Below are 144,179 nucleotides of genomic sequence, written 5' to 3' on the forward strand. Positions count from 1 at the left end.
GTGACATTATAATAAAATTTGGATCCTTTCTACCGAAGATATTCTGTGTGTAGACCATAGTGCTACAAATTACGCACCTATAGATAGAGCCAACAGGTAACTGGAACCAACCCAGCGAAAAGCATGTCTCCTACAGGATAGCCCACCCTCTGGACCCTGATGTGTGGGGTACAACCATGAACACTGCGCTAGAAATGGCTGAGAGGATGCACAATTATAAACGTAATCTTCGCCGGGCTGGTGACTGACATAAATGGCACCGCTGCTATACATAATTTCAAGGGATCTCCTGCCTGCTGTAATAATGCAAACAGATTCCAATACGTCAGTGGAAATACTGAATACTGCTACAAATACACACATAGGTTACGAGGAATCCCCCCAATACCCCAACCCCCGCCGCCTCTCTGTGTTCACAGGGTAATGCAGGCCGAACAAGACGAGATGCCAGTACAGTGTGGAGCTCCTTGAGTGGCCGTGGCCGTCTCCCTGGCCACCATCAAATCCTACGCCGCGAAAAAGTGGATCCACATGTGTGCCCAACATTACGACAGACAATTTCTGCAGAAATGGTCTACATACTTGGATTATTGTTGGTGAACCATATCCGGCCTGGTGACTGCCGCAAAAGACAATCATTCAGGGAAGGCATATCCCGCCACAGAAAAAGAAGTCGTAACTCGTTGATGCCCTTACATATAAACGCTGTTGAAGGTTTAAGCACCTGTAACTTCCAAATACTTTCTCATGGTCTCTAGACCTATACCAAAGAAGAGTCCCCTCTCCCCAACCAACATTCTTTTAAAATTTGTGCTTATGTGTGGGCAGCCCAGTTCTAAGCCAGGCGGCATTACCAGTTAGAATGAAGACACCTAATTATAATTACGATATCTAAACAAAAGAAACCGTCCCATATTATTAGTACATGTGACATTACTTTAAGTCTTGTACATTAACTAAAGGAAAAGTCCCACTATGGCCATCACTATTTATGGAATTCCGACTGATCTATAGAATTAAAAAGTCATGTGCTGTGCGTATAGCACACTGCAGTATATAAAAAAAAGACGTTTGCTGAGAAAACGTTACCTCAGAATTAGTAATGACTGACATTTCTTGTAATATTATTAGCTTGTGGTAATGCAGTAAGACTCGTAAATATAATCCTACAAGAACAGTTAGTGCGGGCGATATCTGCCAGGGCTCCCAGGCAGAATAAAACCACATGCAACTCTCGCAAATTTAAGGATGCGACGTCACTGTAAGACTCGTAAATAGATGCAGGAGTAATAAAAAGTAAAATCAGTTTCTACGTACAAATTCAATGCCTCACGGTGGTGAAGCGCCATGTGTCGGTATGACTGTTCTCCAAAAGCCAATTACAAGTAATTTATTACTAACGGAATTCAAATTACGAACAACACAAGCACAAAGAACGCTGGAAAGAAACGCGGTGTACTTGTCTGATAACAGAATAATTACCACCATTTCTTTCCGATTCATGCGGCCACTTCAAGGGTCGAGGCAGCTCAGCAGTGTCTTCGCAATGCGTAAATTAAATGGCTGGCCCCACGTAAGAACCACAGAGGCCTCAACGTGTGGACAATGGCTGGGTGCAAGCAGAGGAAAACGTTCTACCCGATTTGATAAATGAGGGGAATCACCAAACTGTGTGCGTCGCTACTAGTAATGGACAAGAAATTAACTTCCCTCAGACCACGATCGTGGCATCAGGAACACTGATGCCCACTCTGCAGCCATTAAAGAAATGAGGTCTCAGCAGTATCCACACACTTGGAACAGCTTAAGTAATCGGAGGTAACTGTTTCGGAAAGCTAACAGCGTGTCACCAATCGAAAACGGGAAGCAGCCAGGGCTAGATATATGAAGAAAAAGGTCCAAAGATTATTGTTTATCATGGCTCACGTACGTCGCTGGAAATGTCTGTGAGCTGCAGGATTTACCCATAGACTCTTATTAACAAAAACATATTATTTAGTAGAAAAAGTAAATCTAAATGCATACAATACAATAATATCATCAGTTTTAAGGTATTAGACGTTAGGATTTTATCACGAATTCACCTCTCTCCTCGTTTCAAATATTGTTAGGTCTTCGCCAGTGCCACACATACGTCATTGTCACTCATGACAAAGCATAAATCGGCTAACATAGGAGTCAAGTTCAGAGCTGAAAGCAGAATTATGTAGATAGGATATTAATAATTTCTTTCTTTTTTTTCGGTATCCTGCAAGGTGGTAAGTGCGACAAATCGTTTGGAAAGTGTTCATAATCCCTGTATGTCAAGTTAATCTCTTATAGCACACTGTTTGGTAATTTGCTTAGGAACCATATTTTTAAGATGGTAGGTGTGATTATTGTACCCCACGGCCATTAGTCCCGCCTAGTATGCGTCTCAGAGTGACGAGATTATTCTGGAATAGTGTTTCATCCATCCGCAAGAATTGTACTCGTATATAATGAAGTAATGAGCAACAAGTTGCATAAAACATTTGATTTCTTTACTGGTTTCCGGCACTTAGTGCGCTTCTTCATGAGGTTCAACGTACTGCATTATTTTTGAGTGTCAACAATAAGATGCATACATTAGAATGCCATGGTCATGTGGTTCATTGTGTCTTTGCAAAATAAGTATAAATAAGCGAAGAAATAAGTGCTGACATCATGGAATCTGATAAATGTCTTGTATTCTAACACTACTATCGAAATTATCTATGTGTGTCTTATCTAACTTCTTTGTCAGCTTTTACTTAATGAGACTTCTGTAATACCCAGCTCACTGGCGCAACATCTACGTAAGCACTATATATATTATTTATGTCAATGCAATTAATCTAGAATGAGGTGACAAAGGTCATGGGACATCCTTAATAAAGTTATCTTCACGTCGTTGTGGATCCTCCTTTTCCCGGCGTGGCATGGACTCAACAAGTCGTCGGACGCCCCTTGCAGAAGTATTAAGTCATACTGCCTCTATAGCCGTCCATAATCGTGACTGTGTTACCGGTGCAGGATTTTGTGTACGAACTGACCTCTCGATTATGTCCCATAAATGTTCGATGGGATTCCTGTCGGTCGATCTGGGTGGTCATATCATAGGCTCGAATTGTCCAGAATGTTCTTCAGGCCAGTCGCGGAGAACTGTGGCCCGGTAGTCATTCATAAAAACTCCATAGTTGTTCAGGAACAAGAAGTCCATGAATGGCCTCAAATGAGCTCCAAGTAGCCGAACATAGCCGTTTGCAGTCAATAATTGTTTCAGTTTGACTAGAGGACCCAAGAACCCAGTCGATCATTATGGAGCAACCACCAGCTTGCACAGTGTCTTGTTCCCAAATTGGATCCATAGCTTCGTGGGGTCTGCGTCACAATCGAACCCTACCATCATCTCTTACCAACTGACATCGGGACTCGTCTGACCAGGTCACGGTTTTCAAGTGAACTAGGGTTCAACGGGTATGGTAACGAACCCAGGATAGATGTTGCTGGCTATGTCGTGTTGTTAGCGAAGGCACTCATGCCGTTATCTGATGCCATAGCCCATTAACACCAAACGAGGGTAAGAGATTAACATTCTGGTGTGGAAGTAATTAGGCTTATTATTTATGGCATACTTCCATTAGCTCTGTATTACGATAATCCGACGTTAACAAGAAAATTTTCAGACATTGTAACTCAGCACGAGCTATGGATACCTTCATTGCCACATAAGATGAACACTGCCACCAACTTCATCTCAAATGATCAGCTGAGTATTGTACAATCGAATGGACCAGCTACATAGCTTCTTCCCCAGTAATAAGTCTGTGTTTTTTAAATTATCTGTTGAGCACGTGTTAATTATCCTTGGTCGTTTACCTTGTCAGGGTCCTACCCCAAGAGCTACCATATTTCAGGGAATCCTATTTATTGAACTCAAAAGTCATTTCAGTAAATTTTCACCTCAGTTAATAAATTTTGTGTAGTAGTAAATTTCATAATTATTCAGTGGGCACGAGTTTTGAAGTGCTCCAAATATTTTTCATAAAAGGGTAGTTAAAGTTTCACTGAAGTGCGATTACCAAGAACAGACTGAAACTATTCAGTTTAAAAATTATTATTACTGATATCTCAGTACAGTATTACAGTTGCTTGCGAAGATCGTGATAATTCGTGATAGTTACTGGCTAGTAGACTTTGATGGGCCGGCATAAGGATTATTCACTTTGCACGTCTGGAGGCCACAGTTTATATAATTTCATGTGTATATAGTTAATAGTGTTTCGAATATTGTGTCATGACCAAAATGTTCAGCCTTGGTATGAGTCTACTGACAGGTTACTTTTTGGGTTCGCACGCTAATTGCTAAGGCAGATTTAAGTAGCATAATTAGATACAGCATTAATTAATTGTAGTTGCCACTTCTCTGACAGTTGGGCGCTATAATAAGTTAGAGCTGCCCCAACTCCGCGAGATCCTTGTACCACGTGTTACTATTCAGCTAAACAGTATAAGGAAATGAATACTTCTGGAGAACACAAACAATAATCGGAATAGAAAATGTAATTGCCTTGAAAATCATTTCAGTGACAATATTTTGCAATAATTTAGCTGATAAAATAACCTCTTGTCCAATTAAATATTGTTTCGTTATTAGTAACTATTTACTTACAATTATCATTAGCTTTCTGCTTTAATATACAGCTAGTAAGTCTTACAGAAAGCCAGTTGTTGCTAAAACGGTTAACATTCCTTCTGTGTTGTTCATGCTAAACTAACGTTGGTTTGCTTTACAAATTGTACTAACGATAGGTATCTTATTTGCAAAATATAATTTCAATATCAAGTGAAGTCAGCCCCAATACTTAACTTTCTTTCTGAACCGTGCTAGTACTCGGTACAGCTCTGCCCAATTAGGCTGGCGACCGTATGCTTTTACGTAGTTAAAGTTTACTTCATTATTAATTTTATATGACGGTAGTATCTGTTTCCGAAAGAACAGTTACCGTGGATGACCATGCAGCTTTGCTAGAAATGAAATGATAATTAAATAGACACCCTAGCTGCGTACTACGAATGTAGTGGTGTGGACATGTTGGGAATATGGAACTCACGGGGAGCGTGCAAGGGATAAGTCCCTGCAGAGGCGCTATCCTCTGTGCCCACGGTGGCTCAGATGGATAGAGCGTCTGCCATGTAAGCAGGAGATCCCGGGTACGAGTCCCGGTCGGGGCACACGTTCTCAACATGTCCCCAATGAAGTACATCAACGCCTGTTTGCAGCTAGGGTGTCTATTTAATAACCATTTCATTTATTATTAATAGAATGTTGGTTCAATTCCAAATTGTTCTGCTACTGCTTCCTTTCAAAAGAAGTATTTAGAGAAACTAAAATAGACCGATACCTTCACTATTATATACACGATCACGGTCAAATTAAAATCCTGTTTTGCAGAACTAACATAACCGATGTACTGCTAAATCAGTATTCGCTGGTAGCGTTTAACATTCTATTCTGCGAAGGTGGGAAAAGTATGTGCAATTGTGAAACGAATTTCATGAGACACGTTTGAAGTATTATTCAAGTGCAGTTATACATACAAATGAACATTGGTCAGACGTATATTTGAAGTTAGGTAGCGCTAAAAAGTTGTTAACAATGCAAGATTTCTACCACCAGCCAGGTCTTTACAGGCACCATCAGTCCAGGACGAGTCTCAAATCACGTGCATCTCACTTAGATGGGCAACCACACGAACGCGGAGAGAGGGAGAGAGAAAGAGAGGGATGGGAGAGAGAAGGAGAAAGGAAGAGAGAGAGAGAGAAAAAGAGAAGGAGTTGGAGGAGGGAATCATACCCACCATTAAGACCTAAGACCTTCTTAGCTCCGTGTCTCTGTGTTTTGATACCGTTTCCATAACTTACGATAAATGGTATCAAGAATGGGGTGATCAAACTATTTCTTTAACATCATGAGTGGGATATACTATGTTCAGACTAGTTATGCGACTGGAAGAAAACTAGAATTGGAAATGTATGTGAAATATTAATCCATCTACTAGTGTATATTAGGGGCAATACTATGAAACAACTAGTATTTCAGATAATTGTTAGCAAATGTTATTACTGAATGCAAGGTTTGAGAGATGCAATATACGAGCGGCATCTGTACCAATTCCTTGCAATTCTTTTCACTATTTCAAAGACTAACGGTAATCCCTCGCAAGGAAAACAAACTATTATTCAAGTGCAGTTATACATACAAATGAACATTGGCCAGAAGTGCTACAGTGAACCCTAGTTACGGACTTGGTACAGGGTGGATTCAGTGATACTTCATAGGACAACTGTGGTTCCTTTCGGAATTAGGAAGCTTTGAAATAAACTTTTGCCGCTAAAATCTTATTAAATACACGCCACAAAAGAAAGCTTTCTGTGGCTCCGTCAGGATCGCAGCATAATAATTGATTCTTTTCTCTTTTTGTAAGAAATGGAAGGGAAGGCTGGTGCCGGACGGTGTTGTAGGTGGATGGGGCCGGTGCTAGGGGTGGCATGTGAGAATGTAAACAGGCACGACAAAAGTTGCCTTGCTGCACGCAGCTGGGCGCGAGCCATAAACTCGGATTACACCGTGATGCATGGCCTCGCGCCACAATGCCTGCGCTCTGTCATTTCGAAAGAGTCCGCTTTTTATTTATGATGTGGTGTTTTTATAATGGAGCCTTTCCATGCAGCTGTTTGCATGTTCTTTCTCTATTTTATGAAAGCGTACCTTCGCGCTGCCACGGTTTTATATCTTCCGCACTGGGCGTTCTCTTCGAACTGGGGCGGACTTGCACAGCAACGTTTGAGAAAGTATTAATTACGTGCTCTTCATCGCACGTACTTCAGGAGAAGTTATTGAATTCAACTGCATGCAATGACGTCACTGTGGACGTGTTCTTATATCTGTTTTTTAGCTTCAGTGGGACACTGAACACATAGATGAACGAATATAGCAGTATTCGATTAGATGGAAGCCTATGGCGAGGTACTGTCTTTGTCTTTGAACCTAAATCCTGAGAATGTCTCTCTCTTTCATAGCGATTTATACCAATGTACGCGCCGGCCGAGGTGGCCGAGCGGTTCTAGGCGCTGCAGTCTGGAATCGCGCGACCACTACGGTCGCAGGTTCGAATCCTGCCTCGGGCCAGGATACGTGTGATGTCCTTAGGTTACTTATGTTTAAGTAGTTCTAAGGTCTAGGCGACTGATGACCTCAGAAGTGACGTCCCATAGTGCACAGAGCCATTTGAACCATTTGAACCAATGTACGCTGTCCGTTGTTATCATGCTATGACGAGTCTATAGTATTTTTCTTTGTGGTAGTATTTCCTTCCTGCTGACATAGTCGTCGATTAACCTAAGGTAAGCAATTCTATAGTGTCACCTGCGAGTGAAGCGTTTAAATGTTTTGTGTTTTATCGTACATTTTTTAACTGTTTAATGTCTGCTTTGAACAGAGGCTGGGGACCAGTCCATCACTTGCCTAAGCAATCATGTAAAACTGCCTGAAAACCGCAAAGAAGCTGTCCATCGTTAAGACACCAATGCTCAATGGTCCGCCGCTGAATTCTATGAAGGTCTGGTTCACCAACCCGTCTCTCATCCCTGTGCGCTGCGACTTTCGCTTCACAAGGTGGGCTGTGTTTGTATGTTATCTGTTGTATGAGATCCTTAAGCAGAGAGTTGGCAAAAATTTCACGGTAATGAAGTCGTATTTTTGCTGAGGGGAAGAAAGGAAGAGAACGGTTTCATATGTCTCTGAAGAAGCCGTCATTCGCGGAGAAGCAGGAATTTGGAGCAGGGAAGAAAATCTTCCCCGTTCTTCTCAGAGGAAAGTTCTCGGCCTTTGCCTTAAATAACTCACGAATACCACCACAAATCTAATGCTGGAAGACTGTAAGGGGATTTGACTCGTCATCCTCCTGAATATGAGTCCAGTGTCTTCATCACCATACCGTACATCTCTACCATTACCACAGAGAAAGTTATATCCTAATTCTGCGAAGGTGGGAAAAGTATGTGCAATTATGAAACGAATTTCATGAGACACGTTTGAAGTATTATTCAAGTGCAGTTATACATACAAATGAACATTGGTCAGACGTATATTTGAAGTTAGGTAGCGCTAAAAAGTTGTTAACAATGCAAGATTTCTACCACCAGCCAGGTCTTTACAGGCACCATCAGTCCAGGACGAGTCTCAAATCACGTGCATCTCACTTAGATTGGCATCCACACGAACGCGGAGAGAGGGAGAGAGAAAGAGAGGGATGGGAGAGAGAAGGAGAAAGGAAGAGAGAGAGAGAGAAAAAGAGAAGGAGTTGGAGGAGGGAATCATACCCACCATTAAGACCTAAGACCTTCTTAGCTCCGTGTCTCTGTGTTTTGATACCGTTTCCATAACTTACGATAAATGGTATCAAGAATGGGGTGATCAAACTATTTCTTTAACATCATGAGTGGGATATACTATGTTCAGACTAGTTATGCGACTGGAAGAAAACTAGAATTGGAAATGTATGTGAAATATTAATCCATCTACTAGTGTATATTAGGGGCAATACTATGAAACAACTAGTATTTCAGATAATTGTTAGCAAATGTTATTACTGAATGCAAGGTTTGAGAGATGCAATATACGAGCGGCATCTGTACCAATTCCTTGCAATTCTTTTCACTATTTCAAAGACTAACGGTAATCCCTCGCAAGGAAAACAAACTATATAAAACCTGTTCGTTAAAAGCTAGCTAGGTAGTTAGTTACATGTTACGTAGATAATTCGAACTATTCTTTTATCGAAATAATATGGAACGAGTCAGGTCACAGAATATTTATGAATAATTAGTGTTAACATTAATGAACAAATTATAATTTTAGTGCTGCTAATGAAACTACACTTTAAAACTTTTTGTTTTACTTTTTGTACAGGCTGCGAGTTCTTAAATAGAAATTCGTCACTGGAATAAAGGAGTTGTCCAAGAGATATGATTTTAAGTTACGCTCAAAATTTGATTTTCTGCTTCTCAGACATTGTATGTTATATGGCAACTGATCAATGATCTTTGTTGCTGCGTATTCAATTCCTTTCTCAGCCACTGATAGCTTCAGTAATGGCTAAAACAGGTTATTCTTCCCTCTAGTGCTGTAGGTATAGACATCACTGTTCTTCTCAACTTGTGATGGATTATTTATAGCGAATTCCTTTAACAAATGTGTGTATTCTGACGACTCAGTTAAAGTGTCTAGCTCCCTGAAGCGGTATCTACATGTTTATCGTGGATGAATACCATATATTATTCAGACTGTTCGCTTTTTTTATGTCAGTAATATGTTTTTAAGAGATGAATTGGCCCAGAAAATGATTCCATAGGATATTATTGAAACGAAATGTTCAAAATATGTGAGCAGGTTGATTGATTTGTTTCCAAGATTAGCAATTGTGTGAAGACCAAAAGTGGATGAACTTTGTTGTTTGATCAGTTCAGTAATATGGACCTTCCAGTTCAAGTTTTCATCAATATGTACGTCCAAAAATATGGAGCATTCTGCTCTCTTTACTGACTCCTGATTATGTGCTGCATCAGTTCTTGGTATTACTCTATTAGCTGTACAGAGTCCGCCCCCGGTAGCTGAGTGGTCAGCGCGACAGACTGTCAATCCTCTGGGCCCAGGTTCGATTCCCGGCTGGGTCGGAGATTTTCTCCGCTGAGGGACTGGGTGTTGTGTTGTCCTAATTATCATCATTTCATCCCCATCGCCGCGCAAGTCACCGAAGTGGCGTCAAATCGAAAGACTTGCACCAGGCGAGCGGTCTACCCGACGGGAGGCCCTCGTCACACGACATTTCATTTCAATTCAGCTGTACAGAAGTGAATAAACTGCGATTTTTCAAAATGTATGAAGAATATATTTTCTGAGAATCACTCTATAATTCTTTGCAGAATATCGTTTACCTTCTCTTCTGTTGCTCTCTCTCTTATGGGATTTATTATAGCACTAGTTTCGTTAGCAGAAGGTACTTGTTGAATGTTAGTTGGAAAATTATTCATGTATACAGGTTCTTAGGGGCATAAGTGCAGATATTTTTATTGATGACCGATAACAGTGTACTAAACAACATTAAATCAGTATTCATTTCATTTACAGACTAATAATCATAGTTATCACGAGTAGTATCTTTTAAGGTTGGTTAGTACCTCCAAGTACATAAGGACAAGTAATCAATGAATGCTCATTTTCGCCTGGACAGCGGATCAGGCGTTGAAGTTTGGACAAGTGGACGCATATACTTTATTGAAAGGTGTAGTCCATTTCGTGGTGTAACTACGAGTGTGTAGAAAACATCAGGTACTAAATTACGTATCGTGTTTGTGGAAGGATTGTTCACCACAGAGAAATAACAACTAACATACTGAAATGGGCACATCTTAAGGTACCGATGATAGCAATATCTGTACTTGTACCATTAACACTCTAAATAAGAAATCGGAGTGTACCAAAATCTGAACCCTGTCGGACTACTTTCGTGATTTCTCCCCCAATCGCGTAAATTTTCTACCCTTTCAACACTGTTTTAATGAAACTTATTCTCACTAGCACAATATTGTGATGAAGACTGTGATCTGGTACGCGCATACTACTGTAATTTCTCAATTATCGTGCGGAACCACAATTTATGTTACAGGAACTAAGAATACTGTTGATTTCTAACTTACGAAAATTATAACTATGAATAAATTAATTGCCTAAATATTCTGTTATTGCGACTAGTTACCCCACTTAAAAGTATAGTTCAACAAAATCTTCCGTTTAGACTACTCACTAGTACCACATTTTATCAAAAATTGGTCTAAATATATTTCAGTATAGCTTCTTTGACTTACTAACAAAGCTTTTTTCATCGATAAATCACATGAGTAAACAGTTTCAATTTTACAAGTACAAATACGTAGAAAAGACTAAAGGGACTGACAAAAATGAGTGCCATGCGTTTGACTAAATTTCACAATACAAAGAAGTTAGTTTTTCATCGTTAAAACTGCATTAGTGAGGATTGTTGAGAACCTCATACTATACTTTTATTGTTTAACATGCCAAGCGTATCACTTGTGGACGACGTACACGATTCCGCTATGTTTTGGGACCAGTGCTACACAGTAAGTAAAGTTTGTTATACATTTATCGTTTAGAAAGCGTTGAAACACTGGGACATGTCTTAATATTTTGCGTTTAGATGATGACTGCTGGTATGGTAATGCACTTTTTTCATCTCACAATGCGCATGGTGATAATTGGTTCATAATTGCCGTGGTAAAAATAGTATAGCAGTTTATATAGAGTCAGTCTCTTTGCAGCATGATCAAAAACATCCGATATGAGTGAAGTGTGTTGCGTTTGTTTTCCATGCAGCCCATATAACGTTAATTTCTTGCAGGTCCTCTACATAGTTTTCAGTACAGTCACTCAGTTTTCACAACAGGCCCATAGAGAACACTGCTCTGTATGGAAAATATTGTAGACGTAAATAACGTTTGTAACATGATTTACAAATACCATGATACACGCTGTTAGAGAGCGAACAGTTCTTAACGTCTGCATACGCAGATTTATTGTAATAAGTGACATCTGAAAAAAATTACATCTGATATTAAAACCTATATCACATATACCCTTTAGTAAACATTAATAATTTTTTTCTTTGTGATTTTACAGAAACGTCTGCACCTCTGAAGTTCTATGATTTCAGAACTATTCTTGCTCTCAGAAATGATCCACAGTCATCTACGACCGTCGTTCGTTTGTATAAACTGATGGGCGACCAAACTGGTTAGAAATAGTGTGGTTAGCAGCATCAAGCGCTCAGTCGAAACCTCAGCATTAATAGAGTTCCACGAGTAATTTCACTCTACTCACCTATCGTCCTTTTACCTAACACAAAGTGATATTAAATATCTCAGGGGTTCTTGAGTAGATAGTGGTGGACATGTTTGAACTTTAAATAATACACCGAACAATTTAATTGTGGATGTGTACTTAAACAGACTTACCAAGCAAATTTTTCACTCCTAATCGAGACCGGAACACAGCATTGATCATTGTCGCTGACTAGGCATTAACAGATGAAAAATAAGTAATGCTTGTTGAATATCAGTTAGCAAGTGTTACTTGAAACTACATGAGGAAAATATTTGTACTGGACCAGGACTCCTGTTATCTATTCAATACCACTTTGTCCTAGATTACAAGGGTAAGAGGTGATTTTGGAACTGCACATAGATCCACCCTCCATTATGAGTACACTGAAATTACTAGTAATGCGCTGTTGATATTGTGATTGCAATTCAATGCTTGACGGAGTTGATCGTGAATGTTTAGCTCTTTATTTTGTTAATCAGTTTTTGCTAAACCACTCACTAAGCAAACGACTGGTCATAGGTGCTACGAAAGACTGTGAGAGTGAAAGAATACTTCGAATTATCACATAACTTTTAAGGTTCAGATATTCTTGCTACATTGAAGATTCGCTAAAAAACATTGAGACGAACGATTCCTGAGTGGTTTATGTGGCAAAGTTACAAATATCAGTTTTCTCCGATGCTAATGAGAGTAGTGACATTTAGGAAATGTAGCTTGTTGGAGGAAATTTGAGTTTGCAAACATTAAGGACTGTCTGGTCTCTAATAACCTGTTTCTTGATGTTTACGCTGCCTTGGTATTAATTTACATCTGGTCTGATTGCCATACAGACTATTGTTCTCTATGGGTCTCTTGTGATAAGCATAGTGTGTACCGTATTGTCAAACGACTGTACCGGAAACAGTGTAGAGAACCCACAAGGAATGTACGTTCTGTGGGATGCATGCAAATGTAGGTGAGTATTCAGATACTTTTGGGCATGATAGTTTGTATTAATTTCGTAACAACAATAATTTCACAATTTTATTTATTACCATTTCAATAGCGGTATGTCTTTCACGATGGATTATAGTTTGTTAAAATGCCATTTCCGAGACACGTGATGATGTATTGGGGCAATATATTGAAATAGTTGCTTTGGTTACCAGCAATAAATTACGTCAATGTCTACAAATATATTCCGCAAGCCACTGTATGGTGCGTGGTGGAAGATACCCTATTCTAGTCAGTTCCTTTCCTGTTCCACTCGCAGAAAGAGTGAGGAAAAAACGACCATATATATGCCTTTGTATGAGCCCTAACTACTCTTAGCTCATCTTCATGGTTCTTGCTCGAAATGTAGGTTTCTGGCAGTAGAATAGCGCTGCAGTCATCCTCAAATGCCGATCCTCAAGATTTCCTAACTATTGCTTGTCGAAAATTTCGCCTCCTGAGATTCCCAATTGAGTACCTGCAGCATCTCCGTAATTTCTGCGTGTTGTTCGAACGTACTGGTACCAAAGCGAAGCACGCTGCCTCCGAACTGCCCCGAAGTGTTTCTTCAACCCGACGTGGTGCGAATCCCAAACACTCGAATAGTACTCGGCATTGGGTCGCACGGGCGTCCTACATGCACTCTCCTATACAAGTGAGCTACATTTTCCTTAAATTCACCCAATAAATCAAACTCGGCCACTCGCCTTCCCTACTATAATTCTTTCATGCACATTCCATACCGTACTGCTTTCCAACGTTACTCGTAAATAATTAATAGAAGTGATGGTGCCAAGGAGCACACTGCCAATGCTGTATTTGAACATTATAGGTTTGTTTTTACTAGTCATCTGCATTAATTTACATTATTCTACAGTTGGAGATGGCTGCCGTTAATCACACCAACTAGAAATTTTACCTGAATCATTTTGTATCCTCCTACCGTCACTCGGTAACAACACCTTGCATCATCAGCAAACAACCGCAGACTGCTACCCACCATGTCAGCCATATCAGTCATGTATACAGGCCGCAAAAAAAAAAAAAAAAAAAAAAAAAAAAAAAAAATCGCGCACTCGAACTTCAGAGCGCGATTCCTCGCATACTGGCAACACAAAAATGTCTTTCACAAAATTTGTCCTGCACATATTTCGGGCAATAAATGGACGTTAAAGATTGTCAGTCTGCCAACATTATAATCGCATGTACGGTAACTATCTCTGTCACGATACAGGGCAGTGCTGTGCAGTTGGTGCAATGTAGGCCTATAGTGTTTTGGGCTGACACTCCAGGATCCACAGTGTTAAGAGTGTGCCAAGAATACCAAATTTTAGGCATTATCTTTCACCATGGTTAACGCAGTGGCCGACGACTTTCACTTAACGATCGGTAGCAGCGGCGTTTGCGTGTAACTATCAGTGCTAATAGGCAAGCAACGCTATGTGAAATAACCACATCGCCTGCAGCGCCTCTGCTCTGCTCGTCGTCATATCTCTTAGACCCTACACGATTGGAAAAAAGACGCCGGGTCAGATGAGTCCCAATTTCAGTTGGTAAAATCTGATGGAAGTATTCGAGTGTTGCGCAGGACCCACGAAGCTGTGGACTGAAATTATCAACAAGGCACTGTGTAAGCTGGTGGTGGCTTCATAGTGGTGTGGACTGTGTTCACGTGGAATGTACTGGCTTCTCTGGTCCAATTCAACCGATTTCTGATGGGAAAAGATTACGTTCAGCTCTTTGGAGACACTTTGCCGCGATTCATGGACTTCATGTCCCAGGCAACGATGCGCCATGTCACTGGGCTACAGCTGTTCGCTATTGGTTTCAAGAACATTCTGGATAGTTCGAGCAAACGATATGGCTACCCAGATCGCCCGGTTCGGGATTGGTTTGTAGAAAATTCTGTACTATTCGAGCGAATGATACGGCCACGTAGATCGCTCGATATGAATGACATCGAATATTTATGGGATATTATGGAGACGTCAGTTCGAGCTAAAAAAAAAAAAAAAAAAAAAAATTCGCAGATATGGGTTGCTATAGAGACAGCATGGCTCAGTATTCCGGCAGAGGACTTCCATCAAATTGTTGGGGCCATGCGTTGCTTGCCTATTAGCACTGATAGTTATACGTCACTCAAAAGGAGATCCGAAACCATATTAGGAGGTATCACATGACTTTTGTCACCTCATTGTACATCTCTACAATATGATTAACTGTTCGTTTAAGGGGCTCCGGAAAGGCTCAAAATCATGAAAAGTTCAATTTTTACTTTTTTGCATTTTCTGAATCTGCAGATTATTACCTTTTAATAGATACATAATTTATTCAATTCCGAAGACTACAACTATTTTTAAATTTTTTTGAAATGTGTTCTTCATGGGCGTGACCCACTGTGGCGCTGTTAAACTGCTGTCAAATGGTGTTATTATTAACGTCCGTGTTCATCAGGCACATCTTAGTGATGTGAGATAAAGTATGTGTTGTGGCTAACCTGTGATGTTTCAATATATATCGCTGGTGTGATTGTCGATTGTTTCATGTTTATTTACTCTGTCGTTATCTCGAAAATATTCGTAATTAATTCTGTTTCTTGAGTCTCTGTTTTGTTGAAGTATAATAATGAGTAAAAGCAAAGTTATTAGAAATCCTCTGAAGGCTTTTAAGAAAAGGAGAAATGTTGGAAAGCCAAAGGTATGTGTTATTACTGTAAACAATAAAGACGATAACCAAGTGAGTGAACCTAACCTCTCAAGTACACCTGCCCATAGCAGTCAAAGTGGGAAAGAAAATACTTCACAGAAGAAGCTTGGTTCAATGAGTGAAAACTGTGAATGTTTTATGGGCGAATCGGATGTGAATGAAATATTTGATATGACGGTTCTCAAAGGAATTTTTTCAAACTGTGTAAGATGTATTCATTGTAGTGAAGTTGGTCTGGAACTCTCCATAATAAAGCACGTAGGACTTGCTAGTGAAATACAACTGAAATGTGATAAGTGTTCATACATGACCACCTTTTGGAACAATGTTGCAGTAACTGCAACTGAAGAAAATGGTAGCAAAATCTACGAACACAACAACGAGCGATGCTTGCTTTAGACAAGGAACGCCTTCGGGCTGCAGACAGGGCTGTAAAGAGTCTAGAAATACAAGCAAGAGTAAACAGGAGGAGGAACGAGAGGAATCTGGAGGAGGAGTTTGCAGAGGATGAAGATAATCCATCCTATGGACCTGGAATGCACTAAAAAGTTAATCCAATCTTTGTCGCTCGATTCCCAAAACTTTTATTTTCTCATACTAATTACATGTTTTCTAAGGATCTTCCAAACATATTTGTTTCAAACTTTCAGTAAATGTTACACAGTACCTTCTGCATAATTTAACACAGCCTTTTTCCAAAAAACTGTATATTTTTGAATATATAAATAAAAAATTGCAAAAAAATGTTGTTAATTTTCATTACAATTGAAAAAAAAATCATATTTAATAACTGAACTAAAATTTTGTAAAATCCCTGTGTTAAGTTGTAGCCCATATTCCAATAAATAATCTGTAAAAAGTTCAACTTCCTACCTCAAATACTTTGTGAGGAAAGATGTAATTTATAAGCGTTATTTTAACATTGCAAGTATAGGGCGTTCCGGAGCCCCTTAACCTCTGCCCATAATTCCTCTAGGACCACCTTACAGGAACTGAATGATGTCAGTGCCTTGTCTATGTGGGATTCTAACAACTTCCTATGTGCTCTTTGTAGCAGAAATAATCTCCTAGCTTTCTTGACGGATTTATTAATTTTAGTAACCAGAGTCGCTGTGATGACACTATCGTCACCATTTCCCCTCTCCATACCGATGCCGTAGATTAGATCAGGCTTGTTTGTAGCTACAAGATCTAAAATATTTACATTGCGTGTGGGGTGTCAAACTAGCTGCTCAAGACAGCAAACGTGTTCAAAAAACTTACGCAAGATTTGTTGTCTGGACCCTGCAATGAATACATAGACTTTCCAGTCGACACTCGGTGTTTTGAAGTCGCCTCAAACTAATATTGCGTGATCTGGCCATTACCGTGCTACTAACCACAGACATTTTTTCAGTGACTCTAAAACTGTCATAACGGAATCTGGTGGTCGAGAAAACATCCAACAATTAAGATAATTTTCACCTAAACCTGTCATACGCGACGAGATAACATCACAGTTGGACTCACATTCGACTTCAATGGAAAAAATGTTTTTGTCATCTGCAGTGACACAGCCCTCCTATTTTGTCCAATCTGTCTTTTCGATATACATGCCATGAATCGTTAAATATCTCAGAGCTTTCTATATCGGGTTTCAGCCGCCGCTCTGACCTGAAAATAATGTGAGGGCCAAGTGTTTCCTGGAAGGCAGTAAATTCGTGAACCATGTTACGAATATTGTAAAGGACATCATATTCACAGAAATTCAGTAGAAATTGATTATTTCATTATTCAGCTTCGGTTTTGAGCTATTTTCAAGTGGTACTGCTAACGATTTTGCTTCAAGCATGTTAGACTTTAAAATCCTCAGACCTGTACGTGTGACATGCGCTGAAACTAAATCCTCCGCAGTACCACTTGAAAATGGCTCAAGCCCGAAATTGCAATAGTGAGATAAATAATTTCTACTTGCAACAGAGAATAACACGTTCTTTAAAAACCCCTACATGACTGTGAACTTCGACCATGAGAAGTTTATCCAGCGTTACGAATACTTCGACAATTAATTGATAAAATTTTGGCAGTCGAAGTGGCTTCACTCTCAACATGGTCTGATTTCACTATATGCGAGTCATCTGGTGAGAGTTCATCAGAGAATCTCAATCTGCCAACTAGCCTACAAAACCCTCACATGCTCTCCACAAGTACTCTGCTACCCGAGTAGCTACTTCTCTTGTTTAGTGTACCACTGACCTAGAATGGTGAGTGCTGGAATTTCCGACCCCGTAACGCAGTTCCAGAAATATGCAGCGAAGAGCGTCACAGAGTAGACGAAGCTGTTGGTTTAGACCCTCCAGTCGTCTCCAAACCAAAAGGTCCCGAACGAATCTGGAAACAATGCTGCAAATTGTGAGCTCTGCTTGCTCCCCGCGCGCTGGACCAGCAACCATCACCACGTCCACCAGCCATATGTACGATTTGAGGATGGTCTCACAACTCAAGCGATACGCGTCGTTAGTTCCGACGTGAGATTCAAATTGCAGACGACTGTACCTGCATGCTCGATAGCCACAGACAAGACCTCTTCCACACCTCGGATGAGGAGCCACGCGGGGTAGCCGCACGCCCTGGGTCACCATGGAGGAGGAGGGAATTAGTGTTTAACGTCCCGTCGACAACGAGGTCATTAGAGACGGAGCACAAGCTCGGATTAGGGAAGGATGAGGAAGGAAATCGGCCGTGCCCTTTCAAAGGAACCATCCCGGCATTTGCCTGAAGTGATGCAGGGAAATCACGGAAAACCTAAATCAGGATGGCCGGACGTGGGATTGAACCGTCGTCCTCCCGAATGCGAGTCCAGTGTCCTAACCACTGCGTGGGGCACCATGTCACGATTCGCGCCGCTCCCCCGTCGAAGGTTCGAATACTCCCTCGGGCACAGGTGCGTGTGTTGTCCTTAGTGTAAGTTAGTTTGAGTTAGATTTAGTAGTGTGTAAGCTTAGGTACCGATGACCTCAGCAGTTTCGTCACATAGAACTTACCACAATAATCCATATTTTTTCGGATGGGGACCCAGGGCAGACATACCGAGTGCACACTGGCTTTCTTTCCAGCCCTGAACGCTATCTGCCTAAGGCACTCCACAACGAGCCTTACGTTGGAGCTCCCGGTACTAGTAGACAGCTCTCCCCGTTCATTAGCTCTGGCCCTCCTGAAGGAGCGGCCACATGTCGACTCACAGGCTGAATGGGCGATGCCAGACGGCCAGCCTACACGTATAACAGACTTCCAAGTAACATAAAATCCTACAAAGATAAATTTTTCATCTCTGACGTCTCAAGATAAAGTGCAATGAATGCCCTACACAGTATTTGTGTCTGTCCGGCGAAGCTTCTGAACTAGATTAATGAAACGCACTAATTAATTTAGGTACAGCACCTCCTCACACATCTCGCACAATTAGTTACATAAAAGACTCAGAACATGCTTTTGACAACATAGATAACAATCTGATAATGAGGCATAAACTAAATAAAGACCGCAAACATAACCTGAATGAAGAACTGAAAATTCTTATGTTCAGCAGAAAATGGGGGTAGACCATACACAATGAGAAAGCTAAGACACTACAAATAACTTTTTAGAAGCTTATCAGGCATAGCAAACAATACACAGAACATTTGTACCATTTGCTCCTGAATAACGCAATAAAATTGCAATGAAATACAGACCATAAGCTGGTTACAAGCGCTGATAAAATATCGACGGATACAGTTTAAAACGTGTGCCCCGTTCGGGACTCGAACCCGCATCTCCAGCTTATATGACAAACGCTCTATCCGTCTGTCACACAGACAATAGTGCAGCTTCAGGGACTTATATCTCGCACGCTCTCCGTGAGACCCACATTCCCAGCTTACTATCCACACACTACATTTGTAGTGCCCATGCCAACTATACTCATTACTCTACTGATTCCCGTAAGATTTCGTGCAATGTGAGTGCATCCTCTTTGAAGAAGATCATTGGCCGTGTGAGTCAACGAGCATTTCGCTCTCATTTAAGTATATGGCCGAAACAGTCAGCCTTCAGGAATGGTGAAACGAATCCTGTCGTCCAGGACCGGATGCCACAAAGAGCGCAGATTCACCACGAGATGGGGAAACTCACAGGCGTCTATTGTCTATTGAAGCCTAAGCGCTGTAGTGTGTAAGTGAGACAGACGAGAACCTACGTCATAGTACAACCCAGTATAAGGATTTTATGGCCAGGGATACGTAGCAGTGTTAAATATGGCGGACCTAAGATCGGCAGTAAAGGGAAACATTCATGGAAACAACTTAATTCTGTAGTAATTCAGGGAATGAAGCCACAGTAATTTTAATCTGCCATCCTCCATAAAGTTTCATGCTGATCATCTCTATAATAATTTAGGATTTACTGTTAAAGTGAAATTAACAAGTCTTGTAACAAAGACGTGAATGCCAAAATCTGAACGCTTTGGTGGATCATAACGATCGACATTTGATACAGAAGCGCATCACTAAAATGAAAAATGTTGTAAATATCAACTCAATAATTTCATTTACTTAAAAGATACAGTAAATATAAATTATCAGTAATTTCAGTTAAGCATCATATCATCATTTCCTCCACACAAAACACATTTAATGACGACAGCATGACACCTTATTGAATCGTGAAGTAATAGAATACTTGTTGTAAAGTTTAGTGCATAATAGCTACATTTGTTCTTTATCTTTTTATCAGGGAGCACATTGGTGCATATAATTGTTACTTTACTTAGAACGTGAAAGTGGTCAACCTTTGATTATTTAAATAGGTTAAAATTACAATAATTTAAAATAAGCTGTATCCAATGAGATGGACGGCTTCAGAAAACGGAGCTGCAGTAGTCAGTTGAGCGAAGATGTTCGGTGCGCGGGAAGCGCGGCCGGGGACGGGCAGAGGGCACTGCTGGTGCAGATGCGAAAGCCGACAGTTCGGCGAGAGACACCAAAGTGAACAGCTCATATGCAGGTGCCAAAGCGAACATTCAGTCCTTAGGCATCTAGGAAGCGAAACGACTTACAAAATTTCGCGTTGTGTGGTATTGTGGGACTCAGTCTCTGAGCGGTGAGCAGCCGCGCGCCTGGAGTAATCTCTAACGTTTCGCATAGCTAACGAGGTGGAGTATCGTACTTGTATTTCGCTATGAGATTGCGAATGATCTAACTGTGTCAAATGGATATGCGTTCGAGTGTAACAGTAACTCTAAATACGACCACTTTCGCTGTTAGTTTGCTTTCTGAATAAATATTATTCTAACCGAATCGCAGTTGTGTGGTCTATATCATTTATTGGTCGTTAATTTAGTTCCCAATATTATTGTTACTGTTATTGTGTGTTATGTTAACTTTGTATTTCGCAAATCTGCCATCAGGCAGACAATTTAACCAAAGGGTCGCAAGTGTCTAATTTATGGCGTGTAATGCTACAAGTGCGGTTCTACCCCTAGACGAGTTTGAGACAAGACATTTCGACGAAGAGGAACCGTATGTGAATCCCAACATCTGTCGGATGTCAGCTCGCAACTGGGGGCTCGTCTGGGATAGGAATTTGGAAAGTGTTAGTTACGGGATAAGAATCCTGCAAGATGTTGGAATAGGATTGGATTTGGAAACCGTTGGTGAGCTGTGAAGTTTGGTCTCCTTTAATGAACCATCGCAGAGCACTACAAACGTATTTGCGAACTGTGACGTCAGTACCTCAGTTTCTTTTTTCTCAGAAGAATTTCACCATTGTACGATAACTTTCTAAATTATGTATTTTTCGTTTCTTTAGATGCCCATCTTTTATTTTTAATTTAAAGTAGAAAAACAGTCCTAATGCTGTTTTCTCATTCTGCTTGTATTGATTAATTCGATTGGCTGAAGAGCGGAGCATTTCACCGCTGGTAGCACAACCACATCCAAAATGGGGTGAGGGGAATTAAATAACAATAAAGAAAAAAGACGTGTCTTGTTCTTATTTGAATCTTCGAAAGTCTCCAGTTTCTGTTAACTAGATGGTCCTTGAAAAGCTCCGAAAATTGTGTGCTTCCCGTTGCCACCTGCAAAATTGAGCAAGGTGATACGAGGAGATATTTGATAACCAAATATCTCCATTTCCTGTAGGCGATCTATAAATCTGTCGTTGTGCCTCGTTTGCTGCTGTTTCAGTTGCGTGTTAAGGAGGCTCATGACCAATGTGAACAAGCTGAGCTGGAAAATTCTGTTTTTTCTACTGTATCCCCTCTCTTCAATTCCACATGCTCACGATATGTAATCTGAAGCCTTCTCCCAGTTTGCTCTATGTAACAGGCATTGCAATCAGGATGCATGAAGAAAGTTAGTTATGTGTATTTTATTAGTTAACACACGACTAAATTTACTTTCGGTTCAAACAGAAACGACCAATTTTTTTTAAATAAATGCTACACTTTATTGAAAGTGCCATAATAGGGCAACGTAATGAACTTACTGGTTGCCATGATTATCTTTGTTAATCACATCATTTGTTCTTCTGTATTCCCTTGTGTTTGTTATTTGACTAAATTTTGTTTGCATAATCATTAGAATAACTGTTCGTTTTTTCAGTTTCTCTGATAGCCCCAGTTTCCGATTTGTGCTCAGAATTTGACTGTGGAAACTTAAATGCCCTGCTAACGGTAAAGTCCAAAAATGATTTTTTATGTTGACTGCAGTGGTCAGAATGCTAACCTAAAACATCAGTGTAAGTAAACACCATTTACAATAAAATAGTAAAGACAAGGTTGATGTCGCTCATACGAAAATGTAACTCCTATGATCAGGGAACTCAAAAGCAAATATCTGGATGAATCATGCCATTGTTCTCGCGAAACCTGTTGGATTACTTTAGAAACCCAGTATTCGATAAATACTGCGCGTCCATTGTGTTCTTAGCAATGGATGTAGTACAGATCATCAAAGAGCAATAAAAGGTAATTGGGCGTGTAGAGAGGCATATATTCATTTGTTTCTCCCCATCCATTATGAGAACTGAAAATGAAAGAAATTTGGTTTTGCATTGCTATGACTTATCCTCTGTCATACACTCTACAGTGACTTTCGTAGTGTTAGTTATATGACACTGAAACAAATATATCGGGTATCGGGTGAGGATTTTATTGGTGTAAAGTGGTTAAGTTATAAACGAAATTTAGAACTACCAGCGCAGCGCAGCATCACGCCGTAGGCAAACCATTCTTGGGCAACTGTGCTACATATTCAGCAGCTTCACAATAGCTTCTGTGCTGCCATGACTATATGCCCTGCGAGCCTGGAAGGAGGTACTGCAGCCCAACTACGACTACTTGGTCGTTGATCCTGGCCCAGAACTTTCTGTGCAACCTAATAACGCCGACGTTATTGCGACTCCAGCAGAGGAATGTAGTATCTGAGGACTCACAAACCAGCTTTTCATAATCAAGCAGCTGGGAAGTAATGTGACGTAAAGTGTGTACTACTCTATGCCATTCCAATGACGCATATGGTTCTGGCCCAGCTCAAACACGAAATGCAGCCTGCCGCCAGTAGTGGTCGGTCCCCAGACCCCTATAGTCGTGAGGAGAGAGCCAGGTGGGATGTGGTGGAGAGGTCCTAATGACACTCAAGAGCGACATGAATACATCATTGTCGATAATACGTTTATTAGGCACCTAGACAGGAATGTGCCACAACTAGCCTGCAGATTAACACCTCTCCAGCAGTGGAGAGCCAGTATGCATTTGACTTTAATACCACTCGTGCAGCAAAGCGTCAGGCACCGCTTGCTACATGACGGGCAGCCGTTGACTGAGTAACCAGGCATCCTCCAGTGCTACGTATCGATCTCCAAAGTGCTCTAGTTGACATCGAAGACTTTCTCGCTGGAATCTCGACCGAAGTCCGACAGAAGTACTTGCTGGCTTGCAGGGGTCAGGTCCCAGTTCTCATTTAGGAAACAGGAACCAGCTGCATCAATGTCTACTACGGGGATGAGCAGCAGTGGTGCCCACTGACTCAATGACAGATGATGGACAGCAATCAGGCCATGATCGTACCGCCTCCAGCATTCCTACAGGGTATGGGTGACCTCCACATCCCATTTTCGTGACCTCGGAAATTGGCAGTGCAACTGGCACCCTCAGGGTCCTTTCAGCTGGACTCATGGTTCCATAGACAAACAAAGACATCTAGGGCTGCTGAGCGTCGACCTCCATAGCCTCCTGTCACACTGGATAGCTGCAACTGACACAAGGGTTGTGACTACACACTGAGCAGTCGGCAATCAGCACTCATCAATCTGGCATTTGTTAAGAAGGGTGGGATATTTATATTGGTGGTTCCCATGCGGTCTGCGGCTGTGTTGTCATGTGTCCATGTTTTACCTCGCTGTCAGCTCTCCTAGTAACTTCAGACTTTCGCAACAGAATCTTTCAGAGGGTCTTCTTTGCTGACTCGACATCTGTTGGGTTGTACCTAGCAATTCTTAGGAAGCTATGTTTTCTCTCTAGTATGATGGTATCTTTCGACTTGTGTGAAGTCATTATGCTTTGTTTGCAAACTTTGGCACTCTGTCATTCCCCCAAGCTGCTATAGTTTCCATATTTGCTGCACCTCGCTCGCCATTTTGTCCTAGCTTGCTGTCTACTAGTCACTGACACAGGCGTTTCAGGTCCCTGAAGTTGCCTAGGGAACACGTGGCCGAAATTTTACTGTCTTTTGGGGATAGTATCCTGGGGCATAACATCACCACATTCCTTCAGAAAATTCCTCTCGAAATGTTCAGTTTGCAGCACCCATAATAACCTCAGCTTACATATTTTGCACCAGTATTTACGTATTAAACTTCTTTAGCTATTCTTCCATTATCATACAACTAATGTACATGATTGTCAACGGTTGATGCCGCGCGGGATTAGCCGAGCGGTCTTGGGCGCTGCAGTCATGGACTGTGCGGCTGGTCCCGGCGGAGGTTCGAGTCCTCCCTCGGGCATGGGTGTGTGTGCTTGTCCTTAGGATGATTTGGGTTAAGTAGTGTGTAAGCTTAGGGACTGATGACCTTAGCAGTTAAGTCCCATAAGATTTCACACATTTGAACATTTTCAACAGCTGATATGCCGAAGGAACAACTTAGGCCTTTCAAAAATAATTTCTTACACACTAAAACAATTAATCATATACTTACAGGCACTACCATTAGTGTACATGTAATTCCCTTACTAGCTCTGAGCTTTATTTACAAACCAGTCAACATATATTCAAGTTGCAAACACTATCACTACAGCACTGACACATACGACGCTTGTAGTTCTGGTACTATGATATTACCTATCGTCATACACTTGTATGTGCTGGAACAATTGTTCGGCTGTAATTCTCCCTTTTTGCATTGTTGCTTGTTTGTCGAGTGAGCGTACAATGCCTGAATTTAGGCTTGTATTTAGGAAGGTTAAACTTTGGGTAGACTTCACCTCTAGTGTCTGCTCAGGCTAGTACAACATAGGTTATTCCCTTTTAAGTGTGGTTGTACCAGTGGTGGTAGCTGGTAGAAGAAATCTCATTCCTCCTATGCTACAAGTCGTATGTTTATTATTATTCCAGTATCCCATAATTCCTCTCTGTTTATACCTGTTGTTTTCCCGTGTTTGTAACCATTTACTGTGACTACTTCCTTTGAAGAAACTGAGTACATACAGTGGGTGCCTACACTACGGAAATGCTGATATGCCGTTGACACTGCCGTTGGACAATCAATCAGATTGGCGTTTCCCAGGAATAACTAAACTTCGCCTGTGTCACCCTAACAAGTTTGTTTCTGTGGCCATCCTCCGCGTTTTATGTACAAAACAAGTATTTGTATCACCCTGTTTGGGTAGGTCGTAAAACATTCCCTCTGGCATCTTTGTAGGTCTTCCAAAGACATTAGAGGGTAGCCATCCTTTTACTCTGAAATTACTGATACATCTTCGGTCTGCAGTTGTACCCATTTCAGTATGTGACCTGAGAAAAGAGAAACTTCATCACTATCTCCCCCTCCCTTCGGAAGGCGAGATTACCTAGACAAAAATGTGCTCCTATATACAAAAACAACATTGTTTCGATTACTCAATAATTAAAAATAAAAAAAGAATCATTTTAAAATGTAATATAATTAGAATAAAATAAAACTGGCTGACACATTAATAATCTGCACAAGAACAAACGAAGTACATGACAGGCAAACAATACTCTCGTACGTTATCTGTCACCGTGGTCTAAGGACGTAAGACATATTAGACGTACTCTGGTCATCTGTCACCTGTTTCATCTTTGTTACATAAGGTTTCACATTATATAGTGCAGATGCTAGTGGTATCTGTGGCTATGCATCGACAGCTCCCCTAAAAAGGCGCATTGACAGGTGACATTATTTCCATTATGTGGTATGGTCCACAATATCGGATCAGGAATTTCTTTGTACTGCTGTTCGATGTGTATGTTTCCGTTACTAATACGTATTGGAAAATCCTGTATTTCAGGAACATCACTATGCATTGTCCTAGGTGCTTTTGTTGCTCTAAGGCTTTCATATTTGCACGTTTTACTTCTTGACAAATCACTCACAATTATTTAAAAAACTTTTTTACTGCTTCGGTGTCGGATCCAGGCTTCGGCTTAATCACTTCGAATGGTGAATGCATTTTTCTACTGTATATATTACCTCATATGGTGAAAGACCAACAGATGTATGGACTTTACAATTGCACACAGCAGTTAAAAAATACTGATATACGCTCCAGTTTGCATGTTTACTGCTAACGTAATAGGTCCACATCTTTAAAATTTTACGATGAACTCTTTGTGTTCTCCTATAGGATGGAGGGTGAAAGGGGCATGTCCCAGCTTGCAAATATGGACTAATCGACAGAACTGCTTCGTAAGATTGGAGGTGAAATAAGTAGCCTAGTCTCTAATTAGTGTGTCTGGAACTCCAAATGTGAGCAACCAATTATTTACTAGCACTTGAGCAACTGTATCAGCGTTTTGGTCAGGAATTGCAACCATTACTAAATAATACGGGAAATGGTCATTTATACTCAATATGTATTTCTTTCCTGCTGATGTTTTGCAAATAGACCTAAAATGTCCAATACAAGAATTTCAAGTCGTTGAGATGCTTCTGGTAGATGTTGTAACCGAAACGGCTGGTGGCTACGTTCAGCTTGTTGGACACACGGTTTACAGTTTGCGCCGTATTGCTCAATGCCTTGTTTTCTAGTTATCAACAAAAGTTTTTCAGCAATTTGTCTATCACTTGATCTTCGCCCACCATGGCCTGACAACACATGGTCATGCGCTTCTGCCAACACATCGTTCCAGAATGCTGCAGGTATTACCACTCATAATCCACACTTTGTTGTACTGCACAGCAAGATGTCATGCTTCACAAACTGAGGTTGGAGCTAGAATTGTTGACAGTCAGCACCAGCAGTTTGAGCCTTTCGCTATTCGGTAACGCTCCTGCCCAGTACTTGCAGAAATGCAACTTTGCTGCTGAAAATGTTGGCCTTAGCAATCTTTTTCCCTAGGTTATGTATTACTTCGTAATCGAATTCATTCAAAAGGAGTGCCGACCTTGTTAATCTGATACAGTGGTCCTTCAGTCCTAATAACCATTTTAGAGCAGTGTGACCTTCACTACCTTTAACCTCTGGCCATATAAATAACAGCAGAAGTACGTAAAACCACACATTACCGCTAGCATCTCCTTCCGAGCCGTGGAATAATTTTTCTCTGATTTGTTCACAGACAAAGATGCATACGTTACAGGACGCTCTTTACCACGTATGTTCATCCCTAGGAAAAATCCTAGTGCCGTAATACTAACATAAAAAGCCAGAGTAAATTCTGTTTCATAATCGGGATATATCAAAACTGGGTCTGAAATCAGTGCTCGCTTTAAAGTACCGAACTCCGTCTGACACTGAATAGAACATTCAAATTTTTCTACTATCCATAGCAAATAGTTCTAAGGTCTGATTTCAGCGAAGTCCTTTATGAATCGACGATAATAATTATAGAGAGTAATGAAACTCAGCAACTGTTTAATTGTCTTCGGTAGCGAAGCAACCTGAGTTGCTGGGACCAAGCTTCGATCTGTTTTCACACCTTCCTTGCTATTTACTTGCTCAAGATAATTTACTTCCGTTACTGTAAAATGATAATTATCGACGCTTAGCTTTAGTCGTGCTGATCCCAGTCTCTCAATGCCTCTTCCAACCATCGCCCATGCTCCTCCATGCCCTTTGAAAACAATAATATGTCATCCAAACAGATCAAACATTGTATGGGTCTCAGTACAGTAAGTGCACCATCCAATCATCCCTGAAAGTGGGCGTGTGAATTCTTGTATCCGAATGGCACTCGACCGTGTTAGAACTGACATTTCAGGATGGGAAAAGCTGTCTTTAGTCGATGCTCTTGCACTACTTCTATTTGGTGATACCCGCTCATTAAACCTATTGTGGAGAAAAAGTTACACTGACAGAAGTTGTCGAGAGTCTCTGTTATGTTTGGTGTCCGATATGTATTGGTGATCGTTCTCGCACTGAGGTATCTGTATTCACAGCAAAAGCTATATTTTTAGTGCCACCTGGCGACTTTTTTGGTACTTAAATTACTGATGTCCCTCTGGGACTATCACTATACTCAATAATACCGTCAAAATGCTGCTGGTCTATAAATTCTTCCATTATCAGTTGCATACAATTCAGAACTCGATATGGATTGTTGTACGTGGGAGCATTATTCCCTCTTCGCATCCATTGGTGCGTGACTGGCGTTGCTGGTAACACACCACTCGTATTAAACAGATTAATGAAATCCAATCATTTCCCTTAAAATGTTTTAGTTCCGTATGTAATGCAGATTCATTGGTGGTTTGCTTGCGACACAGGTCCTCACTTAACATGTCTATGTATTCTTCCTCCGAAACATCCAAATTAGCAATTAGTATTCCCTAGGGCAGATTCACTTCGTCCATGCCAAAATTACCGAGACTGACTGGAATCATAAAATCTTCATCCATGTCACTGATGTGTCTTATACTTTTTCGTACAAATCAGCGCGACCTATTTAATTCTTTCTTGGTTTTCAATGGCTCTGCAACATATAATGAAACCTTATTTAGGTCCATATCTATGCTCACCGAGATCAACTTCCCCATTCACAGCAATTATCGTATCATGCCAATTGATCTTTAGTGCCTTTATCCGCAGTTTATTGGGTAGCAACTTCATTATCGCGAAACCTTGCGACATTCTAAGACTTCTAGCTGTTGATCCCAGCGGAAAAAATGCCTCACCAAGTTGAATTGTGTGCTGCAAGAGGTCAATTTTTACTTGACGTTCAGGTAAAAGCTCGAGTCCCAGGATCGTAATATACCTCTCACCAACACGCCATAACGTATCTACACTAGCGGTTCTAGGCGCTCAGTCCGGAACCGCGCGACTGTTACGGTCGCAGGTTCGAATCCTGCCTCGGGCATGGATGTGTGCGATGTCCTTAGGTTAGTTAGGTTTAAGTAGTTCTAAGTTCTAGGCGACTGATGACCACAGATGTTAAGTCCCATAGTGCTCAGAGCCATTTGAACCATTTTGAACCATATCTACATGCTCTCGAAAACACATTTCCCAAGTTAAAACATAAAAACGTTGTCCTCAATGACCTCACATCATTATCATCAACTCCATGAACCCATGCCCTGGCGTTCACTGTCTCTTTCTGCCCAAGAGTTCCAGACTGACGACTGACGTGTGAGACCTTATGTCCACCAGACATTATGTTCCATACCATTTACTTTGCCTAGCTAACAACACTCCGCTTTTGCATACGTTTCTGCAGTCTCGAGCCATTCTGGGAGTGCCATCCTACGGATGAGGCACCCCCGTTAACATTTAGCGTCCGATTATTAGGACGTTGCTTGGCCCGTGCTTTCTTCCGACAATCACTAGCTTTATGGCCCGCCTCCCCAAAATGATATCACTCAGCCTGACGTCATTGTTTTCTGATGCGGCCCTCCCGTCCACACCTACAACACTTCACTTCAGTAGAAAAAGCAGCGTCATCAATCTGTGTTTGAGTAGCAATGTCAATCTCCAATAACAGCGTAGCAGCCCCAATGCAGCATTTAAGTCGCTGGGGTTCTCCACTCTGACCTTCCTTGATATATCAGCAGGAATACCGCTCAGAAACACGTCCAGAGCCCAATTATCGGCGTCATGCAGAATGCTGGTATTGGATTCCGCATTCTCTGCTAGTTCACACGTATGTGAGCTGTTTTCTAATCCTGTCAGAGAAGGACTCTTCTGACTCATCGTACTTCTGTGATCATCCATTGAGTTTTTTCCTAAATAAATTTGTGCTGTTCTGCTTCCGACAGCGTTGTATTAAACTGTTAGCTAGATGAAACGTTGAAGCCTCACTGAAGGTCTCATGGTATATAACGTACGTTTTTGTGTCACCCACTAACCTTAATCTAGCCATATTCAAAGACATTTCTTCCGACCATTTTCCCAAATTAGCTTCAGCCTTTACATCACTAGCAGAAACAGATACACCCACGGTTGCTTTCACTGAAAATGGCCCTAAGAGGTAAGCTGCTGCAGGATCGACGGAATGGGCAGGTATAGCCACAAGTTTTGTTTTCTCGTGGATCAATGAGTCCTTGCCGCCAACGGATTCCTATTGCTCTTTTTTCCTACAAATACTAGTTTGTCTTGTGCCTGTTGCAGTGTAGCTAGTAGCAACGTGGCTATCTGCTCTTTAAAGCTTCCACAGTTTCATTCAGAGTTGCTGCTCGTATGTCTGGCTGCTATACCAGAGAAGAAGGAAACTGTACATACAATAACCAAAAACAGGAATTAAACAGTTCTTTAACTTAATGCCGTATTATAGCCCAACGTATTATAGCCCAAGCATTCTATGTATACTACGGGTAGCTTGTCCAGCTTGAACACATAGGAAGTCATGACCAGATGAATTAGATTACGGGTACCTCCCTGGCTGCAAGTAATCTCCTATAGTTTCCCACGGAAATGAAACACGTGTGCAACTTCCTGCGGTCTACCAGATGATACTTTTAACGTAGTGTGAGGGTCCCTATGACTCAATGTGAATGTACGAAAATACAGAACAAGGAAGCAAACGAATACGTCACTCTCCACACAGCACTGTAAGGAACTTCAAATCTCAGCTGTTGATGTCATATCGGAGCTGCATAGGGGATCTGCTGCTTTTGTTCTATATGTGTGGGTGTAGGAGCAGCCATAGATTTCTCCATCATTGGGAACTTCTTGTTGACAGCAGATACAGGCGTCCTGTCCCAAATTTCTATAGTCACCAGGAGAGAGCCAGATGGGATGTGGTGATGAGGTCCTAATAATGCTCAACTGTGGCAAGAAAACCTCATGGCCAATAATACATTTATTGGGCAGTAATACAGCACTGTCTTTCTAAGTGCTGCGCCACAGCCAGGCTGGAGGAGGAATGTCCTGTCAGTAGTAGAAAGCTGGCATGCATTAGACATGTTGAAACGCGTATGTATTTAGTACAGCGATGGCGAGGCATGACAGAATCTCTGACCAGAGAGTTATTTATCGTTGCTAGTTTGCGCTTGACCGCGCGAGAGTGCAGTTGCATGTAGGGAGTCGGCAGGTGCAGTTGCGGTCGAGATGCGAGAAAGTAGTTGTACATAGCAAGTCGCGAGAGCATGTAGTACCCCGCGCGAGACAGTCGGAGTTGTGTGAGGAGTCGGCGGGCGTCGACATGGGACTCTGGTCAAGATTCAGGACGAGGTATATTTATCAAATAAGGTAATGAAGCAGCATTGCGCTCATCTGATAATGTAATGCATCTTAAGTGTAATTAATTTGTTCAAGAATCGCCCCAATAATAATTTTTGTTTTCAAAGCATTCTAACGAAAGAACCATTTAATTGAAAGAATATTTCCCTTGCATTTCCTTAAAGGAAAGATTCAGTTAAATTGAAAGAATATTTGCGATGCATTTCCTCCAAGCTATGGCGAAAAATAAGAGCAGATGCAGTTATACTGAGGTAAGAAATCAATTATAATTTTTGGACAGGGCCAAAGATCGACATTTCGGTCTATTTGAGTTTTCATTGTCACTGAGATTTAATTATCATTATTTTGTCTTTCATTATTTTGTGGGGAGCTCACACTTGGGTCAGATTGCGATTCTAACATTTAATTGTCATTGTCAGTAGATTTCATTGTGGGGAGGTCACACTTGACTCCAATTTTTATTATTTTTTATTTAAATATTTCTGTGGGGACGATATTGCTTTGTGGCTCCCATTCTTATTAACACAAGTGTGACTTCCCCAGAGTTCCTGTAAATGAAAAATGTGTAACGTCATTCGTTATGAGTCAGCTGTAGCAAGGTTGTGACACAACTGGGTAAAAAAAATGCAAGTACTAGTATAGGTTTAACAAGTAACAAGTTTAGTAAGTATCATGAAAGGCTTCTCCTGGAAAAAATACAAAATGGATTATTGAGCTGAAAGAAGAAACGCATACTATGCTGAAAAGTAGTGAACTTCGAATTAACAGGTAGTGAAATGTGTATAAAAAATGTGTTCCATAGCTGTCCTTTCCTAAACCTTCAGTCATCAAACCATACGATATAAAACATACTGTCAAAACAAACTGCAACAAATACTTAAATAACTACCTAGCATAAATACATAAACTTCAACATCATCCTCATCTGTAAAGAAAATAACTTCATTTTCCATATTGTCATAACTTCATTATTATCATCACCTGTAAAGAAAAACTTCATTGTCCATAGTAGCATATTCTTCATCATTACTCTTCATCAGCATTCATTATCATCTGCAAAAAAAAATAACTTCATTACTCATTACACAACTATTCCTTATCTCTAGCATATTTCATCAGTAAAACTAAAATGTGAAGTTCTGTCTGACAGCCTGCATCAATCGCCTTGTATTCTGAAAGAAAAAATTAGTTAAGACTGCTATTCTACGATGTGTATAGTATATTCTTGTTAATGCTTGTTAATTCTGATCCATTTACTCTTCCTAATAAAGTTATTGCATCGTCTTTCGTCTATTCCGTAGTTGAAATTCCCATTTCTGTTTAATTTATTTCCTTTACGCATCATTTCTTTCTGAAATTGATGAACAAAGATTAATGTCTTGCATTTAAATCATATACCCACTAAATAATGACTGGTTTATGGTGACATAATTAAGCATACTGCATAACATGACAGAAAACGTAATATGTCAAAAGCATAGACAGTGTTCAAAGGGAAAAATGTACAGAGAATATCACAATGCAGCCGCAAAAAAAGAAAAATGTAAAACAGTCACGATGTTGAGATATCATAGGGCAAAAAATGTCAAAGTCAACTGGTGTGTGTTATACCTTAACTATTTCACAGTGCATACAAACAAAACATGAAATAATCGTATATACATAAGAAAGAAAAAAATGTGACGTTCGTTGTGTTAAAATACGTAAGTGTCTCTGGAAAAAATGTGCACTATCTGATATTTAACGACAAGAAAAGCGACCTGCTAACCTTGCCTTGCCGGGCACTTGCCAAGAAAAAACACGATAATCATCAGTAATTAGTCATGAGAATATAATTGCATAAGTGGTCATAAAGATTAGTAAATGACATTATAGCACGTTACATCATAAAGCGGCTTAATTCAATAAAGGGTTTAACATTGTATACATGGTGGTTTCCCTTACTTTTCCTGGTTCTCAAAGTTCCGACGTGTACAACATTGGGGTGAGGAATGCTGCGAATCCGATATGGACCTGCGTATAGAAGTTCAAATTTACTGCACTTACCTATTATTTTGCTGGATAAATAGTGTGTACGTACTAATATCTTCTGTCCCACGTGAAAGTCTCGGCTTGTACAAACCTGTTTTAGCTGTCTTCTCCGCCGCTCTGCGGCACGTTTGATGTTGTTCAGCGCAATGTCAGTTATTTCGTGGTGTCGTAATCCACGAGATGTAGGAAATGTTACTAATTCTTTAATTTTGTTAGGTGGTTCAGTGTTCTTCAGTATAACAGACGGAGATAGCATAGTCGATTCATTTGGTATGGAATTAATTACATCTTGGAATGAGAATATGTGTGTGTCCCAATCAATATGTCTTTTATGGCAGTATATTCTGCACAGTTTACCAATTTCTTTCATTAATCGTTCACAAGGGTTCGAAGAAGCATGGTACGTGGATATATAGATCGGAGAAGTGTTTCTAGCTCGTACCATGCGTGTCCATATAGCAGAACGAAATTGCGATCCATTGTCAGAAATTACTTTCATCACATGCCCTACATGAAATAGAAAATGCTTTACAAATGCTTTCGAAACGGTTTTAGCAGTAGCTTTGCGTAACGGAGTGAAAGTAAGAAATTTTGAAGTGAGCTCAACAGCGACAAATATGTAGCAAAAGCCTCTATTAGTTCTCGGAATTGGACCAAAAATGTCTACAGCGGCCATATGTCTCAATTTAACAGGTACAATTGGATATAATGGAGGAATATGTGAAGTGGTGTCTGACATAGCTTTCTGGCAAATTTTACATGACGCTAAAACTCGTCGTATACGTTTTTCCATGTTGGTAAAATAACAATTCTGTCTCAGTATAAGAAAACATTTTCTGGCTCCGTAATGTGCGTAACTTAAATGAGTATACCATATTAATTTGTTAACCAGTTCGCCAGGAATGCATAGTAACCAATTATTGCTGTCAGGGTGAGAGCGGCGAAACAGAATGTCATTGCGTACAGTGTAATGGTTCCTAATCGTAACATTATTCCTATCTTGCCAAAGGTGTCTAATTTCTTACCCCACGTTGTCTTTATTTTGCTCTTTTGCTATGTTCTGTAATGACGACGAAATAAAATTTTCAAATGCAACTTGTTGAATGTACATAACGCTGAAATTTGCTTTGCAGAAGTTGGTTGCTACGTCTTGCTGATTGTTGCTGAGAGAACGAGATAGTGCGTCTGCTACAACATTTTGTGTGCCGGGAATGTGAACTATTGTAAAATTAAATTCCTGTAAATAAAGCTTCCATCTGCTTAATCTGTCATGAGTAAATTTAGCCGAAAGTAAAGATTGTATCGCTCTGTGATCTGTGTAAACGGTGGTATGTCTGCCATAAAGAAAGTGCCGAAATCTCGTAAAAGCCCATACAACACATAATGTTTCAAGTTCTGTAACAGAATAATTTCGTTCAGCAGGCGACAATATGCGGCTTGTAAATGCGATGTTTTTAATTACTGTTGAGCCATCTTCTTCAATTTCCTGGAAAATATGTACGCCTAAAGCGGTTTTGGAACTGTCGGTGGCAATGGAAAAATTTCTGGTAAGATCTGGGTGCGACAAAAATGGTGCATTCAACAGAGCATGTTTCAGGTTCATAAATTCAGAATGTGCTTGCTTATCCCAAGACCAAATAGTGTTTTTACCGGTCAATTGGCATAATCTAGGCGTGTCTAAAGCAGAGTGATGAACAAATTTACGAAAAAAGTTAACTAAACCCAAAAAACTGCGCAATTGCTTCTTCGTTGTAGGAACAGTAATGTCACGTAAAGCTTGAAGTTTTTCCGGGTCAGGCGCAATGCCTTCTGCTGAAATTATGTGTCCAAGAAATTTTATAGAAGTTTTACCAAAGTGCGATTTACTGAGATTAACTGTGAGTCCTTGTGCACGAAAAGTTTGTAACAGATGTTCAAGAATCATATTATGTTCAGACCAGTTAGCTTCTACAATAAGAATGTCGTCTACGTACGTCGTGATTCTGTCTTTCATGCAAACGTGTGTTGGGTGGCGTCAAAGTTAATAACATTTTCATGAACAAGATTCTGCGTGTCAAAATTATTGCTTACGTTCCTGGAATATGCAACCTGTACCGTATGTGGTCAAATTCTATTGTACGTGCTGTTATTAATTTTACGGGAGGATGCTGTGGCATATCCACTATTTGAACTGCTCTGTTATTCCTTACTGACGTGTTACGCTATAGATGACACCTATTGTCTGGTTCATTCATGATAATATGTTGTTGCTGATGTTCTTGCTGCTGAAAAGATCGACTGTTATTAAATGTACTCTGAAAATTGTGCTCATTATTTTTTTTTTTACGTTTGTCATGCTACTCACTTCTATACGGTGAAAAACCTCTATTGTTACTAAAATGTATTTACGACTGCTGCTAATTTTACACATACTGATGATTACTATTTTATCTGTTATTAAAATCTCATGGTTGTCATTACAGGAGTGCCTAATCAAAATTGTCACATTCGATAAAAATTTGTCTTATCGGGTTTTCATTACTTATTCTTAATTCTAGATAGAGCAATAGTTAAAGAGCTGTTTTGATAGATATAAAGGATAGTAGAAGAGAAAGCAGCAGTGCAGAAAACTAAAGATGAAACAGCACTACTACAGCTCGGGGCCCTATGCACGCTACGGCACATATTCATTAAAGGGTAATGAATCCCCTGAGGTCAATTACGCACTGCAAATAAATTTTAGTTTTTGCGTTGCAGGCAATAGCGGTAAAAATCCAAAAGCAAATAGTTGTATCCATGCTAATCCCACTTTCTGCATTATAGGCAATGCTGTTGACAATACAATAGCAAATTGTCGTATCAGGTTCAAAGCCAGCTTCCGCATTACAGGCAATAGCGGTGAAAGTACAAAAATAAATTGTCTTATACAGTGCAAATCGTGTATCTGTGCTCCGTCATTATTAAACTCCTTAGATTTTATTACGGATAAAAACTGCTCGTAATCAACGTTCTCGTCACTGAATTTGAGAACACGTTCAGGTTTGTGTGAGAATCTATTTGTCTGTGTCCGCTCTGATTCTAAGTCCCGTACTCTTTGTAGATTGCCCAAATTATACGCGCTGCGTAAGTCTGACAAATGTTCGCAAAGTGGCGTCTGCTGTGATGTGTTATTGACTGAAAGATTTTTTTATCTCTGTTACCTCCTGCTGTAAACTTGACAACTTTCTACGCAACGTGTTATTAGATGAATCGATCTCATTAATTGTCTGCTGTAAATTTTGAAATTCAGGTGTTTGGTTAAATGAAACCGGTGAAGTATCGTCTGATTTGCTGTCATTATTACTTTCAATAACGTCAATACGACTGACCAGTTCATCACATTTTTCAGTCAGTATTTTTACCTGATCATCGGTTTTAGAATCAGAAGCATTAATCTGTTTTTGCAACTTACGTGTAGTTTCGTTCAGTTTTTTAACGTCAGCTTTGACGACATCGGAATCCTGTGTTGGTTCTAATTGTTCGAGTCTGTCGGTCACTGTTTGAAAATCTGTTGTGTATGTGTCTGTTTTCGATTTAAGATCGGAAATTTCGTCACGTAATTCTGTGTTCGACTGTTTGATGGAATTAACCTCGTCGGACACTGTAGCAATATTGTTGTCTACGTATGTCTTCGCTTTCGCGAACAATTTACGTTTGTCTTCCTGTCTCTGTGCTGTGATTGTTTCCATTACTTGACGTTTTACTTTATTTTGATCCTGAATAAATTTACGGAAACGCGTATCACTGTTTTGTATGTGTTGATTAAAACGTTCGTCAATCTGAGTGTTCTGTTGGTCGAATTTCGCGTCTATCTTAGCATCCATTGTCCGCGAAAGTTCTGCTGTCATTGCTTTAAACTCGTCGCGTAATTGTGTAGCTTTTTCAGAGCATTGTTTAGCGACTCCGCTAATTTCGTCTCTAAGTGTTTCTGTTGCAGCTGTTTGCATTTCCCTTAATGCCTGAGCAACAGACCTAATCTCTTCGCTACTTTTTCTTGAACAAGCTTTAATTTCGTCGCGCAACTTTTCCTTAGTATCATGACATTGCGCAGCAACGTCTCTAATTTGTTCACTAAGCTGTCTGGAATTGTTGTCTAATTTTTCATTTAACTGTCTGGAATTGTTGTCTAATTTTTCATTTAACTGTCTGGAATTGTTGTCTAATTTTTCATTTAACTGTCTGGAATTGTTGTCTAATTTTTCATTAAAGTATTGTTTGAGTTTTTCGATATATTGTTTGTTCTCTTCACCCTGTTGTCTGACCTGTTCACTAAGTTGTTTGAAATCTTCTTTAAATTGTTTGTTATCTTCACTATTTTGTAGCAATATTGCCATAATTTGATCCAAGGTAACATTACCTACTCTATTATCTGTGCTGTTTGATTGCGTACCTGCAATTGTCACGCTTTGTGTGACCATTTGGTCATTCTGTAATTTACTAAAAGGTTTGTCAATCGAACGTACACTGTCAGTCACTATTTCGGAATTAAATAAGTCCGTCCTACTTTCAGTACACTGACCATTTTCAGTCGAAAAATTTGTCTGTACGTTACTTGAATTTTCCAAACCGGGTGTCTTAAGCTGGGCAGCGCTCATTACAATAGAGCGCCCCGCGTCATCAATTGTCGTCAAATTAACACAGGAGACAATTGAGTTCGTTTGTTCATCATTAAGATAAAAGTCATCATTAGTGGTTGGAATGCACTGATTGTCAGTGAACGCAGGATTGTCATCATTACACTGCGTGTCACAAGTCCTATCGGTAAAATTGTTTGATTCGGTAATTTCATTCACTACACCTCGCGATGTACTATTAATAGTCTTTCCCGGCATTTTTACACAAATCACAATTATTCACAAATGAAACAAAAGCAATGCAAAATTCAACGAATACAAGTGCAACAGAGAGCAACGAATTGCCGTTGATCTGTGGAAAGAAAGTCACAAAATTAGTAAAAGCGTTGCGCCAAATCCTAATTATATTTAAGCAAATAAGAGCAGATATCTGACTGTTTCTTAGAAGATTCCTAAAGAAATACGATCCTGGCCGGATGTCGCCAAACATAACTTCCCCAGAGAACTTTATTAAAAACAAAGTTAATAAGAATGGGAGCCACGAAGCAATATCGTCCCCACAGAAATATTTAAATAAAAAATAATAAAAATTGGAGCCAAGTGTGACCTCCCCACAATGAAATCTACTGACAATGACAATTAAATGTTAGAATCGCAATCTGACCCAAGTGTGAGCTCCCCACAAAATAATGAAAGACAAAATAATGATAATTAAATCTCAGTGACAATGAAAACTCAAATAGACCGAAATGTCGATCTTTGGCCCCGTTCAAAAATTATAATTGATTTCTTACCTCAGTATAACTGCATCTGCTCTTATTTTTCGCCATAGCTTGGAGGAAATGCATCGCAAATATTCTTTGAATTTAACTGAATCTTTCCTTTAAGGAAATGCAAGGGAAATATTCTTTCAATTAAATGGTTCTTTCGTTAGAATGCTTTGAAAACAAAAATTATTATTGGGGCGATTCTTGAACAAATTAATTACACTTACGATGTATTACATTATCAGATGAGCGCAATGCTGCTTCATTACCTTATTTAGTAAATATACCTCGTCCTGAATCTTGACCAGAGTCCCATGTCGACGTCCGCCGACTCCTCACACAACTCCGACTGTCTCGCGCGGGGTACTACATGCTCTCGCGACTCGCTATGTACAACTCCTTTCTCGCATCTCGACCGCAACTGCACCTGCCGACTCCCTACATGCAACTGCACTCTCGCGCGGTCAAGCGCAGACTAACAACGATAAATAACTCTCTGGTCAGAGATTCTGTCATGCCTCGCCATCGCTGTACTAAATACATACGCGTTTCAATGTACTAATCCCAGTGCTGAGACGCGTCAGGTGGGGCCAGCTACATTACAGGCGACCATGAACCACGGAATCCAACGATCTCCAGCTCTGCCTATCGATCTCCAAGTGCACTCAGGAGTTTCTACCCAGGTCCACCTGAAGTACTCGCTCGCTAGTGGGGGTAAGCTCGCAGCCACTGTTTACGAAACAGGAGCCCGCAGCATTAGTATCTACCGCAGGAATGGGATGAGCAGCAGCAGTGCCCATTCACTAAAGGCAGATGATGCACAGCATCCAGGTCACAAAGGTCGCACCTCCAGCAGACCCGCAGGGTAACGGAATCCTCCATTCCCTATCTGCGTGGCCTCGTAAGTTGGCAGTGCCACTGGCAGCAGCACTATCCTTCCAGCTGGACTCATGGTTCGATAGAGGATCGAACACAGCTAGTGGTGCTGAGGGTCGACCTCCATATCCTCCCATCGCCGCGGATAGCTGCGACTGACACAAGGGCTGTGACTACACTTTGAGCAGTTAGAGATGGGAAGACCGACTGTTTTCAACAATCGATTGGTCGGTCGATTGTTCGTTCAGTCGGTTTTTCCATCCAATGAAACAACTGAATGAAACTTGTCTCTGCCTCCATGTTAGCTGTATGAATGTTTTCACTCACTCACTGCATTTGAATGGATTTGCTCAGTGTGAGACAACCGACTGAAACAAGTCTCTCTCAGCTACGGCCATTATATGAATGTCCTCACTCACTCAACATCTTTGAGTGATATTACTTACATCATTTTCAGCCTTTTCAGTTATACATCAACCACGACTAGAGCTGATAACTATTTTAGAGACAAACAAAATACGTTATTTCAAGGAGATGCGAATGAAAAGTATATTTATAAAAAAATGTATTCAAAATGTATGTATTTGCTTAGTGAGATACGAATTTTCATACTTGTGGCATTAAATATCAATTTTTTTCTCGGTTTTAAAAGTGTAATATCTTAGTCTGCACTGTAGATTTGCGTATATATAAATGAACAATGATCTTTTAACACATTATTAGGTCGGTGTCTTCTCTGTTTTTATGTACAAATTTTGCATTTGATTTTAAACTAGCTTCCCGATTAGCTAGAGACTTGAAACTTTGAACACAGCTCAAAGCTGGATGATACAGTAATATCCACTCGCTTTCGAGTCAAGTTTGTGGCGGAGGGTTCTTCCGTTTTCTTTCTATCTATTTACTATAAATTTTACTATTGGTTTTAAACTACCTTTCTAATAAGCTACAGACTTGAAACTTTCAACTTATCTCAGAATTGTACAATACAATATTAACTCGTCTTCTCTTCTGGTGCGTCCCGGAGAGTAGGTACCTGGGGTACCACTGCTATTTCCCTGTTTTCTTGTTCCGCTCGCGAATGTTTCGCAGTTAAGAACGATTGCTGTGAAGATTACCTGTGAGCTCAATTCTCTCTCAGTTTCACATTCACGGACTTTTAGCGAGATATGCCTTGGAGGAAGTAGTATATTGGTTTACTTAGTTGCTGAGAAACAGATATTTGTTTGCTACATTTCTCTGTTTTAATGTCATAAAAATGTTTTAAATGAGTTGAAAAATTTCACACACACAAGACCAAAAAGCAGAAAATAAATATTTAAGTAGATAATATTTTCAACATGAAACAGCTTTAAAAATGACTAATAAAGATAAAATAATCTCTCCTAGCCTCATGTAGATTCCTAGGGTTAGACAGATAGCCCTTAAAATTTGTGCTTGTCAATTTTTAGTAGCTATGGAATCACCTGTAAAACTGAAAAAGTCGGGGGCACGTATGCAACTGGTGACGTAATTTTCTGTACAAAATATTTACTTACACACAAATAAATTGCTGAATATTCAAATGATTTTGGGTTTGTGGATATCATCACACATTTCCTATAAAACGGAAAGGAAAGTGACGCTAAAACGAGGCACGATCCCTTTCTACTTCATCAATCATTAAGGAATCATTGCGTTCATCTTTGCAAACCCCAATTAGGGCTGCAATATGTGTGACTTGCGGGAGGGATTTTTATACAACTGTGCGGGATAAATCTGGAACTTTTTTCGTGTCCGTAAAAATTAGATTGAATGAATATAGATTGTAATAAACCCTACTTAAAATTCATTAGAGGAGGAACGAAGTATAGGTAGTTTCTTCTTTTTAGTCCAATAAAAACGCAGCGGCCAGCACGCCTAGACGCTCTACTATACGCATACAGTATGTTCCACATTGGTATTTACAACTTTGATCACGTACGTTTTAGAAATGGGAATAGGCAGAAAGGTTCGGTTTATGGCATATGTTCACACACACCGAAAGATGATTTTTTTCCGATTTTCCTGTGTTAGATATTGACTGGACACCTTCCAGAAGTTTTCACAATGTGTACAATAGTTGGTTCAGACCATATCTGACAACTCGGTCCTGCGGAACTCCGTCACATTTTTCCTTCGGGCAGGACTTCAACGAGCTGCGATCTTCCATCAAAGCGGTAATAGCACACTTTGATGAGGACATTCTAGGCCGGATATGGAACTGAAATATCGCTTAGATCACCTGTGTGCTTTAGATGGCGCACACATTTGAGGTGACCCTCCGTCACTCCGTCTATCCTTGTTTCGTGACATTCACGATTTTCATAGTTCTATCCCGAATTTTTTCGAAGGTAGTTGGTTACATCTATTTTTCCTGGATTTAAAAATTTTGAAACGATTAATCACTAATTACATGTTCACTTCACCTGCGCTGGGATGCTATTACTGAAAGAGTATTTTCCAAAATGGGTAATGAATCGAGCGGTGAGAAAACACAATTTGTTGTACAAACTACGAAAGAAGTGTTAGTGAGTTGAGTGATTTATGATGAAACTTTTGTTGAAGGTTAGCATAATGCTCTGGAAGACTACAAACATACTGAAGAACATTTACAGCAGTGATGAATATGGTATGTCTGCTCGCACTTCTGCTTTGAAGGTACTATTAAAATATAAATTAATGTACCTTATGTAACAAGTTAAAGTGATAGCTAGCATTTATCTCATTCAATTAAGTCTTTTCTGCAATATCAAAATTTCTCAATGTGTCACGAAATTGGCTGTAGAAAATACGGTCGCCTTAACATACTGAACTCTGTTAAGCCACAAAAACGTGCTTTTCTAGCTATACACATTTCTGAAATATATGTAAGTAAAGTTGTAAAGAAAGTTTGGGAGCACCCTGTATTTTCCATACCTCTTTATTCAGACAATGAGAAGCCGCCGACAGTGAGAAGTCGCTGACAATGGGCGATCGCATATACGGTGACGCAGCCCGCCCGCCAGAAATCTGAATGTCTTAAATGTTATTTGCCTTCTACTCATTGAGCTGTATGAAACTGAATTCGCTTACGGTCATATTCCTTACAGCAGATTAGTACTACGTCTCAGCATGAATGTCTCTGTAATTCGCTTTCACAAATCCTTGCCACTCTCTGGTGCAATTTATATCTGCTGGTCGGATGGAGGAGTGCGCCCGCTGAAGTTGGCACTGAAACATTCTCCCTGTCAAGTTCCCGCTCCCCGCTCAGCATTGTAGCCATCGACCAACTTATCGTCTACAGACTGTTTGTGTCTGGGAAAATGATTCGATGTAGCCCATGTGTCCGGAGTATCGAAGTTTTGGTCTTGGATCGGCAATTTAATTGATGGCACGCCTACCCCAGCGATACGTCAGGTTAGTTAGTAGCTCCTTAATGGCACCTGGAGCAGTTTAAACGGCAACAAAACATCAGTCAGTTTTAAATGATGAAAATAAAAGTTACTCCATTAAGTACATAATTAAATAAACATGTATACAACTTATTTTAACTTTGGCATACCCTTGAGGTATGTCTTCAATTAAGACCATATTCTGTCGGTATAATATAGCCCTGTTATAGTTCGTCTAATTAAATTTTTGCAGGTTGGTTTCACTCAGAAGAATGAGTGGATAGCTTGGTCATCTAAAATACTAAACAGTGGTCTCAGTTAAAAGAATGAACACATGGTTCAACCGAGAGCAAAACTACTGATTCTTTTTTATTTGAAAAGAAAGAATGAATAATTAAGTCAGTATGCAAAGCTACATTGTTGTCGAATCTTTTCATTCGATTGCTACCGCTGATCGTCTTCACTCGAAAAAAGTAAATGAACAATAATCCAGCTGATAAGTAAAACTACAACCGACTGGTACAATTGTTTTCAATCGGTTGCTCCCACATACCAGTTTCATTCAAAGGTTGAATGTGTAGTCCGGCCAACTGAACGACTATTTCCATTCGGTTGCTACCACAGACTGGTTTCACTCAAATGAATGAATGAGTAATCGAGCCGACTGAATAGTTGTTATCTTTCCATTGCTCCCACATAATAGTTTTACTCAAAAAATGAATGAGTAATCCAACCGATACATGCAACTACAGCTGAATGAGTCGCTTGTTTTCCAACAGTCGAATGAATCGTTTGTTTCCATTCCGTCATTCCCATCTCTGTGAGTAGTCAGCAATCAGCACTCATTAATCTGCCATTTGTTAAGAAGAATGGAATATATATTTTATTAGAGATCTCCGTGCACTCTGCGATGGTGGGGATGGCTATGACCTCATGTGTCCTGGTTTTTACCTCGCTGTCAGCTCCTCTAGTGACTTAGTATTTCCCCAGTTTCACCTTTCAGAGGCCCTTTTCTGCTGGTTAGACCCCTGAATACTTTAAGCTGCGCCGCACCCAGCACTCTACTTTGTCACTAGTATGACGATATCTCTCTGCTTCCTTGATATCATTATGCTTTGCTTGATGGCTTGGACGCCCCGTCGTCCCCCGAGCTGCGATAGCTTCCGTGTTTACCACAACTGGCTCGTCATTCCCTTAGTTGGCATTCTACTAGTTATTTACACAGGTGGATCGGCTTCTGAAGTTTCCAAGGTGGATCTTGGATGAGGTTTTAGTGTCTGCCGGTGATAGTCTCCTGGAGCGTAACATGCCTAAGCATCTGGGCGCCACGGGTAGCGCAGCACTTGGCCACCCTTCCTAGAGTACATCGAGAGGATACGGCTATGTCTGCACTAGCCGGGCTACCAATAGAAAATCATTACGCTCTGAGCTCTGGAGCGGAACGCTGCCTGATATCGTCGCAGCAATCGCCACCAACCACACCGTCAGCAGTAGCACGGCGCATCAGTGGCGACCAGAGCACCAGAGGCATGCAGTCAGCAGCCGGAGGCCGCCACACTGGGGAAACGCCTTCATACTCACTGCGCCACCCATTAATGATTAATAACAACGCTTCAATAAACAAGTTATCGCAACCAACATTGTTCGTCCTTCAGCTACACAAAAGTCCTTTCTAATCAAACAATTCTTTCCCACACTAAAGCAACAGAGACGTCCAGTTATAGCTTGTGTCAGAAAGAGAGATGAGGATGCTCATGGAGAACAAGATGGACAGCCAGAAGACAGCAGCCAGAACCACGGAACTCCTACAGCACCGAGGCCCTCCACAACAATTCGAATAAGTGTCAAATTCAAAGTTTCGTTTGAGCATTGATCGTCGTTTTCCTGTACTTTCTTCTTTAGTTTACTATAATTTTTTGCGTGTACTAATACTTCGGTTGGTAATAAGTAGGGTATATGGAGAAAAAAGTTTCTTCTCACGAGTTCTACATATACATCTCAGTAGTTCTACATCTAAATTTACATTTTTTTTTAAAAATCTTCATTCAGTTACTGTAATTATAAATGTTAACCCACCACCTAAATACATTAGAGGGTCCTAATTTCATATTTTACATTTCAGCAGCTGATGTTTCTACACTACAGATAAATACTCATAATTACTCTACCACTACAGGGATCTCTAGTCTTCTATTGTTCAGTTTCTACCTATGTCTAAGTATTGGTTATTGTATATCTTTCTCTGAAATCTGTTATTAAGATACATCTAATTTATCCTAATAGCCTATACTACCTGCACCGTTACAGGTGTGCCAGTAATCTACAAACCTAATTGTTGTTGGCCTTGCCCACCGAGCTAATCCCAGTGGGCGTGCCCCTGACACTGAGCTGACCGATGACTTCGTTTAGCTGCAGTGCTATATTAAGAAGTTTTACCCTGTCTTTATACATACTAACCTAATTCTTATATCTAACGTCTCAACTGGTGCGTGTCTTGACCAGTGATGATGCATACCCTCCCCCCTAATCCAAGGAAAAGCGGATCCCAGCTGTAAAGCAGCTGGCCAAGTCCAGGCCCCGGTGGAACAGGGAAGGTGCACGGTGTCTAAGTCAGTATGATTATTTACTGGTTGTTCCACACAAATCCCCTAAGGACCTTTTTAAAGATCTCATCTGAAAGCTTAATTAGGACACTGAATGTGTCCTCTTGCCTAAGCAGGTGGTGCGTGTCGTTTTTTGGAAGTTGTTGTCTTAGTTGATTTGCAACGTCATCGAAGAGAGGGCACTCATACAGTACATGTTCTGGAGTGCCCCGCACAGCGCCACCATCACACGTTGGTGTCGTCCGCTTCCCAAACCGACACAGGTATGTCGGGTAGTGCCCATGTGCAGTAAGGAAGTGTAGTAGTCCTCTCGTAGGCTTGAGGTAAGTAAGCTTTAAGCGTTAGTCTCTGTCTGGCAACAGCACATAGGTTTTGCGCCTCGTTTCCTCATTGTTCCATTGATCCTGCCATATTTCTAACCCTCTCCTTTTTATTGCCAGCTTGTCCCCAACATAAACTTCCATTATTTCCATTATTTTTTTCCTCCTCTCCTTCTTCACCCAATACCAGGCAGCCTGCTCTCTAATTTTGATATCTAGTGGACAGATCCACATTAGCACTAGGAGCGCCCCCTCCCCCCCCCCCCTCCAGGAATTGTTCTATATGCCCCTACTGTACTCAGGAGCATATTTCGCTGCACCCATCTTACGGCCATGGCGGGCATGATCCTCGTGAGCCTGTGTGCCCAGACCCCTGATCCGTATGCTACTATCGCTACTATCGATGTTAGGATGCTGTTGTGGTAAAGTTTTATTACGTTAGGTGGGAGGTGGAAACGTTTGTGACCTATTCCGATAAGGCTGTTTAGCAAAACAAGAGATCTCTGATATACGGTACCAATCCGTGATCTAAAGTTCCACCTCTCGTCGATGACTACACTTAGATACCGGGCCTCACGGCGCCGAAGAACTGGTGAGCCGTTAATTCTTGCCGTTGGATTTCCAGCAAGTTAACCTTTGAGTAACAGATATGTAGACTTACTAGGCGCAATTGTCACTTTTGCCTTGCGGCACCATGCTGCCAGAATAGTTAGAGCTCTCTCTACCTTGGGCTCTAAATCCTCGCGGCTCCGGCCTCCAACCAGCAGGAGGACGTCGTCAGCGTAGGATATGACCTCTAGCACATAGTCTTCATCGTGACTGCTCCTTAGGTCTTCCAGAAGTGGCTTCAAATTGATGTCCCAGAAGAGAGGTCCGAGGACATCCCTTGTGTACTTTCTTACTGACTTTGCCGCTAGGGGCCGATAGTCAGACCTCCCTGTCTTCACAATAGCTCCTCAGACAGCCATATAGCGGCCCTGGACAGTCCCTCTCCTGCAAGTAGGAGAAGAGAGAGGGCCACCACAGGTTGTTAGAGATGCCACTGATATCCACCATGATGCCAACGACATACATGGGCGGGGCAGAGTACAGACATCCACAGCCAGAGCAATTGCGTCAGAAACCGATCGCCCCGACCGGAAACCCATTTGTCTGTTACTCGTCCAGCACAGTACATGGTGTGCAGTCAGTCTGTCTGCTGGCAACCTCTCAAAAACTTTGACCAGTAGGTCCATTAAACAGATGGGTCTGTATGACTTAATTTTTGTGGGATCTTTTTCCGGACCGTTTTTATTGTTACTACATTTGCTTTTTTTCCAAATTACTGGGAATTTCCCGAGTCGTAGTGTAAGTAGGCTGTTTAGGTTTTTATATTGGTAACGCCACGTAGCGGTCTGTATGAAAATCACGGGCTGTGCTGTGTGCAGTCTGTGGCTGGGTTGCATTGTTGGAACATTGTTATTCTAGTGTTGGGCAGTTGGCTGTTAACAGCGCGTAGCGTTGCGCAGTTGGAGATGAGCCGCTAGCAATGGTGGATGTGGGGAGAGAAATGGCGGAGTTTTGAGAGCGGACGATCTGGACGTGTGTCCATCAGAGACAGTAAATTTGTAAGACAGGATGTCATGAACTGCTATATATATTATGACTTTTGAACACTATTAAGGTAAATACATTGTTTGTTCTCTATCAAAATCTTTCATTTGGTAACTATGCCTATCAGTAGTTAGTGCCTTCAGTAGTTTGAATCTTTTATTCAGCTGGCAGTAGTGGTGCTCGCTGTATTGCAGTAGTTCGAGTAACGAAGATTATTGTGAGGTAAGTGATTTTTGAAAGATATAGGTTAATGTTAGTCAGAGCCATTCTTTTGTAGGGATTATTGAAAGTCAGATTGCGTTGCGCTAAAGATATTGTGTCAGTTTAGTGTTGATCAGAATAGGTAAAGAGCGAAATGTCTGAGTACGTTCAGTTCTGCTCAGCTTTGAAAATCAAATAACGTAAGGAGTTTACCAGCACAGTAATTCATAAATTTTTCTAAGGGGACGTTTCAGTAGACACTCGTTGTACAACTTAGTGAGAGGTGCAATCAGCTGGGGACGAGGAATTGTACCACCTCCGCAGTAATGCTGTCTGGGCCAGGATCACTACCCCTCTTAAGGACCTTGATTTGGGCAGCTGCTTCTTCTTCAGAGAAAGGGTAGATCATGTTGTTGTTCTCATTGGCTCTTCGATCTTCTCTTCTGATTCCTTTTTGTTCTTCTGAGTCGTCTTCCTCTTCATAGTCAGCCAACAGGACCCGGAGGAGGACCTCGGCTGTTTCCCGCCAAGTGTCCGTCATAGGGTCCCCATCCCTGAGAATGGATATCAACATAGGTGATCTTATTTTTTCCGTAAAAGTTTGTACCGGATACCCCAAGGGTCTGTAGCAAATTGGCTTTGCACATAGTTTTCCCAACTCCTCATCCTGACTGACCTGAGCTTCTGTTGAAATTGCTCTTTGCTCTCTCTATAGACTTGCAGCCATCGTTGCTTTTCTCCCCAGATGACACTCCGCTGGTAATACCTCCTCGCGCTCCTTACAGCCTGGCGCATCTGTCCACGTTCAGCAGACCATGGTGTGGGGGAGGCTGCGACAGCTCTTGTACTGGTTGGTACAGCTGCCCACACCACCCTGGTAATTGCATGTACGAGTTCTTTGGCGTATTCCTCCACGTTTTCATCACTATCCGGTAATATCGGGATGACGCATTCCCTCGCCAGGCGGTCCCAGTTTATCTTATTATGATTAAGCTGTATCTCCCACTCCATGTCAAAGTGGCACTCCATGTCCCCTATAGTAAAGGTTATTAGATTGTAGTCGCTTGTCGCTATCCTGTCCCATACTTTCCAGTCTGTGATTTTTGTGGCACGATTTGGCGTTACTAATGTAACGTCGATGTTTGAACCTTCCGCTCCCCACCGCCAGAGTAGGGCGGGGGGGGGGGGGGTTCCCTTGCCTGTTGCAGTGCCATGATCGCTTCCTCTGCCTTTTCCACTCGGTCGTCTTGAGTGCCACTGAACCATAGGGGGGACTTTGCGTTTATGGCTGCAGTCATGATAAATTTGGGCCCCCGCAACGCCGTGGCTACTTGTGTTAGCATATCCAAGGGATCATTTATTCCTCTTCACTATTGGAAGTACATGTTAATGACGTATAACAAACCCGCTGGTGATTGTAGCACCATGACATTGCAGTGGTCATCGGAAAACTGCGCGAGGACTGTGGCTCTCATTGCTCTGTTAGTGACTATGAGTCGGCGTTTGGTTCCGCTCCACAGTAAATCACTTGCCAATTGGGAGCCATGAACAGGATCCGCCCAGCTTGCGAGTATGGCTCCTGTAGACAGAACACGTCCAGACTCTTCACCTCCACCACCTTTAGGAGTTCCTGCAGGACTAATTTACTGTTGTGAGTGTTCATCTGTCCCACGTTTAAACGGATCACGTGGAAAATATGTATGGATGTGTGACTCTGGCCAATTCTTAGTCCAATCGTGGGCTACTCTTCCATTTGTGATGACAGATTGGTTGTACAGTTCATCAAGATTATATTTTTCGTTACGTCTTTCTACCAAGTCCCACAGGGCCCTGACGTTAGTGGGGAGATTCATTGTCTTGAGCTGAATTCTATTTACAGCCTCCATTGCCGGGAAGGTGATGTCTCTACCGTATTCGTGGCCGACACATACCACATGCCTTAAGGCTGTGTTGAGGACAACCGGCTCCTCTAGACGAGATAACTGCAGAGCATGCTCCAGGTTGGGGTATATTCATGCAAGATCAATTCCCATTCCTCTATTAGGTGGTGAGCCTGTGGGTGAGCTTGTGCTGCTTACGACATTGCTCTCGACATATTCTTTGGTACTTACTTCTTTGCGGTGAACTCCCTAAGACAGAAAGCCTTTGTGACCGTAGATGGGAGGAGAGGGAGCATCTTCCTGATCACAGAGGTCTGTTTGAATGCATGCGTCTTTCATCACTATTGGGTGAAATTGTGACTTTGTGAATATTTGAATAAATTCTCTAAATTTATTCTCCCTCAATGTTACCCTCAACCTCTTGCTCGGGGACTTCCTTTTTGGCTTCCTGTATCCATCCTGTATCCAGGTATAGCCTCAGCCATAATCAATTCGAACGATTAGTCTCTGCTCTAGCATCCTGTACGTAGGGCAGTTCCTTACGGTGGCATTGCACGATTTCCTTCCTCTTTTTGTGCATGGAATGCAAACCCCGAATGTACTCCAATTCTTTCTGACGTGATCCTCCACCCCAAACCTGGAGCAAGCCGGCTTCCTTTCGCAATGCTCTTGCATGTGGTCCAAATCGCAAGAGTTGTGGTATCGGGGGACTGCTAGGTAGTCTCTAACAACAGTGGCATGAAATCGAATGTATATTCTCCCCATAGTGGTGAACTTGCGCCAAATTTTTCCGGAGCCTCGGCATCGTGATGGACAATATTGCATTCCCAGGGCACCATTTTGAAACCAAGCTTAAGGTCTTTTTTAAAGGTTTCCCATTCCATGTTGTCAAAATTTTGGTTGTTCTCGGTCTCGTATATGTCACATGCTTAGTGCAACTGGCACATTATACAGGATCACCAGCGGGTCATGCTTTTTTGGTGGTTCACATAAATAGCTTTGTTTAGTTTGGGATTTTTCAGAATTTTGTCCCTGTCCTCTGCGGTTCCGACATCTACTACTACAACATTTTTGGTTGCTTTGACTTTATTAATTTTAATTTTGTCTTTAACAGGGTCAGTGGTGGTAGCGAAGATCTCCTGCACCTTCTTTATGGTTTGGCGAGGCAGGGGTCTAAAAATGACCACCGTGTCTGGTCTTTTTGATATTTTCACTATCGTCTCTTTCGTGGCTTAGGCCTTTGTGGCTGCTAGCGCTACAACTTCTGCCCATGTTTTGGTTGGTTGCTATCTCAGTCTTTCATTTTCCTTTTCCAGTTCTTCAAGTCGCTCCTCAAGCATTGCACTTGCAATAGCCCTGGCGGCAAGTTCATTTTTTAGTGCCAGGGCTGGAGCCTGGCTCATTTTATCATTTTTAGCAGTAGAATCTGTGATCTGACTAATTCTCAATCGTCTCTCATATACATTCTCATCGTTCTGTCCCACTTCCTCCTGCGAGGTAGGAACAGCAGACATACTCGCCCTCAAAAACGCACTCGATTCACTCGCCCCTGGTTCAGCCATGTTTGTGACGAGTTAAAGACAAATGGGAGTCCGTCTCTTGCCCGGGACCGGCACCTCTGGCATGAGGGAGGGGGGGGGGGGGATGGTGCTGCTCGCCCACCGGCCCCGCCCCAAGGCCAAGGGCAATTTCTATGTGCTCGGTTCAACGCGCCGTCACCAGCACCCTCTGTGGCCCTGTCGTCGACGATTTCATCGAACGCTCCTCAGCAAGTGGACCCCGCTCTATGGAGAGGCGGATGCACTTCTAGCCCTTCGCAGCTTACTAGCCCGGGCTTCCACGTCTCGGCCAAGTACCCACTTCTACTCAGGTGGAGGGCCGGTCACCCAGTCGTTCGGCGGTCTGGACCCAGCTAACCTGGCCCAGGCTATGTCACCACCTACTGGGTTTGGCAGAACACTCTCCGGTTACACATGGGCGCGGTGAAGCACCCTTGCCGACTCGCGCCGCGATCCCACGCCGACAAACGAGTTTGCAGGCATGCAGAGCACCTGCTGGTCTGTGCCCTGCGAAAAGAGAGATCCCCCTGTGCCACGCACCCTATGGTTTCGGATCGGGTTGGGTCACAGCTCTCCCCTTTGACGCAAGGCAACGTTCGGCCGGGCCCGAGAAATGCCGAGCTTGACGTCTGGCACCACGGGAAGGCAGAAAGAGCCTCTTGGGAAGGAGAGGCTATGTGAGACGCATCACTTACCCTTGTGAGGCGCCGGCTGGAGTGGCCCTGCGGTTATAGGCGCTACAGTCTGGAACCGAGCGACCGCTATGGTCGCAGGTTCGAATCCTGCCTCGGACATGGATGTTGTGTGATTTCCTTAGGTTAGTTAGGTTTAATTAGTTCTAAGTTCTAGGCGACTGATGACCTCAGAAGTTAAGTCACATAGATAGTACTCAGAGCCATTTGAATCTTGTGAGGCCTGTTGCGGCACGCCCGACTAGAAGCGATGCACCCTAGTGCAAGCCTCCGTGCCTTACGGCGCACTGGCAACAAGCAAGGCCGCCCCAAGAGCTCCGTCAAGCAACCAACCTCCACTTTAAAAAAAAAAGAAAATTCTTAATTCAAACCATTCATACATGATAATCCGCCACTTCATACATTAGTGGGTTTTAAGTTCTAGAATACATTCAGTGATATTGAGCAGCATTTTCTAGTTCTAATTTTAACCTTCTTACATTCTACGGGATATGGTAAGTCAGTTGTTCAGTGGGTAAGAGCTAATCTCTATACTCTAATCTAACTATTCTAGAAGCTACCTCCTGCAGCGTTACAGGCTTGCCAGTGAATGTATAAACCTACATTTTGGCCATGCCCACCGAGCTAATCCCAGTGGGCATGCCCCTGGCACTGGGCTGGCCTTTAGAAAATCGCTGCAGGTACTGTTTAGAGGTGTCCTAATCTACTTCCTACTGAAAATTTCCTATCTGCTAAGTCGTTATCGGTGTGGAGTTGCCAATTCCGAGATATTTGCACACATTCCCCCTGTTCCAGGACGTGGCGGATTCCTACCATTGCACCGATTGGCCAATCCACGCCCTGCCGGAATGGGATAGGTCGCAGTGTGTCAAATGGTGATCAGTAGTTCATATACTTTCCCTACGATATTCCCGCAGGACATTCGCCGATACCTCGCTGGCAAGGAGGTTTATGATCTCAGATGTGGTCGGGTTCCTAATTAGTGTCATCATTTGGTAGCTGGTGTCTTAAGTCAGTGGCTACATCATCGAAGATAGGACACTCGTAGATCACGTGATCTGGAGTGCCAAGGTCAGCTCTGCAGTCACACGAGGGGGTAGCCCTTTTCCCGAATCGACAAAGATATGCCAGGTACGGTCCATGACCTGTGAGGAAGTACAACATTCCCTTACCTGGTTGGAAGTGCGAAAGTTGGAGCCGTTCTTTAATTTTTGGCAGCAGTAGTTGGTGAGTTTTTCTGCCCGTTTCCTCTCTGTCCCAGAGTTCTTGTCATAGTTCTTCTCCTCTTCTTTTGATTGCAAACTTATCCCCCACCCGTACCTTCATAATGCTTTCAGTATTTACCACCTCTCCTCCTTTTACCAAATAGCAAGCCACCTGTTCCAGAATTTTGATGTCCAGAGGACACACCCCCACCAGTATCAGTAGTGCCCCCCAAACCCCACTGCCAGAGAAGTTCCGTATGCTCCAATGGAACACAGAAGCATGTTGCGCTGCACCCTCCTGTGCTGCACCGCAGGTACGACCCTCGTGAGCTGGTGTGCCCAGACTCCACATCCGTAACCCACGATGGAGGAAAGAATGGTGTTGTGGTATAACTTTATGAGTTCTGGTGGAAGGTGAAACCTTCTGTGTCCTATCATGATGAGTTTGTTTAATGCTTCTAATGATCTTTGAGTTGCCTCTTCAATATGCTTAGCAAAGCTCCATCTCTCATCATCGATGACACCCAGATACCGGGCCTCTCGATACTGAATTACAGGTGAGCCCCCGATCATCACTGTCGGATTTCTGGCCAATTGGCCTTTCAATAGTAAGTATGTTGACCTGTTGGGTGCTATTGTCAGTTTCGTCCTGTGGCACCACTGCATGAGAATAGTTAATGCCCTTTCAAAAAATGGTTTAAATGGCTCTGAGTATTATGGGACTTAACTTCTGAGGTCCCGCCGACTGCCCCGGCCTGAAGCCGAACTGTCCCCTAGAGCTTCAAACTACTTAAACGTAACTAACCTAAGGACATCGCACACATCCATGCCCGAGGCAGGATTCGAACCTCCGACCGTAGCGGTCGTGCGGCTCCAGACTGTAGCGCCTAGACTGCTTGGCTACCCCGGCCGGCAATGCCCTTTCAATCTTAGGTTCTAGATCTTTGCGACTCCGGCCGCCAACCGGCAGGAGGAGGTCGTCCCTGTAGACTACCGCCTCTAGCACATCATCACTGCTCTCCAGACTCTCCAGGACAGGCTCCATGTTTACATCCCAAAAGAGCGGCCCCGGGACAGAGCCCTGTGGACACCACTTTGTAATCTCCTTACCTGTCCGCCCTGTAGGTTTCGATAGCCAGACCTCCCTTTCCATACAGTAGCTCCTAAGAAAGCCGTATAGCTTCCCTGGACACTCCTTTTCCCGAAAACAGGAGAAGAGCGAAGGCCACCACAGGTTGTCGAAGTTGCCACTGATGTCGACCATGATGCCAACTATGTACTTGTGTGGGGATGACCCACAGACCTCGGCTGCCAAGGAAATTTCGTCAGATGCAGATCGCCCCTGCCGAAAAGCGAATTTCCTGTAGCTCATCCCACACAGTACTTGGTGTGCCGTCAACCTGTCAGCTAGCAACCTCTCCAACAATTTTCCCAACAGGTCCAACACACAAATTGGTCTGTAGGACTTTACTTCTTTTGGGTCTTTATCCTGTCCTTTTTTTTATGATAACTACAAGGGCATGTTTCCAGATGGGGGGAAACGTTCTGAGGCCCAGGGCCTCATTGTACATTCTTGCTAGAAGTGTGACTAGTTGTGGAACGAGGTACTGCACTACCTCCGCAACAATGCCGTCTGGTCCTGAGGCCTTTTCTCTCTTTAATGATTTTATGTGCGCCGCCATTTCCTCTTCCGAGATTGGATAGACCTTCATATTGTTCCTATGTTCTTTCTGCATTGCCTGCCTAATTAGGCGTTGCTCCTCTGTGTCTTCTTCTACTCTTCATCAGGGAGCATGGAGCGGAGAAGGATCTTAGCAATTTCCTGCCAAGACCCAGTCATCCGGTTTCCATCCCTGACTGTGAAGAGTACCATTGGCGACCTAATTTTTCTCCCCTACTATCTTGTAAGGAATGCCCCAGGGATCCATAGCCAATTGGCTTTGCGTATATTTGTCCCAGCTTTACAGCCTGACTGCTCGTAGTTCCTTCTGGAACTGCGACCTCTAAATTTTTTTAAATCTTTATCACAAACCATAATAATTATACAATATTAACGCACTTCCTTATCTGATTAGTGGGTCATAATAATTATACAACTGGTAATTATGTTGCAGCTAATTACAATTTTCAAGTGAGCTACAGTCAGTATTACATACAATGGGCATTTAATGTCTAGTACCTAGGACTTATATCTATTTCTTATAACTAGTTCCTATCGCCTGCAGCGTCACATGTGTGCCAGTGAGATATAAACCCACTCTGATAGCCTTGCTCATCGAGCTAAACCCAACGAGCATGCACCTGGCACTTGGGAGGCCACGATGTTGATTCGCTGCAGTTCCCTAGCATAATTTTCCTAAGCTAAGTCCTACAAACTAACTTATGCTACGTCATATCCGGTGCATGTCCTTATCGGTAGCATTGGCCCCCACTCCCCCTAGTACTGCACGTGGCGGATTCGAACTATGATGGAAAGTCGGCCAGTCCACGCACAGGCGGTATGGGAATAGGGCTCTGGACGCAATCAGTTTTGGTTGTCTCAGTTATTTAGTTCATGTCCCTCAAGTATTCTGTTAAAACTTTCCGTGATACCTCGTTGGCCAATGTATTTAGTAGTTGGAAAGTGTCCTCGCGTCTAAGCAGTTGATATGTGTCGTGGTTTGGAAGTCTGTCTCGAAATGTAGTCGCAACACAATTGAAGAGGGGGCACTCGTAAACCACATGGTCAGGAGTACCCTCTGACACGCCACAGTCACACGCGGGTGTAGCCCTCTTCCCGAATCGACATAATTATGTCGGGTAGGGTCCATGGCCAGTAAGAAAATGGATCAGTCCTCGTGTTGGCTCAAAATATTTCATGTCCAAGCGCTCCCTCACATCTAGTATGAACTGGAAAGTTCTACGTCCAGTTTCTTCTACCTCCAAAGACCCCTGGCAAAGTTCCTCCCGTCTTTTCCTTATTTCCCTTTTGTCCTCCACCCTCACACCCATGATGTCTACAATTTTCTCATAATTCCCCTTTTTTGCCCAGTACCAAGCCGCTTGTTCCCTTATTTTTATGTCCAGGGGGCAGAGCCCCAATATGACTACTAGGGCCCCCCTGGAGATGTTCTGTAGGCCCTCACAGATCTCAATATCATACTTCTCTGGACCCTTCTCACTGTCATGGTGGGCGCAACCATCGTGAGCCTGTGCGCCCAGACTCCCGAGCCATAACCCACTATTGAGGTTAGGATGCTGTTATGGTAAAGTTTAATAAGGTGTGGGGGGAGATGGAATCTTTTGTGTCCTATCGTGATGTGATTGTTTAATAACTGCAGAGCTTTCTGGGTTACGGTGTCAATGTGTTTCCCAAAGTTCCACCTCTCATCAATGTTGACTCCTAGGTAGCGAATCTCACGTCGCCGGAGAACTGGTGAACCGTTAATTTTGACAGTGGGATTTCTAATTAGATGTCCTCTTAACAGCATGTATGTGGATTTGCTGGGTTAAATTGTCATTTTAGTCATGTGCCACCATTGTTGGAGTTTTTCTATGGCTCTCTCAATTTTTGGTTCTATGTCTTCCCGGCTGCGGCCACCGACCAACAGGAGGAGGTCATCTACGTAGGCTATCACCTCTAGCACTTCTTCGCTTTGTTGTAAACTGTCTAGTAGTGGCTCCATGTGGATGTCCCAGAAGAGGGGTCATAAAACGGATCCTTGGGGACATCCTTTAGTAGTTGCTTTTCCAACTCTCTCGCTAGGGGATGATAGCCAGACCTCCCGATCCTTACAATAGCTCCACAGGCAACCATATAGCGGCCCTCGACACTCTTTCTCCCGCAAGCAGGAGAGGAGCGAAGGCCACCATGATGCCAACCACGTACTTGTGCGGGGTCGAGCCACAGACCTCGGTCGCCAAGGCGATTGCATCAGATGCCGACCGCCCCGGCCTGAAGCCGAACTGCCTGCTGCTCATCCCGCACAACACTCGGTGTGCTGCCAATCTGTCAGCCAGCAATTTCTCCAGTATCTTTCCAAACAGATCTAACAAGCTAATCGGCCTATATGACTATATCTGCAAGGTCCGTATCAGGTCCTTTCTTTATTATGACTACATTTGCTGTTTTCCATTTCCTCGGAAACTTCCCTTGCCTTAGGCACTCATTGTAAAGATGAATAAGTGGCGCAGTCAGCTGGGGGGCCAGGAACTGCAACACCTCCCCTCTTTGTAACGATCTTATATGGGCTGCAACCTCCTCTTCAGAGAAGGGGTAGACAGCTGTCTCATTGTTGTATATATCTTGATCTTCATTTCGCAGTTGTCGTTACCCTTCAGTCTCCCCATCCGCACTGTCGTCAGGCAGCAGGGACCGGAGGAGGACCTCCGCAGTCTCCTGCCAACGCTCCGTCATCCTATCCCGGTGCCTGACTGTCGATAACTCCATACGAGAGCGGATTTTCTCTCTTACCAGCTTATAGGGGAGCCCCCATGGGTCTAGGACTAGCTGGTTTAGCACGTAGTTTTCCCAACTTCGCGTCTCACCTCTCGCAGATCCTTTTGGAACCTCTGCTTTGTCTCTGTATACTGCAACTGCCACCTTTGTCGTTCCTTCTAGACGACACTGCGCTGTTAGTGCCTCCTAAGCCTTCTGACAGATTGACGCAGTTCTCCTAGTTCGGACGACCATGGTGACGGAGGGGCCACCATGGCCTATCTCCTAGTTGGTACAGCAGCCCTCACCGCTCTGGTTACTGCACTCACCAGTTCAAAAATGGTTCAAATGGCTCTGAACACTATGGGACTCAACTGCTGAGGTCATTAGTCCCCTAGAACTTAGAACTAGTTAAACCTAACTAAGGACATCACACACATCCATGCCCGAGGCAGGATTCGAACCTGCGACCGTAGCGGTCTCGCGGTTCCAGACTGCAGCGCCAGAACCGCGCGGCCACTTCGGCCGGCCACTCACCAGTTCCTCCGCTCTCTCGTCCACGTCTATGTCCCAATGCATGTTACCTTCCGGTAATGGAGGAATGTCGCACTTCTTCGCTAGGCGTTCCCAATCAGTTCTTTTGTAATTTAATTGTACCTCCGACCCCATGGCCCAGCGGCACTCTCTTTCGCCTAAAGTGAAAGTTATTACATTGTGGTCGCTTGTGGTGGTGTTTCCTATAACCCTCCAGTGCTGAACGATCTTTGCTGTGTTTGGTGTTACGAGAGTAACATCTATATTTATTGCTTGTCCTCCTCCTGCAGCGTAGGTAGGAGGGTTGCCAGGCCTGTTGGCCACCACAAGTTGCGATGCCATAATAAACTCTTCTACTTTTTCACCATTTGCATCTCTTTTGCCGCTGTACCACAGGGGAGATTTAGAGTTGATGTCAGCTGTTATCACTACCTTTCTTCCCTGTAACGCCGTGGTTACTCTCGTTAGATGGTCTAGATGCTGTTCATTATTATCTCCGTATTGAAAATACATGTTTATGAGAGTGATAATTCCCACTGGGGATTGCAGCTCCACGACGTTACAGTGACTAGTTGTGAACTGCGAGAGTGTAGTGACCCTCAAAAGTTTGTTCGAGATTATGATTGCCACTCTCGGGTCTGCCCCTCTGCTGACTATTTGCCAGGTAGCGGCAGCAAATGCAACTTTCCCAGTTTGGGAGTACGGCTTCCGTAGACAGAGTACATTTTGTCTCCTCTCCTCCACCTCCCTTCGGAGCTCCTGCATCACAAGTGGGCTGTTACGAAAATTAAGTTGTTCAATATTTGTTTTTGTCATTCGGCCAAGTCTTGCTCCAGTCGAACGCAATTCGTCCGTGTGCCAGTACTGATTGTTGGTAAATGTCGTGAAGATCGAATTTCTCTCCTCGTCTTTCGAATACTTTCTTTAACAGGTCTGGCAAGGCTCTGAAGTCAGTGGGGAGATTCACTGATTTTAGCTGAACCCCGTCCACAGCCTCCGTAACCGAGAAGGTTACCTTCCTTCCCTCTTCATGTCGTACACGGACCATATGTCGTAAGGCAGTGATCAGTGTGGTCGGCTGCTCTAGTCTTGATAGTTGCATGGTGTACTCTAAGTTGGGGTACACCCTTACCGGGTCGACAGGTGGTAATCTAACCATTTGAGTGCCTTGTGTGTTGGAGTTTGTACTTAAACTTGTCACTATATTTTCCTGAATCGGTTGTTGTTTATTTATTTGCTCATCTTTAGAAACTTCCACAGCCACAGGATGCCCTTGCCGTTGTTGGTGTATTATCGGCTTTGTTCCACGGCTTTCGGAGGAGGGAACTGCAGCTAAGTCCACCGTGTGGAACTCAGTTTGTATAGCTTTGTCCACTGTTACAATTTTAGCGGTGCCCGAAAGCGACCTCAAAAATTCCTTGAATTTATTTGCCCTCATAGCGTCCCTCCTCCTTTTGCTCGGGGACTTACGCTTTGGCATCTTGTTCGGTATGCCGGGCTCAGCCATAGTCGATTCTAGAGATTAATCTCTGTTGGAGCATACGGTATGTCGGGCAGTTTCGTCCTGTGGCTCCGCAAGATTTTTTACCTCGATTTATACAGGGTATGCAAATTGCTTCTGCCTTACAATCTTTACGATTATGACCATTCTCACCACACTTGGTGCATGCCGGCTCCCTGGTACACAGTCTAAGAATGTGATCCAAGTCGCCACAATTGTGGCAACGAGGTACCACGACGTAATCCATTGTGTTAATGGCATGAATGCCGCCATATAATCTGCCCATTGTTGTAATGTTTTCCCACATTGGCGCAGTTACTTTGGCGACGTGATGAACAACATCACGACCCCGTGGCCCCGTCTTAAATCCTAACTTGAAGCAATTTTTGAATTCATCTTCATGCATGCCCTCAAAGTTTTGTTCTCTTATTCTTTCGCAAAGTTCTTCATTAGACATAACCGTGGGTACATCATCCAGTATTACCAGTAGATTTCTTTTTCTCGGTGGTTCGCATTTGACCACCGAGTTTAGCTTTTGACTATTCAATAGTTTGTCCTTGTCCTGTTCAGAGGCAACTTCAACAATGACAGAGTTCCTACTTGGTTTAATTCTTTTAATTTTAATTTTGTCTGTCACAGGATCTATGGTTGTAGTAAACAGTTCTTGGATTTTCTTAACACTAGTGTCTTGACCAGGCAGGGTCCAAAGGAAGACTGCTGTTTCTGGACTCTTTGTTACCTTGTCAATCGTGTCTCTTGTGGTGGGTGCTTGGCTTCGTGGGCGCTTGCGCGGCCACGGCTGAGCAGGTCTTTGCCGGTTGCCTCATCAATCTATTGTTTTCTTTTCCTACATTTACGTAATACTCCGCAATCCACCTAATGGGTGTGGCTGCAGGTTCTTTTCACACCACTAATTGATCCTCCCCACCCTGTTCCACTCGTGAAGAGCGCGTGAAAAAATTGATTATAGTAAACCTCCACATGTTAGATTGTCTCATCTTGATGTATATGGGAGGAAATAATATGTTGGCCAACTTTTCCCGGAAGAAGTGTGTCTGTGTTTGTGTGTGTGTGTGTGTGAAATCTAATTGGACTTAACTGCTAAGGTCATCAGTCCCTAAGCTTACACACTACTTAACCTAAATTATCCCTAGGACAAACACAAGCACCCATGCCCGAGGGAGGACCCGAAACTCCCCCGGGACCAGCCGCACAGTCCATGACTGCAGCGCCTGAGACCGATCGGCTAATCCTGCGCGGCGCGGATGGAGCTCTCTCGAAATTTCAGTAGTAAACATCTCATGATGCGCAACGCCGGTGTATTGGAACGTCTGCCAATGCAGACTGTTGAGCATTCCGGTAATGTCCTCGCGCGGATTAAACGATCCCGTGACGAATAGCGCCGTCCTTCGTTGGCCCTTCCCCAGCTCTTCTATCAGTCCTACCCATAATGGCGAACAATAATCAAGAATTGGTCGAACAAGGACCCTAAATTGACTTCCTCGAGGTTGAATTACATTTCTTTAAGATTCTTCCTATGAAACTTCGTCTCACATTTGCTTCTCCTGCTATTTGTTTCATGTGGTCAGTCCAACTGATTTCGATTTGGATAGTTGATGGTAGACTCAGTTGCCAACAGCCTCTCAGCAATAATCTACGTGTACAGTAGTGGCTTTCGTTTCTTGTGTCTGCACAATATGTTATTTTTATTTAGGTTCAGGGTCAACTGCGAGGGCCTGCATAATTAATCAATCCTTTGCAAGTCTTTCTGCAAATTTGTTAACCTCTCAGCTTGCAATATTCGGGCAATAACAGAGGGTGGGATTATTGGAAATTGGGAGCTCCAATGTTAGGTTCGTTATGGAGCCACTTAGGGAAATGGCTGCCTAGGAGGGGAAGAAAGCCAATGTGCACTTCGTGTGCATACCGGTTGGAGCAATTTCAGATGTGGTACAGGTCCCTCCAGATTCCTTGAACAGCACAGGGTGCAAGCAACTGGAGGTGATGGCTCACGACGGTACAAATGATGTCTCGCTTTGTATCGGAAGTGATTCTCCCTAATTTCGAGTGGCTAACGAAAGTGGCAAAATCTGCAGTCTTGCTTGCCAGATAAAAGCAGAGTCCACCATTTACAACATAGTCGACATGTGAGGTAACGGGCGAGTTGCGGCGCCCTGAAAATATTCTAATTTCATAGTTGGTGGCCACTGCTCGGGCCGCGCGGTAGGGCCGCGCTCGTTAGCAAACACGTGGAGCTAAACGTTAGCCGGATGAGCCGCGTGGCTGGGAATTCCGCTGTGACGAGGACGGTGCTTTGTATCGATGAAGAAGATGTCTATGTCGGGAGTGCCAATGATGGCGGACTTTGTGAAACCTTAATGGCAGACATTTCACAGTTAGTATAGAAATTAATAGTAGCCAGATGAATCATGATACCTCAAAAGAAACATGTACACTACTATTATTTGCACGACGATTCTGATGGTGTAATCAGATTTTCAATATATTTATTAGTTTTGTCTGATGACAAATTATACAAGTAACACCCAGCAACGAATTTCCAGAATATGAACGCTTCGTCTGATTTTGTCGATCGCCGTCTCTTTAGAAAGCTATTAGTGTAAACCCAAATTGGTGTGAATTACAGGCGTGTAACTTAAATAGTACATGAGCTATTGGAGGTCAAAGTGGCCGATTACTATAGATCGCGTCAGGCCATAAGTACTCCTCAGTTACACGAAGAAATGGTAGCAGCATGCTTATAAATATATTTATTCATCTTTGTCCTTGTTTATATCCGATATATATATACAACTCATGAAGAAATTGGTTACTGTGTTATAGAAAGCACAGAGACATTAGGCTACTGGCCTACCTTTTGTTCTATTCCTTAATTACTTCTTCAATTCCTTCTGTAGATGGTGGTAAATCTACATCTACATCTACATCTACATCCATAATCCGCAAGCCACCTGACGGTGTATGGCGGAGGGTACCTTGAGTACCTCTATCGGTTCTCCCTTCTATTCCAGTCTCGTATTGTTCATGGAAAGAAGGATGGTCGGTATGCTTCTGTGTGGGCTCTAATCTCTCTGATTTTATCCTCATGGTCTCTTCGCCAGATATACGTAGGAGGGAGTAATTTACTGCTTCACTCTTAGGTGAAGGTATGTTCTCGAAACTTCAACAAAAGCCCGTACCGAGCTACTGAGCGTCTCTCCTGCAGAGTCTTTCACTGGAGTTCATCTGCCATCTCCGTAACGCTTCCGCGATTACTAAATGATCCTGTAACGAAGCGCGCCGCTCTCCGTTGGATCTTCTCTATCTCTTCTATCAACCATATCTGGTACAGATCCCACAGTGCTGAGCAGTATTCAAGCAGTGGGCGAAAAGGTGTACTGTAACCTACTTCCTTTGTTTTCGGATTGCATTTCCTTAGTATTCTTCCAGTGAATCTCAGTCTGGCATCTGATTTACCAACGATAAACTTTATATTATCATTCCATTTTAAATCACTCCTAATGCGTACTCCCAGATAACTTACGGAATTAACTGCTTCCAGTTGCTGACCTGCTATATTGTAGCTGAATGATAAGGGATCTTTCTTTCTATGTATTCGCAGCACATTACACTTGTCTACATTGAGATTCAATTGCCATTCCCTGCACCATGCGTCAATGTGGTGCAGATCCTCCTGCATTTCAGCACAATTTTCCAATGTTACAACCTCTCGATATACCACAGCATCATCTGCAAAAAGCCTCAGCAAACTTTCGATGTCATCCACAAGTTCATTTATGTATATTGTCAATAGCAACGGTCCTACGACACTCCCCTGCGGCACACCTGAAATCACTCTTACTTCGGAAGACTTCTCTCCATTGAGAGTGACATGCTGCGTTCTGTTATCTAGGAACTCTTCAATACAACCACACAATTGGTCTGATAGCCCATATGCTCTTACTTTGTTCATTAAACGACTGTGGGGAACTGTGTCGAACGCCTTGCGGAAGTCAAGAAACACGGGATCTACCTGAGAACCCGCGTCTATGGCCCTATGAGCCTCGTGGACGAATAGTGCGAGCAGGGTTTCACACAACCGTCTTTTTCGAAACCCGTGCTGATTCCTACAGAGTAGATTTCTAGTCTCCAGAAAAGTCATTATACTCGAACATAATAAGTGTTCCAAAATTCTACAACTGATCGACGTTAGAGATATAGGTCTATAGTTCTGCACATCTGTTCGACGTCCCTTCTTGAAAACGGGGATGGCCTGTGCCCTTTTCAAATCCTTTGGAACGCTACGCTCTTCGAGAGACCTACGGTACACCGCTGCAAGAAGGAGGGCAAGTTCCTTCGCGTACTCTGTGTAAAATGGAACTGGTATCCCATCAGGTCCAGCGGCCTTTCCTCTTTTGAGTGATCTTAATTGTTTCTCTACCCCACTGTCGTCTATTTCGATATCTACCATTTTGTCATCTGTGCGACAATCTAGAGAAGGAACTACAGTGCAGTCTTCCTCTGTGAAACAGCTTTGGAAAAAGACATTTAGTATTTCGACCTTTAGTCTGTCATCCTCTGTTTCAGTACCATTTTGGTCACAGAGTGTCTGGACATTTTGTTTTGATCCACCTACCGCTTTGACATAAGACCAAAATTTCTTAGGATTTTCTGCCAAGTCAGTACATAGAACTTTACTTTCGAATTCATTGAACGCCTCTCACATAGCCCTCCTCACACTACATTTCGCTTCGCTTAATTTTTGTTTGTCTGCAAGGCTTTGGCTATGTTTGTGTTTGCTGTGAAGTTCCCTTTGCTTCCGCAGCAGTTTTCTAACTCGGTTGTTGTACCACGGTGGCTCTCTTCCATCTCTTACGATCTTCCTTGGCACATACTCATCTAACGCATATGGTACGATGGTTTTGAACTTTGTTCACTGATCCTCAACACTATCTGTACTTGAGTCAAAACTTTTGTGTTGAGTTATCTGGTACTCTGTAATCTGCTTTTTGTCACTTTTGCTAAATAGAAAAATCTTCCTACCTTTTTTAATATTTCTATTTACAGCTGAAATCATCGATGCAGTAACCGCTCTATGATCGCTGATTCCCTGTTGTGCGTTAACTGTTTCAAATAGTTCGGGTCTGTTTGCCACCAGAAGCTCTAATATGTTCTCGCCACGAGTCGGTTCTCTGTTGAACTGCTCAAGGTAATTTTCAGATAAAGCACTTAAAAAATTTTCACCGGATTCTTTGTCCCTGCCACCCGGTATGAACGTTTGAGTCTCCCAGTCTATATCTGGCAAATTAAAATCTCCACCCAGAACTATAACATGGTACGGAAGTCTACTCGAAATATTTTCCAAATTATCCTTCAGGTGCTCAGCCACAACAGCTGCTAAGCCAGGAGCCTATAAAGACATCCAATTACCATGTCTGAGCCTGCTTTAACCGTGACCTTCACCCAAATTACTTCACATTTCGGATCTCCGTCAATTTCCTTCGATACTATTGCACTTCTTATCGCTATAAACACGCCTCCCCCTTCACTGTCCAGCCTGTCTCTGCGGTTTACATTCCAATCTGAGTTTAGGATTTCATTACTGTTTACGTCTGGTTTCAGCCAACTTTCTGTCCCTAGTACTAGATGGGCATTATGACCGTTTATTAATGAGAGCAGTTCTGGGACCTTTCTATAGACTCTCCTGCAGTTTACTATTAGCATAATAATATTGTTATTCCCTGTTGCATTTTGCCTACTCCTACCTTGCCGCGTCTCAGGAGGCGTCTTGTCGGGCCTAGGGAGGGAATTCACTAACCTAAGAAACCGACATGCGCAATCCACACGTACTCCGCTACCCTTGTAGCCGCTTCCTGCGTTTAGGGCGCGCCTGACCTATGTTCATTTAATTTGTTTTTGTATCTAATAATGTATGTTAGAGCGTGTTTATGGTCCAGCCGTAGAAATATTCATTTAATTTCAAGTCTTTAAATATGAAGCCAGTATTTCGAATCTGCTTAATTATGTTTGTGAGTGTACGTTCACTTGGAGTCATGGAGGGCGCGCTCTAGCCAGTCACAGCTCTCGTTGATGGTGAGACTGTATGGAAGTGGGGGAGGACGATCATTTCGAGAGAGGAAAGTTTTTGAGGGTACGGTACAGGACAGAGACTTGGAGTTTGGAGCGGTTTGCGCATGTCGCAGAAATATTTCGTAGTGCTGACTTGTGCACTTCTGAGAGTTCCGTGGCTTCTACAGTGAGGACGTAGTGTGCATTTAGAAGTGAATATCTCGCGAACTATGTTGTCGTTCATAACTATTTACATACACTAGGAATCTATTGTTTCCCTGTTATTAAACTTATATTTTATTTAATTGCTGCACGATCGACACCCACAAGTGTTTTGCAGAAATATACGACATTCTCAAAAGTACCTCTACTATCGTACTCATAATTTAAAGTCGTTAAGATAGCATCTGCAGATATTATTCAATTTCAATTTTTCTTTATGAATTTATATGTTATATTCATAATTCGCAATTGCCGAGTGATAGTAACCGTCTACCATTCGATTCATGTGTGTATTCTTGTCGTATACTGTAGACTCAACTGTATTGGGCCTGTAATGCGGCAACTAGACCCTAGACAACGAAACCAGCCAAAACTTTTAATATTTAGACTCTGAGCCTGAGGGTAGGTGGTTGAGGGCCACCGCATTTAATTCATTTTCAGTTATACTTGAAAGCCCGCAGACAGGACCGAATGCGAACCTCTGGTACAGAGCCCAGTGAAAGCTCAGAACCAGAGGCTCAGACGTTTCTTCAACCATGTAGGCAGCAGATTCCCCTACTTGCGCCATAGGGTGGTTAGACTTCGGATTCCGCTGAATAGATCAGCACTCCACTAGATGCAGGAGGCGGCTACGCGGGTAGCAGGGACTGTGTGGCGTGGACCTGGCGGTTTTTTAGGTTAGAAGGTCTCGGGGAAGCACAAAAAGGGCTTCAGTCTCAACGTGTGCAGGTCGAACACAGGAAGAACGTACATCCAGGAACAAAGCGTATAACAGTTGTAAATTGTCGTAGCTGTCTTGAGAAAGTACAAGAGCACCAAGCGCTACTAGAAAGGACTGATAATCAATCGTTATAGGCACTGAAAGGTGGCTAAAGCCGAAGATATGTACAGACGAATTTTTGCCAGGAAACTACGTTTGTTGAGAGAGGATATGCTAAACAAAGTTTGCAGTGGCGTGCTTGTTACTGTTAGAAATTGTTTATCTTGTAGCGAAATTGAAGCACAGAGTATCTGTCAGTTAGTTTAGCAGGAGATCATCATTAGCAACCAGAATAAAATAATAATTGGATCCTTTTATCTACTTCCCAACTCAGATGATACAACAGCTGAAAGGTTCAAAGGAAACTGCAGTTTATTTTCAAACACATACCCGACTCATACAACTAGAGTTGGTGTTCACTTTAATGTACCCTCGCTTTTCAGTTTAATTTCGAACACATACCCGACTCATACAAATAGAGTTGGGGGTGACTTTCATGTACCCTGGATATGTTGGCGAAAATACATGTTTAAACGCGAAAATTGGCATAAAACATCATCGAAGTTGTGCTAAACGCATTATCTTAAAATTATTTCGAGGAGTTAGTCCATGAGCCCACGCAAGTAACCAACTGTTTTGAAAACACACGTGACCTCTTAGCAACAAAATAATCATGACCTGATAACGATCATCAAAACGGCGATAGAGATTAGTGAACATAGGTTTGTCGTAACAAGACTGAATACCGTAACCACCAAATCCTCCAAAGATAAACGAATAATATACTTATTCTAATAATGGTAATAATAATAATAATAAATTCACTTGAGGCCGTCCTGAGAGACAATCACCACTCCTTCCAGACTAACAGTGTAGGTATAGGGCAGATGTGGCTTCAATTCAGAGAAGTAGCATCGACAGTTATTGAAAGATTTGTACCAAATAAATTAACAAACGACGGAACTGATATCCCTTGGTACACAAAACGGCTCAGAACACTGTTGCACAAACAACTAAAAAAACTTACCAAATTTAAACGGACCCAAAATCTCCAAGATTGGAGATCTTTAACAAAAGCTTGAAATTTAGCGCGGGCTTCACCGCGATATGCTTATAATAGTTTCCCTAACAAAGCCCTACGCTAAACCAGGAAGAAAATGGAAAGAGATTCTGATCGTATGTGAAGTATTCTAGCGTCAAGACACTATCAATGAATTCTCTGCACGATAGCACTGGAAATACTATCGAGGACAGTGCTGCCAAAGTAGAGCTACTAAACACTGTCTTCATCAAAGAAGACGAAGTAAGTATTCCAGAATTCGAACGAAGAACAGCTGCCAACAAGAATAACATAGATGTATTCGGAGTAGTGAAGCAACTTAAATCACTCAATAAAAGCAAGTCTTCAGATCCAGACGACGTAAGAATTATGTTCCTTTCAGAGTATGCAAATCCAACAGTTCCGTACTTAACAATCACATGCAACTGCTCTCCCGTCGAAAGATCCGTTCCTAAAGACTTGGAAAGTTTCACAGGTCACACCAATATTCAAAAAAGGAAATAGCAGTAATCACTAAAATACAGGTCCAGGTGGTTATAAATTATACACATGATCCTTCCACGTGACCCAGTATGTATGGTAGTGAGCACTTTATCAAAATACCTAGAGTACGTCCTGAGATTAGCCTTCACATATAGACATAAAAACGTGTTGGTGGACTCGATAATATGCAGTGATTATCGAGCCTAGTACATTTTTGGCTCAGTACATAATAGACATGTCCTGCGAGTGACACCGGCTTAACATAATGAGAGTACCATACTGAAGTAAGAACGGAACAGTTGCTACTCTGAATAACGTAATGAAGTAATATGCCGAAGCTGATATATCTGAAGATGAAAACCAGTTTCACGCAGCGACATTTGTCTTCTAAGATATACAACAGATAAATTAGGTTGTAAGGCCAGGATATTTTTCTTTTAATTTACTAACAGTTTAATTTCAAGACAGGGAAATACAAAGAACTGACGATGGTAACTTCTAAGGGACAAATCGAGTGAACCTCTTTTCGAAATTCGCTACTGTCAAAATAACCAGTGATCCATTCCTGGTAAAACTTTTATATAATCTGTTTGCATATAAATAGGGAAGAAACAGCGAAGCTCTGCGCTCATGCTCTCTTGTACTGTGTCTCTCAAGCGAGACTTTCTGTCAGTCCTGTTTGGTGCCATATTATCCAAGTTAAGGAACCAGAATTCAACATTATCAGCTGTTTAAGGCCTCCAGCAGCGACATATCTCTGCTTTCAAAAAGGCGTCAGTGGCATCTGACATTATCTCTAATGGTTCTCAACACAAACGTCAGCAGCTCTAAGGAACTGATGAGACGTTTTCGACACTGTACAGTGAAAGACGGGTTACTTGCTAAGTTGAGAATAACTGTCTCCTCAGCAGTGTGATCAGGACCAGAGACTGGCTGTATTCGTAACGCTTATTCGAACAAAGAGATAACTCATGCGCATGTCGTGAAGAACGGACACAACAGCATCTTCCAAACCGTTCGGAAAGTCTTACAGCATTTGCGGTGGATAATCTTAAAGTCGCAAAGGCGTGTCCAGCAGATGATGCTTTACTCTAGTTTGGTGTTATATACTTTTAGTAACATTGTTTCTATTTGCTTTTTACATTTCCGGCATTTAATATACAAGGAGAGCATATAGTCATCCCTAGACAAAAATTTTATTTCTAAAGAACAATGTTTGATAATGGACACGCTATATTTAACGTGAATCCAAAAAAAGGTCAAGAGGCATTACGTATGGTGAACGTGGTGGCCATTACGTTGGACCGTCTCTGTCGATCAGTCTGTATGGATTGGTTTCATCCAGAAATTGACGATCATCTCAATCACAGTATAGCGATATCATTCTGAAACACTAAAGATGGCCGAAATGCTTGTAAGTGAGGAAACTGAACACATGGAGAAATGTCTCCATAAAATATTAAGATTTAAGCTACAATTTGCAAAGAAACTGCAACAACATGTGGAAATGTGTCCTCAGAATACTTCATATTTAACTAGCATTTGCAACACACGACATATCTGTGTCTGCCAGTGTGCCTTAGAAATAAAGTTCCACCTGTACATTTTTATCGTTGCCTTATTTTCTATGTATCATTTGCATGTATTTGCATCAGACAACGTTAACTGCAATAACTAAAAAACTTACAAGAAACGTATACCAGAGGTAATTTTAACACAGCGTGCTCCAGGCTGAATGATGCTGCTTTCACAGAAACGCTTACCCTATGGATGACCTACCTTGCACTCCTGGTAGCATCTGGCCAATTACCTATTTTACTTTGTTTTAGTTCCTTTATTTTTCTGTGAAGATCTAAATCGATATTGCTGAGGTGAAAGAACAGCTTGAAGTAATTCACATATTCCGATTGTGTATTCAGAAGCACACTCCAATAAAAATTTCTATATTTACCACGGCTGTAATAGAGAATTAAACCATAAATGGAAACTGTACGTAACAATAAATATAATGTCTTTAAGAAAACTTAAATTTCCTGATTGTCCTCCAGAATAAATGAACGTAAAATAAGAGATAACGCTGACAAATTCGAATATTTTGGTGAGATTACAGATTTGGCAGGACTAAGTCGAAAACATAATAAAAAGTTAAATGCAAATAAACAAACAGCATGAAAATCCACTTTCAAAAGATATAATAAATATTTCAAAGTAAAAAAAGTACAAAACCATAACAAAATTTTAAAATAAGAAGTCATCAACACATAGTAAATGAAAATACACCAAATACAGAAATGAAACAATCCGTGAAAACCTTTAGATGAAAGCATGAAAACGAAACTTGGACTATAATGAGAACGTTCTAGACCTCTCAGCACACAGGAAGAAGTCCACAGATAAAGACAGGAAAATGTGCCTATGTTAAAATTAGCTACAGTGATGAAGAGCTGGAACAAGTGGCTAACAGAAAAGCATGTAGGTCTTAAGCAGTTTGGCACATATTACGAAATATTATAGGGTTGAACCTAATATCGAACTATAGTTAACATTCATTAATTTAATGAGACTCATGTTCGATATGGTACAGGATAAATGTAAGAACGAAAGAAGAAGCACAGTGAATGTATAAAGAGATATCGTGAAGGAAAGAAGAAAAGAAGTGACACAGGAGATGAACTGCGTGTTCTAATAGTTCACATTGAAGAAACAAAACAAGAAAACAGTAAAATGACTAAGCCAGATATTGTTATCTAAAACTGATTGTACCCCATTATCCTTGAAAGCCTCGGAGTTTGCTGATCGTACACTCCCATTGCGTTGCCTGTTCTATTATTTGTAGTCCCATACGAGAACTAAGAATCTCGTAATGCAGTAACTCTCGATTCCTTCTCTCCTTCTTTGTTCCATATTAATCCATTCTAACCGAATAAACTACTACTCGGAGTACTACAGTTGTGATGAACTCGAAACAGCAACACCACTTCCAACAGATAAACCATTCGTAGTACATGGTTAGCCTGGGTGCTATATATCTAGTGGAACTGCCGTCGGCTGCTGTAGTGACGCCCCGCTCCGACTGGCCGTCCTGAATACAATGTTGCGCTTTTTTCAGCCAAGCGGGGCGACCTTGGGACTCGCCGAGCGTTGAGCTGTGTATCCTGTGTAAGTAACATCACAGTCGCTCTCACTGCTCCTACATTTACCGGATGTGTGTCCTAAGAGTCGTCAGACGTATTTTTTCTGATGTTTCCATAGATATTTGCAATTTCGTTTTTGCATTTTTGGAGCTATCCCAAGAAATTACTACGCGTCATACCTATGACTCAACGCCCACCGTCAAAACAGAATTGGTCAGTTAGTTTCCTACTACAAACTGGATGATTTCTGTCTCGGAATTTTATATGCCCATTCAGTAGAGTGACCCCCCACATTAGTTTAGCTCAGTAGTAGTTATATCGATTTTATAAACAGGGAAAATAAATCACGAAGAATAAACAGCAATCCAGCAGCGGCTGAGCAGCGCTGGCATAATTTCGAGCCAGTACCTTCTAACATTCTGCGTGGTGTCTTTTTGTTCTATATCGTGTCTCCCTACCACTTTCGCGCAATGACACTTTGAGCGTGTTCTTTAGGGAGTTAACTAGTTTGAACCTGGGACCTGTTGCTGGTAAGGAAACGCCAGACCACACATGACATGTAGAATTTAGAAGAGTTCAGTGGGACTAGCAATGATATAACCAAATACTTAATGATTTCAGCGTCAGCTCCACTGCACTCCCTGTAAAAGAATCTTAATACTAACTAAATTTAGTGGAAGGGGTTCAAGGCTTTCCTATTTTTAGTTAGCTAGTAAAATAACGTCGAAAAAGCAGTTAAGTTTAACATTGGAAACTTTATTCTACTCACAAAACATTGTTTATAAATGTTATATATAATTATACATATATAATTATATATACACTCCTGGAAATTGAAATAAGAACACCGTGAAATCATTGTCCCAGGAAGGGGAAATTTTATTGACACATTCCTGGGGTCAGATACATCACATGATCACACTGACAGAACCACAGGCACATAGACACAGGCAACAGAGCATGCACAATGTCGGCACTAGTACACTGTATATCCACCTTTCGCAGCAATGCACGCTGCTATTCTCCCATGGAGACGATCGTAGAGATGCTGGATGTAGTCCTGTGGAACGGCTTGCCATGCCATTTCCACCTGGCGCCTCAGTTGGACCAGCGTTCGTGATGGACGTACAGACCGCGTGAGACGACGCTTCATCCAGTCCCAAACATGCTCAATGGGGGACAGATCCGGAGATCTTGCTGGCCAGGGTAATTGACTTACACCTTCTAGAGCTCGTTGGGTGGCACGGGATACATGCGGACGTTCATTGTCCTGTTGGAACAGCAAGTTCCCTTGCCGGTCTAGGAATGGTAGAACGATGGGTTCGATGACGGTTTGGATGTACCGTGCACTATTCAGTGTCCCCTCGACGATCACCAGTGGTGTACGGCCAGTGTAGGAGATCGCTCCCCACACCATGATGCCGGGTGTTGGCCCTGTGTGCCTCGGTCGTATGCAGTCCTGATTATGGCGCTCACCTGCACGGCGCCAAACACGCATACGACCATCATTGGCACTAAGGCAGAAGCGACTATCATCGCTGAAGACGACACGTCTCCATTCGTCCCTCCATTCACGCCTGTCGCGACACCACTGGAGGCGGGCTGCACGATGTTGGGGCGTGAGCGGAAGACGGCCTAACGGTGTGCGGGACCGTAGCCCAGCTTCATGGAGACGGTTGCGAATGGTCCTCGCCGATACCCCAGGAGCAACAGTGTCCCTAATTTGCTGGGAAGTGGCGGTGTGGTCCCCTACGGCATTGCGTAGGATCCTACGGTCTTGGCGTGCATCCGTACGTCGCTGCGGTCCGGTCCCAGGTCGACGGGCACGTGCACCTTCCGCCGACCACTGGAGACAACATCGATGTACTGTGGAGACCTCACGCCCCACGTGTTGAGCAATTCGGCGGTACGTCCACCCGGCCTCCCGCATGCCCACTATACGCCCTCGCTCAAAGTCCGTCAACTGCACATACGGTTCACGTCCACGCTGTCGCGGCATGCTACCAGTGTTAAAGACTGCGATGGAGCTCCGTATGCCACGGCAAACTGGCTGACACTGACGGCGGCGGTGCACAAATGCTGCGCAGCTAGCGCCATTCGACGGCCAACACCGCGGTTCCTGGTGTGTCCGCTGTGCCGTGCATGTGATCATTGCTTGTACAGCCCTCTCGCAGTGTCCGGAGCAAGTATGGTGGGTCTGACACACCGGTATCAATGTGTTCTTTTTTCCATTTCCAGGAGTGTATATTGTTATATATAATTATATAATGTTATATATAATTATAAATGTTATATATAATTGATGAAAGGAAATGTTTTAATACAGGATGGTAAAAACCAACTGCGTTCAACAAAAATGTGAACGAATATTCCCTGAATGGGTTTCCAAGTTATACAATGGATCGAAAGATGACCTATGCCATGTCACATCTATAATCTAGCTTTAAATTAAGTTTCACAAGAGAGAAAACTATCAAAATGGTTTACAGTGACCCTCAATTATCTTTAATCACTTATCTAACTTGTCGTAAATTACAGTGGCTGATGTGGCTTCTCAATAACCATATAACAGAAAAATCATCACATTTCAGATTTTAACTTACGTAGCAAATGTGAATACCATGAGCATCAATTGTCGATCGAAACTAGTATTACGTAAAAAGGGAATGTAACAGTTGAGACTTCTGCACTTCTGAGTGAGGCCTTATGCGCTCAAATATGCGGCATTGCGTGCGCTCATTACCTTGTCGGTGTTCGTCAGGGGGCGACGGCCGGCGCAGCTCCGCTCACCTCGCCGTCTCGGAAGCAACTCGCTCCTAACTTCTCCTTATTACAATTTACCGAAGTTGGTTTAAAAAAAACTATCTGGCTGTGTTTGCATCTGACCAATAAGGGCCTCAATGTTAACCTTAAGCTCCGCCAAAAACATTTTGTCTATCCAATGAGAAGCGTTATACTTTTCGTGGTGGGGCAATGTTTTTTAAAGTTTGCAACGTAACAGAGATGCGAAAAAGTCTCACGTTAATACTTGCAGCTGGTGTGGTCCTTTTAGTGTTATCATATGATCTATACTGTTCTTCTGGAGGGCTCTATCTTTTAACACAGGCTGGGGGTGGTCCTGACGCAACAGAGACGCGAAAAAGTCTCACGCTAAAACTTGCGGCAGGGGTGGGGTCCTAGCGGTTAGCTGGCGACGTGGGTGTCCGTCCCTTATCGTAGGGCCTTCCAGCTTAACACGGTTCTGCTCTCGTCTTCTGTTCTCGTTTCTCCCCTCGGAACTGCGCCTGTCTCATGGTGGGAAGGTATGACGTGCATTTAGGCATTATTGTGTTAGTCTGTGGTATTCCATTTGCTCACTTGTTACTCGTATTACTTTGGTTAATTTAATGTCACGATTTATTCGGAGCTATGTGACATACTACTGGATTTGTTTATCATGTCAGGGTTATCATGGAAGGTGTTGGATTTGCCTGAGACGTTACATGTCACCACCCTTCGAACTTAATTTTTGAAATGAATTTAGGCAATGATTGAATCGTTGTCTAAGTCAGTCAAAAATTATTCCTTTATCTAAATTTTGTTGCCTACTGTTCAGCCACGTTATTCTGGTTCTGTGCTAGTTTGTATTACTTATTTATATTTTTATATTCTTCCACATTAGTCTCAAAAATGACAAGAGAAGAATATTTTTATGCTATTATTATTTTGTAATAATTGTCATTCTTTATTTAAGTGTGAAGTTTGTTTTTTAAGAAGTTTGTTATCGAAACTGAGGAGTCTTTCACATCGCTTTTCTTAGAAATACATTTTTTATATAATTGTAGTAATTAAGTAAAATCTATTCCTAACACATTTTCTAAATATCATGTACAAGTAAAATGTTTTTCTTTCTAGACACTCATTTCAACATTGTTACTCTAACAAATACGAATTATTTCCAAGAATAGCTTCGACAATGAAATATACATACACAAGTATTGAGATATTATCCTAACAAATGGTGCAAATGTTAAAAAAAAGGGAAAACATCCAACAAGATAATTTTTTATTCTTTGTTTTTATAAGGAGAATATAAGTAAAATATAGTTATTCTTTATTTTTATGAGGAGAAAATGAGTGGCATATAGTTTTAGTGTTTATTATGCCTTAGTTTTGTTCAGAACAAATGACTTATTTTTATCGAAAGTCTATTTTTTACTTAAGTCTATAGTCAATGACTGTTACTTTGTAGTTTTTTAGCTGTCTGGTGTGCTTAACTTATTTTGTTTTTCGCACGTTTCTTTTGCACAATTCCTGCTTCACATAATTTGATTTCACACATTCACACAATCCTATGAATGTTTAAGCATGAGGTTGGCGAATGTTTTTGCACGAAGATGATGGACTTGAGCTAGATAGATGTGGGCAAGTATTTGATGTACAGCTTCGTTCGTCGTTCCTTGTTGGCCTTGAAGTGTGTGTTGCTGTTGTGGAGGTCCCATAATGGAATGGAGCTGTGAGTGCGGAATCTCGTGGTTTATTGGCTTTGTATGCATGAAAGTCATCGATATGTGTCGCTGAAAGCGGTCGTTTTTCGTTGTAATACTTCGCAGACGACTAGTTTACAATAGGATAGGTATATCGTCTATTCTTCACCCTTCTTCTTTCTTGGTCTCAATCTTGCGAATCTTCAACTTCTCTTCTTCCTGCTTTATCTCTGCTTCTTACTAGCTTCTTGGTTCTTCTCTGGGCAGGATAGGGATATATTTATTGATAACTAGTCGCTTTGAAGTTCTCCTCTTAGTAACAGTTTGATAAATTGTTTGGGCATGTCATTTTTATTTTGTGTAAGTTTTCTTCAGTTTCGTGCATCAGCGTGCTGTTTAATACCAGTAGTGTGACTTTTACACATATTTTTTTGCCAGTGGTGGCTTGCCCAAGCGGTCTTCTCGTCGGGCTGTTTTTTTGCCCACTCTGGGGTGGTTACGTGTTCTGTCCCAGCAGGGGCCTTCTGTTGGTCTCATTGTCCTTTCCCTTCTCTCCAAGCTTCTGCCTTGTAGAAATCGTGTCTTGCTAATTACGTCATTTTCTTTCTTGATACATCTCTCATTGCAACTTGTGGGTCATTGCATCTCGTCCTTGCTGGAGTTTTTACGATGGTTCTTACAAAAAGTTTTACTTATAATCATCTAACATATGTCTAGTACCTACATTGTTTTACGCCTTTATAAAAAGCTTTACAAATTTCGGCGTCCTTTCCATGTTACACTTCTAAGATATTTTGAGTCTTAACTTCTACAAAAATCCTCAAATTCGTTTTTTTATTTTTTGTGTAGTGTCATGGTGTATAGCATTTTAGTATTTCATGCTGTTAGACCATCTACGCTTTATCCCTTCACCTTAATCTATGGTACTATTGGTGTTGTTTTTGTTTTTGTTTTTATTGAAACTACTTTCCTTCCCCCCCCCCCCCCCCCCCCCCCCCCCCACGAACCATGGACCTTGCCGTTAGTGGGGAGGCTTGCGTGCCTCAGCGATACAGGTAGCCGTACCGTATAATTAAATGATGATGGCGTCCTCTTGGGTAAAATATTCCAAAGGTAAAATAGTCCCCCATTCGGATCTCCGGGCGGGGACTACTCAAGAGGATGTCGTTATCAGGAGAAAGAGCACTGGCGTTCTACGGATCAGAGCGTGGAATGTCAGATCCCTTAATCGGGCAGGTATGATAGAAAAATTAAAAAGGGAAATGGATAGGTTGAAGTTAGATATAGTGGGAATTAGTGAAGTTCGGTGGCAGGAGGAATAAGACTTCTGGTCAGGTGACTACAGGGTTATAAACACAAAATCAAATGGTGGTAATACAGGAGTAGGTTTAATAATGAATAGGAAAATAGGAATGCAGGTAAGCTACTACAAACAGCATAGTGAACGCATTATTGTGGCCAAGATAGATACGAACCCCACACCTACTACAGTAGTACAAGTGTATATGCCAACTAGCTCTGCAGATGACGAAGAAATTGAAGAAATGTATGATGGAATAAAAGAAATTATTCTGATAGTGAAGGGAGACGAAAATTTAATAGTCATGGGTGACTGGAATTCGAGTGTAGGAAAAGGGAGAGAAGGAAACATAGTCGGTGAATATGGATTGGGGCTAAGAAATGAAAGAGGAAGCCGCCTGGTAGAATTTTGCACACAGCACAACATAATCATAGCCAACACTTGGTTTAAGAATCATGAAAGAAGGTTGTATACATGGATGAACCCTGGAGATACTAAAAGGTATCAGATAGATTATATAATGGTGAGACAGAGATTTAGGAACCAGGTTTTAAATTGTAAGACATTTCCAGGGGCAGATGTCGACTCTGACCACAATCTATAAGTTATGACCTGTAGATTAAAACTGAAGAAACTGCAAAAAGGTGGGAATTTAAGGAGTTCGGACCCGGATAAACTGAAAGAACCAGAGGTTGTACAGAGTTTCAGGGAGAGCATAAGGGAGCAACTGACAGGAATGGGGGAAAGAAATACGGTAGAAGAAGAATGGGTAGCTTTGAGGGATGAAGTAGTGACGGCAGCGGAGGATCAAGTAGGTAAAAAGACGAGGGCTGGTAGAAATCCTTGGGTAACAGAAGAAATATTGAATTTAATTGATGAAAGGAGAAAATATAAAAATGCAGTAAATGAAGCAGGCAAAAAGGGATACAAACGTCTCAAAAATGAGATCGACAGGAAGTGCAAAATGGCTAAGCAGGGATGGCTAGAGGACAAACGTAAGGATGTAGAGGCTTATCTCACTAGCGGTAAGATAGATACTGCCTACAGGAAAATTAAAGAGACCTTTGGAGATAAGAGAACGACTTGTATGAATATCAAGAGCTCAGAAGGAAACCCAGTTCTAAGCAAAGAAGGGAAAGCAGAAATGTGGAAGGAGTATATAGAGGGTCTATATAAGGGCGATGTGCTTGAGGACAACATTATGGAAATGGAAGAGGATGTAGATGAAGATGAAATGGGAGGTACGATACTGCGTGAAGAGTTTGACAGAACACTGAAAGACCTGAGTCGAAACAAGGCCCCTGGAGTGGACAACATTCCATTGGAACTACTGACGGCCTTGGGAGAGCCAGTCCTGACAAAACTCTACCATCTGGTGAGCAAGATGTATGAAACAGGCGAAATACCCTCAGACATCAAGAAGAATATAATAATTCCAATCCCAAAGAAAGCAGGTGTTGACAGATGTGAAAATTACCGAACTATCAGTTTAGTAAGTCACAGCTGCAAAATACTAACACGAATTCTTTACAGACGAATGGAAAAACTAGTAGAAGCCAACCTCGGGGAAGATCAATTTGGATTCCGTAGAAACACTGGAACACGTGAGGCAATACTGACCTTACGACTTATCTTAGTAGAAAGATTAAAGAAAGGCAAACCTACGTTTCTAGTATTTGTAGACTTAGAGAAAGCTTTTGACGATGTTGACTGGAATACTCTCTTTCAAATTCTAAAGGTGGCAGGGGTAAAATACAGGGAGCGAAAGACTATTTACAATTTGTACAGAAACCAGATGGCAGTTATAAGAGTCGAGGGACATGAAAGGGAAGCAGTGGTTGGGAAGGGAGTAAGACAGGGTTGTATTCTCTACCCGATGTTGTTCAATCTGTATATTTAGCAAGCTGTAAAGGAAACAAAAGAAAAATTCGGAGTAGGTATTAAAATCCATGGAGAAGAAATAAAAACTTTGAGGTTCGCCGATGACATTGTAATTCTGTCTGAGACACCAAAGGACTTGGAAGAGCAGTTGAATGGAATGGACAGTGTCTTGAAAGGAGGATATAAGATGAAAATCAACAAAAGCAAAACGAGGATAATGGAATGTAGTCGAATTAAGTCGGGTGATGCTGAGGGAATTAGATTAGGAAATGAGACACTTAAAGTAGTAAAGGAGGTTTGCTATTTGGGGAGCAAAATAACTGATGATGGTCGAAGTAGAGAGGATATAAAATGTAGACTGGCAATGGCAAGGAAAGCTTTTCTGAAGAAGAGAAATTTGTTAACATCGAGTATAGATTTAAGTGTCAGGAAGTCATTTCTGAAAGTATTTGTATGGAGTGTAGCCATGTATGGAAGTGAAACATGGACGATAAATAGTTTTGACAAGAAGAGAATAGAAGCATTCGAAATGTGGTGCTACAGAAGAATGCTGAAGATTAGATGGGTAGATCACATAACTAATGAGGAACTATTGAACAGGATTGGGGAGAAGAGAAGTTTGTGGCACAACTTGACCAGAAGACGGGATCGGTTGGTAGGACTTGTTCTGAGGCATCAAGGGATCACCAATTTAGTATTGGAGGGCAGCGTGGAGGGTAAAAATCGTAGAGGGAGACCAAGAGATGAATACACTAAGCAGATTCAGAAGGATGTAGATTGCAGTAGGTACTGGGAGATGAAGAAGCTTGCACAGAATAGAGTAGCATGGAGAGCTGCATCAAACCAGTCTCAGGACTGAAAACCACAACAACAACAACTTTCTTTTTCCCACATTCCTCTCTCTTCATTCTTCTTTCTCCTCACAATCGTATCTGCAAAATAATCTTGAAATATTGTGCTGATTATCTACCAGTAATAAAATAAATCATCAAACTTGTACTGAAAGTGTTTAATACTGCCACTCTTAGGTAAAAATACCTCTGCTTTATCTCGTAAAATACCATCTAATTCTCTTTTACTGTGTTCCGAAATGCCTTGAACTTCTTGCAATTTTTCGTCGATTTCTTTATGAACTTCTAACATGAGTTGAGGCGATTCCCCCTTTTGTGCATACCATTCTAATTCTTCATCCTCTTTATCTCGCGTCATTCTTAATTGTTTGTTTATAACTGGTATTTCTTCTAATTTTGTCTTTTGCTCAAAGAGAAGTGTGACATTCCCGAATGTTACGCTACCTTTTCCCATATCTATTATCGCTCGTCTGTCATTTAAAAAATCTGCACCTATAATCAAATCTACAGTTAGTTTAGGTATAATCACGAAGTTGGCTTCGATATTTTGACTTTGACACGAAAGAGTTAACCTTCTTTGTCTCGTAACTTCCGCAGCATTGTTTCTGAAAGACCCCTTACTTTAATCTTACGTGTTTTCAGAACTGGCAATTCCTCATAGGCATTGCACTGTATGAATAAATTTTCTGAGATCGCAGTCAGTTCACTTCCGCTATCAATTACAATATTGACTGGGATATGCTTTACCATGGCCTTTACAATTGGTTGAATTTGAAAGGTTTGGTTCTGTTCTTCTTCTTCTTGCATCAACGAATCCTCCGCTGAATCATACATGAGTCTTTATAGGAATTTCCCTTGTGAATTCGAACTTTCTGTAGGATAAGCTTCGACTGCTACTTCTCTCTCTTTTATTTCGTCTTCTCTATTTCTTCCTTCATTTACACTTTCTTCAACATCCTCTACTTTTTCCTCATCCTCGTCTATCTTCTCCTTCTTCGTCGGTGCTTCCACATAATCACATCTAAATGCTCTTATTATCGCTTCATAACTTCCTTCATTATATACTTTGGGTTGTGTGCCCACTCATAACTTATTTTCAACTTCTGTCGACTGTGCGTTAACCTCACTGAATTCACTTTCCCTGGTTTCCATCTCAAATAGCTCTGCAATACTCATTACTTCGTCCTTACCTCCTACATTCGTTGTGCATGTCTCTGGTAATTCATCTTCCTCGTCAGTATTCTCCCAATAAATTTCGTCCCAACACGGTATTGTTATTTTCTTGTCTTCGTTTTCATCTGGTCCCTGCGGTTTTTTTCCTCCCTCTTCTCTTCTCGTGATAAGGTGTTTACTTCTCTGTTCAAGGTGCTGCAATTGTCCTGGGTCGGTGTGTCATTCTCTTTGGCATGGGCGCTTAGCTGTCAATTCGAACTTTTATCGGGGTTTGGTGGTCTTACCTCCACCTCTTTTATCTGTATTCTCTTTTCTTGTTCAGCTTGTTGATAGTGGTTTCTTTGTTGATAATTTGTCGGTCTATTGGTTCTCCAATACCCGTTCCGGTTGTCGTTATTCACTCTGTAGTAGTTGTTGCCGTTCCTGGGTGAATTATATTTATTGCGATATTCTCTTCTAAATCCATAACCGGTTCTTTGTTGAAATCTATTGTCGTTTCTTGGTGCGAAGTTATTACATGGTTCGTAATTATTGTTTCTTCGTACTGTGTCTTGTGGATTCCACTGCTTTTTGCTTTCGTTTTCACGTGCGCTTCGTCTTTTTCTTTCGTCATCTTCCGAAAATATGAACTCTAGTTCCCTTAGAATACCTTTAAATGCTTCGACGTCATTGCCTCCGCGACCTACTAATGATTGCTGGTATTTCAATGGTAGCTTCATCGCGCATAATTTAATGAACTCTCCGTCACTGTATGGTACATCTAAGCATTGATTTTTCTTTGCCATTAATTCGAAACATTTCACGGAACTCTTCTCTCCTGAATTTTCAACATATGGGTTCTGTAATAATTTGTACTTCACTCTGTTCTGTGCTTCGCAGGACCAGTATCGTGAGAGAAACTTCTCTCTGGAATCTTCGTACGATCGGCATGTCGCTGCAACATTTTGCATGGTTTCTGCGACTGTTCCTGACATGTGTGCACATATAAAGTCTAATTCGTGTGCTAGCGTCCAATATTCTGGTAATCCTACTCGAAATTGATCAATAAAAGTTCGTGGATGTAATGAGTTTCCTTCTCGAAAGTGTTGAAATTTTCTGACTGTGAGGAAATGATCGTTGTCGTACTTCGTCATAGTTCCGCATGAAATTCGCGATTCTTCGCCACTTTTGTTTCCGATCATTTCTCCCGTCATTCTTTCCGGTTGTGGTAGATCCATTGGATATTGTCCACTGTAACTTTCGCCTACCCTTGCGTAGTATCGTTGGAGTGGTACGCAATAATTTTCTTCCATCGGTTGTGAACGTGTAGCTGAATGCATTGCACTGTACTCTTCGCGACCTGGCTTTCCATTGTCATGTATTGGTTCGGTATGTTGTCTGGCTAACCTTGCTGCTTTATTGCACGATCCAAACTGTCTTGAAACATACATTTGTGGTTCCACATGTGTTTGTGATGACGTTCGTTCATCAAGAATTTCGAAACGTGTTTGTTGCTGTGATTTCACGGATGTTACTTTCTGCCTGTGATTGGAATCGCAAATGCGTAATATCTTCATTAAATGCTTGTTTTTCCGGTGCTGTTACAGATATGGATGTGGTTGCAGACTCTGTGCTTGTTCGATCCTGTTCACTACGGTCCTCAATGGTTTGCAACAACTCTGTTCGCAATTTCTGAAATTGTCGCTTCTATTTTGACTATGCGGTTATCATATCTTTTCAGCGCTGCTTTTGTGATTCGTTTGTGTAACACACTGTTTTCAACAATTTCACGCGCTGTACCTGCTGCTTGTCTAGTAATTTCGTTTATCTGATTGTCTAGTTTCTTGACTTCTCCCTGGGTGTTGTTACGTAATGTTTTGATCTCGTCCTGAATGTCATTACGCAATGTTTGTACGTCCGCTTGTACCTTGTCAATGTCTGTTCTCAATTGATTGTGACCTGTTATTAAGTTTCCTATCACTTCTCGAGATTCTTTTGCCTCGTCTTCAATATGACTTAGGTGTAACTGAATTTTTTTGTTTTGTTCTTTAATCTCACGCATTTGTCTCGTGGTTTCTGCAATCTGAATTTGAATTTGGTTCGCTATTTCTTTATTTTGCCTTGTCATGGTTTCCGTAATTTGTTGTATTAATTCTGCCAGATTGGTGGGTTCTATTGCGTTTTCTTCCGACGTCCTACGCTCTGTGTTTTCGCCCAAGTGTTGGTTCGCAACCGATGGCAATGAACTGTGCTGTGACACGTTTCTGCTCGCATTCCTTGTACTCTGTGGCGAGGGAGCTATGATTACTTGTACTATGGGTTCTACGTATTCAAGACACGAGTTAGAATCCTCATCGACTGTCTCTCTACTTTCCTCCTGCTCTGTCGTATGCTGACTTACGTTTTCTATCCCTTGGCGTACATTATCCTCGCTATGGTGCGTTATATGTCCTATTTCTCGCAATACTGCATCGTCTGTTGTACTGTCCTCTATTCTCTGTCCATTTTCATGCTGGCTCTCTACCTAAATTCGGTCAAGGTCTCGATCTGCCATTGCTAATATTTCCGAATCCCTTATTTTCTGTTTTAAAAGCAATTCACGCGCCCTACTTCGAGTCAACATGCGCTCATACGATCTCACGTGTTTCATAAACGTTTTGCACACACGACTTGACAATCAATTCACTTACTTGTTGGGTTAGAACCAACTTGTCAACGATGTATCCGCCACCTGTGCGCTTGCATTGGAGAGAAAACTTAATTCTAACAATTTTAAAATTCATAACTTAATTATGCTATTGTCTCTGCTAGAATGTCGCACTTTTTATTGAATTCTTTATTACTACCTATCGCTGCAGCTACTGTTTTCAACTATATATGCGTTCCAAAAATTTTTTTTATTAGGAAAATTTTTTAACAGTTTATATTTTTCTGACCTAGTTAGGCATGTGGTCGACCTTCAACAATGGTGTTTTACCATCCTGGCAGGGTCGCCATTTCTTACATTCTGCATGGTGTCTGTTTGTTCTATATCGTGTCTCCCTACCAATTTCGTGCAACGACACTGTGAGCGTGTTTTTTAGGGAATTGACTAGTTTGAACCTGGGACCTGTTGCTGGTAAGGAGACGCTAGACCACACATGTTATGTAGAATTCTGAAGAGTTCAGTGGGACTAGCGATGATATAACCAAATACTTAATGATTTCAGCGTCAACTCCACTGCACTCCCTGTAAAAGAATCTTAATACTAACTAAATTTAGTGGAAGGGGTTCGAGGCTTTCCTATTTTTAGTTAGCTGGTAAAGTAACGTCGAAAAAGCAGTTAAGTTGAACATTGGAAATTTTATTCTACTCACAAAACATTGTTTATAAATTGCACTGTTGATAAAAGGAAATGTTGTAATACAGGATCGTAAAAACCAACTGCGTTCAACAAAAATGTGAACGCATATTCCCTGAGTGGGTTTCCGAGTTCTACAATGGATCGAAGGATGACCTATGCCATATCACATCTATAATCTAGGTTTTAATTAAGTTTCACTAGAGAGAAAACTATCAAAATGGTCTACAGTGACCCTCAATTGTCTTTAATTACTTATCTAACTTGTCGTAATTTACAGTGGCTGATGTGGCTTCTCAATAGCTATATAACAGAAAAATCATCACATTTCAGATTTTAACTTACGTAGCAAATGTGAATACCATGAGCATCAATTGACGATCGAGACTAGTATTACGTAAAAAGAGGATGTAACAGATGAGACTTCTGCACTTATGAGTGAGGCCTTATGTGCTCAAATATGCGGCATCGCGTGCGTTCATTACCTTGTCGGTGTTCGTCAGGGGGCGGCGGCCGGCGCAGCTCCGCTCACCTCGCCGTCTCGGAAGCAACTCGCTCCTAACTTCTCCTTATTACAATTTACCGACGTTGGTTTAAAAAAAACTATCTGGCTGTCTTTTCATCTGACCAATAAGGGTGTCAATGTTAACCTTAAGCTCCGCCAAAGAAATTTTGTCTATCCAATGAGAAACGTTATACTTTTCGTGGTGGGGCAATGTTTTTTAAAGTTTGCAACGTAACAGAGACGCGAAAAAGTCTCACGTTAAAACTTGCAGCTGGTGTGGTCCTTTTAGTGTTATCGTAAGATCTACACTGTTCTTCTGGAGGGCTCTATCTTTTAACATGGGCTGGGGGGTGGTCCTGACGTAACAGAGACGCGAAAAAGTCTCACGCTGAAACTTGCGGTTGGGGTGGCCCTTTTCGTGTTATCGTAAGATGTATACTGTTCTTCTGGAGGGCTCTAGCTTTTAACATGGGCTGGGGGGTGGTCCCGACATAACAGAGACGCGAAAAGGTCTCACACTAAAACTTGCGGCTGGGGTGTGGTCCTAGCGGCTAGCTGGCGACGTGGGTGTCCGTCCCTTATCGTAGGGCCTTCCAGCTTAACACGGTTCTGCTCTCGGCTTCTGTTCTCGTTTTTCCCCTCGGAACTGCGCCTGTTTCACGGTGGGAAGGTATGACATGCATTTAGGCATTATTGTGTTAGTCTGTGGTATTCCATTTGCTCACTCGTTACTCGTATCACATTTTCCATGTCAAAAGACTTTCTTCTGTTTTAAGGCAAAAGATGGTGTACGGTCGATCAAATATTGGTTAACTCTCTTCATGATATATTGTTAGTTTTAAAAAGATATGCAATTTTAATAGCCATAAAAATCAGTACCAGGAAAAGTATATAATCCCGATAGCTTTATAATCTTATACAGACAGCACCTAAATGTGAAGCACTCGAAATATTTACAAATGTTGCACAAAACCAAAAAACTGTGGAAACTGCTTATGGAGGTCTCTAGTGCATATTCATTCATGCGATTCTAAAATCAGTTACTAGAATGAAGTACCTACTACTCCACATGATGTGTGTCCAGGGTGGATTATCCCGTAGGTACAAAACTCTTCCCTATTCATTTTAATATTTTACTTGCAACGAAGTCCACAGCAGAAATACCTTCCTTGACTGAAAACAATCTGTCACACTGATTGTCATAACTTTCAGTACAGTATCGTTTTCCTTTGTCTTTTCAATCGTGCACAGTCCTGGTTTAATACTCATCTTCCATTGTGGTATGGTAAAACCCGTCCTACGGTCAAATTAGGGTTAGTCTCAAATATTTAGCTGATCATACATTGTTAAAATGTTGGTATAATTCCGGACTTTGTAATAAGGAAAATGCTTGAACTGAAGAGTGACAATTTTCTGAATAATTTCCATGAGGATACCGCTCGTACCATGTCGTTTGCCCATTTCAGCTTTGTTATCACTACCGTAATGTCCTCGCTAAGTGCTGCTTAGTGCTTCGAATATTTCTCGGTGAGAATTACTGTCATATTTGAGGTAAATGCTTTCGTCGTCGTTATGAAATAGCACCACAAAGAGAGAACTATCCTAACTCCTCCGTCAAGTAGGCATTTCATGTTACTCACTGAACAGCAGGAACTTATTTAGCTTTCTGGCTAATATCAAAACATTGTGCTTCAACCGTCTTTGAAGGTAATTACCGTAGCTTTGCTGATTAACACAGCATTATACCTAGTTCCTACGCTGTTTTGCAGTTTTTGTGTCAGTAGTGTAGTCTGCCCAAGAAGAGGTTGCTGATGTGGTCTTCGGCAGCTTGGTTCAGGGCACGAGCTGGAAATGGTGGCTAAGGTGTAAGACACTCTTCTCTTGGGCTTGTGTGGAATTGCAATGTGTCGCGTAACTTTCTATATTTGGTGAAACATATTGAGAGAATAAAAATCGCAGCAGTTAGAAGGCGTTATGAGACACAAACGGAAGCTGATAGGCGTGTTTCTAATTCTGAAAGATGGTGTCAATTAAAATTTTGCACCACTGTGAGGATGCAAAAAGGGGTTTGCTTTAAATACGCGTTGTAAACGTTCTCTGGGCTAGTTACCTTTGAGATTTGGCGTGGTGAGCTGAAGTTAGTCAAGAATGCCTTTAAGGCAACAAAGATTCCGTTATCAACACCTCGCTGCGTTTGACTCGGGTCGTGTAATATTGCTACGAGAAGCTGGATGTTCATTCTCGATATTGCAGAGAGACTTGACAAAAATATTGTCACTGTGTACGACTGCTGGCAGCGGTGGTCACAAGAATGTATAGTCTCCCACCAAAATGCTAGACGTATGGCTCTTGTGCATCATATTGCATCTACAGCAGCAATTTGAGCAGCAGTTGGAACTACAGTGACAAAACGAACTGTACAAATCAGTTACTTCGAGGACATCACCGTGCTACACGTCTTGAGGTTTGCATTGAAGTGACCGTAAACCATCGCCATTTGCGCCAGAATTGATATCAAGCGAGAACTCATTCGACAGCAAGGTGGTCTTTTGGGTTTTCAGATGAACACTCGTTCTGTTTCGGTACCATTGGTGGCCGTGTGGTGGTTAGAAGAAGACCAACTGATTGCCTGTAACCAACCTGTCTGCATGCCAGATACATTTTACCTACCTTGCCTGCAGTCACGGTCTGGGGAGCGATTTCATAGGACAGGAGGAGCACTCTCGTGATTGTTCAATGAATCGTGACTGCAAATTTGTACGTCAGTCTGTTTATTCGACCTGTTGTCCTGCCATTTAGAAACAGCATTCCTCGGGGTGTTTTCCAAAGGGATAACACTCACCCACATACCGCTGTCGTAACCTAACATGCTCTACAGAGTGACGACAGGTTGTCTTATCCTGGTCGATCACCAGATCTGTCTACAATCGAGCACATACGGCTTATCATCGGACAACAACTCCAGCGTCGTCCACAAAGAGCACTAAATGTCCCTGTATTGACCGACCAACTGCAAAAAACATAGAACTCCAACCACAATCTGACATCTGTCATCTGTACAAGACAGTACATGCACGTTTGAATGCTTGCATTCAAGATTCTGACTATTACACCGGTTATTAATGCACCACACTTTTGCAATGCCTTACCTCACGCTTACGCTAACCTGTGATTTTACGACGTTAATCACTTAAATATGTTACAAAAGTCTTTCCGAAATTCCATTACTCTGAATTAATAATTTTTTGTTATTGAGATATTTTTCCGTCAGAGTATTATACCAGGTTGCTTTTTGCACGCTCGATCTTCTTCGAGGACTCGTTCCTTTTCCTTATGCAGCCATCTTGTCTTTCCCAGTTGTTATGAGAATTCAGCTGTGATTATTCCAAGTTAGGTGATGTAGAAACAGCCAATCAGTAATCATGGAGTATACTGTAACGTTGGTCACTGTTACGTCTATGCTTCCGTCCTCCCAACACGATTTTGGGAGGTTGGTTTATGACCTATGTGTTCGATAGCATTGAGATCTAGAAAACGTAATACCTATTGCAACAAGTAGCCCAGCAGGCCGTTAGTATATTGTGCAGTATTGAAGATGTATCATTAACAATATCCTAGAAAAAAATTAGGAATGGCACCCGTATACTATAGCAGCCACCGGGCTCGGCATGCAGCCAAGTAAGGGTCAATATTTTACGAGTACTGCACGTATTAGCTAGTAATTCTTCACCATCCTCCAGTAGGCAGCACGTAATTTCAGAGTAGGTGAACGACACATAGATACAGTACCTGTGTCGTGCCGTACTGTTGGTTCATTACAAGTTTCCTGCGGTTGTAGAAGTTTGTAACTAATTAGTTAGTGTGATGTGTGGAAAATGTGACAGATTACCATCCCACTCCTATAGAGGCCACTGTATCTGGAGAGTTACACGAATACCTACAAACAGTATGCACTGCCATGAAATCAAATGCGGAACTACTTGAAGATATAGAGACTCCGTTTTGAGAAGCAACGATCGAGAATTGTAGTCTAATGACGTTTTAAAGAGGGGATAAAGTAGCGCTCGTTCGGCAGAGCGATATTCCGATTTCCTAGTACGTGCAAAATAAAGATGTGAATAAAACTGTATGATATTTGTTACTAACAGACAGCGGGGGAAAATTTAATACACCATTTAAGAGGTTTCCAGTTCACTCAAGATCTATTGTTGCAGCAGTGCATATGGAGTACATGAAATATTATGCTTAGAAGTCAATAGCAGAAGCGATTCTGAGGTATCAGTTAACGACCAATACTGCCACACCCATATTAGTACGTGGTCTAGCTCCCACGTGCGGCCGACTGTGGCATCCACTCGATCGTACGGATGTTCAATACTGTCCAGGAATACGTTATGCCACGCTTGCTAGCACTGCTCAAATAGTTCTGTAAGAGTTGTTGGTTGAAGAGTCGCAGGAGTCTCTTCTCTTCCGAAAAAATCCCACACGTACTCGATTGGAGGCAAGCCCACAGACGGTGCTGGCCAGGGAAATTGCTGCACGTCTTACTGAGCACCTTGAGTTTCTCGGGCAGTGTGTGGGCGAGAATTATCCTGGTGCAACAACGCATCACCTTCCTTTTTCAAGAACGGAAAGAGAACAGGTGTAACTACATTCTGCAGGTACCGAGAGCTGGTTAGCGTCCCCACTAGAAACACCAAAGGTGAACCAGAATTGTAGCTTATCGCGCCTCAGACCATAAGGCCCGGCGTGAGGCCTGTGTGTTTTCGACGAACGCACTTCACGACACTCCGTTCACCAGGTCTATGCCGTATGCTCAAACGACGAGGCTTAATCTGCTTTCATCGCCGAAGACCACGGCGAGCCATTCCATCTTTCAAGTTATCCTCTGACGGCACCAGTCAAGGCGAGCACGTCGATGCTGTTGGGTCAGTGGAAGACGGGTTAGAGGTGTGTGTGTGTGCCCGTAACCTCATTGCTAATAGCCGGTTCGTAGCCTGGGCTCGAAATCTCTCTTATCTATGCTGTGGTAGCCGCACGATGTGTCGCTGCTGCCATTGCAATACGACGATCGTTGCGGGCGTCTGTGCCGCAAGAACGTCCAGAACCTCATTTACGGGCGTCAGGAAATTCACGTGACCAGATAGCACCATCGTTGCATAACTGCCGTAGCACGTCCAACTTGTGCGGTAATTCTCCGAAAGGACGTTCCCTCTGTTTGGAAGGTCACAGTTTAACCCCTTTTAAACTCACTCAGCTGGCTGTAGAAAGCAGGAGTTCTTCTCCGTTGCATGGGCCCCTGCTTGCTTCACACGTTTGCACCATATTGAGCCTCCTAACTGTGAGCAGTCAAAATTAATGGGTAAACACAGATGTGACGCTAATAGTTATGCCACTGTGCTACATGTTGGCGGCAGACTTTGGAAACATAATCTGTACGTCTACTATTCCTCAGGCGTAATATGCCGTGATCGGATAAAAATCGATGTCGTCTACCCAGGTGTAATATTTCTCTTTCCGGTAATGAAGTTTGTCGTTTTTTGATAGCTCTGAATATCTCTATTTCATGACTGTTTCAAGCTAATGTCATGAGATGTACGTTGACTTTACTCTTAGAACTGCACAGCAGGCAAAATGAGGTAAGAGTAATGTTCCACCGACGAAGAAGCTAGAAACAGAGATCAAGGTAAAGTTAGGGTGGGAATAAGAAATAATTCGGCCGTATGCTTTTCAAAGGAGGCATCCAGTCATTCGCTTTGTAAACATGCATGTGAATGGCAGGGCGCCGTCCTCCCGAATGCGAGACCAATTTCTTGACGGATGTGCATCCTTGATCGGTCCAGAGCAACGATGGCTACTCGTCTTCCACAACGACTGGTCATTCGTCCTAGAAACTTTAAAATTTAACATCTATTTGCCGTTTCGATCAAAGTTGATCGTCTTCTGATTAAGAAATAAGGTGAATTGAACGACGTATACTAGATATTAAGACAGTTGTGCAATTCTCTGTTGATGTGTCTAAATCGGCAATAGCGCCACCTCGGTTATTGCCCGGATGCAGTCCAGTCTTCCACCGCCGAAAATCGTTCTTGTAGTGTGATGGAGCAGGCGTAAGGATGTGTGGAGGCCTGTTTCTTTCTCCCGAATGTGTGACCATTTGACTCGGACAAACAAGGAGGACAGCGAGAACAGAATGAGGCGAGGCGCCATAGCAGGCGGCAGGCGGCTGCTTTGTGTCGGAAGCGCGGCGTGGCGCATCGATTGGCCGCGGCGGACTTTGATCAGGGCTCGAGTGATGGCGCTGCCTTTTGTCAGCGCTGCCTCCGAGGAGCGGACTGTCTCCCTCATTACCGATCCACGCTCACCTCAGGCCTCCTGCCATCCTTTCCGTCCAAATGAAACAGCTGCAAACTGACGCTTCCTTCTTCACAGTCAGTATCTGTACACGAATCATTTTACATTAGACAAAGATCTATGTTTGAAAATTACATACTAACAATATAGAGAATGTGGCACAAATGTCTATATTTTACTGGCCACAGCGCTGATTTCCCTACAACTTTTAAGCATCGCAAAACCTCCTGAGGATGAATTAGCTCATCGAAACGACTGGAAATTTGTCATGTCATAAAAAATACTTGAAAAATAATTCCGGACGTACAGCTTCGGTTCAGTTGCGACACTTCGAAAACTTATTTTTCAAATACGAGTCAAACTTGAAGACCAGGTTATTATTTATTCAATATTTTTCCAGCAGACTGGACTGAGGTACTTTTTATCTTACTCCAATCGTCTGTTCTCCAGCAGTGTCCTAAAATCATCACTTATTCCAGAAACAATTAATATGGTTGGACTCAGTCTGTAAGGTTTCCACTTGCAGGCCTGTACCGCATTAGTAACATCAATCTCCTCTATTACACTAACAGTTGGTTCGATGAATTAGTGGTTTATCTGGGACAGATCATATGACATACAGAATTGTGCGAGAGTATGTGAGAGCGAAGGAGGCATTCGTTCTCACAAATACTCATATTCTGTGGTACGGAAATGTCAAGGGGATAGCAGGGGAATGAGTCTACCCTGACAGGACTCGAGGACGTCTATCAAGAACACAGGAACAAGACAAACTATCAACTACACAGATGGACGCCGTAACTGCATTAATATGCATAATGGTTGTAAATTATGCTCTCAAACTTGTCTTACTATGAAACTGCATCCGCATCTGTAGCCATAAAATGAGAAATTTGAGCAACGGACACCATGTCTGATATTCTATACTCTACTAGAAGTTCAGGAATAAACTATGAGTTAAAGCAAGAACCTAAATAATATACAAAAGGAAAACGAGAAGCGAAAACATCAGACCAGGAAAGCACTGATATTGAATTACCTATCAATTCTTTGACATATTTTGGTACAAGTGGATGCCGCGTGATCTCAAACTAAGACACCAATAATTAGGTCAAATTGTGGACATAATTTCTCATTTTCAACAACGAAGGAAAAAACTACACATGCAAATGTTATTGGTACCATCGAACACTGAATACTGTTCCAATTCTCTCCACACATTCGCTGAGAAGCGCTACGGACAAAGATTCAGTGATTGTGATCTAAATCAAATTTTCCTCAGCGGAAGCTGACGTCACGCCCATGCCCTACTCCAGAAAACAAAGCGAAGTGCTTCAGACAAGACCAATGTTATTCTTGCGTCAGGAGGTTCCACAGTAGACATACAGCGTTATTCACAAGTACTTCTTGCGTTTCATAAGACGACTGCATGAAAACTACAAGATATAAAATAATCACCGTATAGTAACTTTAATAGTGGATTTCAGTGCTTTCTAGAAAGATATAGCCTACTTCGCATTTTAACCGTTTCGGAGAATTCGGGATTTTTACTGAAATCCATTTCTAAATAAAAAAACGTCACTCATCCAAGTTCTTCTTAACTTACGTGGCTTAGACAAGAGTAGTTACGAGTCGCAGTAGGATTACACAAAATCTGTAGAACTACAGTCGGATAGCATTAGAATGATCTGATCGCTCTCATGCTGTTCCATACTCACGAGATACGTCACGTCCCAAATTCCCGCAGCTATCGAGTAACCCTCGTGTAAATCGGCTTTTCATGCTAGTAACTGGAACTAAGTACAAATAATAAATTATCTGCGAGAAGTAATACCCGTAATTGTATCATATAATTTGTTAATAAAACTTACAAAAAGTAGAGCTGATGGTGAATAAGGGATTTAACTAGAAACCTGCCTAATTTTTGTAATAACTCATACTTTCGTGATCTCAGAAAGTCCTAAACTCTTTGTAAATTTCCTAAAAAGTAATCGAAACCGCAGTTTCCAACAGAGTAAGTAAGTATAAATTCGCATTAATCATGTGATGTGGGTAGTTTTCCTGCTGTTTTGTTAGAAAACGGACTGGCAAAGGGAATACTGTCTTATCGGTTTCCCTTTCGTAAGCCGCTGACCGACTCTCATGCAGAAGAAGCAAGCGGTATACGCGTACCGTGTGTCTGTTTCTGAAAATGGATTGCATATTAATTGGTACACGCATTGCAGTTTTCTAGCTGCCTGACGAGTGGTTTTACATAAATTAACCCGTTAACAAAACCGTGATTAAGTGCATCAAACGCTACACGAAATTCCCAGAATCCATTGTTCATTAACCTGTTTTTGGAAGAACCTTTAGGAAGTAGTGTTTTGGCCCGTCGTTGTTTGATGGGGCCGACTTTACTTACGCCCCGGTTTGTAAGTGTGACAAGTATACCACTACTTATTTCTTTGTGCTCATGATGGCATGTGGAACACTGCGCAATTCAAACTCCAGCTGCCGCCTATGTAATCTAGCACTCTGTAACGTTAAATATCTGATGTATTCTGTAGGACATGGTTGTGTGCACGAGATAAATGATATTGCAAAATGATTTGTTCTGCTACTAGATTCGAACCCAGTAACTGTACTAATTCATAAGAAGAACAAACATTCGTTAAATAAGACCGAGGCACTATAAGCGCACCTTCAGTCAGTGATGACTGGGCAAATCTCGAACGTTTCCCGTCTATCAAATTATTAGCAAGTTTGAACTTGCAATTGAATGGCGAAAGTTTCGTGTTATTCCGTGATACCTCTGCGGCATCTACTCTCTTTGTTAACTAAGCAGGCAGAAACGTAATATATATCGCTTTATTCCCAAGTTACATGGTGTGCTCTCGTTTAAAATTCAAGAGACAAGTCAAATGCTTTGTGTTTGAAGAGAATTTGAACTCAGTATTTAAACACAATGTTAACTAAACACTATAAGACGTTTCATGTACTATTTTTCCTCCAGAAGTAAGCGATTTAATTTCGGAATAACGCGATAAAGTATTTTATGCCGGAACATGATTGAAGCCCCACAAATGTCGTCTTTGTTGACTATACATGAAAAGACGTTATCGAATTCTCTTTACCGCAAAGAGAAGAGTGCTTGTGTTTATCCTTTAAATGGTTCAAATGGCTCTGAGCACTATGGGACTCAACTGCTGAGGTCATTAGTCCCCTAGAACTTAGAACTAGTTAAACCGAACTAACCTAAGGACATCACAAACATCCATGCCCGAGGCAGGATTCGAACCTGCGACCGTAGCGGTCTTGCGGTTCCAGACTGCAGCGCCTTTAACCGCACGGCCATATCCTTTAAATGACCAGATGAAAATCTATATGCCTGACCAGAAACCGATCGTCATTTAGGACTGCACTCGAGGAGAAGATAGAAGAGGAACGCATTTTTACCACTAATTTGAAGTGCACACTGATCTATAGGCCCATACCGCTGTCAGTTACTTGCTGTAGGATTGTGGAACATATATTTTATTCGAACGTTATGACATACCTGGATGAAAAAGATCCATTGACACTTTGCATGAACTTAGAAAAAATCGTCCTAATGAAACACAACTGGATCTTTATTCATCTGAAGTAACGAGTGCTGTCGACAGCGGATCTAAATTTGATTCCATGTTTCTACGATGCTATTTGTCTCCGTTTCCGATTCTTCGTGGAATGGAAACCACAGTGAAACTACAAATTTTAATTTGCTACGTTTACATACACCTTTATGTTACCTCTCAACGTAGTCGCCTTTCCGACTTAGAAATTTGTCGTAGCTTGGTACCAACTTTCAAATGCCCTCATCTGGATGGTTGCCCCTTGTGATTCCTGTCAATTCCCTAAGCTGGTCTACAGCTCGTTGTCTGTTCCAAAATGCTGTCCTCGTAGCCAGCGGTTCATGTGAGAGAAGAGATGAAAATCGGGGAGGGGGGGGGGGGGGAAGGGGGGGGACCTTGCGCGGGCTCTGTGGTGGGTGATCATATACTTCCCATCGAAAACGCTACAGGAGCGTCTTCTGTGCCCCTGCAATACCCGGCCAAGAACTTTCATGGAGAAGGAATCTCACGACAGTTACATTATGTGGGTTACGTGAAATCAAACTAAACCCCTCAGCAGGACTTCACACTTGGCAGGAGACAATATTTTATGCATCTGCATGTGTTCAGTGTGCTCTCGGAACCGAAACTTGTGACTTGATGTGGCCAAAGGGCATACTAGGGACTGCGCTGCACATGTGCCCGAAGTTTCAACGCGACCGGTCGTAGATTGAATAAAAATAGCCCTTGTTGATATCCTGAAGGCTTTTGACACCATTCCTTCCAAGTATCCATCTCCTAAAGAAATCAGCACATCTCCCCGTTGAATCAACAGCTTCAAACATGTAATTACTTTAGAAATCAGTTGGCATGTTAAATATTTGACTTTACGCTTGTAAGCGCGGGGAACCTTAGGAAAGATTTGGAATTATGCTTAAGGTTTCTTGGAAGTCCCTAAGAGTTCTCATCCTCGAGTACTGGGTGAAGATAATCTGGGTATTTGCGAGCTGTCACATACACTGCCTCAAGGAAACACACAGTTTCTAACTCTAAAAATGGCTCATTGTTTTAAGTTTTTAAACTGAGTTCATGACACTTAATGAGTTGAATATAACTGTATTTTAAATTCTTCAATTTAGCCAATTAATCAAGAGACATATTGAAAATCTGTTTTTGTTGCCCCCGGGAGCCGTGAAGTAGGCAACCTGTAACTACATCTTGGTCCCGGGATAGCGGTTTAGTAATATATAAGAGTGTGCTGAAAAGTAATGCTTCCGAATTTTTTACGTGAAAATTCTTAAAGCTCTTTAAATACACTCCTGGAAATGGAAAAAAGAACACATTGACACCGGTGTGTCAGACCCACCATATTTGCTCCGGACACTGCGAGAGGGCTGTACAAGCAATGATCACACGCACGGCACAGCGGACACACCAGGAACCGCGGTGTTGGCTGTCGAATGGCGCTAGCTGCGCAGCATTTGTGCACCGCCGCCGTCAGTGTCAGCCAATTTGTCGTGGCATACGGAGCTCCATCGCAGTCTTTAACACTGGTAGCATGCCGCGACAGCGTGGACGTGAACCGTATGTGCAGTTGACGGACTTTGAGCGAGGCCGTATAGTGGGCATGCGGGAGGCCGGGTGGACGTACCGCCGAACTGCGCAACACGTGGGGCGTGAGGTCTCCACAGTACATCGATGTTGTCGCCAGTGGTCGCCGGAAGGTGCACGTGCCCGTCGACCTGGGACCGGACCGCAGCGACGCACGGATGCACGCCAAGACCGTAGGATCCTACGCAGTGCCGTAGGGGACCGCACCGCCACTTCCCAGCAAATTAGGGACACTGTTGCTCCTGGGGTATCGGCGAGGACCATTCGCAACCGTCTCCATGAAGCTGGGCTACGGTCCCGCACACCGTTAGGCCGTCTTCCGCTCACGCCCCAACATCGTGCAGCCCGCCTCCAGTGGTGTCGCGACAGGCGTGAATGGAGGGACGAATGGAGATGTGTCGTCTTCAGCGATGAGAGTCGCTTCTGCCTTGGTGTCAATGATGGTCGTATGCGTGTTTGGCGCCGTGCAGGTGAGCGCCACAATCAGGACTGCATACGACCGAGGCACAGAGGGCCAACACCCGGCATCATGATGTGGGGAGCGATCTCCTACACTGGCCGTACACCACTGGTGATCGTCGAGGGGACACTGAATAGTGCACGGTACATCCAAACCGTCATCGAACCCATCGTTCTACCATTCCTAGACCAGCAAGGGAACTTGCTGTTCCAACAGGACAATGCACGTCCGCATGTATCCCGTGCCACCCAACGTGCTCTAGAAAGTGTAAGTCAACTACCCTGGCCAGCAAGATCTCCGGATCTGTCCCCCATTGAGCATGTTTGGGACTGGATGAAGCGTCGTCTCACGCGGTCTGCACGTCCAGCACGAACGCTGGTCCAACTGCGGCGCCAGGTGGAAATGGCATGGCAAGCCGTTCCACAGGACTACATCCAGCATCTCTACGATCGTCTCCATGGGAGAATAGCAGCCTGCATTGCTGCAAAAGGTGGATATACACTGTACTAGTGCCGACATTGTGCATGCTCTGTTGCCTGTGTCTATGTGCCTGTGGTTCTGTCAGTGTGATCATGTGATGTATCTGACCCCAGGAATGTGTCAATAAAGTTTCCCCTTCCTGGGACAATGAATTCACGGTGTTCTTATTTCAATTTCCAGGAGTGTAAAACAGATGTTATTAACATTCTGCATCTGTTTTGTTCGTGTGTAGATATTTATTTCCGAACAGACTGGTCTGCGTCATTTTTGAGGTCAAGATTTTTAAGCTGATTCTTAATAGTTAGTGCACGCTGAATTCAGAAACGCACTCGTTTTGTTGAGTCAGGTCAGATTTTATTACCATTTAATTTTTATTACATATAACTTTCAAGAAACTTTTTTAATGTTAGAAAATGCTGATTGTTGTCTGAAAACAATCTTGTACTTGGATAAAGTTAAAATCATATGTATAAGAACATATATTAACATTTGGCAATGGTGACCCCCATCGTAATAATAGCCTATATATGAAATGGTACTTCAGAACCAGCCTCGGGAAAGGTTAGGGCGTTTCCAGCTGGCGACGCCCAGTACTTCGGGGTGCTGGGGGAACTATGAGAATTGGGCGACTGGGCACCAACAAAATGAAAGTTGGTGCCATTAATGTGATGACCCTTACTGGGAAGGCGGAAGAGTTGGTAGACTTCATGGAAAAGAAGAACATAGAGCTGATGGGACTTAGTGAAGTTAGATGGAAGGAAAGAGGAAGGGGGAAAATGAGGAAAGGCTACAGTCTCTACTGGAGTGGTGAACAAGAAGCCAAAAATGGAGTAAGTATCATGGTAAAGCCAAACCTAGAGAAATATGTGGAAGTAGTAGAATACACAAGTGATAAGGTGATGAGGATTCGACTGAGGACAAGGAATGTAGTGAAGGACTTCGTCCAAATATATGCACCACAAACAGGAAATAAAAAAGAGAACGTGGAATATTTTCTACAGGTATTAGAGAGTATAATTACAGATGTGGAAGCAATAGTAATGGGTGACCTAAATGCGCAGGTAGGCAAAGAAAGGCTAGGGAAGGAGGGGATAATTGGCCCATATCGATATGAGAGGAGAGAAACTGGTTGATTTCTGTGAAAGAAACGGTCTGATGAGGGGTCTGGAATAAGAGGATGATGTAACGATGTTAGAAGTGGAACTAGCTCTGAGGAAAATGGAAACAGGAAAAGCACCTGGGATAGATGAAATTACTGTGGAGACCAGTTGGGCTACAGTGGCTATATAGGCTAATAACATGCATTCGGACCCAAAAATGTGTACCTGAATAATGGGGAAAGGAAATAATAATCCCAGTTTTGAAGAAGGGAGGCAGTAAAGTATGTGACAACTATCGATGGATCACATTCATATCCAAAGTAGCAAAATTATTGGAGAGGATACTGGAACAAAGAGTGAGAGATAAAGTGGAAGGGCAGTCAGAAGAGGAGCAGTATGACTTTCGTCGTGGCAGATCAACAGTGGACCCAATTAGTATGAGACAATTGCTGGATAGACATTGGCAGTATGGGAAAGATCTGGTGATGATATTTCCCGACCTAGTAAAAGCATATGACAGTGTTCCCAGGGAAAAAGAATGGGCAACCTTGAAGAGAAAGGGAGTTGGAAAGCAAACACTTGAGGTCAACCAGGCAATGCATGAAAAAAGCTCTAGTTGTGTGCAGACCCTAGTTGGAAGAGCTGAGTGGTTTTAGAGTGTTATGGGACTAAGATTATTTGTAATGATGATGGATGAAATAGTCAAAGAGACGAAGGGAGCCCATAGCAGAAGGTAGCTGAAGCTGTTACTATTTGCGTATGATATTGTGGTGTGGGGAACAAGCAGTAAGGAGGTACAACAACAAATAGACATCCTAAATGATAAGCTCGAGAAATATGGAATGAAATTTAATGTGGAGAAAAGCAAGACCATGGTGATAACCAGAGGGGATAGAGAGCGCAAGGCACAAATTCATATTAAGGGACGGGATATTGAAATAGTGAACAACTTTAAATATTTGGAAAGTGTATTAATGGGGATTGCTCGTTTGGAGACAGAAATTAGCAAAAGGGAAGTGCCAATGAGGTGCAAGCTGGTGCTATAGAAGACTTACTTCACACCCAGACTATTTTCTGTTCAGGTACTTGAACTATGACTAGAAGAGAGGAGCTTAAGATACAATCCAGTGAAATGAAGTTTCTGAGAGGTATGCTAGGGAAGATGAGAAGAGAAAAAGTGGAAAATGAAGATCTTAGCATGGAAATTGGAGTGAAGAAGTTGACTGAGAAAATTGAAAAGAATAGATTGAAACGGTTTGGGCATGTGAAGAAGATGGGAGAGGGAAGAATACCAAGAAGAATGATGGAGTTCCAGATTGAGGAGAAGAGGCCAAGAGGAAGACTGAGAACAAAATAGACTGATACAATAAAGATGAGTTTAAGGAGCAGAAACCTGATTTGGAACGAAATTGTGGAAGAAGAATTCTGGAAAGACCGAGTAAAGTGACGAAGTACCATTGATACCCCAACCCGACCAGATGTTGGATAGAGAGGAAACGAAGATGATGATGACATTAACATCATATTATTGAAGAAAGGCTCTTTCCAAGCAGTTTCGTATATGTTCGGCACCTGAAATGCCTCTCGTGAGGCACCAACAGTAGTCCACAAGCATATTCACATTCCAGCGAACGTGGTGCGTCGCCTCCATCATTCTTATATCTCTACGTAAACTCTCAACCTGCTCGTTAGTTTCTCGACAGCATTTTCATACTCGAGGCTTCTATAGTTACCAAAAAACTTTGTATTATTGTTTTCAATGCTAACCAGGCATTCCACTCAGTATCCTCTATACTTACACAGAATTATTGATCATTCGTAATCTCCCTGATCTGAACACCACAATCAGACTGGCCGCTTATGAATCGTGGGAATTTTTGTTTTAAGAAAATAGAATCCCTACTTTCCTTCTTCACTGCCTTTATGAAGGATCTCATCATATCGTGTTTAATGTGGAGTTGTGGAAATAGAATTTTCTGAAGATCCACGAGAGCTTGCGACTAAAGATTGTGCGAACCTTGTGTCATAAGAGGACGTGCTTCCCAGATGCATTGTACATAGTGCATCTTATCTGCACGACCGTCCCATAGGCATAGGAAGCATGGATCTTTGGTGGAACAACCTTGCAGACCCAGCAGTATGGCCCTAACCTGTAGCAAATAGTGTTAATGTGTATCAATATATGGTATAACGACTTATAAAATGAACACATGAAGTACACTGAGAATTAAATTCTAAAATATACATTTAAGGCTCCACATTTCTTCCAGATGTAATGTTCATATTTCACAGCAGTTAACAAACGCTCCGTACTGTTGTAGGACTCACTCTTTTGTATTGACTGACCCGATGGAACGGATGAACGCATTTATGAATGTGCAGCAGTACGGCATTCAAACTTTTCCTTGGTGAATTTATGAAAAGCTGCCATTCGGTAGAAATATACGTTATATTCAAAGTTACAGTGATACCGCCAATGTATGATAGTAAACAAAGTAAACTTCTTCATTCTTTCTGAAATACTGGAGAAACTCGTCTTCAGGAGTACAATACTAATAGAAGGTTGTTCCACGAGCTAACGATCTGTTCTCACGAAGTCGTCATCAGGTAACTGGGCATACTTCTTCTGGATAAGCAAACCAATCATTTCACCTTGGGTAAGGGGACTTGGGTGGCATGAATATGTGGAGGCCCGGTATGTATCATCAACATCCTAATATTGTCTTAATTCATTTTATAATATGGTTCAGAAAAGTCACTCTGGTCAGAGGTCATATGGAATGATTCAGGTGATCGTTTCTTCCAACTTGTTAATCGATAGTGGAACGGTAGTAAAATCGTCTAAATGTGGTTCGGTGAACACTCTATGAAGCACATAGGAGTGAGTTTCAGGGTAGATGACCCTACCAAACCAGGGAAGACCATACGTGGTATGCTCACTGTTTCATCATAATTATCGTAAGAAGTGTCGTACCTGCGTAAATGAGCATTCCGACCTGTGCGATTTATTCCACTTCCTGGCTGCACCGTAATGGTGTTCGATCGCATCGACACCCACCAACTACCTCCAACACTTATAGCAAGCGAATGCCACACTGGACTCGCGTTCGGCACGAAGACGAATCAAACACCCTCCACCCACCAGGTTTCGTACAGTAAAAATATTCGCAGCTACGATTGTGAACCACCTTCGACTGTGTATTAGAATGACGACAGTGAAAATTTGTGTCGAACCTGGACTAGAACCAGAATTTCCCGCTTGACGGTAGCACTCACCTTAAATGCTTCGGCTATCCATGTACGAATCACGGCCAGACCCAAACTTCGAAATGTTGTCGTGTTTGTGGCACAACCTGCACACACACGTTACTTATATTCTCGTACACGAGGGATATACTTACTGAGAGTCGATGGCCTGGTATTTTTGAATACATACGAAATAGCAACCCCTGTGTTATTAAGAAGTACAATGCAGTGTTCCTTTAGACATGCATTCATATTCGGAGGAACAGGCACTTCAGCGACTACAGCTGTCAAGCAATACAGGAAATATATTTGCCATTGCGAATATGAAAAATCTTCAACTCTACATTAGAATGACGACAGTAAAAATTTGGGCCCAACCGGCACTCGAATCCATATTTCCCGCTTTATACGAGCAGTCGCTCTAACCGCTTCAGCTGTCTGTGCACAGATCACGACCGGACCCAGACTTCCATATGTCATCATTTTTCTATCACAGCCTGAACTTAGCCAAAACGATGAAGGCGACCGCTCACGTAAAGGGAGATATCCGGGTTCGACTCCCAGCGTAACACATTGTTTCCATTGTTTTCATTCTCTTATACAGCCGAAAGTGGTTCATATTCGCAACTGCGAATACATTTCCTGTATTTCTTGACGGAGTACCTGGTCATTCAGATAGCATGAAATGTAATTCTAAAAAACCTGTGAGCTTGGCGTAGCACCTGGAAGAGGAAGGCTTCCTATCCCGGTGGAAGTTACTGACGAGGTTGCCATTGCTGCAACTGACCACGTAGCACGTGCACCGGGTAGTGTTTCTTCCCCTGCAGTGTCACGATAATTGTTCACACTATAGTCAAGAGTACGGAAAATTTTGCGGTCTATTTTAAAATGGTAACTGTACACGATCCAGACAGTGCAGCAACTGAAATATCATGATCAGCAGCAACTTTCGGCATTTGCTGTTCCATTTTTGGCAAGGACCGAAGCTGATGATATGTGGCTCGGCAATATTCTGTGGAGTGATGCACATTTTACGCTACAGGTTGCTGTGACTACACAGAACTACCGAATTTGGTGTAGTGTTAAACCACGTCTTGTGTACGAAGAGACATTGCACTCGCCGTATGTGATTGTGTGATGTGGAGTCACAAACACGTTCACTATCGGTCCGTTCTTCTTCGAAGAGTAAGCACACAGAGGGCCTCTCAAGTGTCCTGTGACGTCTGCACGTTACCGAGACCTTTTCGTACAGTGGCATAGTAGAGTCGTAGGAACTCGTAAGGTTCTGGGCTAACATTAATTCAGACATGTTTCTAAAAAAAATTTACCAACGATGAATTCCTATTCGGTATTTTCAACAACAACAACAAAATTGTCCAGTCTCTAAAACAGATGTAACCATTACAATATCCTTTATTTAATATTAACCCTGATTCATTATTGATGGCAAATAGCAATGATGCAATGACTTCAAATATAAGCTCAAGCCAATTACAACGACATCGGTTAAAAGTTTCGGCAAGAAATAGGTAACTACTTGACATTAAAATTCAAATCACAAAACCTATCTTAAAAATGCATAAAGTAAATAGTTAAACGAAATTTATAATTATTAATTGACATAAATTCAAATTTCAGATTAACATTCTTATAAAATCTATTTATAACGAACTTAAAATACACTTTAACAATTACAATGGGACCCTACTCACAAGTTCTACGCACGCCATTTTAAATCGTGGCACAGTTTAAGATTTACTCAAGTACTTTTTGGAAGTATCAGACAATTTCAGAACAATATTAGGCCCAGAGCGTCTTCCAATGAACACAAAACAAGGGCACGGGGATCGTTCAAAGGCAAAAGGAAATTACTTTACTCTAAGATTGATCTGCAAAATTACAATTAATCCACGGCTACCTCATTGGGCTTATAACGCCGTAATCTTCCAATCACATTTTATTTTACACTTCAGTCTGTGAGATACGAGCATTGCACTCTCATTAAAATATTTGGCCGAGAGATTCATCCTTCAGGAATTGTGAAACGAACCCTGTCGTCCAGGACCGGATGCAACAAAGGGCGCAGGTTCACCAAGAGATGGGAAAAACCCAAGGCGTCTATTGTCTATTGAGGCCTAAGCGCTGTAGTGTGCGAGTGAGACAGACAAGAACGTACATCATAGGCCAGTAGAAGGCTTTTGTGGCCATGGAGACGTAGCAGTGTTAATTATGGCGGACCTATGGTCGGCCATAAAGGGAAACATTTATGAAAACTATTTAATTCTGTAGTAGTACAGAGAATAGAGCCACAGTAATTTTAATCTGCCATCTTCCATAAATTTCATGATGATCCCAATAGAACTTGAATATTGATCATATCTATAATAGTTTAGGATTTACTGTTAAAGTGATATAACAAGTTTTGAAACAAAGACCTGAATGCTAAATTCTGAACCCCTTGGTCGACCTTAACGATCGACTTTTCGTACAGAAGCGCATCATTAAAATGACAAATGGTGTAAATATCAACTCTGTAAATTTACTTGTTCAAAAAATAAAGTAAATTTAAATTACAGCATTCTCAGTTCAGCATCAGATCATCATTTCCTCTACACAAAACACATTTAACGATGACAGTATGCCACCTTTTCGAACCATTAGGTTATAGAATATTTGTTGTAAAATTTAGTCCATAATAGTTACTTTTGTTCTTTATTTATTTATCAGACAGCACATTCGTGCTAGACTACTGGTCGTGGCATTCAAAGCTAAGAAGGAAATTGTATTGGTTTTATGTAAATGAATGTAATGTTTATTCTGTAATAGATTTTATTGTTACTTTATTTAGAACGTGAAAGTGGCCCAGCTTTGATTATTTAAATATGTTACAATGTAAAATAATGTACAATAAGCTGTAGCTAATCAGATGGATGGCTTCAGGAAAGGGAACTGCCCTAGTCAGTTGAGCGACAATGCTGGGCACGCGGAAGACGGGAGCAAAGACGCGCAGAGAAACATTTCAGCAGGAGACACCAAAGGGTATAGTTCGGATGCAGACCCGAAAGCGGACGGTCGCTCTTTAGGCACCTAGAAAGTGAAACGACTTAGAAAATTACGCGTTGTGTGGTATCGCCTGGAGTGAACTCTAACTTTTCGTGTAAATGTCGAGGTGGAGTAATTTGTTTCGCGATGAAATTGTCAATGATCGAACTGTGTCAGATGGATATGCGCTCGAGTGTAACATTAACTCTAAACACGACCACTGTCGTTATTAGTTTGCTTTCTGAATAAACACTATTCTAACTAGATCGCAAACTTGTCATCAGCCAGACAATTTAAAAAAAGGGTCACAAGTGTCTAATTTATCGCGTGTAATGCGACTCGCGAGGTTCAATCCCTAGACGAGGCCGTTGTGGCCTAACGGTTCTAGGCGCGTCAGTCCGAAACCGAGCCGCTGCTACGCTCGCAGGTTTGATTCCTGCCTCGGGCTTGCATACGTGTTCTGTCCTTAGGTTTGTTAGGTTTAAGTAGTTCTAGGTCTAGGGGACTGATGACCTCAGATGTTTTGTCCCATAGTGCTCAGAGCCATTTGAAGCATTTAGACGAGTTTGAGCCAAGACATTTCGACGAAGAGGAATCTCAGCGATATAAGCTGGCAGGTCCTGTTTACACCTCTTCACGATACATTGTACACATCATTAAATTGGTATCGTGAAACCTGAGACGTAAGTCAGTTACCACAGGTCCGACGCATGGACCCAACACAAATGGCACCCACAAGGGCAGACTCAATATAAACCTTCAGAACATGAACAGATTAAATCACCCGCTATAAAATACTAGATCTACTCAGTTTCGCATGGAATGAACCTGCATTCGTCCATAAATGCCATCAGGATGCAGCGAGAGTGTAGGGAAGGGTGTACAGACCTTCCACCGTTGCTTTGATTGACAGTCTTTTCCAGAAAACTGACACAGGATCAGATAGCGTAAACATTGTTCCCTGTGAACACATCTACCAACACCAGTACAGTGGGACCAGAGAACACTTGGAGACAGAGGACATGATTCTTTTCAGACAAATGACCTTCAACTCCAACATGGCCGAACAGTCAGATCAGGTCCGAACGAGACGTTGTTCGACACGAAGACTGGTCTTCTTCCAGCACCAACGCGACTCGACACATTCCTGCTGTCGCTGCTAACCCAAAAAATTTTTCGCTAACCCTCACGCGCCGCCTAGCGGATCACGTTCACCATGGCAAGTTACTCCCTGGCAATGATAATATACCCCATCACCGACTTCTCCATAGGGGCAACAAGTCGCGAAAACACAGCGTAAATTCGGGAAGATTCTTCGAATGGCACATATAGCATGTGATTCCTGCTTTAGAAGAGCGAAACAGTGTGGAAACCATTTTTTCATGAAAGATTAGGTAGCACCTCATGTCACTCGCTTAGTGGAAGATCTCCATAATGTAACCTTCCACGAACGTGTTATCTCCAGAGGTTTCCCAGATGCATTGCCTGCAAGGTCACCTGATCTGAAACAGTATCACCATTCGCTCTAGGGATATCCCAAAGAACTCGTTTACCAGAGACATGTTCGTTCTCTACCTGATCTGAAGGCCAGTACACAGGAACGCGTTGAACAGATGCCATCGTAAGTGTTCCAAGCAACTATTGATCAAATCGATTTACAGATGCAACGTCTCTTCCACGTCGCCGGTGCTTATATTGAAGAAACTGTGTAAGAGGTTGTTAGTAAAACAATCAACATTACGGCTTTCTTACTTGTCTGACCTTTTCTGCCTACGTACCGTTTCTAATCTCTTACGTATAGAAACACTTCTATACGTCTTTCTTTCACTTACAGTGCCAGATTTGCGCCTGGTGACCAAAATTGGAACTTTTTTTTCAGCGTAAATCGCTTCCACATTAACGTATTACACTATCTACTAAATTTCCCTGCCACATGATAATTATGGCCAGCACTGGACCTCTGTGTGTAGCTACACATTAATTATAACCACCTGTTAATTTGAGTAATAAATAGGTGACTTTCCTTTTTTGTTTCTCTGACGTGTCCTCGGGCGTCTAACACGCGCCCACGTCATTGCAACTTCCTGCTCTGAATATACGAGTACCAGTTTGCACCACCAACCATAGCGGCCGATCACACGGGCCATTATTCTACATCTACATCTACATCTACATCTACATTGATACTCCGCAAGCCACCCAACGGTGTGTGGCGGAGGGCACTTTACGTGCCACTGTCATTACCTCCCTTTCCTGTTCCAGTCGCGTATGGTTCGCGGGAAGAACGACTGTCTGAAAGCCTCCGTGCGCGCTCTAATCTCTCTAATTTTACATTCGTGATCTCCTCGGGAAGTATAAGTAGGGGGAAGCAATATATTCGATACCTCATCCAGAAACGCACCCTCTCGAAACCTGGCGAGCAAGCTACACCGCGATGCAGAGCGCCTCTCTTGCAGAGTCTGCCACTTGAGTTTGCTAAACATCTCCGTAACGCTATCACGGTTACCAAATAAACCTGTGACGAAACGCGCCGCTCTACTTTGGATCTTCTCTATCTCCTCCGTCAACCCGACCTGGTACGGATCCCACACTGATGAGCAATACTCAAGTATAGGTCGAACGAGTGTTTTGTAAGCCACCTCCTTTGTTGATGGACTACATTTTCTAAGCACTCTCCCAATGAATCTCAACCTGGTACCCGCCTTACCAACAATTAGTTTTATATGATCATTCCACTTCAAATCGTTCCGTACGCATACTCCCAGATATTTTACAGAAGTAACTGCTACCAGTGTTTGTTCCGCTATCATATAATCATACAATAAAGGATCCTTCTTTCTATGTATTCGCAATACATTACATTTGTCTATGTTAAGGGTCAGTTGCCACTCCCTGCACCAAGTGCCTATCCGCTGCAGATCTTCCTGTATTTCGCTACAATTTTCTAATGCAGCAACTTCTCTGTATACTACAGCATCATCCGCGAAAAGCCGCATGGAACTTCCGACACTATCTACTAGGTCATTTATATATATTGTGAAAAGCAATGGTCCCATAACACTCCCCTGTGGCACGCCAGAGGTTACTTTAACGTCTGTAGACGTCTCTCCATTGATAACAACATGCTGTGTTCTGTTTGCTAAAAACTCTTCAATCCAGCCACACAGGTGGTCTGATATTCCGTAGGCTCTTACTTTGTTTATCAGGCGACAGTGCGGAACTGTATCGAACGCCTTCCGGAAGTCAAGAAAAATAGCATCTACCTGGGAGCCTGTATCTAATATTTTCTGGGTCTCATGAACAAATAAGGCGAGTTGGGTCTCACACGATCGCTGTTTCCGGAATCCATGTTGATTCCTACATAGTAGATTCTGGGTTTCCAGAAATGACATGATACGCGAGCAAAAAACATGTTCTAAAATTCTACAAGAGATCGACGTAAGAGATATAGGTCTATAGTTTTGCGCATCTGCTCGACGACCCTTCTTGAAGACTGGGACTATCTGTGCTCTTTTCCAATCATTTGGAACCCTCCGTTCCTCTAGAGACTTGCGGTACACGGCTGTTAGAAGGGGGGCAAGTTCTTTCGCGTACTCTGTGTAGAATCGAATTGGTATCCCGTCAGGTCCAGTGGACTTTCCTCTATTGAGTGATTCCAGTTGCTTTTCTATTCCTTGGACACTTATTTCGATGTCAGCCATTTTTTCGTTTGTGCGAGGATTTAGAGAAGGAACTGCAGTGCGGTCTTCCTCTGTGAAACAGCTTTGGAAAAAGGTGTTTAGTATTTCAGCTTTACGCGTGTCATCCTCTGTTTCAATGCCATCATCATCCCGTAGTGTCTGGATATGCTGTTTCGAGCCACTTACTGATTTAACGTAAGACCAGAACTTCCTAGGATTTTCTGTCAAGTCGGTACATAGAATTTTACTTTCGAATTCAATGAACGCTTCACGCATAGCCCTCCTTACGCTAACTTTGACATCGTTTAGCTTCTGTTTGTCTGAGAGGTTTTGGCTGCGTTTAAACTTGGAGTGGAGCTCCCTTTGCTTTCGCAGTAGTTTCCTAACTTTGTTGTTGTACCACGGTGGGTTTTTCCCGTCCCTCACAGTTTTACTCGGCACGTACCTGTCTAAAACGCATTTTACGATTGCCTTGAACTTTTTCCATAAACACTCAACATTGTCAGTGTCGGAACAGAAATTTTCGTTTTGATCTGTTAGGTAGTCTGAAATCTGCCTTCTATTACTCTTGCTAAACAGATAAACCTTCCTCCCTTTTTTTTATATTCCTATTCGATTCTACGGTCCCTTTAATGACTGAAAATTTAGCACGATTTCAATAGACTGGGCTTCACTTTAAGCAAGCAGAAAAAACTCACAAAGATGTAAACCTCACATCCGACTCAGTTAATTAGTCTGCAGTCAAACATTTTGAGTGTGTGAAATATTGATCTCAGTAATGTTGTCTAACTAAGACTGGTGTATGAAGTGCTTGTTGTCGCTGAAAAATACTGGGCGCTATCACTACTCTACAACAGTGACATAATGTGTAAGGAATGGTTAGCCCCATGACCTCCAGCTCTACATGTTCCTGCCTTAAACAAGCTCTACCACAGCTGGTGGTAGCGGAGCTATACATTTAACGTAGTTTCTTGATTGAAGTAGAGATCACTGCTCGTCAACAGACGTTGCTAGGCATTAAGAAATCTTTCAAACTTTCTAAAAGAGTTTGCACTCTCTCAATTTTTAATTAATGATTGTTCTTTTTACAAGTGCAATTTTTGATGGGATGACGATGTTGAAAGTGCTAAGACACACTGTTCGTCGTACTCAACACAGCATTAAGAACGCTTCTTCTGGTTTCCTTACTAAATATCGTTCTGATCTTTTCTTACTGCGCCGGCCGGAGTGGCCGAGCGGTTCTAGGCGCTTCTGTCTGGAACCACGCGACCGCCACGTTCGCAGATTCGAATCCTGCCTCGGGCATGGATGTGTGTGATGTCCTTAGGTTAGTTAGGTTTAAGTAGTTATAAGGTCTAGGGGACTGATGACCTCAGGTGTTAAGTCCCATAGTGCTCAGAGCCATTTGAACCACTTTTTTATTACTGCATCAAAAATGGATTAGTTTATACTGGATGCCAAGCGAGCTTAGTACCGAGAGAATAGGAAGCCTTAGCTTCACGAATTCACACCGCTACCAGTTGCATTCATGTCGGGTCTCCAGCCGGAACGTATCGTCATCTCGACACAATATTTCGAAGATCGATCTGGCTCCCATCTTCAGGTGAGTAAGCCGTCATACTATCTTGCCGGAACTGAAATCGAACACGCCGCGGAGGCTCCTGTGTGCACCGTCCGTGGGTCGCCCTCCAGCGACAGCCAGAACAGCGTATCGGTGGTGTCAAGGTGACTATATGTTTCAGCTGGAGACCCGACATGAATACAACTAATTATTGCCGGCCGCGGTGGCCGAGCGGTTCTAGGTGCTTCAGTCCGGAACCGCGCTGCTGCTAGGGTCGCAGGTTCGATTCCTGCCTCGGGCATGGATGTGTGTGATGTCCTTAGCTTAGTTAGGTTTAAGTAGTTCTAAATTCTGGGGGACTGAAGTCCTCAGATGTTGAGTCCCATAGTGCTCAGAGCCATTTGAACCAATTATTACACCGGGAATGTTTACGAAGCCACACCGTTACCATTTTAATTTTTCCTTATTTGTCTATTGTAATCGCTTTTCTTTGCAGCTGAAGTACTAGGGCTTGTTTTGGTCTGGTTCCTTTACCAAGCTTTCTTAATTTGCCTTTGTTTTAAAAGGAGAACTGGATAAATCTTACTTGTGCATCTAATAGAAAATGTGTAGTGAAAAGTAAGGCCACTTCTTCTTTATAAAACTGAGAATGTTTCTTCTTCGCCTTAACTCACATGTATCTTGTTAATACATGAAATTAGAAATCATCCAGGAATTGGTAATTCTCGAAAAAACAGGAAAAAATTAAGAAATTCCTTTTTACAAACTCTGCTTTAAAATTTTACTTTCATTCCTAAAATACCTACACCTACACCTACATTTATACTCCGCAAGCCACCCAGCGGTGTGTGGCGGAGGGCACTCCACGTGCCACTGTCATTACCTCCCTTTCCTGTTCCAGTCGCGTATGGTTTGCGGGAAGAACGACTACCGGAAAGCCTCCGTGCGCGCTCGAAACTCTCTGATTTTACATTCGTGATCTCCTCGGGAGGTATAAGTAGTGGGAAGCAATATATTCGATACCTCATCCAGAAACGCACCCTCTCGAAACCTGGACAGCAAGCTACACCGCGATGCAGTCTGCCACTTGAGTTTGCTAAACATCTCCGCAACGCTGTCACGCTTACCAAATAACCCTGCGACGAAACGCACCGCTCTTCTCTGGATCTTCTCTATCTCCTCCGTCAACCCGACCTGGTACGGATCCCTCACTGATGAGCAATACTCAAGTGTTTTTTAAGCCACCTCCTTTGTTGATGGACTATAAAAGAAGAAAAACTGGACTATAAAAGAAGAAAAAATCCTTGAGACTAGATGGGTGTCATTGCTCCGTCTTATACGTTCTTTTTATCCCAGGCAAGTGTTTCAAGTTCAGTACTCAACTTGTTACCATTTTTTTTTCTTGTGGCCCATATGCTTACTCATTTAGTCGTAGTCGCATGGCACGTACATCTTGAAATCTATGTTGAAGTCGGACCCAAGGTTTCTGATTGTGTAAGTCACGTATTTTCTCATTAACAAGTACACAGCATTGTTCTTTTTCTCTGAAAAGTATTGTGTCTGTGACCTGTGGAAATCGATGATTTCATGTTCGCCTGTAAAGATCTTGTGATTAATGCTGATTACTGTCTAACCCTGAACCAGTTATCTGAGTTCCCTGCACAAGTACATCTGTGTAGGACTATGTCAACCAGATTGCAACGTTGGTAACGTTTGAATCAGACCATTTTGATATTATCGTTCGTTAGTGCTAATTGCACTACTGACTGAATTGTATCAAGCCGTTGCTATATCAGAAGATAGGGCTGCGAGGCCAAAGTTGTGCCAAATAGCAGCCCTGTCTACATTTCTAAAATTACTTTCTGTTTCTATTTCTTTCGCATTTGAGAATTTCCAAAAGTCTAATTTTATACTATCTGCCGATCCTCGTAATAGATTCATAGTCCGTTTAACGAAGACTGCAGATGCCTTTTTTGTTATATCTATGAGTCCTAATAATCCGTTCCTGGTACCTAGGGCAGCTGCTTCAGCACTTGGAACATATCATTACAAATAATTTTTGTAATGTTTGACATTATTTTTCTAGCAAATTTATGGTATCTAAATAATTTGTGCAGTGTAATAAGCTTTAGAGAGTATGCAAGAGTTTATATATTGCACTTCTGTAACTGGCTTATGTTTTGTGATAAATGTCCTATTATTGCTCCGTGTACTTTTCTGAATCTTCTTTCCAAATTATAGCACATTTACGTTCGTCCCAATGTGTTTTGTATCTTCTGTCTAATTTTTCACAGTCTTCGTTGATATGATCAAAGTCTCTCGAATTTAAAATGTTATTTTTCATTTGCGTTAGCTCCCAAAAGATGGCTGTAAGAATGAGTTATTGTTACTAGTACGCCTACTTCGTCGTTATTTCTTATGATTATACTCCCATCATAAGCATAGGCTCTTACGACTGTTTTACGGCCTACTACTGTTATTTTCGTGAATCTGAAATGGTCATTTCCAAGAAAGGAGAGTAGTGGCATGTCGTATAAAAGCATGGAAAGAGGACTTTCAATAGGAACACCTCATCTTACTTATAGCTCTTTGTTGTCTGGCCGTTAACCGCTATGTTTTCTTTCATCCGTATCGCAATGCTTTTAATCGCGTGTAACAATCACACGAGGGGTCCCAGTTTTTGCTTTGTGTGTAGGAGATATGTACGGTTCACTAGATCAAAAGCCATATGAAAATCTGAGAAGAGCTCCAGCTGCAGCTGGATTATGAAATCATCTCGAGATCCGGTGTCAAATTGAGTTGATGATCTGGCTGCAGATACGAGAAGAATATCGTCATTTATTACACCGGGAAAATCTACGTACTCAAGAGCGAAGCACATTTTAAATTAATGGTGACAGGAAAAGCATCCGGGCAACCACTAACATTTACAGCGTCAAATACTATAATAATTATACCGACTCCAAGTAGCTGCGGGATAAAAGCAAAAGAAGATAAGTTCGTTACCTAGTTACATCGTATGAATTGAGTCAGAATTGACACCATTTATCTCAGATATCCAGCCGTATGTTTTCACATGGATTTCCTTGCCAAAAGAGAAGACCATTGTTTTTTTCGAACGTTGTTATACACGACGCAGTGCTACTATGACATTCCTGTTAAAAAATAAAAATTCCGTTGTGTGGTAGAACAACAAAAATCAATTCACGTAAACCAGAAACGAATATTCGCAAATAACAATGGTACTGGACAGATGGCACTCAACCAAAGTCAACGGCCGTGTCGAGGTGGATACTCCGGTTACGATCAGATCGTCGAAGTTAAACACCGTCGAACGTGCCCAGTAGTTTGGTGGGTAACAGTTTTGTCACGTTACACGTTGTTAATATTTCCTCCTCTGTCTTCACGGTAGAAGTGACACGATTGGTACTGGCGCGGAGTTCCAGATCACCAGTCTCTGCGCCAAGTGTCCTGTATTCAAATCCATACCTCTCAGCTGTGTCACATGAAGTGAGGGCATACGACACTGTTGTTAGTGATCTGTCTGTCGGATGGGGATGATAAAGTCGGCGGATCCCTTTGAGCTCTACGAAAAGAGTAGACTACGTGCTGGCGCCGGGTTTCACCCTCTCCCTTTTTTGTTAGGAAGACATGCTCGGCGGTCCGAGCAGCGCTCGGCGGGTTTGTTGTTGTATCCACGTTAGAACGCAGGGCTACGTAGCTATGTTCATTCACGTTCCCATCTGCAATGGCCTTATGCTACCGCCGTGGGACAGCAAAGATCACATTTCAAGAGGAACACGCACGACCTCGAGCGCACGAACTACACTCCTGGAAATTGAAATAAGAACACCGTGAATTCATTGTCCCAGGAAAGGGAAACTTTATTGACACATTCCTGGGGTCAGATACATCACATGATCACACTGACAGAACCACAGGCCCATAGACACAGGCAACAGAGCATGCACAATGTCGGCACTAGTACAGTGTATATCCACCTTTCGCAGCAATGCAGGCTGCTATTCTCCCATGGAGGCGATCGTAGAGATGCTGGATGTAGTCCTGTGGAACGGCTTGCCATGCCATTTCCACCTGGCGCCTCAGTTGGACCAGCGTTCGTGCTGGACGTGCAGACCGCGTGAGACGACGCTTCATCCAGTCCCAAACATGCTCAATGGGGGACAGATCCGGAGATATTGCTGGCCAGGGTAGTTGACGTACACCTTCTAGAGCACGTTGGGTGGCACGGGATACATGCGGACGTGCATTGTCCTGTTGGAACAGCAAGTTCCCTTGCCGGTCTAGGGATGGTAGAACGATGGGTTCGATGACGGTTTGGATGTACCGTGCACTATTCAGTGTCCCCTCGACGATCACCAGTGGTGTACGGCCAGTGTAGGAGATCGCTCCCCACACCATGATGCCGGGTGTTGGCCCTGTGTGCCTCGGTCGTATGCAGTCCTGATTGTGGCGCTCACCTGCACGGCGCCAAACACGCATACGACCATCATTGGCACCAAGGCAGAAGCGACTCTCATCACTGAAGACGACACGTCTCCATTCGTCCCTCCATTCACGCCTGTCGCGACACCACTGGAGGCGGGCTGCACGATGTTGGGGCGTGAGCGGAAGACGGCCTAACGGTGTGCGGGACCGTAGCCCAGCTTCATGGAGACGGTTGCGAATGGTCCTCGCCGATACCCCAGGAGCAACAGTGTCCCTAATTTGCTGGGAAGTGGCGGTGCGGTCCCCTACGGCACTGCGTAGGATCCTACGGTCTTGGCGTGCATCCGTACGTCGCTGCGGTCTGGTCCCAGGTCGACGGGCACGTGCACCTTCCGCCGACCACTGGCGACAACATCGATGTACTGTGGAGACCTCACGCCCCACGTGTTGAGCAATTCGGCGGTACGTCCACCCGGCCTCCCGCATGCCCACTATACGCCCTCGCTCAAAGGCCGTCAACTGCACATACGGTTCACGTCCACGCCGTCGCGGCATGCTACCAGTGTTAAAGACTGCGATGGAGCTCCGTATGCCACGGCAAACTGGCTGACACTGACGGCGGCGGTGCACAAATGCTGCGCAGCTAGCGCCATTCGACGGCCAACACCGCGGTTCCTGGTGTGTCCGCTGTGCCGTGCGTGTGATCATTGCTTGTACAGCCCTCTCGCAGTGTCCGGAGCAAGTATGGTGGGTCTGACACACCGGTGTCAATGTGTTCTTTTTTCCATTTCCAGGAGTGTAGAACAGTTCATCCGTGACCAACTTCAACTCGCACTTCATGATGTTACAGTTATTCACTTGTCCATCACGACCCGCGTCGTGTGCATCAAACTGAGCACTGAAGAAATTTGCGCTGATGCTGTGCGACTTTCCAACCAGAGACTGAGATTTAAACCCTCATGGACACGCCGAAGTTGTTTCGGTTTATGATGCAGGGTTCGGCTTTCGTACACTACTTGTCTCGAACTTCCTTTTGAAGTACAGCAAGACGTGGTCGTATTGTGGGGCGGCGGATAAGTTTGTAAAAAAAAAATAATTATGTTTGCTGTATAAATGCTTGCATGTAGAATCAGTTTCTAGCTTTTTGAATGTTGTTAATGCTGTCTTTCGCCGTTCTCAACACTGGCTCTGTATTTACTTCTTGGCACCCAGAAAGTCATTTAATAAAACATGGAGCCAGTATCTAGAGATCCTAGTGCCCACTTCAATTGAGATACCATTATAGCTGCAGCTTATAGCTCTGAGGAATTAGGATATTGTCCGGGATTTCTAATCAAAAACGGTTTTCCAAAATAGTTGAGTATATTCTGAAATTCACTGATAAAAAACACAAGTATCCCTACAACCTAACTAACAGAGCAGTTCAGAGTCTAATGCGCTGATGCAACTATAAATATCCGGACTAAATGTTAAAAGAATGCTCGCCATAATTTGATGAAAATATTTCATCAAACGCCACACTAAATATTTGGTAGAATGTCTGTCCCGCGACAGCACTTGAAAATACGACAATACGCAAACTGAAGCTAGATAATGAAAATCACTCCAGAATTAACACTTCACATGAAATGTTTTCATGGTTCCGCGTATCTCTAGTAACTTAATACGGCACCCGAGGCTGTTTGTAGCAGTGACACTGATGCGACGCGGCTCCCGACACAGATGGCGTGTCATTCAGCGTCTGGAGAGAACTGGGGCCTTGCTTCCTCGCGCAGTGTTCTTATATATAAAGCCGCGGTGCGGACGGCTAAGGGAACGCCTGATCTTTTCGGCTCTCCCGACTTGCCGCTGGGCTAGTAACGCACCACTTCAAGTTACATAATAATTTATAGCTTCTTTTGCTTATGGCCGATGAAGTTCTTAATTTAAACGTGCATTCAGCACGCAGGTACGTATTGATAATAAAATTTTGACGTGGCTAAGTTAAATATTTTGGGCGAGAGAATTAATTGAATTACACTGCCCGCAGTAGATGAGCTCTGAACTGGTCCTTTTTAGATCCACTATCGCTATAATTTTATAGGTATTCAAAAGAAACTTTACACATCTTCGTAATCATAGCGGACCTCCAACCTATTTAAATCTAAACATCCTAGCCTTATTTACTAGCCTACTTAATCTATCTTGCTTCCTTCAGTTTTGAGACGAAAACCACAAAATCATGAAGTTCCACTAAAATCTTAATTTGTGAAATCCAAAGTACTGTTTTTATTAAATCATTATGAAAGATGAATCAAATTTTGAAGTCTCTAGCTCTTTTCTGTTGCGCCAATGATTTTTTCAGAAAAACGTCCAAATTTCGAAAATGGCTGAAGTTATCGAACTGATATTTAACACACATTAATTTAGTATTATTCCTGACAGGCTAGAAAAGTTTTAGGTCATTTGCTTGATTTTTAAGGTATTGCGCAACATTTATGACGTCAGAGCTAGTTACAGCAGACTGGCTGGCACACAATGGAAACTGATGTGAATTTACTACAGCGTGAGTAGGCTGCTTCCCTACATCACCCTCTACTTAAATTTTTTGTTTATGAATGTTAATGAATGAAAAAATATTTAATTACAAAAAGGGAAGCAAGAGTACAGTTTAACTCCCTATGAAAAATCAAAATTGAAATATAAACCTGTAGAAACATTAAAGAAAACTGATTACCTACATCAATTATTTAAATTGTAGGCATGTTCACTGCCTTTTAAACAATGTCATTACTCAAAATTTTAAGCAAAGTCAATGAAATATTTTGGCATACATATTGCCTTAGACAAACAAACACATACAAATTGAAAAATTATGAGAATCTTAGATCCATTAAATACATTAAATACATTTTTACATACACAAATTCAAAGAAAATAACATGATACATAAACAGATGATTATCTCTTAGCAGTCTTTTCTAAACCTGAAAGAAAAGTTCAAAAATAATTTTTACACACGTGGTTGTAGCCGCTTTGGCTGGCGTCCTACACTTCCATTCACAAGGGTAGAGGAGGGGAATTTGCTATGGTGTGCGTCCTTCACTTATTTCTAAATTACATGGGGGAAAGGGGAGGGGTCACTGTGAGTTGTGTCCAAGTCACTCCACGCTTTCACGCAGCTACCAGGCTGCCATTATCTGATTTGTCCTGTAGAACAAACAAAAAGAGTGCCTCAGACTCTGTTCACTTAATATCTATGGGTGGGTCACAATGAAATGGGGACATATACATTTTATCCTTCAATATTTTGCTGGAACAAAGTTAACAGAACTTTTTCAGTATTACTCTCGCAGTTACTTAACTGTCATAAAATCGTTAAACAAATGGCTCAAAACGCCTTTAGTCATGTACTAGAGAAAATTTATGCTCCTAAGGCATACAATCATAAATCATATTTAATCTGAATTTATTATTTCTGGGCCGGAACACTGAACCAATGCTCGGTACATTCCTGACAAATCTGCATTTTATTTACTTAACTGACTCATCTTTGATTACCTTATTCTTAGAGATAGTACGAGTATGATTAGTGGTTGTTTTCTCAGCTTCTTAGTACATGTGAGTAACTTTTGGTAATAGTACAATTGTGAGTGTTCAAAATACACTACGTTTAGTTGACTACTAAATCCACTTATTGGTCCTCTGCTGTTGTCAGTTCCACATCTGCAATTAGGTACTTACTTACTTTGAAGTGTATTTATGCTGAGCTAAACTAATATTTCACGTCTGTCAGTATGTTATTTATTTACTTTGCTAGTGTATGTACTTATTTAAAACTCACTCTATTAATATTTAAAGCATAGGATAGCACATTTATTTCATATTCATAGTGTATTGCAGCTGATTAGTTTGCTCACGTGGCAATCCATTTCCACTCGATCGGACGCTGAAACCACAGGTAGTCTCTCTCGACCTACCACTAAAGTGCATCAAGTAATTATGGACGAGCGTAATGCTAAATTCCTTAAACCTATAGGACACCATGAGCTGCTCTGTCTCATCTAACATAAGGGTACCTATGGTCGCATTGACGCCTCCAATTCATAACCTCAATACGTGTAGGTGTATCCTGTCACACACTACACTAAAATAATGGCCAGCTCCAACCTTATAAATACATCAGGGACGTGTCCTTCACGTCTCAACCACAAACACTACTCAATTCTATTACACTGCCTTTCCTTGCTACAGCAGGTGAGTTTAATCTTACAACTTATCTACATATTTTTCCTAACACTAAGCAATCTCTTTTACTATTTCTTAGTTAGCTCTAATGCATACACTAGGTATCACTACCACTTCAGAACCTGCTTGTACATGAATTCATATATCTTTTTAAATTACTGTTGGTGGACCATTTCCAATAAAACAACACTTTGTACTTACTATATTACCAGGGTACTATACATAATTGTTACTCAAATACATTTGTATCTTAATTACGTCATACTTCTCTATTGTTTGTCACTATTAGGTTTGTCACATTAGGTATTTTTCTTCACTAATCGGTAGATAGAATGGTTGCATAACTCATGGCTTGATAGCCATGACGGAAAATTTTCATGTCTGGAAAGAAGAGGTCGAAATTTTTGAGGACAGGAAAGAGGAAGAATGAGTGAGACCTGAAAGGGAAAAAAGATCTCACACAGCTGGGACTGCACAGCTGCCACACTGTGTAGAGGTTACAGAACAACCTCCTCCCAACAGCATTAATTGGTTTAATGCTGTATTGATAACCATACCGGAAAATTTAATGTATGAAAGAAGAGGTCGAAATTTTTGAGGACAGGAAAGAGGAAGAATGAGTGAGATCTGAAATGGGAAACAAGATCTCACACAGCTGGGACTGCACAGCTGCCACACTGTGTAGAGGTTACAGAACAACCTCCTCCCTACAGCATTCATTGGTTTAATGCTGTAAAGAAGAGTTAGAAATTTTAGGTGGATAGAAAAGATGAAGAGTGAGTGAGACCTGAAAAGGAAAGAAGATCTCACACAGCTGGGACTGCACAGCTGCCACACTGTGTAGAGGTTACAGAACAACCTCCTCCCAACAGCATTAATTGGTTTAATGCTGTATTGATAACCATACCGGAAAATTTAATGTATGAAAGAAGAGGTCGAAATTTTTGAGGACAGGAAAGAGGAAGAATGAGTGAGATCTGAAATGGGAAACAAGATCTCACACAGCTGGGACTGCACAGCTGCCACACTGTGTAGAGGTTACAGAACAACCTCCTCCCTACAGCATTCATTGGTTTAATGCTGTAAAGAAGAGTTAGAAATTTTAGGTGGATAGAAAAGATGAAGAGTGAGTGAGACCTGAAAAGGAAAGAAGATCTCACACAGCTGGGACTGCACAGCTGCCACACTGTGTAGAGGTTACAGAACAACCTCCTCCCTACAGCATTCATTCATAACCTTTGACCACGCCACATCGATCTGAAAATACTTTATGATGCCTTTTTAGAACCTGTCTCAGTTCTTCCTTTTGATTGTCTGAAATATTATCAATTTCCTGCAATTTAGCCTCTATTTTGTCTAAAATAATTGCTTCTTCTTCTTCTTCTTCTGTGTTCAGCTTACTTGTACCAAGATTAACATCCTCGTCCCAATACCTCCTATTTTTCAGAACTCGTATAGACAGCTCCCAAGTTCCATCATCAGTTACTACATGTTTATCACTAAAAGGTACTATAATTACTCCGGTTATTGGCAAGACCATTTCTAACTGGCTTCTTTCAAAGTCAACAACACTCTGATATTTTGACAAGAAATCTATGCCAATTAAAACCTCAATGCTGAGATTGTTCACAATTAAACATTGATGATCAATTAAATTACCATTAATGTTAAAGGGTAGTAAAGCTTCTTGCTTTACCGTTTTTGAAACCTTGCCAGTAGCACCAATTATTCTTAGTCCTGATACCCTCATTACTGTAAGCTTGTCTTTACCAGGTAATGCATCAAAGAAGGACTGAGATATTGCACTCACCTCACTTCCACTGTCTAAGAGACAACGTACATTGATACCCAACATATTCACTATTATTATAGGGTGGCTTATTCTAGGTTGTACAGGTGGTTCCTCAAATTCATCTAGTAGTTCCTTTTGGATTTGTCTCCAACTAAAGTGATCAACATCTGTCTTCATTACATTTAGGTCACAGTGTGTAGGGGTTTCCTGAATTACATTTTCAGCTGCCTTTTCCAGTCGGTCTATTAATTTTAAATCAAAACACCGCACGACTTCATTACATTTAGTTTGCTGAACATGACCCAAATTACTATAGTCTGAGCGATTCTGCGCCTCCAGACCGGGCATAACATTAGTTACAGCTAAACCACTTTTACCATTATCGTCGGTTTCCTTCTCAAGTGACAACTGGTCACAGCTACTGGGTACATCGACCCTTAGCAGCCTACCCTTTACATTCCCACTTATCTCCTGTCCTAAATCTATTAGTACATTATCAACATCCTGCACAGACACTTTAGATAAGAGCACATCATCTTCATCGTAAATATAAGCATGAATTTCTTCTGCTTCTTCACCTGTCAATTCAGTATTTTGCAGCTCGTCCCTATCGTTACACTGCTGCGCCTTCTCTTTCTCTTCCCACTTAGAAAGCGTCTCTAACACGGTATCTATCAAATACTGTGAGTGATCTAATATTTCTGTTGTATCCTTAGATGCTACCGACACTTCATCCACCTGTTCAGTTTGAGTATTCTGATCTGTCTTACCAATTCCCATAACTACTGGCTTAGGAAAAGTAACCGCCTGGTGAGCGCCAGTGTCCTCATAGACGGGAACTAGTTTTCCTGCCTCGGCCTACTACTGTTTCCTTTATTTTCATTATAGTTGACTGACACAGCATTGCTTTCCGTACTGTTGTTTACATGCATATTTCTGTTCGGAACAAAATTATTATCCCTTGGACGCCATTGTTGGTTCCGATAATTATTTACCCAATTCCTACCTCTCTTAGGATGGCGAACACCTACTGTTCTGATGTTTACATTGCCATTTTGCTCGTTCCTAAAGTTACTATTATTATTATTGGCATTACGGCTATTACGTGCTTGCTCCTCATTGGCAGCAACACGTTCTACACGTTCCAAATATTCAATGAAACGATCCAGATTGTCTCTAGGGGCTGATATAATTCTCGTTTGCCAATACCATGGCAGTTTGGCTTCAAGACCTAGTATAATCATTTCTGGTTTTAGCTTTTCCGCCAAATGTGACAAACGTGAGATCCATGACCTAGCAAACTCTTTAATTGATTCCTTGCCTGCATTGAAGCGTTTTCCACTCAAAAATTCTCTAAACACTTCATTTTGCTTATTGCTAGACCAATACTCATTAATGAAAGCTATTTTAAACTCCGCTAATGTTTTACACTTTAACATAACATCAGCTGACCAACGCATGGCGTCGCCTGCTAAATGGCTTTTAATAAATGAGATTTTCTCTCGCTCAGACCAAGTTGGTGGAATCACATCTTCAAAATCGTTCCAGAAATCTAGCGGATGGATATTTTTATCTGGATCGAACCGCAAGAACTGCCGACACCCGATAAAAGCGGCGTTTGCAGCTACAACTTGTTGTATACTACCATTACCAGAAGTTACTGAAGCTACTTTACTTTCAATGTTAGCAATGTTAATACTGATATTTTCTACTTTCATTTCAACATTATCTACTCTTTGCACAATATGAGTAGTGTCAGTTTTGATTGCTTCTACTTCTGCTTGACATATGTTTACTTTAATATTAACATCTTTAAATCTATCTGAGCACAATTCAGATTCCGCTTCGATCTTTTCTGTTAACTTGTGCTCCAGCTTCGCATCTTCCATTTGGAAGTCTTTGCGAACCTCAGCAACTTCGGATTTAACTGTTTTATACATTTCAGAAAACTGTTGAGCAACCTTTTTCTTAATATCCTCACGATTGCAATCAATTTTACAATTCAAACTGTCTAGATCCTCTTTCAACTTATTGCAACCAGCTTTGAAGGTATCGTCCATTACCTCCAATCGTTTATTAAAATTAGTTTGACTGGCCACAATCCTGTTATTTATCTCAATTATATTAGATTTTAATTCAGCATTCACTCTAGCATTACTGGCTGACATTTCAGCATTACTGCTTTTGACCTGTTCACTTATTTCAGACTTTAATTCAGCATTATTGGATTCTAATTTATCGTCCATCGCCTCAAACCGCATATTAAAATTTGTTTGGCTGGCCACAATCCTGTTATTTACTTCAATTATATCAGATTTTAAATCAGCTGTCATTCTAGCATTACTGGCAGCTATTGCTTGTAATATAACATTTAAATCAACAGCTCCAGCATCTTTGGGTTGCTCACTAGCTGGCTTTTTATCACACTCAGGTGACGAAAAACTAGCTCCAATACCAGAATCATCAAAACCAAATGAAACTTCTGATTGATTAGTCATATCTAACTGCTCCTTCTTAAACTCTACCATCTCTGATGACTGTTTCATTTTTAATTCATCAGAGAAACTATCATCCAATAAATTTACAATTTCTACCTTCTGCTTTACTACAGGGGTTTCTATTATTGAATCATTGCCCCTTCGCACACTACTGTCAGGAGACAATACTTCATGTTTCACCTTAACATTACTACTTTCATGCATATTTACACTTGAACCGTTGTCTGAATTTACAGTTCCCTCAACAGACATAGGTTCTAATTTAAGTTTAAACTCAGTTTCTTTTGGCGGTTCCATCGCCGACAGTCTTTTAGTGCAGGTTAGTAAAATTTTTAACAGCTTTTCACTTAACTTAGTTCCTTCTGCACGACGTATGGCGTTGCCGGCGCGGCGTACCAGGATTCCTGATGCGACGTGGCACGTTGAACTGCAGACGGCTCTCCGACGGCTGTTGTGTGTTTGCGTGGCCCGCAATTGCAGGCTCTGCGCCGGCTGCTCCAGCGGACGACTGCGGTGCGGCGAGACTGGCTTCTCGCGATGCCGGCAGCACCGCTAGACTCAGCGCCAGCTCCGTCAATCCAGATGTGTTGTTAATCCAATTGTGTCGTTCACATGCACACGTAACACTTTCACTGTTCTATTATTCAGCTGCGCGTCGCATTCCACTCGCGAATTCGAATAGTTAAAATCACTTTCACTTAGTTGATTTCCCGGCCGATGCACCATATGTGGGGCGGCGGATGAGTCTGTAGAAAAATTACTGTTGTATCCTTGTTTGAATGTTGTAACATTTCCCGGCCGATGCACCATATGTGGGGCGGCGGATAAGTTTTGTAAAAATAATTTAATTAATTGCTGGATAAACGCTTGCATGTAGAATCAGTTTCTAGCTTTTTGAATGTTGTTAATGCTGTCTTTCGCCGTTCTCAACACTGGCTCTCTATTTACTTCTTGGCACCCAGAAAGTGATTTAATAAAACATGGAGCCAGTATATAGAGATCGTAGTGCCCACTTCAATTGAGATACCATTATAGCTGCAGCTTATAGCTCTGAGGAATTAGGATATTGTCCGGGATTTCTAATCAAAAACGGTTTTCCAAAATAGTTGAGTATATTCTGAAATTCACTGATAAAAAACACAAGTATCCCTACAACCTAACTAACAGAGCAGTTCAGAGTCTAATGCGCTGATGCAACTATAAATGTCCGGACTAAATGTTAAAAGAATGCTCGCCATAATTTGATGAAAATATTTCATCAAACGCCACGCTAAATATTTGGTAGAATGTCTGTCCCGCGACGGCACTTGAAAATACGACAATACGCAAACTGAAGCTAGATAATGAAAATCACTCCAGAATTAACACTTCACATGAAATGTTTTCATGGTTCCGCGTATCTCTAGTAACTTAATACGGCACCCGAGGCTGTTTGTAGCAGTGACACTGATGCGACGCGGCTCCCGACACAGATGGCGTGTCATTCAGCGTCTGGAGAGAACTGGGGCCTTGCTTCCTCGCGCAGTGTTCTTATATATAAAGCCGCGGTGCGGACGGCTAAGGGAACGCCTGATCTTTTCGGCTCTCCCGACTTGCCGCTGGGCTAGTAACGCACCACTTCAAGTTACATAATAATTTATAGCTTCTTTTGCTTATGGCCGATGAAGTTCTTAATTTAAACGTGCATTCAGCACGCAGGTACGTATTGATAATAAAATTTTGACGTGGCTAAGTTAAATATTTTGGGCGAGAGAATTAATTAAATTACACTGCCCGCAGTAGATGAGCTCTGAACTGGTCCTTTTTAGATCCACTATCGCTATAATTTTATAGGTATTCAAAAGAAACTTTACACATCTTCGTAATCATAGCGGACCTCCAACCTATTTAAATCTAAACATCCTAGCCTTATTTACTAGCCTACTTAATCTATCTTGCTTCCTTCAGTTTTGAGACGAAAACCACAAAATCACCATCCCTGCACCTACACTGCTACATGTCACCTACGTCTCTTTTGCGAAGATGTCGGATGCACCGGGCCTGTTTCATTCAGTTCTGCCATCGTTGCTGGACACTGATAACCTGGCGAGTCATCAGATTCCATCATATTCGGCGGAAACGACGTCCTCAGACGCCGATCGGAACCCAGAAAGCGATGTAACAGTAGCGATGCACATCATCTCGGACTTCGTTCCAACCTCTGGGTTAATTCCGGTTGGGGCGGCGTAAGGTGACGGCCGTTCCCACTCCTATACGGAACAACATGTTCGGAAACAGAAGTCACCGAAGAAGTTCAAGAAACGTAATGGTACGCTATCTGACGATTGTCTCCCCAGGATGTCAGCACGGGATGGCGAACCGGCGTCGAACTACACATCGATCTCTCAGGGCTCGCGTTTGAGCATGCCTCTTTCCCCTCCTAACTCAGCGGTTTGTCCTCCGCAGCCTGTCACGCCTTCCCACCCGTCGCCAGCGCCCTGTGTTAACAAGTCGTTCCTGGAAGACGCCGACCTGCAGCGGCTCTCCGATGATTCTGTACCTGGACAACGCGCTGGTGCTGCTTCTTTCTTGGATGGACGAATAGAGAAGGAATCGAAACGACCTATGAATACCGTGGGCGGCCGCGTTCCACCGTTTGTATCCCCAGTACATCATCACAGGTATAGCCGCGGCTTCGTCAGTCATGTGCGGTCTGTCCCAGCCGAGTGCCACTGGAGGACTCAATTTATCGACAGCAGGGGTGCCGGAACAGTCGTACCGTCCTGCTACGTCTGATATCAACACTACTATTAAAGTATACCCTCCTTCACGATCAGGGAAACACAAAATATCCACACAACAAATATTCTGTTACCCACACATCTTACCACATGTTCAAACAAAATAGTAGAAATATACTGACAACATCACAAATTTAAATATGTAATTCTCCTCAAGTCCAATACACACCAAAATTTGTTTATTGCCATATTACTTAAGTCCTTGATCTGCGTGTAAGTAATAGTTTCTAGATCTTTCACAGGTAACTGCCAGTCTGTATTCCCTAACATTCTTTTCGGAGACAATCTTACTTCACAAGATGCATTGGTGCTGTGTGGTGACTTTAATTCCACCCTCCACCCAAAAGTTCAGTTGCCGCATCATTCGCCTTGCGCAGAGCTTCTTATAACTGTCGACCGTATCCACCTTGTGTACTCGTGGGAGGACGTTCATGGTGACCGTCCCAGTTTTAGGTACTATACCGCAGTTTCTTTTAGTCGCCTTGATCACGTTTGTATCTCACGCTCGCTGGTGGAAGGAACCCTACTGTCAAAGATTTGGTCTGTCGCTTTTTCCGGCCATGCAGAATGTCTACACCATCATCTTTGATCGCCCGTGGGTGTGACATGGAAGGGGTGTTTCGAAGACGTAAATGGCCCTGCTGAAGTCTCCTGAGGGTCGGCTGCTTATTGAGATGATTTGGGGTTCTTGTTGCAACGGCCATGGCGCTTACCCATCTCCCTTGTCGTGGTTGCTGTCCTGTACAAAGCATGCCCTCTGTCAGACAGTGATGGCGTGTGGTAGAGACTTCGCAACTTGGAGGTGGCAATCCTTGGAATTTTATTACCGACTGCTGAGGGACTGCTCTGCGCTGCCGTTTCCTCCTGATCGCTCTACAAAAGTGAACCGCACCAAATTACTAATCACAACCCTCACATGCAGCCATCTTGAAGGAACGGTGGAGGAAGTCTGCACTTGTGACCATATGGCTTCGGAAGCTCAGTCGCTGTACCATCTTCTAGCCAACAGGTGACGACGGCACCTAGCCCTATTGGTACCACCACTTATGACGAAGGCAAAGAAACTGACACCCAATGCAGCACTGTGCGCTTCTTTCACGCGCAGTATTCTAGATTGTACTCTTACCATCTTCATTCACCAGCTGTTATTGAAGAGGTCTCCCTTCTCTGGTTCAGCACGATACTGGAGGACGTGACAATGGAACTGGAGGCACCGCTCGTAGAAGACGAATTCCTCGACGCCATCCAACTAGGAGCTGCTAACACGTCACCTGGGCCTGATGGCATACATCTCGAATTTTGACTTCCATCCTGACAGCTCTTATGTCCCACGTGCACTGTTATCTGCGTAAAACTGGTGCCCACTGCGGTGACGGTCCCAAATGTTCTTCTAGAAGGCTTCATTGTCTCTCTTCACAAACCCCATAGGCGTCTGCACATAAGTGATAATCGCCTCTTCACCCTGCTAAATGGTGACAAGAAGATCATTACTCGTCTTTTGGCAGTGCAACTAAAAAGGATGGCAGGCCATGTCGTGTCCTATAACCAGGTGTCGTTAGGAAGAGCTTACAACATTCGGACATTGCTCAGCCGCTACAGGGATCTCATAGCCCTCACTCGAGCTCAATATTTGCCCGTGGCTTTGGCTTCCTTAGACTACAACCAAGCATTTAATCGGTTAGATCATTACGGCTATCATCCGTTATGTGGGATACCCGGAAACTATTGACGAGGTGGTCATACATCACCTGTGTGGAGTGACACCCTGGCTGCTGTATAATGGTAAGCTCACACAATCGATCCTGATCAGGCGCTCAGTGCGACAGGGGAGCCATCTGTCGGTAGTGCTGTACATCTTTGCCCTAGAACACTTTTATGTGGCCTACGACAACGACTGACCGGGATGTTGCTGGGTGGACACCGATTTTCCTGCACCGCCTTTGCGGACGATTTGGTCCGCTGCCTACAAAGTGCTGACCATACGAGAGCAGTGATGTGGTTGGTGGCGACCTACAGCAGTCGTTAATGTACGTAAATCGCGGGCAATGTCTATTGATTCAGGCCTGACTCAGGGGAGCGGTGGTCCGCTCAACGTGACTAACACCTTACGTTGCCTTGGCATCGATTTTATGGCTGCCCTGCTCTGTCCGGCCCTGCCCTGCCCTGCGGCCCTCAATTACAGAATACTGCTGCAATGGATCAGGTTTGGATTCAACGAACATAGACACCATTCCCCTGACGCCCAGCAGCGTACGTGCTATGTCAACACTCACACAACAACGGGCCTCCCTAAGCCGGCGCAAAACCTTTCTGTCCCACAAACACTGGCACGCCTTGTGTTGGCTGCAACTTGTTCATTTTTTACCAGGGAGTAATCTTCAAAGTCCGCTATGAGCTTCTCACCCTTACCCCGGTGTCGAGGGTGTGTGGGTATTTACAACGACGCTACTAGAGCTCGGGCCCTGTTTGTCTGCTCACAGTCGACAAAGTGACGGAATTGCCGGATGCGCATTACAAGCTTACTGCTTGATGCATATAGCCCGGTCTCGTTGGCCTCTCCAGAGACGTCTTACATCCCTGCATCCTTCTATCTCATAGGACTCTTTTTCTCTGGAGCTCAGCTATCTGTCTGCCTCATTTCCACTTGTGACCTTGTTGTCGACAAAGGCGGTCTACTTTGAAAAGCAAGAGGCCCGCGCTCTCAATGTGATAGAGTAGAAGTACCTGCACTACAGGTGGCGCAATATATGGCGGACGGTGAACACCCATTTTCTGCACACCACTACACGCTGCGCATGATATATTACTGTCAACAGGAAACAACAAAATCTTTCTTGTCTCCATAAAGTTCGCCTCGCCGTCTCTGTGCCCTGCGTCTCGTGTGGGATGCCAGACACGGACTACCATCGCATCTTTGGTGGCCTAGCAGCAGATGTCTGGCACTTGGTCCAGCGAAAACTGGCCTTCCTCACATGTGCCAATCGTGACGGAATTACACCGCGCATACAGTGTTCTACCCGCAGCCGAAGACCCGTATTGTGAATCGGTTCCATTGCCTTCCTGTTCGATATTTTTTACAATTGGTAAAAAGCGTGTTCTCGATTTTATAACTTAAGCGAACCGACGACATTGCACCATTGTCTATAATCGGAAATACAGGCAATACTTTTTCCAGCTTCCTTTAGAGTGCTTTCTACGACACTCCACGTAGTTACAATATCCATACAACGATAAGTTGATCTGATCCGATGCCATATTTTTGGATTTTTGATACTACGGTCCCCTACGGTATCCCCCTTTACTTTCGAGAAGACATTCATGGATATATCCACGGCTACAAGCGCATCTACTAGTTGTAAGTTTATAAAAAAATAAATTCTTCTCTGATGTATCCATCTGATACCCTCTCCCCAGCTGTCTTTCCTCCATTCTGACATTAGGTAGAACTATCTTGAAAGGAGTAGTTAGGGGCCAAAGCCTGAAATGGTACAGATTTCTTTAAGGTCAAAGTGGCGGTGGCAAATACACCTATTCCTTGTGTAGTTTCCATCATAATCATGAATGTGAGGGGGAAAGAGGGAGAAAGAAACACGCAACTGTGTAGTAAAAAAATGGGTAACGCCTCAGAAAAAAAATTAATAAAACGGCTGAGGTGACAGAAAAAAGTGATAATGTAAATGCCAATGGAGATAATGGCTGCATTAGTTGGGGGTTCCAGACTGGCTGGTGGATTACTAGAATGCATCTGCATTTTGCTCTTCTTTATACTGGCAGGCTTTTGGGCAACGACTTCTTAAGAAACCCTCTGCATACCAAGGCTTCTCAAAACCTTGATTCAGTACCATTAAGATCTGAAGGTGAAAAGTATTTGAAATTCATTAAAAAAAGAAAGAAAGGTGAATGCAGCAGTTCCCGTAACTTCATCGAAGCTGAGGAAGGTCGGGCGTGGCCAGCAGCTGGATGGGTGAGCGTTCAGGTACGCCACACGCCGTTAACAGGAGGGGTACTGGCACTAACCTTTACGACAAGTGCCCTGCATTCAAATACAAAGTTCTGCGCAGTGTCTCATGAAGTGGGGCATGCGACACTGTTGGTGGTGATCCGTCCGTCAGATGGGGATAATAAGCTCGGCGGCCGCCTCTCTACCCTTCAGAGCAGCAGGCTATGTGCCAGCACCGGGTTTCACCCTATACCCCCCCCCCCACCTCCTCTCATCATCTCCAAACTTCATATGACACTACACTCCATACACACCTTTTACAGTAACCTACACTTATACATACATCTCCAATGCTTCAAGAAGGTAAGTTACCTGCGGGCTCGGAGGATAGGCAAAACCTTTCACACAGGCGGCTGGTCAGCCCTTCAGGGTGTCCCAGCAATTCTGCCTTACGGCTTCACTTTTATTTTTCAGCGGAACAGCTACCTAACTACGTAAACACCACGACTACACCGCAGCAGTAAGACAACTCTTCCCATAGGCGCTTGTCAAGCGAACTACGAGCTAAATAGCCGCTGATGCTTTGTTTACTAACATCTTACTGCCACAGTGATAGTTGGCAAAGTGAAGAAGAGATTGGTTGTAGTTTTTGCGTAGAATGACCTTCCTTCACAGGAAATAATGAATTTACTACGATGTATATATGCAGACCGACGCGACGAATGAAAATGTGTACCAAGGCTGGGATTCGAACCCAGGCCTTGGTAGAAACTTTCACTCGTCATTTCGGTCAGCATATATACATCATAGATGTGTGAAATTTGAAAGGTCTCTGGAACCATACAGTTTCATTTAAATTTAAGGATTCATGTCAGACATTCAGTGAAAACCACTCAGAATATTTAACGTAAATGTCTAAAAATATCTGGTGGAATTAACAAGATAATGCTGTGACGCTTCAGGCAGCAACTCGACAGCCGTAGAGTTGTCAAATTATTCTCTGATTTACAAGTCTGAACATTATACTAGCAGCAGGAAGTAACTTAGCCGTAGGTATCTTTGATGTAGCGAACAACTTGAATCACCTAGCACTGAATGTATACCAGTCAGATTCTTTTCAAGGTATGCTGATACAATAACTCCTTATTTAGAAATACAAACAACCTCTCGGTCATATAAAGATTCGTACCCAAAGTCTGCAAACTTGCACAAGTCACACCTGTACCCAAGAAAAGGTACAGACGTAGCCATTGAATTACAGACCTATGAGACTAACGTCGATTTGTAGTAGGCTTTTCGAACATGCACTATGCTCGAACGTTGCCTAGTGAAGAAAGCTAACATGAATTCTAAAATATCGTCTTGCGAAACACAACTAGCTCTTTACGCTCACGATGTAATGAGTGCTATAGACAGTAGACGCGAGACTGATTCCATATTTTTAGATAGCTATACTCGATGTTAACAATTTCCCTCTTCAGAAGATCTTTCCTTGTCATTGAGAATTAGCGTTTTATGTTCTCTCCACTTCGGCAATGTTGATGCTCGAATAGCAAAACTCATTTACTTCTGTCAGTGTCTCATTTTCTTATCAGTTCCGTCATCATCACCTGATTTAATTCAACTAAATCCCATTATCCTCGTTTTGCTTTTGTTGACGTTCATCTTATATCCTCTTTGCAAGACACGGTTTATTCCATTCAGCTGCTCTTCCAAGTCCTTTGCTGTCTCTGACAGAATTACAATGTCATTGGCAAACATCAAAGTATTTATTTCTTCCCTCTGGACTTTAATTCCTACTCCGAACTTTTCTTTTGTTAACTTTGATACTTGTTGAATGTACAGATTGAATAACATCGGGGATAAGCTACAACCCTGTCCCACTCCCTACTCAACTGCTGCTTCCCTTTCATGCCCATCGATTCCTATAACTGCCATCTTGCTTCCGTACATGTTGTAAATAGACTTTTAGTCCCTGTATTTTTCACCCGCTGCCCTCAGAACTTCAAAGAGAGTATTCGAGTCAGCATTGTTCAAAGATTTCTCTGAGTCTACAAACGTTATAAACATCGGTCTGAGATTTCTTAATCAATCTTTTATGAGATTCGTAGAGTCAGTTTTGCCACGCGTGTTCCTACATTCCTCCCGAATCTAAACTCATTTCCACCAAGGTTGGTTTCTACCAGTTTCCCCATTCTTCTGTAAATAATTCTTGCTAGTATTTTGCTATCATGAATTTTGTCAGGCACTTCGTGGCTAATTGTACGATAATCGCATAGGTGTAGATGAAATATACATCACAGCTGAAATGATCAATCACAGCTGAACTACGAGCCAATCACCAGTGGCACATAGAGCCAAATATTTACACGTTCTGATCAGGTGCACATTGAAACACTCCTATCCCCCAAACCTAAATACACTCCTGGAAATTGAAATAAGAACACCGTGAATTCATTGTCCCAGGAAGGGGAAACTTTATTGACACATTCCTGGGGTCAGATACATCACATGATCACACTGACAGAACCACAGGCTCATAGACACAGGCAACAGAGCATGCACAATGTCGGCACTAGTACAGTGTATATCCACCTTTCGCAGCAATGCAGGCTGTTATTCTCCCATGGAGACGATCGTAGAGATGCTGGATGTAGTCCTGTGGAACGGCTTGCCATGCCATTTCCACCTGGCGCCTCAGTTGGACCAGCGTTCGTGCTGGACGTGCAGACCGCGTGAGACGACGCTTCATCCAGTCCCAAACATGCTCAATGGGGGACAGATCCGGAGATCTTGCTGGCCAGGGTAGTTGACTTACACCTTCTAGAGCACGTTGGGTGGCACGGGATACATGCGGACGTGCATTGTCCTGTTGGAACAGCAAGTTCCCTAGCCGGTCTAGGAATGGTAGAACGATGGGTTCGATGACGGTTTGGATGTACCGTGCACTATTCAGTGTCCCCTCGACGATCACCAGTGGTGTACGGCCAGTGTAGGAGATCGCTCCCCACACCATGATGCCGGGTGTTGGCCCTGTGTGCCTCGGTCGTATGCAGTCCTGATTGTGGCGCTCACCTGCACGGCGCCAAACACGCATACGACCATCATTGGCACCAAGGCAGAAGCGACTCTCATCACTGAAGACGACACGTCTCCATTCGTCCCTCCATTCACGCCTGTCGCGACACCACTGGAGGCGGGCTGCACGATGTTGGGGCGTGAGCGGTAGACGGCCTAACGGTGTGCGGGACCGTAGCCCAGCTTCATGCAGACGGTTGCGAATGGTCCTTGCCGATACCCAAGGAGCAACAGTGTCCCTAATTTGCTGGGAAGTGGTGGTGCGGTCCCCTACGGCACTGCGTAGGATCCTACGGTCTTGGCGTGCATCCGTGCGTCGCTGCGGTCCGGTCCCAGGTCGACGGGCACGTGCACCTTCCGCCGACCACTGGCGACAACATCGATGTACTGTGGAGACCACACGCCCCACGTGTTGAGCAATTCGGCGGTACGTCCACCCGGCCTCCCGCATGCCCACAATACGCCCTCGCTCAAAGTTCGTCAACTGCATGTACGGTTCACGTGTACGCTGTCGCGGCATGCTACCAGTGTTAAAGACTACGATGGAGCTCCGTATGCCACGGCAAACTGGCTGACACTGACGGCGGCGGTGCACAAATGCTGCGCAGCTAGCGCCATTCGACGGCCAACACCGCGGTTCCTGGTGTGTCCGCTGTGCCGTGCGTGTGATCATTGCTTGTACAGCCCTCTCGCAGTGTCTGGAGCAAGTATGGTGGGTCTGACACACCGGTGTCAATGTGTTCTTTTTTCCATTTCCAGGAGTGTATATTTGTGATCAGAGGATCTCTGTATCACACAAATCCCGTCAAAAACAACCTCTCCAACCAAGCAAGAATCGAAGGCCAGATGACCACAAATGCTGCTATGTCTGCCTATTTAAAAACTTGATCATGCAACACACTGACGGAATCAGTGCACCAATTTACAAATCGAGCACCATTCTGAAATTTGTACGTACAATGTTTATTCATTTCAAACAGATATCACACATATTCTTTGTTGATACCAATCTAACATTACAGAATCCAATTTGAAACATATCTGAATAACTGAATTTACTTGAATTTCTTGGACCGCAAATGGACATGTAGGAGTCTAGTGAAACTGAAAAGTTTCTTCAGCATGACATTGCAGTCTTATGTTTCTCAAATGACAAACATTAACCTATTTACATTTCGCTGTAATAACCTGTGCATTGTTCGCTGCAATTCTCTGACGTACCTGGCTTGGCCACTACACGGCAACTTAACAGCGAACTACTGCTCAATCGAGAAGTCTGTCACCGAATAAAATATGTAGCAGTCTTTCTGTTTGAAATATCACAACGTTACAGCAAAATTGTAACAAATTACCACATACAACAGCAAAATTGTAAAACAAATTGCCCCATACTTCACCACTATTGCATAAATTGCATTATTTGATTGGAGCAAAAGTTTAACAGATCATTCCCATTAAAAGTAAATTTTTAATAAATTATCCAATGATAAAACATAATCGTAGCATATTCCACCATATGGTACAATTTTTACAGAACATAGTGGCGAATGGCTCCCTCATACATTGCTATTTTTGTACTTTATTACAGAGAATGATCAAAAAGAATTCTCACAGTCTGCCCAATATATGGTCATGTAACAAAATGAGGAGATACAGAATTGAGTAGGTGGAAAAATCGAAATTTGTGGCATAATTTTATTACAAATATTGGACTGGCTGATGGGACTCATACTGATGTGACAATGGATTCCCAGTTTGCTAAGAATGGGAAGTGTTGGATATAAATACTGTAGAGGGAGAGCAAGGGATGAGTATAGTAAACAGGCTGAATTAGACGCATACTACAGTGTTTACTCAGAAATTATGATTACTATGGAGAGCTTCATCAAACCGGTCTCCTAACTGAAGTCGGCAACAACAATTACACATACCATTTCAGATTGCGGCCTCAGTTTCTGAAGTAGTGTGGCTGTAGGACGAAATCTATTTCAATCCACTGCAGAAGCTTTTATAAGGATAAACAATGCTGCACAGTGAGAAGATTACAGCGAGCCTGAGAGGTCTTCTTGTGGCTTTAAAGTGCATGTATCAGAAAATATTTTAAACGTGTCTCCATGACACTGTAGACAGTATGCCACTTGTACAAACTCAGTGAAAACAAATATTTATGTACTAGACCTTCAACATGAGTGTTAAAACTAACTGAGGTTTTCATTTTGCTGTTGCTGTTACAGGTCAATTCTAGTCTCCAGTTACTTTATCCTAATTTCAAGGAGCGTATCTGGTATATTGAGCATAGGCCACTGTTAACTGAAAGTTCATTCAGAGTACTGGCTGCACAGTGTCATTGTTGCTTGCACTGGTTATAAGAAATCCTTGATAACCATTGTTAATTGTGAATACCGCATGTATATCCCCACACACTTCAATCCTCTCCATGCTGTAGCAAATTTATGTAACTATGCATCTAGGGTAGCTGCAAAGAGTGCCTCTGTAATCTACCATAATTATTTGACTGATCTCTGGATTTTGACTGATTATGTAGATTGGTCACTTTCAAGGACCTAGAGTTAGGAATCCCTAAAGCACTGTTTATAGTCTCTGTTATTTTAATACTATATCTCAGGCTTATAATAATTTGTTTGAGGTTAACAGTGCCGGCCGGAGTGGCCGTGCGGTTCCAGGCGCTACAGTCTGGAGCCGAGCGACCACTACAGTCACAGGTTCGAATCCTGCCTCGGGCATGGATGTATGTGATGTCCTTAGGTTAGTTAGGTTTAATTAGTTCTACGTTCTAGGCGACTGATGACCTCAGAAGTTACGTCGCATAGTGCTCAGAGCCATTTGAAACATTTTTTTAGGTGAACAGTACTGAACATTGATTCAGCATCCTAAGAACAGAAAGAATGGTTAGCGAAGTTTTCATACTTTCTATTCGAACAATTTTGTTGCAATAATCAAACACATCATTAGAGATAGATCTACAAAAACCACACGTAAGTATCTCGGATCATAACTTTGCTCTTAGCATTTTTAGGTGGGTAACGATATGTCAGTTGTGTGTTTTTAGAAATTTCATAGAACCTACCGATTTGTGTGCAATGTGTTACATTTATTTACGTTCAGGAAAAACTGCCTGTTCCTGCTCCAGTGTCAATCCTCTGCTGGTCTTCCTGCATTTTGTCACTGCCTTCTGCCATTGCTACCGTCCTTTCGATAATAGCTTCCTCGAAAAAAGCCTCACGGAACTTCTGATGTTATCAACTAGACAATATTTGAAGAATTTCAATGAAGTGTTTGGTAGTTTCGTTATTTGCAGAGACAATCACAAGAAATTCCTCATAACCAATCAATGTCAGCTTAGGTGCGCCATCTTGATAACATGCTCGGAGGTGACAGTTGGGCTACATCAGTGTTGCTTGTTGGCAAACCCGTTTTGCAAATGGGCATTACATGTTGCGTATACACAGGGTTTATCAGACTTAATGGCAGAAACGGACACAAACGAAAGTATACAACAGTAAAAACAGATCACACATTTTCAGTAAGTAAGTTGCTGTCTAGTCTATAGCCAGGTCTATAGAGATGGCAGTCTGCTGCACGTCATATCTCACCTCACGATGCTTTACAGCTGCGGCAGCTTCATACGTCAACCAGATTCCATATGAAGCTGCCAGCACATGAACTAGCCTGCAGGCGTTATCAGCGAGTACCAAACTAGTACGGAGTGATCATAAGTGCACACTCAACAGGCATATAAGAAACTGTTAACTCAGTAAATTAAATAGAAACTCTCATGAGTTCTAGGTAATAATTTTCAACTGTAAGTAATTATTGTGACGTAAGGAAGATAAATTGAATTTAAAGAAGCTATTGATATCAAGTTAAAGAATTTTCATTAGCTTCACGTGCATTTAGTACCATTTTGCACTTCAAGGTAACAGTGTCTTCTCTTTATATTTTAGAAAAACGTTTATGGCACTTTGTACAACAGATTCTCATTTCCCGATCCTCGTTCCTTTTGCCATCTTGACAGCGCGGTGGTGTTCGTAAATTGGAACACTGGGTTTAGATCACTACCTCAAGCTTTCAGTGTACTTTTTACAGCTTTGTGGAACATACTGGTATTACTAGCTATCTCCACCATGTTGTGTTCTATGAGTCCATATGCCATCTCGGTCACGGAACGTTTCCGTCAACTCCGATCAGTCCCCTGCTACTCAGGAAGTATTTTTATGTACAGAATAAATGCAATCATTGTTGCAATATTTATCATCTCCATGAAAATTGTTTGTGGCCACTGCCTGATTCTTCTATGTATCACAGCTGTATTTGCCTGTCACTTTGTCTTCATTAACTACGGCACCTTCGATTTTGTTGTAATGGAGTGTGATGTAGGGTTTGGATTCTATTTCTTCGCCACTCACTTACTTCTCATGATGCCGAGTAGAGAGTACCGTTACTGACTTTCTGCTTTTAAGAACACAGGAAACTACACTCAAGTCTTTTGTGAAACATCATGACCTTTATTCAGAAAAGGTTCCACCAGACCCGAAACAACTCTCTGTCCTTGATTTACTTCTCGATCGTTGTTCGTCATCCTCGTGTGAATTAGGGGCCGCAGTAAGAAAGATGTCTTTATATGGGCACAAACCAAAATTTTCGTGTCATACTTACCATACTTCATACAAAATCCAAGAGGGCGATGTTCTCAGTGTTTTACTACTCGTTCATCAATAGTAACGTATTCATAAGGGTAGAAGTTCTTACACAAGTCAGACTGACATATGTCGAACACTACCCTGAAGGCTTGTAGCTTTTCCTTGGCTTCTTGAATTCATTTTGATTGTCTATCTCCGTTGCCAATCGTCCAGATCTTCAGTATCGACATAAATGTGTTTCTTCACGTAGCGGCAGAATAGAAATTTCGTTCCCCATAGATATGAAGCACTTACGCGATGTCGAGTTCAATCTGTTGCTGTAAGCATTGCTGTTTCACTTCAGTTGTGCAATGTCATTTGTTGGAGGAATGAACTGCCTTCCACAAAAAATACTCCTTTAGCTTCCCTTTTCATTTCCTCGAAAATAATGCTCACGATTTTTGGTGAAATATATAGCAAAAACGACTGTGTTGTGGTTTTGATTGCTTTCCCATCATTCACTGGGCCAGGTGTTATGTTCTAAGTGTTGTGGGTCGGCGCCGTCTGTTCATAGGAAAATTATAGCCCAGTCCTAGAAACAAACTTGTCTCCATTGCTCCCATCATTTTCCTCTACATGCTCACGCGAATGTGTCACCTTCTGATATTTCATCACCTTCTTCATCTGATGTAGTGATATCGTTCGTGTTTCTTCGATAGGATCCATACATTAATTCAATTCATTGTCAATATCCCATTCATTTTCATCGCCACTGGCATCAAAACTGCTTAGTATCGGAATTTCCAATATCTCCTCTCTAAAAAGTCCGTTGGGTACCGTTCATTACGGATGACATTTAGACACGTGTAGATTCAATTCAATTGTGAACGTCTAATCTATCTCAGGAAAAGTAAAATGAAACAATAGAGAACAGTAAATGTTATTTGAAGTAAACAATATAGGTATCGTAACACTCAGTAGTGAGACCAGTGAGAGAACTATTTCGTAAAATTTTTATCTTCAACAAATTAGAAAACAAGACATTTCATACCAAGCGAAGTAGTCTCACAACCGCACCAGTATATGGTACCCCATCAGTAATAACTTGAAAGCAAAGACAAAAAAAAAACAAAAAAGAAATTGAGTGTGTGAATACAGTTTCAATCATTTTAGGAAAAAGTCATGAAATCACAAGCATATAGTTTATCAGATAAAATAATTACAGAGAAAAACTAACGTGAGATATTCCGAATATCCCGCTCGGTAATGCGACGGTTAGGCAAAGCACAGCAACTGTTCTGTACGATATCTGATAATTGATAGTTTACACCTACAGAAGAGTTTGGCGCACAGAATTACCCTTTATGGTCATTTAATACATTTAGGTAGTCTTCAGTAGGCTCAAACTCACTATCCATTCAATAATAGTAAACTGCAGCCTCCAGTACGGTATTACCACGTTCTTTAGCTCAGGAAGACATAAAAGATTATCATAGACACATATCAGGGCCCTTTATAAAATAACTAAGCTTGTTATTACTACACTGAAATACTCTTGGACTTATTGTTTGCCACATAAATTTATTATTCGTCTTCATTTAGCAATTGAAGCTCATCGACCTTAAACTCTGTACTCCAGCCTACTTAATATTCTTCACAATAACGTAAATTTTTTTCTGGCTGTCTTCTTGCGCACGTAGGTTGTAAGATTGTTGTTAGGTTTTCATATATATCCATTGGTTTGCGTTAAGTCGAGGTTGATAGTCAGCTACGGAGAAAGGGAAGGAGAGAAACTACTGATGCTACCTGTATCGCAACTTATGCGGAATCAGCGGCTACGAGTGAAAATTTGCGCCGGAGTGGAATTACAACCCAGGATTTCCTGCTTAATAGGCAGTTGCCTTAACCGCCTGCACCAGAAGAACACGTACTTTACCGCACTGGCGCAGACTATCTCAGCACGTCCCTCGGTGGACCCACATTCCCACCAGTCCCCGTCCGTCTCCTCCGGGAGTAGTCATTGCATTGCCCATCGAGGCGAATCAGTTATATGAATGCGCAGTGTCTGTTCTTTAAAACATGGTTATCAAAGTTCTCACTCCAAGAAAGTGAGTTAATTGGCTAGGAAGCACCCTGTTGTGTACTACCTTAGAGTGGTGTAAGTTGATGTCACAGATCCCTTTCTTTGTGGAAGTGACGACTACGTTTATGGATGAAGATACAGTTCTTTTCTTGTCTCTTGTATTAACGCTTCTTGAATTTCATACGCTGTTACGTGTTTGTTAATACCGTCATTGCTAGTGGACTTATACAATCACTTTGTGGATTACGTGTCAATCTTAGATAACTAGTCGGCATTAGATGGCAGTCTTGTTTTCTAAAATATTGTTGGCTGCTACCTCGTCCAGGTGTAAACGATTTTCGCTGAGGTTGACTTACTTCTCCGTTGCTTACCACATAGCAAAAGCATTGACAAACTCATAAGAAGCAGTGCGATGCCAGGATTTCAAGGAAATTATTTAACTGTTCTTCCGTCTCCAGAGTCCTTGAACTAGTACCTGTGTATCTAATGTTATATATACAGGCTCTTAGGGCTTTATATCCGTATTTAAAACCACACCTCAATCACCAAAACGTAATACAGTCACGTAACAGCATCTACATCGTAAGTTTGCAATTCATACAAAAGTTTTTGGCAGATAATGAAGAACACCACTTTCAAACTGCACTGCTAATTTCAATATGCGCTTGAGACAAGTGAGATTTATCGCGATAACACAGAATGAGGTCAGTTCATTCGAACTCACAAGTGTGTTCTATCAACAATGACTGGCAAGGATTTTACTCTGCACGGCAACATTGTGCAAGCGGCCGTAAGGCGTTGTGACAGAAATTTTTTTAGCAGGTTTATACAATCTTCTGCGCATCCTGCCGATAAAACTTTGTTTAAGGTTCACCTTTCTAACAACTGCTTGTATGTGGTCGTTTCATTCTCAGCTGTTCCTATCTGTCCACCCTAAATAATTAGTCAAAAAGTCGGACTCAACACTTGTGGTTTTTGTCAAGTAGCAGAAATGCAATAGTTTACCACTGGAACTTACATGAAGACTCTCACACTTATTCAGAGTCATAAGAACTTACGGAGGGTGCTGTGCAACGCAGTTACCAATTCCTCAAAAACGCAGATGCTTATCAGCATAAATAACTTAAGTTGTTGTTGGAATATTAAGGAAGGATAATATAATCTCTCCTCTTAGGAAATAAGATTAGACAATGTCTACTTAGTAATGAGCACTACTGGGCGTAAATAATCAATACAACGGCGTAAAATACTGAGAATTCTGGCTCATTGAGTTTCACCGTTACAGGCATAAAAAGCACATACTTTTTCTGAACGACGTTTGTGTCTGAAATACGTGTTATAGTTTAAAAGGCCATTTAGTTTTCGTACTTATCAGCCGCCTCTATTTTTGCAGCCAAATGACAGCAACATCGTCTTAGCGGTAACAGTGGGGATACACTCTCAGTAGAGATTATCCTCTAGCCGTGAAAGCCCGGAGGCTGTGGCTGGCTAGCGGAAAGATCATCCGGGCTCGGCTTTTGTGCGACATTTCTCAAGCCTCCTCCCTCCTACATCTGTTTCCTTTTTACAGGCTCATCTTCGCCGCGTGAGAGGGGACAGATGGTCAAAATTGTCGGTTTAGTCCTAGTTGTATGTAGCCAACACGGCAATCTCACATAGCATAAAGGCTCTGGAAATATCTAGTAGCATCAAAATATTATTGTACAGTGCTTTGGTATAACAGTAACACAAAATCATTTAATTTCCTATTTACATATTATATCTTTCACCGGTTATTCTGTTTAGTTTAATAATATCTTCTACCTCTCCTTTTCGTGAAACGAACTGCAGTACCACTACGTTCTCTTCCATTATATCTTCGGTTCAGTACACTTAACTTTGGTAACGTGAGAGATGATGCTTATTCAAGAGTTTTTTGTGATTTTCTTGGTAACCGCATTTTTGGTGACTGACACATTCACTGTCATATCAAAGTTTTCTGGCCATGTGCCACTTCTGTATAATGCATTGTCCAAATCTATTATCCATTCTGTGCCTTTTTGGTCCATAAGTTGAAGTAATGCTATGTGAAGGCCCTCCAGTCCAGGAGATTTACGATCTACATTTCTTTGCCTCTTATCGTACTTCAGAGGTCAGGATTGAATTTTCGCGTCCGTCTGATTTTACATCACTTTCAATTTCCATGTTTAGTTATGGTTTCTCCCTGGTTCTGTATACATTTCAACAGTGACTTCATTGCCACTTGTGATTTCAAAATAGACTGTCAATGTTGTGTGACTGCCTTCACGTTGTCAGACTGTTAATGTATATTTCCATCACCATGATTTTTTAAGCGTATGTTTCTCGTTTTTGAGGGCTGAACGACACCGTTAACATCACCCACATAATTCTTTAAATCTGGAGATTTAGTGAACAGTCAAGTGGAACTCCAGTATCTTGGGCTCAGCCTCATTGTTCTTATTACTTACAATTATAAAGACAGCACAGTTATGTTTGTTCAATTAAGCTCATTGCACCCAAAACAAGCGACTACGTCCGAAGTGACTGGTGCCCCTCACTGTTTGAGTATCAAAGCGTAACTACTCTGGATTCACTCTCTAACCAAGAATTTATGTGAATGAGCACATTCACGTTAATAGAGCAACCTGCTTCATGGCTACACTCATTATGTACATGGTGTAGGTGATAATGTTGCTCCTTGGAACACTTTTAAGACTGTGGCCTACAGCTAGTCCTGTAATAGAATTTTAAGATACTTCCGTAATTCATTTGGAAATGATAGCCTTGAGTTTGTGAATACTTTAGCCTTTTTCTTAAATTAAAAAACTTACTCCGAAGAGGAAAATGTTAAAAAGTGTTTCGAAGTATAACATGCTAATGTACGGAGTAACTAACACGCTATTCAACTTTGAGAGTTCTGCAGTTCAGATAATCTTGTTAGCATTTAATTAGAATCTGTAACTTTATTACTCTATTACACTGCAGTGACTAGCAATTGAAACCAAATTAAGAAAAATTGTTATCACAAACCCACTGCAAGTTAAAAATATTTTTGGACAGAAGCCATTGACAACCAACACAAATTTCCATTTTCAACACGTAGAGAACTACTGACATTTAAGAAACTTACTTCATTAGCAAATACCGCATATTCTATTCTTAAGATACCTTCCGTCTGAAGATACAAGATGGCGCACGACCGACGACCTATGGGTCAACCGTCCACAAGTTATGTAACTAGTTTTTTATGTACATAGAACTTTACTCAAGGTAAAACCCTTAAACTGAAGGATTAACAATTCCTCGAAATTTAACAGGTTTTATATTTATATTTTGAGAATGTTGTCCATTTTTCAATTACAGAGTTTTATCTTCTTGTAAAATAACGCATATTTATAAAACTAGATACCAGTTAAATTGGAGATCTCGAAATATTCAGAAACGCTTCAAAAAACACATCATCATGTCATAGAACAACGTAAACAATACGAAATACCCTAAAATGCTTAGGGCGGTTTCTAGAACACATTCCTTCATGTGATTCTACGATCACTCACTATACTTCCCGCGGAAACAGTTGGTATACTTTTAAACAAACTTCGGCTGACGGTTCGATGGCAGAAGCCAACAAACAGTACGTACACTGGTATAACGGAAAAAGTATCTAGGGAGGAATAAAAATGCTTGATGAAGGGAATGGAAGAAGGTACCAGATACGAAGACGCTGGTGGATGTCTGGAAACTAAGAATGCAGACCACCTTATGATAATGATAATAACAGTGTCAGTGCCATAAACCAAGACGGCCATACTAATTTCAGACCATGGCTGTTAACCAACAAAGAGAAACCTAAGTGAATACGAACACAGATTAATCATGAATCGAGACACCAAACGAGTGTGATAATAGATAGTTTACGAAATATGGACAGATGTGAGAAAAGTATCATCTGCAGGATGAGAAGAATATCAGAAGAAGTTATTTGCTGTTCTGTCTCTGGTCATCAATAATCAATATAGGGCTATGTAATGTGTTTATGTTAAGCATAAGATATTCCCAGATGATCACCTGAGTAGTACAGCGGTCATGTAGAGTCGATGGAAAAAACTGCAGTAATGCCTACTGAACGTATATTGTGAGACGTCTATGGTCACCTTCACAAGCTGAAAACTGCCACATGGCTAAGAAAATATCGAGTGGAGGACTTGAAATAGCGTTTAGAAGCAGCGTGCTTCTCGGTACAGGTGGTGAGTTCATTCTACAGCTATCGAAGGAAGGATGGCCCGTGTTGTTATGAGAATATCAGACGACTCATGAATGTAGGTCACGTTAGTTACCACTAAACTCATGTTACAGCAGAATCTTTTCACGAACCAGGTACCTGAAATGAATCGATTTCCAAGATCAGTTTATGTCATCTAAGACTACATTACTACTTCCTATACTGATTCCGCTCGCGAGAGCGATTTATATGAAGCATGCTTTTGCACAAAATGTATGGACACGGCTTGCAATGAGATAAAAATTGTCAATACATCGCGAATCACCCGGAATCTAAAAGGCAATATTAATAAATAATGAGAACTAATAAATTACGTTCCATGTTTCCTTGCGACTGCACTTCTCTGGTTGGAGCGTCTCCCAGCAGGCGTTGTCGGCGAGAGGCAAAAGCTTAGTACACAAAAAGCGAC

Source organism: Schistocerca americana, chromosome X (assembly GCF_021461395.2).
Source record: "Schistocerca americana isolate TAMUIC-IGC-003095 chromosome X, iqSchAmer2.1, whole genome shotgun sequence".
NCBI lineage: Eukaryota > Metazoa > Arthropoda > Insecta > Orthoptera > Acrididae > Schistocerca > Schistocerca americana.